Source organism: Ostrinia furnacalis, unplaced genomic scaffold (genome assembly GCF_004193835.3).
Source record: "Ostrinia furnacalis isolate ACB-3 unplaced genomic scaffold, ASM419383v2 OfSCF0895, whole genome shotgun sequence".
Classification (NCBI taxonomy): Eukaryota; Metazoa; Arthropoda; class Insecta; order Lepidoptera; family Crambidae; genus Ostrinia; species Ostrinia furnacalis.
Window position 1 is genome coordinate 131,213 of NW_021131134.1, and position 144,179 is coordinate 275,391.

At 37.3% G+C, this 144,179-nt stretch overlaps 4 protein-coding genes across 5 annotated transcripts in view; 2 read left to right on the plus strand and 2 right to left on the minus strand.

The window, feature by feature from the left end:
• Positions 1-24,131: 24,131 nt before the first annotated feature.
• Positions 24,132-25,835, minus strand: LOC114350442 (FERM domain-containing protein 8-like). Its single transcript, XM_028301256.1, has 3 exons — positions 25,308-25,835; positions 24,798-24,983; positions 24,132-24,213 (listed from the first exon to the last, which is right to left on the minus strand). The coding sequence occupies exons 1-3, from the start codon at positions 25,532-25,534 to the stop codon at positions 24,132-24,134; spliced, it is 495 nt and encodes a 164-aa protein (XP_028157057.1). The 5' UTR covers positions 25,535-25,835.
• Positions 25,836-52,473: 26,638 nt separating this feature from the next.
• Positions 52,474-88,608, plus strand: Cdc25 (cell division cycle 25). 2 transcript variants are annotated; one of them, XM_028301259.1, is made up of 6 exons: positions 52,474-52,697; positions 80,904-81,375; positions 81,738-82,668; positions 83,490-83,641; positions 84,799-84,965; positions 85,807-88,608. In XM_028301259.1, the coding sequence occupies exons 1-6, from the start codon at positions 52,648-52,650 to the stop codon at positions 86,051-86,053; spliced, it is 2,019 nt and encodes a 672-aa protein (XP_028157060.1). In that variant the 5' UTR covers positions 52,474-52,647; the 3' UTR covers positions 86,054-88,608. The 2 variants fall into 2 exon arrangements, with proteins under 2 accessions (XP_028157060.1, XP_028157061.1); XM_028301260.1 differs by lacking the exon at positions 52,474-52,697 and adding an exon at positions 79,498-79,762.
• Positions 88,609-93,255: 4,647 nt separating this feature from the next.
• Positions 93,256-101,151, minus strand: LOC114350444 (uncharacterized). The gene is made up of 6 exons (XM_028301258.1): positions 100,919-101,151; positions 100,319-100,484; positions 96,394-96,614; positions 95,510-95,644; positions 94,073-94,257; positions 93,256-93,776 (listed from the first exon to the last, which is right to left on the minus strand). Exons 1-6 carry the CDS (start codon positions 101,149-101,151, stop codon positions 93,256-93,258), a joined length of 1,461 nt encoding a protein of 486 aa, XP_028157059.1.
• A 16,820-nt stretch (positions 101,152-117,971) lies between these two features.
• The window catches only part of LOC114350446 (atrophin-1), a 37,972-nt gene continuing 11,764 nt past the window's right edge, over positions 117,972-144,179 (plus strand). Inside the window, exons 1-2 of the mRNA XM_028301262.1 lie at positions 117,972-118,243; positions 143,680-143,697. Coding sequence (XP_028157063.1) covers positions 118,241-118,243; positions 143,680-143,697 — 21 coding nt within the window. The 5' untranslated portion in view covers positions 117,972-118,240. The remainder of the gene's footprint in view (positions 118,244-143,679; positions 143,698-144,179) is intronic.

Sequence of the window (144,179 nt, forward strand, 5' to 3'; positions counted from 1 at the left end):
GAAAATGCACTCAGATTCAACCTCTACGATGCAATGAGACACGACAAATTGTATTTGAAACCGCTAAGAAGGTCATTCCACGAGCATAAAAATAAAAACAAACTACGCGCCCTTTCAAGCTATAGCAATGAAGAAGTGGTATTGAAATCTAACATATACAAAGCAGTAGGGTTTAATTATAGCCGAGCTAATTTCAGTGACATTGTGAAGTTTGGAAGTGATAACAATAAACTGTCTTTTAGAAGTAAAATTAAGGCAATACATGAAATTACGAGTTATAGTGACGAAGAAGACGTTTTGAAAGAGAAGCTTAAGTTGTGAGAGGTATACTCCTTATGCTTACTGATGATGACGAATTTGATGATAACTGCTTTTTAACTGACACATTTTTTACATCCTATGAAACATTAGGTACATACTATTATGGTCGCCAAAACCAATATAAAATGAACTTTGCCATAGATTTTGAACCATTGAATGTGAAAAAGCCTACGACAATGATTTATTGAATGAATGTAACAATCAAATACGTTTTTATATTGTGAATATTTTTAATAATTCTAAAGAATCTTAGACTTGGGTATTTTAGATTTAGTACAATAAAGTTTATTGAACAAAGTCTACACTGTTCGTTTGATTTGAAAGGAGTCCTGCAAGGATCTATTCTAAGACCTTTCTTATTGGAATCTGCACTTCAAAAACTAACTTATTGTAGTTTAAAAAAAGGAACTCATGCCCGTTTTCACCATCAATTCCTAATTTTTAAGTGACCCCTATAGTAACACATAACAGGAATTTTGTTTTCATAGGGGTCACTTAAAAATATTAGTGATTGTTGGTGAAAACGGGCATTAGTCCCCAAAGGCTAATAGCCCAACTGTATCAGTGACGATCTGTCCACCCTCTGACAGATTTATCATCATCACCATCGGTTAGTCTCCATTGCAGGAGCACGACTCTTTCTAATGTACCAGAAGCAAATGGAGGATTTGTCCTACACACTCCCATGGGTTTGGGAAGCCTGATCACATAATGTTCCTTAGTCGCTTGCTTACAACATCCACAGGAAGAGTGAGGTCCTATGAAAAGGTCATAGCACACTTATCTGGTTCACTCGTCATGTCTGTGAACAGGCGCTGCTTTCGGGGACTGGTCAATCCAAGTTATTCAAATTTATGTATGCGAGTCATTTCTACTAGTACCTTAATATGTAAGTCTAGATATTAGCACGTCACTACCTTGTTTAATATACCACGCAATCTTGTATACCCATTCTTATGATACACCATACAAGAATGCATGGTAAATTCAGTGAACTGCTCCTGAATCGAATGTACCTACTACTACTATTTCTATTTATTTATATTAACCGGCAGACAGTGGTGACTGAGTTTGTTGCGGCGCTTCTTCTCAGCACTTGCCAAATGTTGGTCTCGAAGCGCTGGTAGGGTAAAAAGATTATGAGACATGTAGAGGCTCCTTAAGAGCATATGACGATTTGTAAGAACTATTTATTAGTCTAAACAAATAAAGAAATTTTGACTTTGACTTTGATAAAAATTGTGTATTTGCGTAAAATAAGACACATTAATTGTGTTTATCACTAACTAATTGCGTTTAATCGCGGTTGGGGGAGGGGACGCGCATTCCAAGGACCGGCAAACTTAGCGCGAATGGGTAGTAGCACAGTAGATATATTTGATTTATCTACTGTGGTAGTAGTACAAAGAATACTGACCGCTTCGAGTCGATACGGTTACGATCCGTTTCCGGGTTGATAAGTGTGCCTCGTCCTTTCTTTACAGAAAGAAACAGAACAGACAGATCAATTAGATTATTTCATTTCCAACTTGTCACTTTTGTAAACCTATTATGCGCATGCAAATTTGTTTTCTAAATACATAAATAAGTGTCATTGTCCAAACAACAGTACTTCAAGCGAAAAACTGTGGACCTTATGCACTTGCGATACGGGTGATTTTGCAACAAAAACTTATAGTCAGTGCTGTCGTCTGTCCATTGAAGATAACAAGTTTATAGACGCGATTTGACGGAAGCTTCAAACCGCTTTACCTCCTAGCGAGTCATTGTATGGAGTCTCCAAACCAAAACTTGCATTTTGAACCCTATTCTTACAGTTTTAAAGTTCAAAATAAGCTATCCGAAATCCGTCATCCGCTGGTGTACCACAGGGAACATTTGTAAGTCACATGGATCGATTTTGAACTTTATCCAAAATAGACTTAAAATCCAAAATAGGTTTGGCTCGGCATTTGAGGTAGGTTGATTAGCTGTTGTGGTTATTATAGTGACAATGTCAAGTGAGCAGCACAATAGAATATTGTTGGACAAACTTAGGATACACGGAACTAGGTGGAAACCTCTAGAGAGATATTATATCACTCTCAGGGTATGTGATCCAGTGGTATGCGAAGCGATGGCGATAAGATACAGATTAAAGGTCATAGCAGATAATATCTGCTCGGAAATCGGATCGTAACCGTATCAACTCGAGGCGGTCAGTATTCGTTGTATGAACCTCGTTACTGTAACGCACACTTATCCGCACCGTAACAACGCCTCGCCTCACGATTGACAGCGCGCAAAAGGCGATACGATATTGATTATTGATCCCTTTCAGAGTTGATATGTCTGCTATGACCTTTAGAGTATGTCATCCAGTGTACTATGCTAGGCAATGGCGATAAGAAACCAGTCCATTTCAATGAGGGTTTTCGAGAATGAAAAATCCGCCAGATGGCAATACGTCCTAATGCCGTCATCATGCCGTCCCACCATCTAGCGGATCTTTCATTCGCGAAAACCCTCATTGACATCTTTAACCAATAAATTCAAGGCAAGACTTCTCAAAGAAAACAAAATTATAACCCTGAAAACCTGATTTAAGTCCATTAATTTGGAAAAAAGCTACTTTTCCATACAAAATGTAAGTTATCATCATTTCATCATCATCATAATTTCAGCCACAAGACGTCCACTGCTGAACATAGGTATCCCCCAATGATTTCCACATCGCCCGGTTGGTAGCGGCCTGCGTCCAGCGCCTTCCCGCTACCTTTATGAGGTCGTTGGTACTACAGATATAATAATATGTACATAATATTACGACAATAATAGACGTCCATTTTCTACCACGCCGTTCCAAAAAATCTCCGCTACTAACTAACACTATAAAACAAACTCAACAATACCCTTTGTGGCACATCCGGGCATCGAACACGGCACTTGCTTCCACAATGGCATCCTAAAGTCCTAAACTTAACAATCAGCTGTTAAACATTATTTATTTATTCAAACATTAGCAAGGACAAAACAAACAAATTTGTTGACTTTCGATTTAGAAATCGGTAGAAGTCGAGTTTTTTTAGTTTTCATCAGGTTTAAACTTTAATCCTTCGTGGTGCAGAATTTGGCTTCCAATCCGAAGATTTTAAGCCTATGAAAACATAAGTTAGATAAGAAAGTGTGTCATAAAATTGTTGGCTTTCGATTTAGAAACTAGCAGAAGTAATTTTTTTTAATTTTGAATAAGTTTAATCCTTAAGATTTAATCCTTATGAAAACATTTGTTAAGTAGATTAACAAAGTGTGGCCGAGTTTCTACTCGTATACCTTCGTTTGTGAAAAAATTCTGCCAGTTATACTGCAGTGCTGGCGATATCAGCAATATCTCCATTTTTTGGCAAAACTGCTTTATTTATTGATCGAGGAATCAGGGTATTGAGCTTTTTCAAACGAGCTTATAGGCCTTCATTGGTTGGGTTTTTGTGGCGGTCAAGCTGTAGATCCTGGCTACACAGGAGTTGCAGTGGTGGGAACGAGAGGTGCGAATAGTCCCGAGCTTATAGGCATTTTTGTGGCAAAATTTGAGTTTACTGCTGATATTGCTAGCACGGCAGCACAGAAAGTCACTTTAGTTAGTAATTTATCAGCAAAAGCATAAAACTATTTATTGAGTTTTCATATTGAAGATAGAAAACCTTTAAAAGCTAGCTGAGCCGGCGAACCTAAAACCCGAAAAATATAGGATTCATAGAGAGAGAATTTTCCAAATCAGTCCAGTAGTGTTGGAGCCTATTCAATAGAAACAAACAAATAATCAAATGTTTCCTCTTTTTAATATTATTAGTGTAGATTTCACCCTTATTTAAATTCAAAACTAATAAGAGTAAAGTTAGTCTTGATTTTAGAGATTACAGTTGATGAAACCGCGAGCTTTAGAAGAATCATTTGCAGTTTCAATGAAATGGTGGGAACGAATCATATTTTCACAAATACCAAACCTTACATCAGATACACCAATGATCTGGTATCCCACTGCGCCTGAATCCACCAGGAATGTGAATTAATAAAAAAATACAAAAGCTATCATTTTTCAGAGCGTGGTCAGTGAAATAATTGCAAGCCCACAACCTTTGGGGCTAGTGAAAAAACAACGAAAAAAGTCGCCCATTTTTCGTTTTGGTCGCTATTACTCAAACCTACCTGTTCCTGACAGGGTTTTAAAATCGTAAGTATTGCTAGGAATGTAGACCAGTTGGGGGCGTAGAATCTACGTTCGTTTCTGCCAAATGACCTCAGATTCCAAAAATGAAGTGTCCTTAGTTTAGACTAATTAAATAAGTTCTTACAAATCGTCAAATGCTCTTAATGAGCTTTCAAATTCAAATATTTTATTCAGTACTTACATAGCCCTTTCCAAGGCACTTATACACGGCCCAAATATAGCTTGCCCTACCAGCGCTTCGGGACTTGAAACATTGGCGGATAATGAATCGAAATTGTCAGTGTTTTTCAATTTTTGTGTGTTCAGTGATCTTCGGTACTCCAACATCCTGTGGTGGGCACTAGCTAGACCATTCTTCCCGCATATTCTCCAAATATGACTATTTCTCCATGCGGCGTCTACGGCACAAAATGGTCTGTAAATCTTGCCTTTTCAACAAAAATACCGATATTAATCGTAGATGAAAGCCACCGTGACCAAACCGTGTCAATCCGTGGGACACGCGTTTTGCCCCAAATGGGCATATTTCGCAGAAATCGAACAATTTCCTGCATTTTTGGGGCAATTATTGGATAAGAATGGGGCAAGGACTGTTAGAGTATGTCATTGAACCGCAGGGTAGGTGCAAAGAAGATGTGACAAACAGCTAGTGGCCTTTTTAATATAAAATTTGTATTACTAAATTAGTCATCAATATTGCAACGGAAAGCAATAAAAGCTGGTCATTTATAAGAGTTGTCATCTTAATTCATTGGCATTGTATTCATGTGGCAGCAGAATAAACGTTATTAATTATATTCTATTCTAATTATTTGAGTAAACTTATGCTTTCATTGCAAAGAGAAACGTTAAGAACACTGAGACAATAATTCTCCCTCCTTATAAGTTAATTCTAATTATCCCTCATTTTCAAAATTATAAATTTTATTGGGGTGACAGATTCTGTCGACTTGTTTCAGAGATTCATAATTATTTCGTTAAATAAAACGATCAAGGAATTGAATCTCTCACGAATCTGTCTTTGTCTACAATGTGTGCTCATAGCGGTTAATTACCATTTTATTTGATTCAAAATCATTTTTTTCCATCATCAGCAAACTCTGATTCTCAGGATAGAGCAATAGTTACAAGGATTAGATGTGATGTTTCCCATGTTCAATCCAATAGCTCCTGTATCTCACATTCCCATATCCATGGGAATTCCCCCAAACATTCCGCCGCCTTTAATACGCCGACAAAATGGTACTCTTACAGCGTTCCATTGTCGAAACTAAAAAAAAACTATCAAAATACCAAACACTATCACAATCGTATAAAGATCGTAGGTGGCAATCGGACAAAAGAAAAATAGCTTCCAAATTCAAATATTCGAACAAATCGGTCAACCACGCGCGCCAAAACGCCGGATGTTCATTCACAGATAAAAAAAAACCTAAAGGATTCTACGAACGCGCGAATCTTCAATAAGTACCCTAACAAGTACGCAGTGGCGTAGCGTGGGTGGGGCGGAGGGGGCGGCCCGCCCCGGGCGGCCAGCCCGCGGGGGCGGCAAAATATCTCAGTTTCGTATCTATCTCCAGAAACCCAGAATGAATTTATAAACTTACTAGGACAGCAAGTTCGATCCACCATCATCCGTCGTATTCAAAAAGCTAAATATTATTGCGTAATCTTCGACAGTACACCAGACATCTCCCACAATGACCAAATGAGCCAAGTTCTGCAATACGTACATATCAAAGGAGAAAAAGTCGCCGTGGTAGAATCTTTCATTGACTTCTTCGAACCAAAAGGAAAAAATGCAAAAGATCTCAGCAATGATATAATCGCGAAGATAACATCAGACGGACTGGACATACAGAATCTGAGAGGACAGGCTTATGACAATGCTGCCACAATGTCAGGGATTCACAATGGAGTTCAAGCCAGGATTAGCAGCACAGCCAGCCAAGCCAGCACTGAATCCGAAAGCTCTATTCGTTGCATGCACAAACCACTCGCTAAACTTGGCTGGGGTACACGCTGCTTCTGAATCAGTGTATTCCGTGACGTTTTTTGGAACTCTGGAGAAGCTATTTGCCTTCTTTTCTGCATCAACTGTTCGATGGAACGCTTTGGTTGCCGTCACAGGCCAAGCAGTGAAACGAGTCACTGAAACGCGCTGGAGCGCTAGACATGTAGCTGTCAAGATGCTTAAAAATAAGTTTGAGATAGTTCTTGAGGTACTGGAACAATTAACAGATTCATCTCAAACTTCCGAAACAAGATCGGGAGCCAGTCTTTTCCTGACAGCCATGCAGTCATTTAACTTTCTAACTTTTCTTGGCTTTTGGGCTGCAGTGCTACCTGAAGTAGATGACGCACAGATTTACCTGCAGCAACGAGGACTAAGTGTGGATAAGTGTGCTCAGAAACTCTACGCTTTGAAAACCCTCTTAGTGGAAAGTAGAGACCGTTTCGTGCAAGAAGCAATTGACTTTGCTAAGACTCTCTGCGAAAAACTCGGAATCGAACTCAAAACGAGAAGAATTCGCAGAAAAAAACGCATGCATGGCGATGAATCTTCTGAAGATGCAGCTTTGTCTCACGAGCAGGAAATCCGTCGAGAGGTGTTCGCATCATTCGACAAGATCATTCAAGAAATGACGACTCGATTCCAGCAAATTCAAGAAATATCGGACAAGTTCGGATTTTTGATGCCAGCGAAACTTTTGGACAGCAAGTTCGAGTGTGATCTTTCCCATGTATTAGAAGACATCGACAAGGACGAGTTTCAGATGGAGCGGAAGCGTCTCCAGCAGTTTGTTGCCTGTTCTGAATCAGAGGAAGATATAAGTGGTAAAGGACCACTGGAGCTCCTCCAGTTCATTCAAAAACTAAATCTCGGAATTTCGGTTCCAAATATAGTCATCTTGATTCGTATATATTTGACTTTGGCGATTAGTGTTGCAAGTTGTGAGAGAAGTTTTTCGAAGTTAAAGCTAATAAAAAATTACCTCAGATCTACTATGAGCTCCGCTAGACTGTCAAACTTGGCTATATTATCGATTGAACAAGAATGGGCTGCTAATATTGATTTTGACAAAGTTATTTCTGACATCGCTGCTCATAAGGCCCGTAGAATCCGCTTGTAAAACCGCTCATCCTATTTTACCTTCAATAAATAAAAGATACCTCATTGCCTGCGAAATTAAATTATGGGGGCGGCAAAGTGGGTCTCCCGCCCCAGGTGCCGAGATAGCACGCTACGCCACTGCAAGTACGTTCCCATCCCGATAAAAGGAATTCTACAAATAAACAGACAAAAACATGCCTCTCAACAATTAAAAAGGTTGTAATACGATTCGGAATTGAAGCATCAATGGACGAAAAAAAAGATAGAGTGCGTCTAGTTGGCGCCAAAATGTCAAATCGAATTATACAAAATCGCAATTAATTTAAAAAATACCTACCTAGGAATAATTAGGAAGAAAAATACATTTAAGTAAAGCTTTCATTTTGATTTCCTACATTTGATTGAAGCAATGTCATTACAACTTTTACAACTGACACGGGACTATTCCCACCTTTCCTTCCCATCGCGGCATCGCTGCAACTCCTGTGTAGCCAGGATCTACAGCTTGACCGCCAATAACCCAACCAGTGAAGGTAATGTTTGTCCGAAACGCAACGCAACGAAAGTAATCAGAAGAACATAAGAGGAGTTACTACTGACAGTAAAAAGAAGGAATTATTGATACCGTGGGGGATTTTTCTTCAGACAAGCAGAAGGCTATAGCTTTTTTTTACCCGTAATACGACTCAGAAGGTCAGATAGAATATTACATACGCATTTATAATAATAGTATTTAGAAAAACAGTTTCGGCAGGCCATAAAAAGATATAAAAGTTGACTGACTGACGATCCATATTGTTTTATTATTAAGGAGACCATCCATTGGGGTTCCATGCAGAAATGAAAAAAATGGAACCCTATTAGATGACTTCGCGGTGTTTGTGTCGAAATCTCAAAAGTTAATGATTTTAGTTCAGTTGAAATTTTCACAGAATGTAGGTAACATAGCTATTATCTGTGGTAATACATACATATTAGTCTCTGTTCAATTTAAGAAAGTATTTAATGAAATTAATGGATAATTCAATTATTTTAGTTCGTGTGTTAAATTTAACCTGTCATCTCGCCAGGGTTTGGTAGAGATCGCTTCGAAGCAATAAGACCGCCTAAATTATGCAGTTTTATTTTGTTACTTATTGTATTTTATTTTTAGCGTTACGTTACATAGAGAGACACGATGTACGATGGAATTTAATGGAATACGGAACCCTTAGCGCATGAATCCGACTCGCACTTGACAGGTACAACCTGTTAGTCCCCAGGTCAAGGAACCTCGACGTGCCTATACCTAAATCAACCAAAAGCTTGCAAAAAGTTTATCTATGTATTAAATGTCTAAACTTCTTGGTCAGTATTATTATGTAGCGTTTATCTAGTGGCTGGCTTTTTTTTTCTTTGCTAATTTCGACAATTTGTAATTTTAAAGAGCTTCCAGTTACCTGGGAATTTTTTATTCAATAAAAAAATAACTGTTCAAATCGGTTTATAAAAACACAAAATTATCATTTCAGTCATGGAAATTCGTAGGTATCAATTTTTCTTGCAAAAACCCGCAATAAAAACTATCCAAAGATTTCATCTAGGTCTCAATCTATGTCTACACCAAATTAATGAGGGTTTTCGCGAATGAAAATTCCGCCAGATGGCAATACGTAGACGCGAGGTCCAAATGCTGCGTAATGGGTTATTTTTGACATGACATTGACAGATATGTAAAAATCCACCAATCACGCAGCAGTCAGACCCCACATCCACGTCCCGCCATCTAGCGGATCTTTCATTCGCGAAAACCCTCATTCTATCAAAATTATTCAAAATCAGTTCACTTTAAGCATGAGAAGGTAACAGTCAGACATTTACTTTCGCAACAATTTTAATCGTAACAACAAAAAATACCAAATAAGTAGGTAAGTATAATGTAAAAGGTATCTAACTTTACATAAAGTAATTAAGTTCACCAAGCTCTATTCTGGTAAGTAATCATGTATTCTGGTAATATTCATATAATCATGTATTCTGGTAGTATTCGTAACAAAAGAAAACTTAGTCACTTTGTTCCTCTCTCCAGTCAATGAGTTTGTTAATTAGTTATTATTGTCTTTATTAATAACAACCACGTGCTAACAGTCGGTTTTCGATAACAGTAAAGCAATATACCTGTCTCTTGCGTAATTTTTATAGCGTCTCGCATAAATCAGGGGCGGTTTATTCTGAAATCGCTCGACAATCCTCGCTTTTGTATTTAATAATATTTTAGAAATGAATAAGTTGTCATTATTTATCTCCCTGCTCTTAATTTAGTTCAGTTTATATGATCTGTACTGTACCTAATTTATGTCTGGACATTCACTCGTCTACTTTAGCGCTTAAACGTTAAAATTAAAAGTTAAAATTACAAATCAACAGCTCTTCCATCTGAGCTACTTGAAAGGTCATGGGTTTGATTCCCGCCTTAGACAGTTCGATTTTTTCAAGTTGTTAATTTTGTTTGAAAAGCGATTCTAATTGCTAAGAAATTTTTATAATTAGTTAAACTTTTAGAATGTTCTGTGGTTTTAGCTACTTGATAACGAGAAAGATTTGGCCTGCATCTCACCTGATGGAAAGTGATGACCAGGCCGAAGGTGGAAACGAGCTACACCGGAATCCTCAACCACAGAGGAACTGGAAAGTTTACATTTGTTTTTCGGGAGATAAGTCTCCTGAAAAACAAATGTTAACTTTGTTTTCACAGCAATTGACATAAATGTAAGATGGTGGAAACTTTCCAGGCGGACTTAGAACGAGCTTTACAATGTAGAGTCTACATCTAGCCTACCTATATCAAGAAACTAAGGTAAGTAGCTAAAATACTTGTAAAGTAAGCTCTACATACAAAATAACCAATAGAAGCTACAACATCTAATGTAATGTAGTCCGTTATTATAAAAATTGATGCCAAACAATAATAATTAGGGCTTGATTAAACCACTTAGTTTAGAATGCATTTAGTTATGCTATAAATAATGACTGATCATATTATTTTATAAGAGCTTAGAGACCATTATCTACGTTTTCTCATGGTTATTTTTAAACGCCCTTCAAGGTTGAACGCTACCAAGAAGTTATTAAGGGATTAGTCTTGAACAAGTAGCCCATATCTTTTAAAAACTTCTTATTACCAAAAAATTGCTATTAACTATCAAGTTCTGGTACTTTTTTGTCAGTTATGAATAAGTTTTACCTAAAATAGGATTATAATTTATGAATAGAAAGTAGTTTTTGGTAAATTACGCCGACAAACGGCGTCTCACAATGGCGACGTATTTTTTGAACAAAGGATTTTTTTTCTTGTTTGCTTATTGAAACAGCAGGAAGGTTAGTTTCTAAAGTAATTGGCACTAACATAATGGGTAGCGGTAAGTAATGTAACAAATTATATTATTTATTACTTTAAAAAATACTACGCTTTCGTTTTAAGTTATTTTGACGTGCAAAAGAGGCAGAGATTTTTTGTAGCAACCAAAAGAATCGTTCATTGAAACCATTGAAATTCAGAATAACGGTCCGTGATAAACATCTCAAGTCGAACGCTGCAAGAATACAAACTATGCGCTCCCAAACGCATAGCAACTGAACCTGTTCCGTCCAAATATCTAAAGATGGCCGCCCCAGTGCAAAGCGCGCCAAAATCAGCTGTTCACAGACAACGCTACGTTTGCGGCCGGCGAAGTGAGGCACCACACCCAACCTCTTTGCTCATATCACGAAGCCAGTGGCGCCCTCCTGTTAATGTTTGAAGAAGAATTACGTGAGAAAATGCGTCTTAAGACGACAAAAAGGTCTATTGTTGTCCCGAAATACAATATTTAACAAGATATTTTGGACAATAGCAATTATTGTGTCTACTGGACGCCAGTCGCCTTGCTTGGCGGGAATCAGCTGACTGCCCGGCCCTTTATTATGAAACGAATCCTTTTTTGCTTTTTTGCGACGAAACCAGTTACGATTTAAGTATGGCTCTAGCTTTGTCTCTGGTATAGACGACACGGGCATGGAGAATTTTTGTTTTTTCACGCATTACTAAGAACTTGAATTTGTAGTTTGTACTAAATGCAGTGGGAATTGAGTTTTCAAAATGGGCGACTTGTTTAAGGTATTTAGTAGCAACGGGCTATGTTTTTACAGTTAAACACCTTGTATGGTTACAAAAACTAGGTAGACCAACGATCTGGTGAAGGTCGCGAGAAGGACCTAGAGCATTTCAGGCTTGGATCAACCCTCAGATCATTCATGATCTGAGGATCACACTGATTGTCCAAAATCATAAGGTTATTGTCTTTTGTCAGTCGAAATGAGACTTACCTATGGTGGCTCTACACATCGACCGTCAAAATCCATAATTAATAATGAAATATTAATTTAATCGCCCATCTTTACTTGTATCAAAATGTTCTTGGTTTTTGGAGAGTCCACATGAGATCCGCCGGCTGATTACCGAGAAAATAATCAGTCAACGAGGCGGCTCAGTGGTTGATACCGGTTTAGAGAACGAAGGACAAGAGGTTCGGTTTCTGGGTCGGGCTAGTTTGGTGTAACGGATGCTGGAACGAGAATTGATGTAGTTTTAATTGAGTATTATAACTGTTAAGCTACAGGATCGTCTGGAATTCAGTTAAAAAAAGGTGATCTAGACACATTTTAACAGCAATATCGAAATCTTGAATTAAGTGAGACTCACCCGCTAGATTTTCAGTTACTCCGTGATCATAGCGATTGGACTTGGACTAGTGCCGAAATATCATCATCATCATCATTTCAGCCATAGGATGTCCATTGCTGAACATAGGCCTCCCCCAATGATTTCCACAATCGCCGGTAGGTATGGCCGAAATATCGGAGACTCGTAAATAAAAAGGTACATGGTAGCAATCCTCAAAAATCCTAAAGTGAGACACTTCAAAAATATTCTCTGCTAATAAGTATTCTGCATAAAAAGCAGAACAAAAGCAGATTTTTGACTGCGTTCATAGCCGATTTAAAAGAGATGCTGTCTAGGATTTGAATAGTTAATTTGATGAACACCTGTTGTACATAAACTTGAGATAAATGTTACCCTATGTACCTATTTCTCTACAGTCCAACCTATCTCTACAGACTATACAACATTCATTTGTAAGCGTTGCATCAGATAAAGTTACAATTTTCTTTTTTGAGGTGAACGCTTAGAACTTTATTTAATGCAGAACAAGGCAAGTATTTGACCGCACTCACACTTGACTTGCAGAAGGATCAAGAGGCTAGGAATATTATTGAAACTTCCAAAGATCAGTTTAAAATATCAGCCACAGGACAATGCACAGAACTTAAAGTTACTACTAGGCAGGTGTCCTTAATCCGCGCTAACTATAAAATAAACTAGCGTCTATAATAAAACTTAGGGCTTAACAAAATGCACTTGAGTCCGAACTATATTACAGTATTATACCACCCAATTATTACACTAGCTAGCTTTTACACGCGGTTTTGCCCGCAACTTTTAACTCTTCAACGTGAATCCTCCTTCTAAAAACACTTTTTTTTTGGGACTCACTAGAACGTGAGTGATATCTCTAGTAAAAACAGTTCTACCACTGGGTTCTCACTTGGCCTTCACTGGTTGGGTTATTGGCCGTCAAGCTGTAGATCCTGGCTACACAGGAGTTGCAGTGGTGGGAACGAAAGTTGGGAATAGTCCTGTAACCCAAGTAAGTAAGCGAAATTATGCTTGTATTACGATTGGGTTCCTCACAATTTATAGTCCAGCGGTCATCAGTGATCGAACTAGCGTTCCTCGATTCTCCAACTCTATCTGCTATCTACACTGTTGAGTTATTGTCAGCCAGACTGACAACGTGTATGCTGTAGTCTACTCTAGAACTAGGATTTAAACTAGAACATAATGATAAGTTTTCATATCGCCAACATGATAAATGTTTGATTCGTACAAACTCTCATCCCCTTTTTCAATTTTTTCGTGACTTTCGTAGTTCGCATACTGGACAGCTATGCCAGAAGTCGCTAATTTGATCCCCAGGCATAATTTGTGTCTGGGTATTTCTACCTACTATGCCCTTATCCACTTCTTTCTACATTTTAGCGGTTTACTTGTGTAAACGTAACAGACAGACAGTGTAACTTTTCATATGATAAAGTAATACCACCCAGACTTCAGAGACAGTTGCTGTCCCTTTCTCTGGCGAGCTCGTTTCATCGCTTTTTTTACTTCAAGCAGGTTCCAAACTCGTTGGTATGGAGAGCACATCAAGCTTGACACTATACATCTTAAGCAGTTGGAATAAGAAGCTGTTTTGCAAGAAATATGTATAGTTTTATGTGCTGTTAGCTACATACGGGACCTCTTGGATTCTTTGCATTGGAATTATATCATATTATTCAATATTATTTGCATGCGTAGAGAACTAGATGTCTGGTAGAAGTTTGGGATGTCTACAATTCTTTATAGTCGATTTAAGAAGTTTCTAGACTATTTAGTTGTCATCACCATCAGGTCATTTAGTATCCAATGCAAGAGGATGACTCTATCAAATTTACTACAGGCAGAAGGGATTAATAGGTCAGTTACTATTGTAGACTATATTAATGTCTAAATGCAACATTAACTAGAATACAAAACTGTAACACTGAAATTTCATTTTGTGTGGATAATTAATACAGATCAGCTGATTCGACTGAAGTGCGTTATTATTAACAGAACGAAGCTTTTAAACCCTAGCTAGATTCAATCAATGTTAAGCTATGATAAATAATAAATTTCAAGCATCATCATTATTTATTTGGTCCAATCACAGGACCTATGACACATTTAAAAAAGCTTTGAGATTTTTCTTCACAGGTCTAAAAAATTATATCTCCAGTAAAAAGCGCTCTAGAATTCACGATGCGCAACTGTTTTTCTTTAAACAGAAAATGAGCGTGGAAATGTTTTCAAAAAACAAATAGGTACGAACAGCAATTTTCAAACATCATGTAAGGGTCACCTGTACCTACAACCACAGACAGGAATGGCGCGTGAAAAAAATTGATAGACTCAGATTTAAAGCAATCTAATACAGCTTTTCTAAGTAAATTCTGTTTGCCATATTTACTTTGCTAAAAACATCACAATGTGCCTAATCTATGTTTATTTACGCCCGTATTCACAAACTATACTTACTTAAGTGAAGCAGCAAATCGAATACACAGAGTTGAATAGAGAACTGTGATTGGTTTGTGTGTCGCACTGTGAGACCTCATAGTAATGTTTGTGAATACGGGCGTTAGTTTTCGTGTGACTGACGTCACTGAGGCACAGACAGAATAAGCGGCGAAGACCACCGATTTTTAGTTGGCCGATAGTTGGTTCGGGCTGTTAATCAGTATGGGCGTGTATGAAAGTGCGCACATTACACCAATTTGGCATCGGCCGATTCTTCATACAAATTGAAATCGGGCCCAACTATCGGCCAACTAAAAGTCGGTGGTCTGCGCCTAGGCTAAAGCCAAGATAGTTAGCGACAGAAAAAGCGATAAGTTGGACCGGCAAGTGTCGTGGTACGCGGGCGCCTCAAAATGGCGAAATCAGCTGAGAGGCGCGCTTTTCGCCGCAGCCCGCCTTTTTGCTTCATTTATCAACGCAGGGTTGTCGACGACAACACAGTAATAATAATAAAAAAAATATTATGATGATGGTGATGTTAGATAATGTTGGTTTTTGGAATGTTTTGACTCTTAAAATTTTTAATGTCACTATGTAGTTAAAAAATTGACCCTACGTTCTATTTTTAGATTAAGGTTCTATTTAATTGGATTTTTTCCACTTTCCCTATTTTTTCAGTTGTTAGTCTGTAGAAAACACCGATGTTTGCAGGTATTTCCTAGTTTATCATCATTTCAGCCATAGGACGTCCACTGCTGAACATAGGCCTCCCCCAATGCTATCCATGTTGATCGATTGGTAGCGGCCTGCGTCCAGCGCTTTCCTGCTACCTTTACGATGTCGTCGGTCCACCTTGTGGGTGGATTATTTCCTTGTTCCATTCACATTTTATTAATACTGGGACGTGTAAAAGTGTTTTTTAAAAGCCTATTAGCAAAAATAAATGAGTTTTTTAACCTTTAACTGGTGACCTGCCCGTCTCTCAGACACCGCATATAGTTTTTTTGAATTATCTCTCCGCCTTTTTGTCGCTTCTCCCCGTGCGTTTTGGTACCTTCCGCGTTTGCCATACACTTTCGCTCAGTAGGGGGCGCTCGAGCTCAGGGTCTCCTGTGTTGCCTGTGAGGAGCTTTCGCCGTCTCACAGACGTCAGGTCAGTGCTAATGTGTATTTTACCTATGTGTCTGTTGTTCGTCACCTCACAGTTAGTTTACACAACTTCATAGTGTTTGAGGAACGTCACAGCGGTGGTAATGTATTGTTATTATTTTTTAAAGAATGTCTCACGATAAATAAACGAAGTCTGCCAAAAGAAGAAGGGTTCTTAGTCAGCGAGGTATAATACAGGAGCTTCTAACAGAGAGCGATGACGAGTGCAGTAATTTTGACGACGATGTAGGTGATCCTGACTTCGTTTTAGAAAGTCAGCATGTTACCAAATCTGAACAATCTGGAGACGAAACCAACACCTCCACCGTTGAATAACAGTGTCCTGCCGAAATAAGAGGGGTTGATGGATGAGGTGAAACAAAGTGTTTCAACTATTCAACATCCTTATTGGCCTATGTATGATCATATTCTATAGCTAAGCTCAGTCGATATTTTTCAGGAATAAATTCTTACATCTTATACAATGATTGCGACAATACTAACCGTAACTAGGGGCAGCTTCTTATTATCATTGGATAACTCTTTAGTTATACCTCAAATGAAACTCCGGGCTTATAATGACTACCCTACCCCGCGAGCTGCGTTTAGTTGATGTTGATGAATTACCACCTAGACCGACTTCTGCCTCGTCCCAAAACCATCCTGGAGTTAAAAAAACATGTGCCATTTTTGTCCTAGCCATGTAATAAAATGTACTAGGTTCACTTGAACTTATTGTGATAAACCTATGTGCCTAAATTGCTGCAAGCAAAATTGTGATGTCTGTGGACGTGAACATTTCTAGTAAGTGATGTTTGATGATTGTAGTTTTTTTAATTTCTTAGTTAGGATAGCTTTACCGGCTGAGTTTTGTTTATTAGTATCTAAACAATCTAAAAATGATGATTAGGAAGGTCCCAAAGTGTATTTCTGGGGGCTAGTATGCCCATTTTAGGTTTCTAAGTTTTTTTTAAATGAAAAGTACCTTGCTCAAATAAAGACTGATTTTGTACCAAAAACTGCTAATTTTTTAATTAATCTTTTTATATTATATGTATAACTATAAATGTTATTAAATGCTTGGCCTCAAACTTATTTTACGTTAGCCAATCTTTTTGTACATTAGTTTTTCTTTGACGTCTCTTAAACGTTACCTCACCAAATACGCACTATTGGCTGCAGGTCACCAGTTAAAGGTTAATAACTACTTTTTAATCTAGAGTCGCAGACAGCATCACTGCCAGCCCTGGCCCAGCAAACAGGTCGTGCATTCCACCGCCTTCTGAGAACGCTGGCTTTTTTATAAAACCAGGTACAGACTATGCTCGGGCGGCCATTTTTTCTAAATCAGCTGAGTGGCTGTCACGGGAAGGTCCAAACGGGACCGCTTTGTGTTTTGTGGCCAGTAAAAGTGCCCATTTCTTATTGTTTTAGAAAAAAAATGGTAGGTAAATAAATAAATAACATGCTGGTGGGAAGATTAGCGATCGCTTATTTTACAAATTACACGATACAGCTTAGCACACAGCTGAAAATCCAGAGCATTGAAGGAACTAATTTCTTATATTTCTATGTATTTTTAGCTTTGCAGTTTTACTTTTTGGTTATTTAACACTTATTTGCCAAGTCTGATGTAATAAAGGTTCAGAGATACGCTTTAAGGACTGCCAACTGAAGAATTATGGTAAAAAAATCGTAAAAAGTAAATTTTCTTCTTATTTTGTCGACGAAACCAGTCGAAACTTCTTTCCAGTCCGAATGAATTCCAAAAATCCAAAAACATTGTGATGCGTAAAAAACGAAGCGAAGAAATCCAGAAAATGTATCCCTATCACTAAGTTCGCGATATCGCACCTCTTTCACAAACTTTCATGTTCAAGGGAACCGTATCGATGGCAAACACGAATGTCAAATCTCCACGTGTAAACGTCTTCACCGCTCCTCAAAAACCAACTTTATCACGCACACATTTGGAGCTACAAAAACTTGCACCAAATAATGTTGATCGTGAGAAAATTCAGCCACCGATTAAAAATACACCTTAACACAACGATTTTAATATTCAAAATCAATCGCGACATTGCAAAATACCTGTTTCTTGACCGACAATGACCTCGTGAAAAAGCGAGGGAAAATGGACGACCATTTTAAGTTTGCAGTTGCGGGTGGCGCTAGCGTCTTTGTGGGATGACAAAATTAGTATTGAAGCATTTAGTTCTGAACTTCACCGCATGTAAGTCTTTATTTAAGTGTGCAGCGAAATCCTGCCAACTGAATTTGCACTCTCTGTCGTTTGCAATTAAAATACATTTCCGTTTGTTATAGCTTGAGCTTCCATGACGTAATAACCAGCCATTCAAATATGGATGACAAAAGTGATCCTGTAAAATGTTCCGTTTTCAATTAAGAATAAAAAGGTGATATTTTGTGCATTGGAATTGAGATCCATATTGTTTTTATTGTTTCTCGTCTGAACGTAATTAAATGGGTATGCCGGCTACAGCTGGACATTAATGTAATCACATGGCGTTAAAAATCGAAAGGTTATAATATTACTGTAGATCTTTATACTAATAAACTCAGTTTAATTATTTATTACTTAGCATAAATTACAAAAGGGACATTAATTTGTTCATCTTCCTTTATTTTGGCAACGACATTTAATTGTCAGGAGAGTTCTTCATTAACTGCACTGTCATCATTTTTTTTTATTTTTCAATCCAAGAGGATTGTCAAGGTTGCACTGCTAGCATCTAAGTACGGGACTGATCTTACCTCTCGTTCCCACCGCTGCGCGCTGCAACTCCTGTGTAGCCAGGATCTACAGCTTGACCGCCAATAAAAACCCAACCAGTGATGGTCAAGTCTGTCCCGGGGGAAAGTTAAACTGTCATTGGACCCGCAACGAAATTAAGCAAAAGAACATAGGAGGAGTTCAACTCCCCTAAAGTAGTAGCTAAATAGTGTGTCTAAGATATGACTTTTTCGAAAATTGTGTATTTGCCACTACTCCCCAATAATTCTAAAGAACAACTTTTTTAAAAAGGCACTTATTCTGGTCTTAAAAACTAAATTACCTGTAAATTCAGATTTTTGGTTGCATTTTAATTAAAAAAAGTAGTTTGAGTTGACAAAATAGTGACGTCACTGGTTGGCTAGTATTAAAAAGTACGTCAATTGATTGGTGGTGGCAAATACCCTATTGATTTGCTAACGAACATTTTCACGTTTTGTATAGTTTTTAAAAATACTTAAAAACATCAGTTTTCAGCCTTTGTGACTACATACAACCTTCCCTGGAAGCAAACCCAAGATTTGCCTAGAAAAAGAGAACCGCAGTTTCGCGGAGCACTCGCTACTAAGTGTTACAGCAAACTGCAAGTTTAACTTAAACATCCTGCGGCAAACATGCTATTCTTGTTTCTAGGTAATATTAGCTAAAATTACACCTTTTAGGCTCCTTTTGCGGCCAACGTATTTGGTTTTGCGGTGTACTTTGGCTAGTACCTTCATAGTTTGTGGGAACGTTAGAACGTTTAAGATAGATGCTGTAATGTGAGTGGTTTTTGTCTGTTGTTATACCAGAAAAGGGAAAAAGGATGTGTGAGCAAAACTCGTGGGAGTTAATTTTCACGTGTCTTTAGGCTAGTGCCTTCTGTCGCGGACAGGTCTACACCTAAAAATCTGGTTAAAGTGTGACCAACTGGAGACGATTGCAATAGGTAGTTGTTGAAGTTGCATAATCAGGCACTTGTATTCATTTGGGTTGACAGATTTATAATCATCTGTAGGGGTACGACTTCTAATATTAAGAGAGGCAAAAGAAAGATTTGACCTTGCTACATTTTGGATCTAATAATAGTTACAGCACTTTTATTTTATTGAAAGATTAAAATTTTCTAAAATATGTTCGAAGTTGTAGATACCTTCCAAATTGGACTCTGGAATTCCTAGATCTTCCATGGCTGGTCTGGTAGTCTAACGAATTTGAATGTCAGCTAGTTGTAATATTACTTAGTGATTATTTTCAGATGTTATTTAATCAAATATCTCAAAACGCTCTTTAAATACTAAGGAGAATGATAACGAAATTTTCAAACCTGCGATACTTATTCGCATTCCTTGGCGAACATGTTACATACAATGAAAATAGGGGATTACGAAATACCTACTGTCAAACCAAAACTGTCCCTACCAGGAATTAAATATTTCAGTTTTTTGTCAAAGGCGTGGCCGTTAACCGCCTACCAAGCCGTAAATAAAATACTCTAAATTCTCTTCACAAGGAACAAAGCCTATTTATAGCGAACTAACTCTCGGTCACGTCTCCATTTGAGCAGGAAACATTTGCCATTTTATAGTTAACAGTTTAAGCTTCAACTGTTTAATCATTAAATCGTATACAGAAAAGAATAGAGGCGAAACTGGCTTGTGGAAAAACGAGTAATCGTTTCGGTACTTTGTTTTGTTGGCGGCACTGCTAGGTACTTTTAGAGGTCAATTTTGGGAACAGTTGAACGTTAAAAGGTTTGAATTCTGGAATGCTGTGTTCTATTTTCGAAATAGGTTGCTATTTTCACCAACTTAAATACAGGGTGGGCAAAAAAATTTGCAAATAGCAACGTTTGATTTTTTCGAAAACGGTTTGAGGCAGGGACGCGTGCGTGAGAGATGAAAAACTGCATAATTTCATGTTTAGTCACTTACGACGAGCGTTTCACGGGACAACAGCGTACTTTTTGCAGACAAGACACAATTCTTACACCACTTCTTCTCAGCACCAGCGAATATGTTGTCCCGATGTGGTGGTAGAGCAAGCTATATTGGGGCATGTATCATCATCATTTCAGCCATAGGACGTCCACTACTGAACATAGGCCTCCCCAATGATTTCCACAATGGCCGGTTAGTGACGGCCTGCATCCAGCGTCTTCCTGCTACCTTTATGAGATCGTCGGAGCGTGTAAAAATGCTCTGAAAAGGGCCTACATAGTAACAAAGAATTTGCAATAAAGAACCAAGTATCTAATTGATAATATAAACTATAAAGTAATATAAATACATTTATTAACTTTCCGAACCTGCTCAAGGCGAGACACATTAATAGCTATCTAAAGTGACCCGCCAAATGCGAGGGACCTCCCGCAAACAGCCCGCCACGCCCTTCCCGACAAGTGGGCGATTGTATTTTTTTACTTGAAAATACTTGTGGAGTTATGAATGGTGTTTCATATGAAGCCTGAAAGATTATGATGATTATTGCAGTCAGGTCCAGAGCTGTAGCCATTAGGAAACCTTGGTGCAAAAAACTGAGGGCATATCGAAACTTTGAAGATTCCTTTTGCCAAACAAAGTTAATCTATGGAACATAGCTTTTTGACAGCTCGTACAAGTATGCCAAATAAAATCTAAATAAAATAGGCCCTTTCCAGGGCACTTATGCACGTCCCAAATACAGCTTGCCCTACCACCACTTCGGGACAACTTAAGGGCTGGTGCTGAGAAGAAGTGGCGGAAGAAACTCAGTGTCTTTAATGGGCTATTCTGATGAGGCAGAATATTTAATTAAAATCCGTTCGTTACGGCGCTTGAAGGAGACATCGATCATAACATAATAGATCCATCCTCACAAACTCACGTTACGTTCATGCACAGATAATGTCAACAAAGTTCAACTAGCAGAGAATGCCTAAAGGCATTAAGTTCGCCTTTTGTACGGCAATTCTTTTTTTGGGTGCAATAAAGCTTTTAATAATAATAATTTCGATGTCTAACACAGGTTATCACACAGACAGATAGTATATTATAAGATATACATCGGTCATTAATTTTTACCGGATCCGTTGACCGTTTCCAACCGTCAAACGACAGCTTCTCTATTTGCATGGGTGTAGCATCACGTCCGATTGTGGAAATCGGAAGTTTGAATCCTTGAAAGGTGCTTTAGGATATACAAGGCACTTTTACACTGCGCGGAAATTAGCCGAGTCAAGTCAAAAAATCAGTAGGTTGGGGATGAAATTCATTCATTTTTCATCCCCACCCCTGTTTTTTTTACTTGACTTGGCTAATTTCCGCGCAGTGTAAAAGCGCCTGTAAATGTGGCACATGACGAGCCAGTGGCAGATTTTCCAGGCTAAAGAGACCGGTAATTTTAGGGGGTGGCAAATTCGGAATGAAATTCATGGAGAGCTTGGAAGCTAGCGCTTAATTTAATCAGGAACTGACTCAAAAGCGCTAGACCGATTACCTAGTCTAAGATACCTAATTATATTAAGAGTCAAGTGAAATGTTGCGCGACATGATTCGAGAAACTGGTTAACATTACAGCGTCATCTTTAGATCTTTGACACGCTACAAAAAAAAGCAATACAAATGTTGGTGGAATGGCACAATTTAAGAGGTCTTATCGGGGGTAATCTCTTGTAGACAACCCGTGGAGAGGTTTCTTTGAAATAGGTGAAAGGCGGTTAAGAAGTAGAATCATAAAGGTTAGAAATGACCATCTAGGATGGAGGATTTTTTATCTTTCGACTTAGTTGCTAATCAGGCGATAAGAGAATCAAATCCAGCGGTTCTCTTGTCTCTCTTACTCGTGACGAAATAGTGAGAGAAGGTATAGTCTAGCTAGTAGAACCCCGGATACAAAATGGACAAGCCTATAGCGAAGATAATTACAGTTCCTTTTTCGGCAACAACACAGGTACTAACAGAAAATCTTATTTCCGCAAATCCTTAACTATCGACAAATTGCAAATCATCCTTTCACAATAATAATAACTCTTGATGGATGGCCGGCGAGATCGATAAACGATCACATGGTTCCCAGAACGCTATCGGCCTCCATTGAAAAAAACCTTATCTGTCAAGTGTGCCGACCGACCACTTTAAACTTCCCTAAATTAATCAAAAACCAACCTTATTACTATCTCCAAAGAGGTTGCTACAACGGTAAAAGCTCCGTGGCAGGATGCAAAAGCGCGCGAAACCATAGCGTCGGTTACGGTACCGTTGCGGGGCGTTGAGTAACTTTTTAAATCTGGAATGTAGTGCTGGCTGGCTCTGGAGCTCGACTCCCGCCGAGGAAAAGCCCTCAATCAAATCCTACTCTATTCTTATAGCATTAAGATCCGAATTCGATGACCGCGAAAATGGCGCTCAGCTGATGCGAAGTTATTGTTTGCAGTCGTTATCATTATTTTATTCAAATGGTATGATGCGATACGCGCCATTTGAAGTTACATAGAAATTCGATGTGAAAGTAGATTTTAAAAATAGAACCTTAGATTTTTTAGATTAGGTACTTTTACATGGCCAATATCGGCGACTCTACCACCACAGACTGATAACAAATACTTTTCAAAAAGTTTTTTTTTGCAGAACTTCAAAAGTAATATCTATTGGAGGACAATTAAAACGTTTGATTTGTAATTAAGATATTATTATAATAACTCTTTAAGTAACACGTGTCCCTTATAACCAGAATAGCAATGATGATGATGTCATACTGATAACACGTTTTTTACAGTCGGCGAGGGCAGAATACAAACTGCTATATCCAGATGATCCTGGGCTCCAGACAGAGAGATATGTATTTATTTATATCGCAAGACGAAGTTATAATGTACAAAGCTACTTACAGTTTATAGTTTTTAAATTACCTAATTACTAAACCTACAATGACTGAAAAGTTGCAGGAGAATAAAAAGTTTGCAGTTTCTGTGGATCTCATCTACCTGTTCGGAATTCGGATGTCCTAGGCCCTAGCAATAAAAAAAATTCTAAAATAAACCACAGCCTCTTTCCATGTTGAGAGGGCTGAGCATGAAGGTGTGAGTTTTTTCAAACGCGCTCACTAGTGAGCGCGTCAAAAAATGACATTAAATGTATGACGGTTGTACCTACAGCGCCCCTAGCGGGAAACTTTCAGAAACTAAAATGTTCATACATTATTTTAAACTCACACTCAGTCCACTGTGCTCCTAGGTAAGTAACATGTAAGTAACTATTCTGTTGGTATACACAAATAATCAAGTAAATGTTAATCTGTGGTTAATCTCATTCGATGTTCACTTCATTTATTCAGAGTGAAAGAAAAGAAGCACATGTATCAATATGTCAATGTCACTACTTTTTTCTCCTTCCTTGGAAGAATACAGTTTTTACTTTCTGAAACGGNCGTGCGTGAGCAAGCTGGTCAGGCTGCGAACTGGCTGCTCGATCTGCCCTTGGAAGAACGCCGCCCTGCGAACACGCACCGTTCTTTTTTTATTAATGGTTTTTCTTAATGTGGTTTAGTCAAAATGGCCAGTGTCAAAATATTAGATGATAAAATACTTTTTTCTACATACATAGACAGGTAGTAGTTGAAACAACTCTTGAAAGAAGTCAGGCGTGCAGCTGACCAACAAAATTGACGTGCTTCTTTGACGCGGTTATTTTATCTTCAACTTCCAAAACATCAATGCTGTGCCATGCCAATGTTTGGTGTCATGGCGACAGACTTAGTAAAATGGTGGCAGCTATCCAGGGGACTTAAAATAAGCTCAACCTTTAACGTTCTGATTCCGTTGAGAATAGATTGTGATAGGTGATCTTACCACAAGACAACTTGCGTTACGGCGTGGCGGCCGGGCGCTGCGCCTGCTCTAATAGCTTAGCCTCGGGGCTCCACTAGCGGCCTCTGTGTATACTTTCCAGTCCTGGATTTGTCAATAGCCCGTATAGGCCGCGGCCTAGGGGCGGCAGCGTCCTAGGGGTGGCAGATTTCAGAGAACTTATACTCGATTTCAGAAGATAAAAGTCAAATGAGATCCAAGAACACTCACCCATAGGTGGCGTGCGTACGAGCATGTGCCAGGTACTTATGGCGTAACTTGCGCGGCGGCGCGGCGGCGGGGCGTTGCGCTTGTTCTAGTAACTTCGCCTCGGGGCTCCGCTTGCGGCCCGCGGGGAGTAGCCGCGCCCAACGCCCCGAGCGCGCATGCTGCGGTAAGTATTTGTCTTGTTGCTCTCTGGAAGGCGTAACAAATACATTTTTGTGACTGCCTAACGACAGTGATAAGATTGTGTTTAATGATAAGTTTTTGGAGATTGAGATCTGGCTCGAAGGACCAAGTAGCGCTATGAAGTATGTGTGGGCTTGTTTTGGGTGCAGACAGAAACGCACAAGTCTGTAATAAGTGTTTTTATTTTCAGACACACTTCACAACTTGCTTCATAGACATAAAAAAGGAATCATCTGCGTTTTTTGCCACAAATGATAAAACCATTCTGATACTGAAAGGCACAATTTTCCATAGATACTGAAATACACATTTATCCAGCTAAGAACTGACCTGAAGAACTTAGCAGTGTGTCGGTGTGGGTCGTAAGGCCCGAGTTGGATGCGCGCCTGCAGTCCGCCCAGCATCACGGCCTGCGCGCTTTCCAGCGGGTAGCGGCCCGTCACTACATTGTGCCGCGCCTCCTCGTATAGCAACTCTTGGATACGGGAGTCCCTAGGACAATCGATCAGTGGAGTGGACGACAGCTGGCGAAGGCCTCTATGGATGACAGCGGGCATAGCTTAGACCACAATGTCAACTACACTACTGAATGATAACTGTGAAAAGAGCATTATTAGGTACTAAACCTATGTATACTTCCCTGCTGCCCAGTGTCAACCAATGTCCAATGTATTTCAATGTCTAATTTGGCAACGTTATTTGTTGGTATACACAAATAATCAAGTAAATGTTAATCTGTGGTTAATCTCATTCGATGTTCACTTCATTCATTCAGAGTGAAAGAAAAGAAGCACATGTATCAATATGTCAATGTCACTACTTTTTTCTCCTTCCTTGGAAGAATACAGTTTTTACTTTCTGAAACGGNCCGTCGAATGAAGGGTTAAGAAGATACAAGGAGATAAAAGCTTATATTCTACTTAATGTAGAGCCGAATTTCCCAATAACTGATGCGAGTTGTAATTAATTTATTGAGAATATATCGGGGCATTGGTATTGTCAAATGACTGTAATATCGAAACCCTTTGTATTCCGCTGATAACAATCGTCCGTTCCCACGCAGAGAGCTCGGAATTTACAACGAATATTTGAGACAAATTCTGGCAATGATAAATGTTTCAGCTCCAATTGAAAAAGTATAAAAGTAATTAAATAAGTGGAAATCTAGAATATCAATATTTTGATTATGATGGGATATTTTGAAAACAAATCAATTTCATCAAAAAAGATTAAGTACTTACAATAAAAAATCTAGATGAATAACGAAAATCAAGTTATACTCGTATGTTGGTTGAATTAAAACTTTCCACAGCTGTTTGGACGCAAGTTAAGCAAAACCAACTAACGTAAAGAGTTAATTTAAGGTAGGTACTAACCCCCTCTCTGATGTTTTGCTATGACCTTTCAGGGTGTCATGTGTATACCTATAACTTTACTATAACACCACTAGTTGCAATGTGACATGCATTAAACAATTTGAATTTGAAAACACTTACTTGCAATATTTCCTCAATAGAAGCCTTGCTGACGTTGACCAGTCCAAGCATTTTGGACCAGTGCCGGGGCAGTTTAATCGCACCGCTTTTTAAATTTTGCAAGTTCCGCAAACGTTTTGATTGGTTAAACGACCCCATCATCAAAGATAAATTAATTTTCAAACTTTCTAACCAAAACTTTAGAACAAATTGCGGTTTGAGTTAAGAATCAAAATGGTTTCACGAAAGGAATTTGTATAAAGTTGAGTTTAACTTTTTAAATTGTTTTTGATGAGTTGTTGTTTTGTTTTTTTCTCAAAGTGGAACAAGACATTGTTTGTTTTGGTGCCGCTCGATCACTGAGACGAGTGTCGGCGAGAGCGACATGACTGCGACTGGCAAAGAGCCGACATTTCTCCACCAACCCTTAGTCTAGGAGACGTGATCTCGAGTTTACACATTTTAAGGACACGGGTCAAACTGTGGCGTAATTTCGCTTTGTTCGGGCACTTCATAATTTGTTTACCAAAATGAAATAAATCGCCTCTAATAAACGAATTTGAGAGTAATTGGTTTTGCAATCGTTTGATAGCGGGATATTTCCAACTAGGGGAGGTTTTAACGAGGAAATAATACTTAAACAAAATAATGCTTAGCAACTTTATGAAAGCTTTACTGTGCAAAACACCAATTTTTAGGTTTATATTGTTAATTCTTTTGCACGCGTTAAATTAATAAAATCAAAAACAATTTTGTTTGGAAAGGTTCTATAAATATTATCAGGACTTAATTTAATCTTAATCTAATTCATAATGAATATTCTGGAAAACGCGTAACTTTAAGTTATTAAAATAGTAAGTACTTACCTTACTGACTCACGATATTACTTATATTGGAATTTATAAACAATATGGCCATAACAGCTTTTGATAGTTCAATAGTGATATCATATTATTATATCCTACAAAAGATATTACATACAGTGTGAGTCACGTTAAAGTGTACATATGAAAATAGATGAAACTAGACATATTTTTATCGACAAAAAAGAGGTCAAAAAATTTTTGAGATTTTTTTTTAATTTTTTATAGAATTTTTTTTCTTCCAAGTACTTATTGTAAAGAAAACGTAATAACTATTAAACTAAGCGGTATATCCTGATAAAATAAAAACAGTAATAATGCTAAATAACAGGCGATACTAAATACATACATAGAATACACAAAAAATGCCAACAAATAATAAAAAATGATAATTTTTGAAAAAAATCGGCTTTTAAATTCGTGTTTTTTTGGTTATTTGATAAATTTCTCCCAAAAATGCCCCTATAACATTTGCTATGATAGTTTGAACAAAGGCCTGCCACAACATTATTCTCCGCTACAGGTAGAGAAAATTTTAATTTTAACTAAAATGCTTATTTTACTTCGAAATCTTTTGTTTTTATTTGAAATCTAACTTGTCTTTATCAAAATTACAAATCTAGAGCCATTTTCAGTTTCGTTGTTAACGAAGCGTTGAATGGCGCGCCCGGAGAGGCTTAGTTCAAACGATCATTGCAAACGTTGTGATAGAGATAGAGACATGCGATTTTTGGTTTTACGAAGTTAATACGATAGAGAATAATACAAAGTAATAAAAACCACCGGTTATAGGGGCATTTTTTGGAGAAATTTATCAAATAACCAAAAAAACACGAATTTAAAAGCCGATTTTTTTCAAAAAGTATCATTTTTTATTATTTGTTGGCATTTTTTGTGTATTCTATGTATGTATTTAGTATCGCCTGTTATTTAGCATTATTACTGTTTTTATTTTATCAGGATATACCGCTTAGTTTAAAAGTTATTACGTTTTCTTTACAATAAGTACTTGGAAGAAAAAAAAATCTATAAAAAATTTAAAAAAAATCTCAAAAATTTTTTGACCTCTTTTTTGTCGATAAAAATAGGTCTAAGTTCATCTATTTTCATATGTACACTTTAACGTGACTCACACTGTATATATTTTATTATTTAGTAATGCAGGAATAACTATGTAAATACACATAACATTACGTTCTGACCGCGCAAAGTAAATACACTAATCAAGTCAAACCTAAGGTCATTTGGGCCTCCTAGATGTTAGCCCTTGGCCTTTATTGGCAGATTGTTGGCCGTAGCTGGCACTAACACAGGAGTCCTCGCATGTTATTGGAGCACAACCCGCCTACAAATGAGATAGATATTCAAAACACTAGGAATATTATAATGCTGAGCCTTTTACGTTAATATGAACCCAAATTGATTAATTTGTAGATATTAACCGCCAGTTATTAAAAATATGTATACTTTTACGATTATTTAATGACTATGATTTCACAGCTTCTGGATGGAATGGATCCTCCAGTACGTTTTTCAGATATTATAATCGACCTATTATAATAGTAAATCATAATAATGATAACAATGCTTCTTTTGCTAGAGCTTAAATAATAACTCTTCTGGTGATTAATTTGATCGTTATTAATTATTAATTAAATAAAATTACTATTTAAAGAAAATAAATAGCTCACCGATAAGATAAAATACAAGAAAAAATTCTAATGACCCGATTCGTTCAAGACAGTTATTTTTATATACATATTACATACGAAAACATTTATTCAACAACTTCAATTAACTATCAAAATGTGTAGTGACCGTACAAGTATCAGTACAAATATTATAATGACTTAGCACTTGCAAGAAAATTGTACCCCCTTCCGGTGATAGAGTCATTAATCATGAGAGTGAGCTCTGAAAATGGAGAGACGCGAGTACCTTTAAGTATAGTGCAATGGCATCAAAATCGCTAAACACTAATCTCACCTCTCTTTCCCACCACTTCTTCTACAGCTTGGCCTCCAATGAAACCCAATCCGTAATCCAACCATAAAAAAAGCTTTTTACATTTACAAAAAAATGTTCATATGCTTCACACCACACACCTAACTTGTTACCCGCAATTACCATAATATAACAAAAGAACCAATTTCTCCAGCATTCTGATAATATTTAAACAATCTTACCAAAAACAAGGACACAATCGCGTCGCCTTCATTGAACAATCACATAATTCTGACTTAGTAAACTCCCGTATAAATACAAACGCCCACCATTATCCATTCAGGAAAATAATGTAAGCAAACTGGGATCGCAAAATCAAAACTACGTGTATTACATAAAAACCCGGGCAGTACCTTAGTATTAATAATCTGGACAAAATTATTTGAACAAAACCACTCACTTGATTGATATTGTCTGACTAATGCACAAGCATAAGTTACTATTTAATTAACTACCTACACTCCAAATAAGCATCTCTACTTAGATATTTTTATTCCAATAGTTCTACTTCAACCAAAATAAATTTCAATGACCAAGTCAAACTAAAGTAATAAAGCACTTGTGAGCACGTTTAGTCCATCAAAGAGTAGGTACAGCTGCACCCTTTCGGTGAAATTGTTACCAAGAGCAACCCCATTTATATTAAAAACCAGTCAAATTTTAGCCGCTTTAAAAATTTCAACAGATTCCCCAAACTTAGAGCTTGTATATTGACAAAGTAATCTTAATTCAACAATAATAATAAGTCTCAAAAATAATATAAAACACACACTAATAATACAGTTTTAAGGTTAATTTTGTATTTCTCTTGTAAGTGAATGTAATTCTTTTAGAGAAATAAACGTCTTAAACCATAATAATAACCAAACACACACGTCTCAATTCTCAACAATATTCAACATTCAGCTGGCGTGGAATATTATGGAATTAATATCCCTTGACTAGACAAGTGTATGCAACGATAAATCGTCACTGAAATGGTAATTCTAAGGCATCGCTACAAACATAGCTGAGCCTTTTCAAAAATTGTTCCGGTAACTTAAAACTAGTACTTAACCTAATACTACAAGATACCCATTGTGTTCAGTACTAATTTGTGTTCAGTGCCGCCCTAAAATCAGAGGCATATCTTATTTGGCCGAAAAAATACTTATGAACCGCGTTGAAGAACCCGTACAGCGCCATCTGGTTTCTTATTAGTGCGTTATGTTGTGAGGTAGAACTGGTTCTAGTTATTCATAAATGTTTTACTTGAGAAGTAACAATGTTTGTCGTCATTGTATTTTTGGGTTCAGTTCATCCAGTTACACATCAAATGGAAAAGTGATGCTTAGTTTAATATGTAGCTTATAGAGCAGGCTTAAATTAGTTAATCAAAAAAGTTAAAATTATTATAGTGTAACTAATTACCTACACATTATTATTGTTGGTATACACAAATAATCAAGTAAATGTTAATCTGTGGTTAATCTCATTCGATGTTCACTTCATTCATTCAGAGTGAAAGAAGCACATGTATCAATATGTCAATGTCACTACTTTTTTCTCCTTCCTTGGAAGAATACAGTTTTTACTTTCTGAAACGGCTTTTTGTTATTTTCTCAAACCCCATTTCCAATAGGTTATGGGCCCAGGCTACCTTTTGAACTGTGCTAAGTAATTAACATTAAAAGCCAATACCTCGTATTAAGATGGAGTCGCGAAATAAAAGGAACATACAACAATTTACCGGTGAGCGGTACAGTACATGGAAATTTCGCATAAAGTCACTTTTAGAGGAATTAGGAGTGCAAGATGTTGTTGAAGATACCACTTCAACATCGCCAGATCCAAATTGGTCGAAGAAAAACCAAATAGCAAAAGGTACGATCATTGAGTACTTGGGTGACGCCTTTTTGAATTTCGCCAAGGGATCCGCAACAGCGAAATCTATTATAGAGGATCTTGACAAGATTTACGAGCGAAGAAGCTTAGCTACACAATTAGCCCTGCGTAAACAACTTTTAAATCTGAAGTTGCAACCAGATGATACATTGTTGCAACATTTCAATAAATTTGATAATTTAATTATCGAACTGATATCTGCTGGCGCCAGACTGGACGAGATGGATAAAATATCACACATTTTATTAACACTCCCCACTTGCTATGATGGAGTCATCACTGCGTTAGAAACGCTGGGAGAAGAACACCTAAATCTTGTATTCGTGAAAACACGTCTATTAGACCATGAAGTAAAACTGAAGGCTGAAAGTACGACTGAGCTTAAGGCCCTCAATACAGGCACCAAGCATGATGGTGATCATAATACTCTTGTCTTTTTCAAGAAAAATCAAAACTATGTGCAAAAGAAAAACAATAATTATCGACCCGGAAACTACAAGATTACTAAGTTGTATTGTGAGCATTGTGGACGCAGAAATCACATAAAAAAGGATTGTCGTTACTTTAAAAACACGTTGCAGCAAAATAATCAATCAACATCGAGATCAGCCAACAACATTCAACCATGCAACGATGATGAGGACGGTTTCGCTTTTATGTTATCAAAATGTAAGTTACCTACTGCTGCTGATAATCGCTTGGCTAAAGATGAAATTTGTTTTCTTTTAGATTCAGGAGCAACCGACCACATTGTAAATACTCGTGAGGCGTTCACATCATATGTTGAGCTACCTGCACCTTTGAAAATTGGTGTAGCTAAAAACGGATCATCCATTCTCGCTTTTGGTAAAGGAAGGATTGAGGTAACCACAAATTTAGGTATTCAAGGATCCATCGACGACGTGTTGTATTCACCTGAAGTACGTTATAACTTGCTATCTGTAAGTCGCATCCAGAAAGCAGGTATGTCGGTTCTTTTTGGTAATAACGGAGTTCAAGTGTATCATAAAAATAACAAATGTTATATGACAGGCGAAAATACTAATAACCTTTTTAGCATTACTTTTCAAATAAATAAATCTCAGCGCATTTTAAATTTATCTAAAGATAATTGTGATGATCAAGATCAAAAGAATTACAAATTATGGCATAATCGACTTGGTCACTTAAACAAACAGAAATTTAGTATACTCAAAAATGTGATTGATGATGATGATAGTAATTTATTAAATGACATTATACCTACTGATGAGTTATGTGAGCCTTGTATACTTGGTAAACAATCACGACTCCCCTTTGCAAAATGCAAAGACAAAAATACCAAAAATAACCGACCACTGTTTATTATTCATTCCGATGTTTGCGGCCCAATATCACCTTCAACTATAGATGACAAAAATTACTTTGTTAGTTTCATAGATGATTTCACACACTATACTGTTACATACTTAATGCACTCAAAATCAGAAGTGTTTAAATGTTTTCAAGACTTTGTAGCTAAAAGTGAGAATTTATTCAATTTAAAAGTGACAAATTTGTATTGTGATAATGGTCGAGAATATCTTTCAAATGAGTTCAAAGAGTTTTGTGTTTGTAAGGGAATAACGTACCATTTAACGGTACCATACACGCCACAGCAAAATGGTGTATCCGAGCGTATGAATCGTACGTTAACCGAAATGGCTCGAACATTGGTTACAAGTGCGAAATTAGATAAAACATTTTGGGGCGAAGCTATTTTGACGGCTACGTTTTTAATAAATAGATTGCCCACAAAAGCTCTACCTAATAATAAAACACCTTATGAAATGTGGCATAATAAGAAACCGAAAATAAATTATTTAAAAATATTCGGTTCTACAGCATTTGTACATGACAAAACTAGAAAGTTAAAATTTGACGAAAAATCATTCAAAGCAATTTTAGTAGGCTATAGCCAAAATGGTTACAAATTGTTTAACATAGAAAATAATGAGTTTTTCATTGCTAGAGATGTTGTATTCGATGAGTTAAATTTTGAAAATTCTAGACCTGCCAATGTAAAATCCATTCAAATTCCCGCCGTAATTAATAAGCCTGATAATAATGAATCGGCAAAGTTAATAGGCAACAAACACAAACTTGATCCCGCCGAAATTAATAAGCCTGATAATAAAGAATCGGCAAAGTTAATAGGCAACAAACTCAAACTTGTTTCTGACGAGAGCTCAGAAGCCGGACCATCATCATCATCTGGCAAAGTGAGACGTAGCGAAAGAATTACGAATCTACCCATCAAAGATTATAAACAAATGAATGATCCCGATATCTATTTATCACTGACAACTGTACAGTCAGCACCGAATAATTTTAATGAGGTTTATGATAGGAGCGACACCAACAAATGGTTAAAAGCCATACAAGACGAACTCGATTCACTTCATAAAAATGAAACTTGGACTCTAGTTGAAAGACCCGATAATGCAAACATAGTAAGTTGTAAATGGGTATTTACGATTAAAAATAATGAGGTAGGTGAACCAACGCGCTATAAAGCACGTCTAGTTGCTCGCGGTTTTTCTCAAAAATATTTACAAGATTATGACGAAACGTTCGCTCCTGTAGCTCGAATATCTACTTTTCGGTTTATTCTAGCTCTTGCCAATCAGTTTGATTTACATGCTCATCATATGGACGTAAAGACCGCGTTTCTGAACGGTATTCTCAAGGAAGACATTTATATGGATGTACCTGAGGGTGTTTCTGCTAAGCCAAATCAAGTCTGTAAATTAAATAAAACATTGTACGGTTTGAAACAATCTTCCAGATGTTGGTTCGAGCGTTTTGATCATGTTCTCAAAGTTATTGGTTTTAAAAATTCACAAATTGACCCCTGTCTTTATGTACTTGATAAAAATAATATTGAAGAAAATGTTTACATAGTCTTATATGTAGATGATTTAATAATTTGTACAAAAAATAAGCAAACATTACAATTTTATAAAAATAGTTTAATGAGTGAATTTCATATGACTGACTTAAGTGAAATAAAATTGTTCTTAGGTATAAAAGTTGAAAGAACTAAAGATAAATTAACTTTAGATCAATCAATATACCTTCAAAATGTTTTAAGCAAATTTTCTATGAGTGACTGCAATCCTTGTAAATCACCATTTCCATCTAAATTAGATCACGAAGCTTTAAACTCTGACATTCATTATGATGCTCCTTGCAGGAACGTTATTGGTTGTTTAATGTATGCAATGTTGTGTACGCGGCCAGATATATGTGCTGCTATATGCATTTTAAGTCGATATCAGAGTAAAAGTAATGAAGAATTATGGAAGTGCTTAAAGCATCTTTTACGGTACATCAAAGGAACGGTTAACTTAAAACTGACCTATACTAAATGTGATTATAAACAGCTGATTGTTGGCTACGCAGACTCAGACTGGGGTGGTGACACAAATGATAGAAAAAGTACAACAGGACACATTTTTCAAGTGTTCGATAATTGTACAATTTCATGGAATACCCGCAAACAAAGTACAGTCGCAGCTTCCTCAACAGAAGCTGAGTACATGGCCTTATTTGAAGCTGTTAGGGAAGCGATCTGGATCAAATCATTACTCAATAGTATATCATTTTCAGTAGATCAACCCATAACAATTTATGAAGATAATAACAGTTGTATAAGTATCGCCAATAATCCTACAAATCACAATAGATCCAAACACATCGACATAAAATATCACTTCACTAGGGATCAAATTACTAATAAAGTAATTAAACTAGATTATATTTCCACAGGAAATCAACTAGCAGATGTCTTCACGAAGATGGTGCCAACGGTTAAGTTCCTGGACATAAGAAATAAGCTAAATTTAATTTAAGATGTTAGTAAATTTAAAATAAGTATTGGTACCTAACTTAAAATATTGTGTCTCAAATCAAAGTTTAATTGATTATTTTTTTAGTTATTGTCTAGCATTAAGAGTCACATCTCAAAGTGGATTTTGAGTGGCTTGAAAATTAAATTGCCTAAGATGGGAATTGAACCCACTTCATCATTATTAAGTAAAACATAATTGCTTAAGATGGGAATCGAACCCACTTCATCATTATTATGTATAAAATATTTTTGTTAATAACGAACTTGATTTTGGAAACATAATGTATCTCAAATTAATACAGTTGATATGTATGTATTAATTATTAAAAGACTTGAATATTTGAGGGGGACTGTTGGTATACACAAATAATCAAGTAAATGTTAATCTGTGGTTAATCTCATTCGATGTTCACTTCATTCATTCAGAGTGAAAGAAAAGAAGCACATGTATCAATATGTCAATGTCACTACCTTTTTTCTCCTTCCTTGGAAGAATACAGTTTTTACTTTCTGAAACGGCTTTTTGTTATTTTCTCAAACCCCATTTCCAATACCATCTAATAAGGTCACAGTAGATTTATCAATTCGGAAAGGGATCAACACCGTATCGCCTTTCGCGAGCTGTCATCGCTTCTCGCGCGCTGTCAACCGCGAGGTGAGGCATTTACGATACCTCATTTTAAAATTTATTTTATTTTATTTTGTTCGGAAAACTACTGCTTTATTTGTCCAATACAATAACGCCATCAGGGCGCTGTTGCGGCTGCCGCGGTTTTGTAGTGCGTCTGCAATGTTTGCGTTGGCGGGTGTAGATAGCTTTGAAGCTATAATGCGCAAAAAGTGCGCATCATTACTGCACAGAGTGCGCGGCAGCTGCCACAGCGTACTGAAGGAGATAGCCAATAGTGGGGATTGTCCACTGATCGGCCACATGCTCAGCAGGACGAAGTCTGTTTTAGAAATAAGATACTAACATAGCCTAAGTTTTTACTAACATTATGGATCCCTGTGATCCGAAATAAATACTTTTTATTTATTTATTTATTTAGAAACTTATTTAGAAATTTATGGTGCTGATAAGTGTGCGTTGCAATATGGAGTGTCAGTCGCCTCGAGCTTATACGGGTACGATCCCTTTCCGGGTTGATAAGTGTGCTACGTCCTTTAATGTAATAACAATAAATACACAGATAAAAAAAATATGAAAAAAATGAAAACCGAAAAAAAATTAAGCAATCGTGATGCCCATTTGTAATGGGGAGGTCCAATCTTAGTCGAAGCTTTTAATGTACACCTACTATGTTACTACATATTTTATGTTATTTATTTATTTTCCACACTTATAACTATCATTACAGGTTGACGCCTAATGCGATAGTATAACATACTTTGTTGTCTATAGTTAAGTGTTATTTTTCTTCTAAATGCCTCGATACTGGTAATCTATATATATAAAAGAAAGTCGTGTTAGTTACTTCGCTTATAACTCAAGAACGGCTGAGCCGATTTAGCTGAAAATTGTCAGGGAGGTAGTTTAGAGCCAGGAGAAGGACATAGGATACTTTTTATCCCGTTCGAAATTAAAAAAAAAAGTCTGCTTATTTATTGCCATTAAGGCGGAACAAAGTTCGCCGGGTCAGCTAGTTACTTATAAAAGCTCATTACAGACCAAAAGCTCAACACTGTGCATCGTATGCAGCTTTGATAGGAGCTTTTTTCCAACTTTAAGTCTACTCTCTGTACACTATATTTTTCTGATAAGAAGATTAATAAAGTAAACAAGTGATTACGGAGCTTTTTATGGATACTACGAGCTTATACTGTTATTATGAAGCTCGATAATTGCTTAAAGAGCTTTGGCTAGCCATTATAATTTTTATTTAATCAGGATTAAAGTGGATCGAGCTAGCTCCTAGAATTAAAGCTTTTAAAGCTCATGCAAGCAAAAATTCTTTGAAATAAATTCATTGTAGTTTCTGATCAAATTGGGGCTCGTAGTGCTGTCTGCTGGGGTTGGGGTTCTTTCTACTAGGTGGACCGACGATATGGTAAAGGTCTTAACCTGGGTGCGGGCAGCGCAGGACAAATCGTTATGAAAATCCTTGGGGGAGGCTTTTGTCCAGCAGTGGACGTCATTTGACTAAAATAAAGGAACGAACGAATTGGGAATCGAACCTAGGACCAGCTCTTAATCACTACACCAAGGAGACGTTTATCGATAGCTTTACTAAAGCAGCACTAATATCTACCGATATCGACATGTGGGGCCGACATGTGTGGCATATTAATTAAAAGAGTCGATCCTATTTAATTAATTCATCAATTTTCTAATCTCCCGTCAATACTCTTTAACGTAATGGCCGAAATGAGGCACTTTCGATTAAATGAGATTCAATGAGGGTCTTTGAAGGTTAATCAGGTAATAGATAATAGTTTTGATACTTTGGATTTACATAATTACCTTCATAGTAATTAAAAGCTTTGTCATAAATTGAACCAGTCTTGTGCTATAGTTTGGACTAATTTTTTTTTGTCTTTGCTATCATCATCATCATCAATCATCATTTCAGCCACAATATACCTTAGTAAAATGTATTATTATATTTAGATTAATAATTACCAAGAAGGTTGAAAGTATAAGTAATTTAATGGGTCTAAGAATAGGACGTTAACTATTTAACCATTAAGTCGCGGGCATAGGCTAGTTAAATATAAACTTTATTTCGTAGTGTTAATTATGAAAAATCTAAAACGTTAAAATAACGGTATCGTTGTGGCCAATGAGATGCTGTCATAGTGACATTGACAATACGTCAATGTCACGCTAGCATCAAACGTCAGAATAGTGGGACGCGCGGAGACGACTCCGCGCGCTTTTGTGCTAAGTGATGAATTGTATCTAAAATAAGGCAATATACTGTGAAAGATGAGTATCCAGTGTTTTATTTATGAGAATAGATCTACCGGCCCCTAATAGTAGTTATTTCTGTTTTTTGTATTTAAATTCTTCAAATGATTAAGGAGATTTTAAACAATTATTAATGTAAAATAGCCCAGAATCTCCGGGGACAATTAAACTCACGGGGACAAAATTGTATGAATCTCATTGTATAAATTTTGTATTTGTATAAAGAATCGTAAGGCGACGAGGCAACTGAAGTGTAAAAATCCTTTGAAATTACAATATTGTAAAACTAACGAATGAATAAAGGTAAATCTATACTAATATTATAAATGCGAAAGTAACTCTGTCTGTCTGTCTGTCTCACTTTCACGCCTAAACCACTGGACCGATTTTGATGAAATTTGGCATAGAGATAGTTTGAGTCCCGGGAAAAGATATAGGATAGTTTTTATCCCGGTTTTTGAAACAGGCACGCACGCGATATAGTTTTTCTGTGACAGGCAAAATTCCACGCGGGCGAAGCCGCGGGCGGAAAGCTAGTATTAAATAAGTAAGAAAAACGCAGCGTGAGGCATCCTCCCAAAAGGTGGACCGACCACATCATAAAGGTAGCAGGAAGGCGCTGGACGCAGGCCGCTACCATCCACCAATCAAATCAATCAATGGGATGCCTTCAATGTTGATAAGTGTGCTACGTCCTTTAGGTAAAACGGATTGGTAGTAGCTACTAGCTAGCCATACTCGCGACACTCCCACTCGGGCGATGACGGAACGGTGCCGCGGAGGTTTTAGTGGGTACACCCCGTTCTTTTCAGGACGGATCAGCGCGCTTTTCATGGCGCCGGGAGTCCCACACACCACCCTGTCCCCCGGCAGTGGTGACGGTGCGCAAAGCATTTCCTCCTCGACAAAGAAAAGGTTGACAACAAAAACTTTGATAATCGAACCTGAGACTTCTAGCCCGAGTGTTTAGCATATTATGTTGCCATATCTCGTACGCACTCTCCCTTGCTTTACGACTCGAAGAAGCCCAAATTACTTTGTTTTACGCCAACCTTTTTCCAGATTTTATCGCCACTCTAAAGGTTTATGTCCATTATGAATATAACGGCCGGCTCATATGAAAATATGAGCTGATAGGCTAACGAGAGAAAATTAGAAACTGACTCTGCTGTTGAAAACATGTAACAACCGTATTCTGGCAAATATATGATTTATTATTATTGTTAACGACGAAACTATGATTTTTATTTATTTAAAAAAATACACAAATAGAGTAAAAAAGTTTAACCACACTTTTGACTTTAATACGCTAGAAGCTCGCATGTATGGCTGACAACTTTCAAAAAATATACTCGAAAATTTTGATAGTTTTACTAAAGAGTCCACGATTAGTTGAAGCAGTCTTAAGCAAAAGTAATAGGTAAGTATTTAAATAAACACATAATAAATAACCGCACGGATGCGGGGCGGGCGGCTGTCATTAATTGTCTGAATGTAGAGCCGAGCGAACGGAGCGGAGTAGAAGCTGTCCAGTTTTTATTTCCCACCTCAGCCCAAAGTGAAAAGTCAAAGCTTTTATTCAGAACTTACGCCCTTTCCAGGGCGCTTATGCACGTCCCAAATATAGAAACCAAGGACACCAGTTAAGGGTTGATTTAGGACTAGAAAGGGAATTTTGTATGCTTTTTTCTTTCGCCACGTGAAGGCCTTTACGGCATGTTGATAAAAACGTGCTCTGTTTACGACACTCCAGTGTTTAGCTTTGTACTTAGGGCTTTTGGAGTCCACACTCACAGTAATAATAATTACACTCACACATTGTTTCCACATTATTACAACAACTTTAATATTTGGCACTACATATACCTATGTAAGTGAAATGTAATATTTGTTCCAAAAATTCTTTGTCAGGGCCGTTTCCCACGTTTGATCCAGTTTTGCGCGATCCTGCATTGCTGGACTGTCACGTGAACACACAGTCAAGTTTGTGTTTGAAACTCGAATTTCCAATTCGAATGAATCGGTTTTTATGCGGGACACTGCATACGGGATGTTCGTGTAAATGTTATTACACGTATAGTTATTATACCAAACAGGATCCTGCAGAAAACTGGATGTCTCCATGGGGAAGAGTCCTTAAACAAAGAACAGATTATCCCCGTAAAGTAGAATACGGATGGAGCCACAGGCAAATAATATTAAGTACCGGTTGTAGAAAGCCATTACCTTTTGACGTGTAAAACAAGCGAACTGAAGTTTACCTAAAGTTCTCGAACTCCTGTGCAATATCAATAAAATTGGGGAATTGCTAAAAGTTTCAACACAAAACACAAGTTAGATAAACAATCTAAAGCTTCGGAGAATGGGGTAGTGATGTGCGACTATCGATAGTAAGACCAGAGTAAATACAAATGAGTAGGTCATCTTCATAGAAACGCACCGAGCGCGGTTTGTATGTGAGCGCGCCAATATCCGTATGCGGCGCGCACGCACACACTGACAAAATTCGGCGCAACCACGACTGGCTACATGGCTCCCCGCTAAACCCCGCTAAATTTTGTCAGTGTGTGCGTGCGCGCCGCATACGTGTTGGCACGCTCACATACAAGCCGCGCCCGTGCGTTTCTATGAAGATGACCTACTCATTTGTATTTACTCTGGTAAGACTTTATCGATCATCATCATTAAGTAATTAACGCTATTCACAGGTATTTACAAACGATGTGAAGCAGCACGAACAGCGTTGAATAGAGCTCTGTGATTGGTTCGTGACACCCTGTGCGTCCACGCGCACTGTGAGACCTCATAGTAATGTTTGTGAATAGGGGCTTAAGTATCCATTGCAGGAGTGTGACCCCTATTAAACCAGGGGGCCTGATATTCGCATATTTGTCCCATTGTCCCCTAATACGATGTCAACGAGAATAATATATTAAAGCACTGAAAGTGACTTATCAAACATCACAATGATTTCTAGTTGCAGTGACTTTCAAATTAATAAAGATGGCAGGTTAAGTTGTCAATGCGATTGAGTAATGTCAGTCTATGGCAGTCAAAAATTAAAAACCCAGTTCTTACAATCCGCGCGACAAAAGACGTTTAAGTAAATAATGCCTAGTATTGTAGTGTTATCGATACTACGGCTACATGCAACACTACTCTAAAGCAAAGTTCGTCGACTCTCCTAATAAGACTTGGAATGGCATTGAACTACTCGCTTTATTAATTAATAATTGAGTGGAACAACCACTGTTCATTTCAGATTTTGATTTTAACTCTACGTTTGTAGAACAAAATCTATAATCATCAGACTTCCACTGCTGAACATAGGCCTCACCCAATGACTTCCACATCGCACGGTTGGTAGCGGCCTGCATCCAGCGCCTTCCTGCTACCTTTATCAGGTCGTCGGTCCACCTTGTGGGAATCTTTAATAATAATAATCATCATCAATCATCATGATAATCAGGTCATTTTAATCACTACTGCAGAAACAAACCTCTGTTTTGTCACTTATCCGCTACGGGAAGTCGAACCTTAACTTCGAAGTCTTCCTATGTTCTTCTGATTAATTTCGCTGCGGGTCCAATAGCAGTTAAGGTAACTTTCTTCCGGGACAAACTTGACCTTCACTGGTTGGGTTTGTGGCGGTCAAGCTGTAGATCCTGGCGACACAGGAGTTGTAGCGGTGGGAACGAGAGGAATAGTCCCGTTATTGCAGGAAGATGATCGGACGCTTCCTTTGCCAGATGAGATAGAAGGCATGATGGTAAAAATATTTCAATTAAATTATAATGGAATGACTTTTCTTAAAATCTTTTTGTTCTGCCTGGAAATTGGACCTAAGAACTCTTCATTATCCTCAATAACAGCCTTGCCCACAGCTGGACATAGGATTTAGATAGGCCTCTCCCATTATGCGTCATTTTACCCTGTTTTCGGCTTGTTTCATCAAAGTGAGAAACATTATAAACTTATTATTTACCTTCTTAGTTACTTCTGCCTGCAATCTTTCAAAACTAACTCTTTTTAAAATAAAATTCTTAGTAACTTTCGAGATCTAGGACCTAGAGCTACTTAGGTAGGTACAGCTGAATTCTATTTGAATCCCATAGAGCTAGATCTCATTACAACTTCAGCTGGATATGGGATTAAATCTAAGTTAAATTATCATCATATTACCGTCTACAGTCCGCACTGCAAGTCCGGCGTCTCACTCAGTTACACTTGCTGAGCTCGCGTTCAGCTGACGCATTACAACTGCTTTTAAGACTGTGGTACAGCGAGAGAAAGAAATAAAGCTACTCGTATGTAGCTAGACTTTTTTCTCTGTGCGTCTTCCATCAATTATGTTAAAGAATGTATACTTATGCAAAATTTCAAGTAGACTGGCTTCCTTGGGAAACTGTAGGGATAAAATTTCGGAAAATCCAGCTTATCGGATTCCTGTCTACGTCATGCAAAGAACACACCCTCCAAGTTGCAGTTCTATACGATCAGCGGTTTCAGCGGTTTCAGCTATGCTGTACATTAATCCATCAGTTAGTCATTCAGGATAAAACATTTTTTACAATTATTTAAAATAGATTTATTAAACGTAAGGTTTTGTGAGGCTTGCACGTCACGAGAGGTGTCTGGATGCGGACAGCGCAGTACTGACCGTTGTGAAAATCCTTGAGGGAGGCCTTTGTCTAATCAGCAATGCTGCAACGCTACAAGCTTTACTTTAGGATTAGGTATAAAGTAGCGTCTGCTCCCAGTGTGCCCTAAGCCTATTGCGAACCGCAAAGCATCGGCGAGTGCGGTGTATGTCCATCTTGAACGGAACATTTCGTACGTAGAGAGAACTCCACTGCAGAATTCGAGAACTAGTCTTTACTAGTCGCTAGTGACTACACTCAGGCTACAATTTACAGAAAGGCTACATTTAATGGAAATAGTGACGCTTCTAATCTTTATTACCTACATTTTATAATTAACTAGCGACACGCCCCGGCTTCGCACGGGTGCTAAGTATACTCATAATAAACCATTCTCATGAATCTTCTTCTTCTTCCTCGGTCCCTCACTGATGAGGATCGCGACCACAGATAGTGTTCCTCCACAGAATGCGGTCGTAAGCTGTGGGGATTCTCATGAATCACTCTATCTATTAAAAAAACCGCATCAAAATCCATTGCGTAGTTTTAAAGATCTAAGCATACATAGGGACAGACAGCGGAAAGCGACTTTGTTTTATACTATGTAGTGATAGTGATGTTTAAGTTTCTCATCATTTCAGCCACAGGACGTCCACTGCTGAACATAGGCCTCCCTCAATGAATTTCATAATGAATAGTTGGTAGCGGCCTGCATCTAGCGCCTTCTTACTACCTTTATGAGGTCGTCGGTCCACTATGTTGATGGACAAAAATACATTGAGTATCGGAAATTAGTAAACGCAATTATAGTAAACAAATCCAGCATCATCTCAATAGGTACAGACAGCAGTAGAAGCTAAATAATGTGACCTTAAACATTTCTAATAAGCTCTATTTTGCAAAAGCAATGTAAAGCCTGATGTGGTATGTAGAGGTACAGACGCCAGCACAAGTTAAACACTGTGGGCTCTTATGTAGTTGCAATAGGGTTGATATTTCAACAGCAATGTAAAGCTTGATATGCTATCGGTACTAGGAGCTCTCAGCTGCATAATTCTATTACTGAGTCGTCCTTATTACCGCTTTCTCCAGACGACTGATGAATTATGAAACGCGGCGAGTTTTATTCTCAAGAAGGCTAGGGGACTGACGACTTTCCATAACTTGATTGGATACTTAATTAATATTTGCATATTATATCCACATTAGCGGCCGACCGCGACTTCGTACGCGTGGATCCCGTTTTACCCCCTTAGGGGTTGAATTTTGCAAAATCCCGTCTCAGTGAGCACCTACGTTTTAAAAAGAAACCCCAATATTGAGACTCCAAGCACTTGTAGTTTCTGAGATTTCGTGATGAGTGAGTGAGTTAAGCCCGTTTTCACCATCAATCCCTAATTTTAAGTGACCCCTTTGAAAACAAAATTCCTGTTATATGTTACCATAGAGGTCACTTAAAAGTTAGGGATTGATGGTGGAAACGGGCATTAGTCAGTCAATCAGTGACCTTTCGCTTTTATAGATTAGCAGTGCCCGCGAACTCGAACTATGCGTGAAAATAATATACTTAGTTTGAATAATATTTCCCGTTTTTGCAACTTAACAGAACTGCTCCGACCCTATTGGCTGTAGGGTGACGGTATATAGCCTAAAGCCTTCCTCGATAACTGGGCTATCGAACACAAAAACAATTTTTAAAATCAGTCGAGTAGCTCTTAAGATTAATGCGTTGAAACAAATAAACAAACTCTTCAGCTTTATAATATTTTTGCATCGTTCTTTCGTTCATTCGTTTCAGCCGAAAGACGTCCACTGCTGGACAAAGGCCTCCCCCAAGGATTTCCACGAAGACTGATCCTGCGCCGGTCGCATCCAGGCACCTCTCGCGACCTTCACCAGTTCGTCGCTCCACCTAGTGGGAGGCCTGCCTCCTTACAGTATGCATCATATTTAGTAAATTGAACTCCTGTCCCCTAGCCAATACATTGTGAGCGAGTCAATGAGCGTTTTTGTATGAATGTATTCGCGAATAAATTCAAAGAATGAATAATTCAACACGTCTCCGTTGTAATGAAAAAATAGCGTAAAAACGTACGAATCTTGCTTGTTAATTTAACTGAACGATTTAAAAATATATTAATATTTTCATGGATTCCATTTTAATGATTGTTTTGTTTTGTCATTCGTTCTTCTTATCTTAAGACGACGACGTCAACAAAATATGTAACGTCACATTGCGGTAACTTGAAATTATTATTATTTTTAAACCATCAGAAAGTCCTATGCTATGTGGTGCCTTCTTTTTGTAAACCTTAAACCTAAATTAAATATGTTTAAAAAGATTTTCTCGCGGTCAAAATGACCCCATTCCTTACAATATTCCAAAACAACCGATTACAAAAGCTACGTCACAAGAAATTTAATAATATCTCCATTATTTCTACCAGTCATAAACGTAAATAATGCCCGAAGCAATTTATGAAGTTCCAGAATAAACTCATTTCTGTTCCATAACGCTAGTACAACTAGGGATATTCCGATACTAATAAATACGAGTAGGTACTCGATACTTTTGATTCGATACCAAGTATTTATTGTATCGAATCAATTTTGCGATACATAATCGGTATCGAAACAAAAATACTTGGTATCGAATCGAATCAGCAAAACAACCGAAAACAATAAAAAANATATTCTTCGCCTATTTTTCGCCTAAAATCTCTATGGCCTAATTTAAGTTTGTAACGTTTTGGGGAAATCTTTTTTTAAAAACTCTACCTATTATGATAATAGGTATTTATACCTATATTAATAATAGTATTATCCTAAGTCCTAACCTATATTAACTAAGAAATGTTCTAACTTTTTTTGTGTGAAAATTTTAACAGCAGAAAAATGTAGGTAACCTACGTGCCATGCTATTCACGTACCTACCTACTCTATGACCCCTCTCTGCTCTCAACAAACAAGTAATGATCTAAACTTATGGGTTTGTGAAATAACTGGCCAGTTAGAAGATGAATAAAAAGTAACAAAAAATAACGACTTTTAATTAGAGGTATAGTTCCAAAATACTGAACTGTCCTATCCATGACATTGACAGTGGGGCGCCACCGTCAATACCGGATCGCTGGTTCCGATTTTTGCCATGTTGGAAACAATACAGGGTGGAAACGATAAGTGATCTCACTCGATTATTTCTAAACTATACAAGATATCGACAAACTGGTTACTGATCCTGAAAGTGCTTCATAAGCTCTTTCAAACGATACCAATAATAGGTTACAGAATAAACTGGAATTACTCCAAAATTCAATGTTTCCAGCTTCCATACTAAATGTATGGCGATGACACAATATTAGAAGTGTAATTTATTTTTTGTTAAATAATTAACTTAAAAAGTCGGTTAAATAAACTTGTAACTTGCATCTTATTTAAAATTATTTGTGAAATACATTAATTTTCGGTTTTACTTGCTATAAAATTATCAATAGATGAGTGCAATGACTGTGATAGTAGAAAATGCATGGAAGACGGAAACATTGAATTTTGGAATAGATCCAGTTTATTCTGTAACTTAATATTGATACCGTTGGATAGAGCTCGTGAAGCACTTTTAGAATCAGTAACCAGTTTTTACGATATCTTGTGTAGTTTTTAAAATTATGTAACTTTACCAAATGTATGGAAGCTGGAAACATTGAATTTTCGGATAGTTCCAGATTATTCTGAAACCTATTATTAGCACCGTTTGAAAGAGCTCGTGAAGCACTTTCAGGATCAGTAACCAGTTTTTCGATATCTTGTATAGTTTAGAAATAATCGGGTGAGATCACTTATCGTTTCCACCCTGTATAGTTGAACGATGGTAGCGCCCCCCTGTCATTGAGTTTGGTGGGACAGTTCAGCGTGGGTCAACTATAAAGATTTCGCGGGTTAGGTTTTTTCTTGGCTTTCGCGGTTTACACGCGGGTTAATTTTAGCCGCAAGATATCGGCTCAGCTGTTAGTCTAGTGAGATACAGTGAGATAACAAAACTTCCGGAGTTCGATCCCGTGGGTAACCGTGGCTCTGATAACGTTATCAGTCTGGTGACGTATTAACGGTCTTCGAAAACTTTGAACGTACGGATTTACGGAAATACAAATTTTCTTTCAATTACAACAACAAATTATTAGGTTAGTACGAAATCAAATGCACATAAAAAACCAATAATAATATTATTAACGTACTTACTTACGGAATTTGGCTCCATTGCGGTTTCTTGAATTTATTTTTTTTATGAATGAAAGCAGCAAAAGTCACTTTTGACATTAAAAGTGTTACCTCAGCGAGTAATTAATTTTCTACCAAACAAAAGAATTTGCAATCGGAAGTGTCATTATTGTTTTCGAATATTGTTATTAAAGGACTTAACACTCTAGCATACTGCGATTTTGCAAGAAAATATTAGTTTCATCTGTGGTTCGATGTGCTTTTCTGTAGAAAGTTAATATAGAATTAATAAAAATTTAGAGGAAATAACTAAAACGTTGCATATTTGTGACTTACTCATAGCAGGAAAACCTCAGACTTTTATCAAAACAAATGCATCGGTTATAAATGCAATCACAGATCAATCGTAAATTAACAAAAACTCAATACTTACGTATTTCTTAAGAACCTGATGACTGCAAGATTTCTAAGAAGCTAGCTATATAATTTTATGTCTAACTGTGTATGTGCGTTGAATGAGGAGTTATTTCACACTTGGGAGGTACAGCCATAAAGTTGGGACATACTAGTCGCCGACTATGGCGTCGCTCCTTACCCGTGCCCGTGCCTTTTTAAAGTCGTGAAAAAAATCAAGGCTTTCGGCACTTTGAAGATATTCAATTTACAAGAAATTATTACAACCTACGCTAAAAAGGTCACTTGCAAAAGTGAAAAAGCTATCTTTCATAACCTAACTGCAAAATAGATAACAGTGCAATAAAACTGAAAACAATGCACCAAGTGTTTTGGTTTTGCCCGTTTGCACTCAGGTGTTTATCTATTATCCATTCAGGCAATTTTTTTACAACCTTCAGCTACTATTTATGGCTTCTTGTTATGATTAGCAAGGCCTTTTCTACTTTCAACACTTTTCTTTACTCAAGAATATGGCTTAAGTGTGCTATATTTTAAGCGTTTTGTTAATGATCTTAAATGCTACGCAGTTTTTTAACACCCACTTTCCAGAACTGTAGTTTAGTAGATTTAAGTATAGCCCATGTCAGTCACTTAATTTGATTTGTGGCCATTCTTCCTGGTGATTTAGAGAAGTTAGATGTTGTATGAGGATTTTTCTAAGTGCTATGGTATTATCGTGGTTGTTTTAATGATGATGCAAATTTAACTGTCGACAATCAAATAATTAATTTATTGCGTTTTTTGATTCCAACCAATATGACTAAACTCTGCTTGTGTTTCTTCGTTTGTGATCGCAAAGAGTCATTAAAAGGAAAAGTTGACTAAAAAGTAAAGATTTTGCCATACATGGGTATTTTAACCATTTCTTTTATATTTGTTAATAGAAATGCAGTCTACACCTCAATTTCTAGTAAGGGGTCTTAGGAGAACCCCATAAATACTATTCACCCAATAAAATAAAACAATCCAGTTCATGAAGACACACTACAAAAATATTAATTAGTCCAGTAAACTAAACTGTACGTCACTAGTCTCGTACAGTGAAGTCAATATGTCGATGGGTGCCTGGAACAAAGCCGCAATCGACAAAACACAATTTTACAGGAGAAGAGATTTAGTGTCTATTTTGAATAATTCTAAACTACGAGGCGTATCAAAACGGTTTGTATATCAAATGATGCGTTATTTTTTCTGGAGTAACATTGAACGTGCATAAGGTTATAGTGCTTAGAATATACTTTAAAAAAGGTAGAAATACATATTGCCGCTTCATACATTGAAAGTCGGTTCCGTAAGAGTCCATTGTGGTTTTATTCCGGTAAAAAGTGTGCAATTAATCAAACAGCAATAGTGTATTGCAGCCTCGGGCGCTGATCTGAAGGATACAGTAATAGCCGTTTGCTTGTAGAAGATTTAAATAAAAGTTTTAACATTGTATATGGCACGATTATTCCGGTCAACAAATTTTAAATGGTGAATGGGAATAACGATTCAATATCCATAGTGCTTTTGGTAAATCAGGGAGTTTCAAAGATAAAATTCTGAAAAAAATTCAAAAGGTGTATAGGGACCCGCAGTTTACTAAAATCACTTAATCGGAAAACTGCTGCTATGGCTATTGCGGCTTTGTTCCAGGCACCCATCGATGTTATTTTACTGTGTAAATCTCGCAAGTTATTTCACTGCGTCGGTTGATCTTGTTTTTTTATTTCATGCGGTTCAACAAGCCTCCTCGGCCACCATGACTTGGTGTATTTATTCCCGTCTTCAAATTGACCTCCACACCCTTGGTAACGAATCCAAAACGATTGCTATGAGTCGTTCGAAGCTCAATTCTTTGAACAAACAAATAGGTGGCTTCAATGTCGTATCGTTGTAGAATGATAATATTCGTTAAAATGTGCCAAGAGAAATAAGTGGGAACCTACATTTTGTATACTATTATGATCTAAAAGAAAATTAAAGCGTCTTAGACCAGATTGTTTTAACTTAAAATCTGTGAAACCTTCAAAATATAAATAGAAGGTGAATTGCAAGCTTAGCTTGCTATGAACTTAGAAAGAGAAACTGTAATACTAAAATATTTATCTATTGTTCGCGTAATTTCGATAATCCTGTACAGCCATTGTAAACTCTAACACCTTTTGTTTAGTTGCAGATAACTAGTACCTATTAGTCATTTTTGTGTATGTATTTAACTCTTTCTTAGTTAAAATTATCTAATCGCATTAAGGACTCCTGAAGAATGAACTAGGTACATTGTTTGTATTAACCTAGAATTTGACAGAGTTAAATTTAAAAACACATGACCGTGGTATTATATTGTAAAAACAACAAAAAATCTCTCACTTAGTCGCTTCCATTTGAACCTCGTGAAGATAAAACGACAAAGCTTGACTCCGGACAATCCAAATGGTTAGTGAATAAAAAAATTCAAGCACGTTTTATTGGAGAAAAAAAGCGAGATAGAGCCGTGGACGAGGTTTTTTTATATCGCGAGGGGCCCGCCAGGATCGTAAAGGATATACGTGGGCCTGGTACGAATACTATTATGTCCGGATTGAATCATTACAAATATTTCTGTGGTGAGCCTGCGGGCTTCTCATGGGCTGAAGAAAGTCTGATAATGTGATAGAACTTCAAAACAATGCTATTGAACTGTAAAATATTTGATCAACTTTAACAGGTTCTGAGTTTCTGAGAAAGCATCACCTGTTTAATGGGCTGCAGAAAATGACCACTTTATAAGCGTAGACAAGGAATTTGTTGAAATATGCAAACGAATATATTTTAGGTAGTCTACAGTCTGGTGACTGGTCTCATTCTAAAGATATAGGTATGTATTCATATGACTAATATCTGGCATGTCGGACTCGGACTCTTAAACACCGCATGGCAGACTTATTATAACCTTTAAAATGAAACACGCTGACAACTTAAACTCCACATTCAGTATGCTTAAAGAAATATTATTTTGATTAAGTAAATTCACCAAAAGATAATCCCGAAGATAAGCTCTTGGGAACAGGTGAATTCCCCCCACCTATATACGAGTATCTAGGCTAGGCCTGTAAGTTGTAAGTAATGGTGACTTGAATTATAATTATCTTTCCATAATGAAGCTGTCTTCTGGAGCTTTTTGTACATAATTATCGTAAAAGTAACTATAATACCTAGGCAATAACTTCGAATTCAATTTTATTTACCAACTTATACAAATAACGTGCTTATACCCATAAATAATTCTTAAAACTTTGTCACCTTTAAATAAATCACCGAAGAATGGACAGTTGAGTGATAGATACTAAAAATAATTCTGTAATAAGGTGTTTATTTTATCCTAGATTGCATCTCACTTAACATCAGGTGCGATAGCATAGCGATCAAATACCTGACTTGTTCTGCATAAAAAATAAGTCATAGATAAAGTAGTATCTACGTGTGCTAAGCACTGCTGACCAACGTATTTTATCATTACGATAATCGTCAATATTGTTTTATCAATCGACATAGACAAGTGCCTGGCGCTATAACGATAGAGCCATTAAGCTTCAGACCTCCCATCGAGTATCCTGTCTGTCCCAAACACTTGTTGGACAGGAATACTCGGAATTTCTATCACTTGTGTAAATTACCTACCTATTTCCAAATCTCAGTATTTTTTACTGATCATTAAACGCTTTTATGAAAAAATGGTTGACTTGACTGAAATGTTCTTAACATTTTTATCCGTTTGAGTATGGTATTTCTAGGTATTAAAGAAGGCTTAAATAACTTTTCCCAGGTTTAATATTCTATCCCTTGATTATAGAGATGCGGTGATAAAGACATACATGAATGTATGACAAGATGCCAATGACAACCTATATCCAAACGCAAATTATGCTGCCAAGCCCAAAAGCGTGATGAGGCGGCGAGAAAAAGCATTCCTTACACCATATGATTGCCTGGAATCATCTGACGTAGCCAAATTAACTTTACCATCTACCCAACTTATGTAAGACAATTTGTTACCTTAAGTGTACGGCCGTAGGCTCTCGCCATATGATCCTTGTATTCATATCCTTTGCCCATCATGTGGTCGACGATTTACTTCTAATAACACAGCTTTGTGATTATAAACTTTAAACTGCAAGCGTGAAGGTGTTTATTCGAGAAATACGTCAGGAGCAACCATATGATTTAACTTTGAATCGACTGAGTTGACTATGTGTGTGAAGTACCGGCTTTTTCGTATCGATATCTTATTTTGGACTGTAAACAAACGGGTTAGGAGCGAAATTGGAATATGGGAGTGATTTTGTGTGCGTGAAAACAGGATTTGCTTCCCATATGATTTTTGTATGACATTCCTTAGAGATCTTGTCAACAGGACTTTAGACTTAAAGTGTATGAGTTATAGTTGGTTTTTACATGATTACCAGTAAAATACGAGCCGATCTAGTTAGGTTGGGTCAGACGGTTTGCTTTGTAGCCAGGTAGTTCCACAGAAATCTTACCAACGACACTTGAAATTTGAATCCAGCAGTTAAGTTACTTGTTTTTATAAGTCATAATAGTATTTGATTGATTTTGGTACTCAAATAATGAAGATGATGATTTGAAATTGGAACTTTTGTTCAAAAATCAAGAGTAAAGCTAGCAAAGTAGCTAGAAAAATATAAATCTTATAACAAAATAGCCAACCTAAATGTTAGTGAAAACCTCTTGCCAACACATTACTATTTTACAATATAAATCTTACATTTATGTGTACCGAAAAGTAGAGACAAAATAGGATATTTATTACTAGGCAAATTAATAGAAAAAAATCCTACGACATTATTACAGTCAAATTATTATTTATACGGGAATTTATCACAATTTTTAAACTAAACATTGCATAACCTTAGCAAGCGTGTTATTAAAACTTTACTAACTTTGACCATAACATTTATTTTTACTCAAATCAAGCATCTCTTGTTGAGAAATAAAATAAATTATGATTGTCTATTTCAATAATTTATACTATTTTAAACCATAAACCCAACTTTCCTCAATTTTTATATAAAAATCCACCCATCCAAAACCGTACCCAAAACTTCCAACAAAACTACCAAAATGGTAGAATTTCCCTTACGCCCCCCGCCAGGACCACAGGGGTGGCAACCGGCAGGACGAGAATTCGCGCCTTCGGGACGCGTTGGGGCCCGAACCGAACGTAAAATCAGTCGTTTGCTGGCCGCCGTGTTGAGCACACGTCGGCTCCCGCGCGAAAACAGCTGAGAGAGATCATAAGACTGAAAAAGCCTATAAACATGGTTTTGTGATTGTGTTAAAGTATTTTGTGTTACGAACTTGTGTTTCTTGACAAAATGTGGGGAGAGAGCAGCAAGAACTGTGAAAACAACTGCCAGTGCTCGGGGTGAGTTACCTATTTTTTACAACCCTTGTTTGTGTTCGGGACTCATTGGTCGTAAACATTTTATTTTTTTAGAATGTTTATTTATTAATTTACAAATAGGCTTTATTTCACTATTAGGTACTTGTTAAGTATATTTCATACATACAAATATTTCCATAAATTATCGCATATTTAGGTAGAGCTTGCCTATCACTCGTTATTTTAATCGAAATGTTTTCCTTCCTTGCTAATTAAAATAACAATAATGTACCTACCTAATTACCTACTTGAGTCTTTCAACTAACTGCCGATGCCGTTACATAATTTAAAGTTATAACTTTTCTAACATTAAGTTCTAATAACTATTTCTTTTAATTAACTCGCAAGTTTTCACTAACCAACCAAAGTAAAATACCATAGTTATCTAACTTTAACTTCTAAAACATTTCAACTAAACTTAAACACTAATTAAATCCAAAAACAAAAAATGAGTGTCAAACTATCAAGATTCCATCACCTGTCAAACTGAAAAAGGAGCAAGATGAGCTAAAAATTCCCAGGATACCTGTCCAGTCTAGATATGGCTGGGACAAGATTACCTAGTCCTAGCATAGCATCTAAGCATAGATTTCAAAGCGTGGGAACTGGGCATCGCTGATAGACGGGTATCGTGTTCGTAATTCGCTGTAAGAACACCATAGAAATAGCTCAGATTTTTCACATAAACTAGTACTTGTGTAGGTACTCTATGGTGGGATACTTTTTGGAGATTTAGTGCAATAAAAACTTATTGTTATGACAATTAAAACTAAAAAGTTTTTTTTTTGGTAATCCAAAAAGTTTTCGTCCAGAATTTGAATCTTTTTTAACAGTTGGCTGACATAAAATTTTCGTTTTTCATAAAAATGTCTTCAAACCCTGGCAGCTTTGAGGTCGAGTTCCAAATTCGAAGTTCAAAAAGTACGTTTACGTCATTCATTAGATTAGCCTTGGCGCGATTTCGGGCCGTTGACCTTATTGGGCTCTTTGTCTATGGTCGCGAAAACGCGCGAAAGTTTCCATTTCGTTTTGAATGAAAGGGAAGATAGTGACGGGCTTTCTCGGACTAAGGTGTCTCTTCATTTCTAGGAGAAAATAGGACAGATTTTTTTTATTAACAAAAAGTTTTTACGTCAATTTTGTACTTTTTAACAAATAAACAGAATTTATGAATCATTTTATTGCGGAAACTGAGATCAATATCAAGATTTATGACATTTTATTGCAAATCGATAAGAAAAAAACTGACATTATAGGTATAAATCTAAGTTTGTTTAAGTTATACCATTAAAGTAGATTTGTATGTAACGTTGGTAGACGACCGACCATTTATAAACATCCTCTTAGCCGAACAGAGATGCTGACTGATGTTTATATCTGCGTCTCGCTCGCACGTACCTTAAACCACGCGCCAGAGCGAGACAGGAATATGGAAATGAAGAGAACTTGTTTCAATCGTTTTTTTTATCGAATACAATGATGATGTTGTTGGGCGAGGCATTCAAATATAGCTTTTATGGGTAACGTGAGAAGGGTCATTCATTTTTTCAATACTTGTTGGTCGCACCTATGGGTAAATCTTTTAGACAATAAATGATCAGTATTGTTTTTATTTATAAGACTATAGGATTTGGGAAAGAATAAAACTTCATATCGATATCTTTTGTAAACAACGAAAAGTAGTACATTATTGTCAATTAAAGTCCTCATAAAAACAGTACTTATAATCTTTAAAATGGCAACTTGATTAACCGCGGGTCTCTTTATCAGAATGGCCTATATTTTTTGTAATAAACACGTCAAATAATGAATTTAACAACGATAACTTGACCCAAAAGTCGTTTGGCCAACTTATCGTTGACTCCATTCATAAAATGCACTTGCTTTAATGAAACTTCGGTATATTTCAATGAAAAATCGTTTAAAATGACCTGTGACAGATGATGTAATAACGGCTTTGAATAAATGATAAGTAATGTTTTAAAACAACATCAGTATCTGATCACTATTTTTGAGATTTCAGACTTTTTAAACGATATGTAAGTCTAGATATTAGCACGTCACTACCTTGTTTAATATACCACGCAATCTTGTATACCCATTCTTATGATACACCATACAAGAATGCATGGTAAATTCAGTGAACTGCTCCTGAATCGAATGTACCTACTACTACTATTTCTATTTATTTATATTAACCGGCAGACAGTGGTGACTGAGTTTGTTGCGGCGCTTCTTCTCAGCACTTGCCAACTGTTGGTCTCGAAGCGCTGGTAGGGTAAAAAGATTATGAGACATGTAGAGGCTCCTTAAGAGCATAATGACGATTTGTAAGAACTATTTATTAGTCTAAACAAATAAAGAAATTTTGACTTTGACTTTGACTGACTTTGATATTCTAATTTATAATTTAATGTTTATACATACTTACAATAATACATAGACTGTTCTGCAAAAGAATAGCACACTTTACGACACATTAAGTTTAGGTGGGCATTAGAGCCTGGTCACAGACAAAAGGAGCGTGATACGGGCCCATTGTTCGGGCATAGACAACCGCAAAGCCATAAAACACCCTCGTCTATGACCTTTTTTTACCCACTTGCCTCTTTTCATGTGCTTATGTCTAAATATCAGTGACTTTTTGTTACATAAGCTAGAGGATATTACCTAGCATCATGTCTCGTATAGTTGAAAAATTGGTGGTGGTAGGGCTTGTTCTAAGTCCGCCTGGCTAGCTACCACCATCATATCTAAGTATGTCGCCATAACAACAATGTTAACAGCATTGTTGTGTTCCGGCAGTTAGAGGCAAGATAGCCAGTTCCTCCTAGTTGAGGATTCCGGGTGAAGCTCGTTTCCATCTTCGGCCTGATCGTCACTTACCATCAGGTGAGATACAGGCCAAGAGCTTCCTCGTTGTGGATTAAAAAAAAAAAGTGGGATTTTAATATTCTACACGCCGTAAATGTCTTGGGTAATTTGATGTAAATGTATTATAATGGTCTTGGCAACGTCCTCGACCTCCCCAAGGGTGGGTCCCCGGCAACCATCCATGAAGTAAACGCCAGCACGTCAACCTTAACACTACGGTTCTTATATGGTTGAAATAGAGTCTATTTTGGCTTAAAATGCAGTCTGATATGCTGTAAGTTGTAACAGACTACAGGACAAATGGCCCGTTGGTGATACGATCTAGTGGCTATTTATCGCATATGGCGGGCTTTAGTTGATTTTATATCAAAATCTTGACTTTCCGCTATCATTTAATAAGTTACGTGTTTGCACAACATTACTGCTCATTGATACATAACTAGTTTTGCCCAAAGACGCTAATAAGTTGTTAGAACAAAAATAAACAGTGCAGGCGTGCACCGGTACTTTATTCAGCCTGTAGAGAATTAATATTTGTCTTTACTTACGCATCAACAAGACTTAACAAAAATCAAGCTCCGACGTTCAGTGAGAGATAATAATATCAGCTATTTCGAAGTAAGTAATAGATTAAAGCCAGTGGTTTCTAATCTGTAATATCTAACACATTTGAAACACAGACTTTTCTTGATTAATAATGACCCTTCTCCAGATTGGCTCTGTGCCAATAAGTATGCCTAGCCCTTTTTTTCTTCGAACCGTGCCAATTTTCCGCGAAGCAGCTTCGTCATTCCCCAAAAATTCTTCAGTCTAGGACCTAGACCCTAGACCTAAATTCACAGTTCTAATAAACCTCAAAGGGGACTGATAAGTTGTAGGTTGTTGTCCAAAAGGTGTATCGCCATCTGGTTAACGTAGTAGGGTAGTAGTTCGTTACGTTACGAGACGTTAACGGCGCGTCATGGTAGCTGGGCAACCGTTGGCGCGAGCGAGTGGAGCTGAGCTGGTTCCAATGGGTCAGGCTGACATGCAAAGTTCATTGGAAAAAGTTTATTTTACCTTTGAAAAAGAGGTTGAGGTTGGTGACTGTTGTTGTGTTTCTTGCGCTGCTTCTCAGCACTAGCACATGGCTCACTTATTGTCCCGATGTCCCGAAGCAGCGAAAAGGTTTTTTTTATCCTTGCAAAAGAGGCTGACAATGGTGACTGAGTTTATTGCACTGCTTTTTCTCAGTTAGTTACTTACTACTGTTCTGGAGCAGGATTAAAGTAACACTGGGACGTGTAAAAGTGCTTTTTAAAAGCCTGTTTGCTGAACATAAAAATTACTTTTGTGACTTTAATTTTTAGACCAGTATTTTAATGTAATCGTCGCTATGAAATGGTCTAACATTTTATTTTAGCTATAATCACATTTCGTCTGATACATAAATAGTGACGGCTCTAATGTTATTGAACCGATTAGAATAAAAATCTGGATTGAATACATCATGATGACCATCATAGACCAAGTAAAAAAAAATACAACAACCTGTTCATATTTTTTTCAAACGTGTGGAAAAAAAAAACAAATAAGATTAATTTCCTTAATCAAACTTTTTCTTTTGTCATTATTTTCCCGCTTTATCCTCCATCTTGGACCGCACCCAACTGACCATAGACCTTGCCCGACGGTGCTGACATTTCACTTATGCGATTCAACACGGCCATTGACTGCGCATAAATTAGTTTTGAATATCGAATCGATCTTTTTTCTAGACTCAAAATTAGGATTCGTTTTTTTCGGCCAGTTCTCAGGGTTAATGGAATGTGATACCATTTTTTGTGTACGGTGCTCCTTTTATGATGTCGTTGCACTTTTGCATGTCTAGGACATTTAAATATTCTAATTTTAGATCCTATCAGCCTTATGTGCCACTTTTTAAGCTACTAATCTACAATAAATACCTACTCAAGTTGTTCAAAGTCTCATAAAATATTTATGCAATAAAAAACTATCCGTGATCCTCGGTAAAATAGTTTTTGATACTGACAGAATTTGTCCTAAAGTCAAAAACTGACATGTCATTCGCATCAAAATACAAGACCTAGCTTCATTGAAGAAACAATGTAGGAAGCAAAAGTACAGTTACCCAAGTAGGAAGTCACCGTACTAACGCTACCCCTGTCATTAGAACTAGCGAGGGTGCGCGCGCGCATCTGTTGAGTTCAATGAACTACGATCGATCTAATATCGTGTGCCTCTCTCTTTTGATCTTTCCTGTATGGATTCTTTTTTTGAAAATATTTTTCTTTTAAAAAGTTACAGATAATCACCTGTCAGAACTCTATGGTACCTCATTTTGATTTTGAAATTCGAAATACAAAACCGCAGGTCTTATTGTGCGTAACTTTTTCGAACACAAAAGAGGGAAATAACGATTGTATTTTACTCATTTAGTGTCATTTAAAACTAATTTAAGTAAATGGTCTTTTGAGAAGGCACTTTGTTCGAGAAAATTGGCCGGTCTCTGCTCTTTTTGAAATGGCGGCGGCTCTTTAAATTCTGTTTTCATAAGATTTAAATTAAATTGTGTATGTAAGTAGACTTTCACTTGTTGGCCTCTTTATTTATTTTTAATACGATGTGCCTGTATCTCCAAATTAAAAATTTTAGTTTTTTTAATTGAAACAACTTGTTCTTTTTTCAAATTCGAGTCAAAGACATTAATAGATTTTTATCAATTCTCAATTTACGGGCAAAGGAATAAAGCTGTAACTTTTTGAAATGGCCAGTCGTGGCAAAGAGGTTCTATGCCAGATAGGTTATCTGTGACTGCTATATAAAATTGTTTCGATTGCTTATTTATTACAATGGTACTAAATTAGGGCGAGGGTCGCGAAATAAATGGCGTGCATTTTGATCAGGGTGTGATAACACCTGCTTTCATTTATAGGGATGTTGCGCTGGTCCAAAGGGCTTTGAACCTTGTTTATTAACAATAGCTGTCATTTTAGAGTGGTTATACTTAATTGCGGATTGTTGGTCAATCGATCGATAGCTTCACGATAAACATTTGGTTAGAAATGTTTTTGGAATCACTCTCGCGTTGATTAAAAGATGATTATTTATTCAGTACAAAATAAAATAAATCGCTAGAGATAACAGTTTTTTGCTTTGCTTTTATTCAATTAGTATTTGCCCTCCGGGTTTGCTTGGATGCGTCTAATTTTATTTAAGTTTTTTTTGTATCCACAACGAAGAAGTTCTTGCACATGTAATAGGTACTTAACCAACCTTACGTGTACCTATCGAAGTTAAATAAATATTATCTTTTCAGCTTTTATAAATACATACTTACATAATACTTAAAATCGATAATCCAGTTGCTGAATTAAATAAAAAATGAAAGAAAACAACTGCAAAAGAAAACAAACAACTGCAAAACAAAAGAAAGCTAAGTAACGCTTCTGGCTACAGCAAAAAGCATTACAGTTATGAAGTAATAGATGTAATAGCGAAGACTCTCCCTTTCTAAACTCTCGGTTTCATTTCTTTTCGCCGCATCCGTTGTCTATGACAGCCCATTGTACTCCGAGAAAATAAAACATCCTGGGAACAGGCGTTGTAAGTTGTAACTTCATGCCGTATTTTAAAACTTTTTTTGGTTCCTAGTTCTTGCATCAAAACTCGTTATATTTAAAAAAAAGTATATTATTTTAGTCTGTGGAAATTTTGACAGCGCGGGAAACTGGGCGGCGGAAATGCGGAAACTCCATGCGTTCGTGAAAAATTTCAGGACATTTTCCTTTTAATTATTATTAATCTTTTTTGTACCGTTAATTAGAAAATATTTAATAGAAATATATCTTGTCAAGTACTTGTATCGAGTCACTTGAATAAAAAAGTACATTAAAAAGTAATGTTTACTCCAAACGCGTAAATAATAATACAATCACAAACCACAATCATGACGTAACCAGCCACCACGGAATGTGTGTGGGCGAGACAGGCATACATGTGGGAGCGAGACGGCAAATAACCGTTGGACAATCAATGGAGCCTGTTCGTCACAGGTTTTTTTTTACATAGACGTGATTTTGTTTCTTACTCGTGTAGATGTACAGGATGTGGCGTTTTGTCTTCTCTATGTTTTTACGCGATTTGTTATGCCTTTCGATCGTGAGATAACCTTTTTAGGTTTTATAGACGGTCAATGATTCGTAAATTTGTTTTTTATTGGAAGTATTATAGACTCGTTTGAAGGAAAATTGTAAATCGATTAATGAGATTTCGATACTTTCTTAAAAAAAGTTGAACAAAGTTCACACACAATCACAACTACTTCTATGTAATCATTTTTTTTTTTACTTTTTTTTTTCAATCTCACCTGATGGAAATTGATCAGGCCGAATGCTGGAAGCACTCAAAAAGAAGATCGACCAAAAACAATTTTTATCCGGTTTTCTATACTTTTTTTTTACCAGCATCCTGTACGTTAATCTGTGTGCTGCATCCATCTGAGGCGTAATCTAGAAAGAACGTGACACCAACCTGATCTCAAATTGCTTTCCTTCACAAATTGCTGCGTTCGGCCGCATTAGCGGCAGGAGTGCATAGCGCAAGAAACTTGATGGATTGGTATCTTGAAGAAGTCTAGTGTTTCAAAGGAATCTATTGGGATTCGAAAATAACGCCTTAAGTTTTAAAGAATCTATCCATTGGCACTAAAAAATAATGCCTTATTTTTTTTGAGACTGGAATTCTAGATATGCTCTTACGGACGTTCGCTAGTTGCTCGTCTTTTTCTTCTTATAGTGTCGATAACAAACCTACACAGTGTCAGCCCAAAACTCCGCCACAAGAGTGGCGATGTCAGCAGCATTCATTAAATCCTGCGTGCAGTTGCTTGTAATTGCTGTCAAATTATTTTAGGTGAACTATGTCTTTAACTGAAAACTTGCACTCTCTTGACTACTCTTGGGCTGATTTAAATGCGCAGTGTTTATAATTATAATTTAAGATAAAGAGTTGTAGGTTGAAATTAAAAGAGTCAAATTAAAACAACTATCTCAATTTCGCAGAATAAGATAAGCCACAGACTGGATTCCATCACAATACCATTCCCTGGTTACGTCACTTCCTATTACATCATAGGAACGCGTGCGCATATCAACGACTTGCTAATTTATTGACATAGTAAGTGCCAACGGACGTGTCTACCAAAAAACCTATTAAAGTCTGTAAAAACTCTTTGGTTGGACAAAAAATCCATGAATAAGTCTAAATTGATCGATCGGATGCTTCTAAAATACGAAATACTCAAGGTTTTTTAGAATAACTTCTACAATTTGTACATTAATTGATCACAGTGTCATATTTAACACTTTAACAGATTTTTTTTAGTATTTGACCACAAGTTCAACAGATAATGTCAGCTAATTCTCACACTTCCTCACTAAAAAAGTATTTTGTCGCACCAAGAAGTTTCATCATAGAGTGTAAACTCTTTCGTAAAGCCCTTTATAGCGCTGGAAAAGCAAACTGCTTTCTATTTGAATTTCGAAAACAGGTCCGTTAGATTTTCAAAGCCAACGGTCAAACGTTAGGATGATAATTATCTTACATAGTAGGATGATTGGGCTTGCTTGATACTTGATGTACTATAGTGAAAAGTCGGCATTAATTTGAATGTACTCGTATGGTCTTGCAGCTAGGCTGTAACTTAGAGGTTTTTTAGGTTCCTGGAAAAGCGTTTTTCCGTTTCAAATGACTGGTCGTTACTGTGCGAGTGAGAGGGCGGCGTTAGAAGGATATAGTCTTCCAACGGCCGTTGGGCTAGGGTGACCACGGTCGTAATAGATTTCAGGACATTATAGTTACTTCTAATGCTTTTTATTGTAACTACGAGCTAGCTTACTTATCATTTTAGTCTCATTTGTTGCTTCATAACTACAAAACACTCGAGAATTGTTATTCGAAATCCAAAATGCAAACATTTAAGTAAGACATTTCCCAAGAAATTCATCCGCATAGGCAAAACTACGCAAATTCAGTATTGTCTTTAAATACATCAGATTATGCTTTTGTTCCAAAATAGCTCCTTAAGATGCCACAGTGTCTACAAAGTGCCGTCGCGTCGTCTGTTCAACTCACGCGTATCTCAGTATCAATCAGCTATCACATCTATACTGCCTTGTCGCCCTACCACGGATCCTGTTCCATAGAGCGTCGAGTTTTTTTCTCGTCACTGATTTTGTTGTCTATCCTCTTTGGTTTTTTGTTTTTTCTAATTTCTACGCCAAGAACATCTGCTGTAAGCTGTAACAGGTATAATCTAATGATGGTACATTCGTGTACGTGTTCTTTAATGCCTGTTTTTAACTATACTTAGATAAAATACAGTATCTAAGGAAGATAGCTTGTAAGTAATTTTAAAGATTGATTCGAGTACCTATAATAAAAATAACCCCCTTTAACTGTTACTGGAAGAATAGTGATGGAGATATTCATTTCTCTAATGCTACAGAATAAATACTAACGCTTAGGGTTTTTACTTTAAGATAAGTTTACCTATTGGCTGATTAAAATTAAAAAACTTTATTGCGCACACGAAAAACGGTACAAAAAGGCGAACTCAATGCCATGTGGCATTCTCTACCAGCTAACCGTAGGCAAAACAGAGAATTTTAGTAGGCGGTGCAATATAATAGGATTTTCTTTAACTATCCAAATCTATAACAGCACTGTCCGTTTTATTGTTGATGATGACGTCCAGATATCAATATCTCTGCCATTCTCGCTTTGTACTGCAACTTTTACCCAAGGTACAGTTTGAAAGAGAAAAAGGAATCAAACCACAAGACCGTGTTGCTTCCAAGTGTACCCATTGTGGTTTATTGCCGGCATCCTGTTGATGGCTAGCAAACAGAGACGGGCGACGACCCTAGTGTTATACAGGGTGGAAACGATAGCACGTAATCTCACTCGATTATTGCTAAACTATACAAGACATCAAAAAACTAGTTACTGATCCTGAAAGTGCTTCATTAGATCTATCAAACGGTATCAATAATAGGTTACAAAATAAACTGGATCTATCCGAAAAGTCAATGTTTCCAATTCTTCTTCTTTTCTTTCAGTCTTTAGATATCTTGTATAGTTTAGAAATAATCGAGTGAGATCATTTATCGTTTCCACCCTGTATACTACTCATGGGACAGGTTGAGATTAAGTTATGGAGGTAAAAAGTTAGTTAAGCCCCGTGCACCGAGAAAAACGATAAGTGCACGTGTTTGTCCTTCGTAAATATTTTTTGAGAGTAAACAGCCTAAGACAATTTTAGAAGTCATTGACAGTGCTTTTACCAAAACTCTTTTAATTTTTTCATAAAAATAGTATTTCTAATATTTATTTATTTTTGAGAGGAAACAAATCCTAAGATAATTTTAGAAGTGATTGGCAGTGTTTTTGTTTCTTTTTTTTTCACATTTTTTTTTAGGATAAGCAGATCCTGTGATAATTTTAGAAGCAATTAGGAGTGTTTATTAAAAAAAAATTTTTTTTTTCATAAATGGAGTAAGTATCTACTACGCCTCATGTTCTTAAGTATGAGCCTTGCATTTTTTTTTTTCGAAGTTTTTGTACCGTTCCACAGCTTACATAAGTGTAGAGTACACATCAAAGTTGTTGTACATCACAAATTCCTGACGAAACAATTGAGTCTTCCGTTACTTCGCGCTGCAGTCTTAATTGGAGCTGTTAACTCAAACAGTACCAATTAAAGTAAGTTTGAGCTACGAATCCAAGGAAACGTCTTCATTTACAGCTGCCATTGAGATATTTGGAGCCTTAATATCGTTATCTTACAAGACTTTAGTAGCTTTTGCCCGCGGCTTCGCCCGCGTAATATTTGATCTATGTCACACACAGAAAAACTTTATCGCGCGTGTCCTTGTTTCAAAAACCGGGATAAAAACTATCCTATGTCTTTTCCCGGGACTGAAACTATCTTTATGCCAAATTTCATCAAAATTGGTTCAGTGGTAAAGGCGTGAAAGCGTGACAGACAGTTACTTTCGGATTTATTTATATTAGTAGGGATTTATTGGGTTACGATGGGTTATTATTGCGGGAAGAATCCTTGCAATGTGCAACTTTTGATTTGCAAAATTTTGCATTTTTTTAATTTCCCATAAGTCTCCAGCATCTGACCATGGTCCATACAATACTTGTGGGAAAAATAACTGTGACCGATCTTAATTTTAAGATGCTACCCTAATTTAATTTTGCACCCTTATTTGCGGAAGCATGGGAACTTGGAAGATGCACACAATGCTATTCCTTCGCCCAACAATAGACAATCAGATGATCCAGATTCGCAAGGGAACTGGAGGTCGTGACCTGTCAAAACGACAGCTGTTCTTGCGACCTTCCGCATTCGAAAATCGAACGATTGTTCGATGTTTGAAATATTTGACGTTTCTGTATCGGTCGAAAATGTATCTGATTGACAGTTTAAAGATGTGTATTGGCATCAAAACTGGCTTTAATCCTGTTTCTTAAACAATTGAAGCATACTATTTGTCAATTGTAGATCCTGGAAAGATTTGACGTTTCTGTATCGATCGAAAATGCATCTACGTTAGCAAATTGATTGGCACTTGAAAGATGTGTATTGACGTATCAAAATTAGTCAAATCATTTCTTGAAACATTTAAAGTAGGTTATATTATTAACTGACTTCAACAAGGTTCTGAATTCGGTTGTTTGCCAATTGTAGATCTTGGATCTTTGTATAAGCTCCCTGGAAAGGAAAATCTTTGACTTTGGAATGCAATCTTACGGTCTTCGTTTGTCGTCAATTATATTATCATAATAACTGACATCCATGTAAGGCAGGTTTCTTTTTAAGACGTGTACGTTAAAAAGCCCATTTTAGGATTGTCCGTTATTGTTTACCAACTCGGGTTCGTGAACTGTACGGATGTGATAAGGTGATAACCACTTTCCTGTGCGTTTACTGGATTCTAATGACGTTTGGTTTTGCTAGTATAGTAATTTCTTTGATTTTAGTGCAATATGCGGGGGTGGATAGTTATAATACTGCTTAATTTAAGCAGGGAAAGAAACAACCTTAAACTTAAACAATCTTTTTGTTTTGTTTTCTTTTATTTTTTTATGCCGTTGTATCATTGTAATCAATTTCTCAGGTAGCGTTATGCAAAAAGGGTTTGAGATTCAACAATTTGTTTTTGTTTTTTTTTGTCGAAGAAAGATCTTGTTTAATTTTTTGCAATGCAAATTACTTTCAACGAGTGTGAGAAAGGGTTTTTAGACGCTTTTCTAGTTTTTTTAGGAGATATTAAATAAAGCTTGTAAAAAGTTGTGATGAGTAAATATGGTTGAAAAAATTGTAGGTCTCTGACCTTTATTTGTCAGTAGCATGATTATGTAAATATGTATGTCTTATTAATTAGTTGCAAATTTGCAATATTCAACTACATATTATTTTTGCTTTTAATCATTTTTCCTGTTGTAATAACATTATTTTGTATACAATGTAACGGTTGTCCTTATCTGGCACTAGGTCGCGCATTGTAATATTAATAATTCAATAACTGGGTGATAATATAACGGAAAATACATATTTATAAACATACTGCGTATAATATGTTTAGTTATTTACTGGCATTTAGTACCTACATTAAAAAAATCTGATCATGATTTATTTTTTAATAAGGTTTTTAGGCTAAAATTTTATGAAATAAAGGCTTCAACATTATAATAAACTTCCAAAGGACTATTATAGTCTTTAAAACTATGGTATCTATTTATCTTCGTAAGTATTCCTTTGCATGTTTTAGCAGCTAGTTTATTATCAAGCAGAAGAAATTCCTACCGGTAGAATAGTCTTAGAAATTTATTTATAATATCAGCCTTGTCGGTCGTGTAAAATACGTAATTATTATAAACTAGCTTTCCGCCGGCGGCTTCGCCCGTGTGGAATTTTGTTTGTGACAGAAAAACTATCCTTGTTTCAAAAACCCGGATAAAAACTATCCTATGTCCTTTCCCGGGACTCAAACTATCTCTATGCCAAATATCATCAAAATCGGTTCAGTGGTTTAGGCGTGAAAGCGACACAGACAGACAGAGTTACTTTCGCATTTATATTAATTATTATTAGTACAGATTATAAACGTATAAAGTTACTTTTATCGGAGAATTCTTTAAACGATCCATTTTATCTCAACATCCGATAAAGATTTACTTATACTTTAAAACAAGCGAAAATTATGTTAATATATTCAAAACAGATACAATAATATTCTCGAGATTTTCTCACGGGGTTAGCGAATCATTATGCGTATAAATTAAAATCTTATTAATAATCTACGCTACGTAATCAAGGAAAACCTTTTTATTTGTACCTGGCTTAAACTAATTTTATCAGACAGGTTAGTGACTCCAAAAATACACATCTTTTTGTAGTTCAAATCAATTCAAATTTCTTTATTATAATTGCAGGTACATAAGTGGTCTTAGTTTGTCCGTAAATACCCAAAAAGTTTGGTAACACTACCAACTTAATTCAAAATTCGAAACTTTCAATTTTAGAACGCGCCGATTTAAATTTGAACTTGGATCGTTCTAATTTTGAAACAAGCCGGTATTGTTTTCAGTTGATGACGTCACTAACGGTTTTGTGCACGCCTGCGCACTGCTGTGATCTCATTAGATTGCTACATTGTGCCTTATTTAGTACGGGATAAGGCGGCATTTAGAGCTTAATTAGTTTTTTGCTAACAAGTGATAAACCCGGGGTCAAAAAGTCCGTTATTATTTTATTTTAGAGTCATCGTGAGCTTTTTACCCAACTTCGCTAAAAGGAGGGTTAGGTTTTTAAGCTACAATATCCATGGGCTAACATAATTTTGCATGCCAAAAGGTGAGAGATGAATATACCTACTAAAAAACCTGTAACACCTACTGTATGTATTGTAAACCCATGTTCGCAAATAAAAAAAACAATCACCATCAGGTGATCCGTTTGTTCGTTTGCCTCCTGTCACATAAAAAAAATTGATTTGAACTAGCGAAAATTATTTAGTATATTAATTATTTATTTATTTATTTATTTACTATTCATTATTGAGCAATTACATATTTGATCCAAATAGCGTCCTAAATCCTCTTTAGGTTTGTCTAATGAAATCGCCCTAGAGTGCAAAAGTTAACTGACAATAATTTTTATTAGTCCTTGTCATAAGCGTCATAGCACAGTCATAGTGTATCTTCGAGTAGGTATAATGAAATATCTTAAATAACCAGCTTTTTGGCCTTCAGAAAGCTAACCCGATAAGTATGGATGACATGACCAATGATCTAGGACAAATGATTTGTTAGACTTTGAAATTAGAGCAGTTTAGGCCGCATTATCTTGGGTCAGAGACCAGATTTTATTATTGCGCAGCCTCTGAGTTTAAGGCGGTTTTGTTTACAACTTACCAGGTTTTTCTTGTAAATTTAACGTTTTCTGAGGACTTGCTCCCACGGTTTTTTGCAGGATCTTGATTACTTTCAAATGAACATCCCATTTGCAGTGTCCCGGAAAAAAAATGCCTCCTGTCACAAAAAAAAAATTGATCCGTTTGAATTTGTATTTTATTCGAATTTCAAACACACAGGTACGAGTAATGTGCGTAGGTAGTACACGATTCAGTTTTGCGGGACCATGCATTTCTGGACGGGGGAACGAGCCTAACAGTTTAATAATTAATTGTAGGTTTCTCAAATTAATTAAAAATCCAACCTTAATAATATCATTTAAACACTTCATTTTGGCACGTAAAAATATGAGTTACCTACTTACTTACCAAAACAAACTCGCATTCTATTAATACGATAACTGCCCTGTCAAAACCATAAATCATCAAAGTAAACGCCAAAAAAGTCGTCTTGCGTTTTTGCCGCCTTTTTCGAGCTGTCAAAGGCCCCGCCATTTTACTAATCGCTCGAATACAGGATGTGGGACACCTTGTGCAGTGTTCTGGGCTTTGTCTTTGGAATGCGATTTGAAAATTAGAAATTGGAACGAAGGAATTTGGAAGAACTTTTTAAAAATAAAATAATCTCAAAAAGGTTAGCTTAGCTTACTTAAAGAGGATAAATAAAGAGGTATTGACTTCCACATTCGAAAACACGGTAAATTGAACTAAATTAGTAAATTAATAAATTAGTAGCGATACCTAAAATGTATTTTGCCCTAACTAAATGATGCCATAACTTGACACCTGTTGTCCTTGTGTCACGTGACTTACCTGTGGTCATTGACCTTGCTTTTATGAACTCTTCAGTCTTATTTTTATTCAAATCTAACAATATTCTATACATATACCTATACAACAAAATGTTAACAACTAACTATTAAACTCTTCAGTCTTGCAAAGCAAAGTTATATTTTCTGCAAATAAGCAATAGTTATTAAAATTTCTTAGCGATTTAGAGTCGCTTCTCAAACTAATTATAAATAACTTGAAAAAAAAATCGACCTGCCTAAGGCAGGAATCTTTTAAACACTTTTTACACGTCCTAGTATTACTTTAACCTTACACTGCTTTAGACAATAAATGGGTCAGTCAGTGCTGAGAAGCAAAACCATTGTTCTAAGCAAAAGGGGTCTAACCATCTAACTAACAGCAATTTGATTCACTTGCAGACGGAAGCGAGTTACGAGACAAATGGGCCAATCATCGATTTGGGCCAAGGCTTCCGATATCTAACGCTGTTATTAGGGTTGCCACTTGCCTGCTCTTAGCTGCGTAATAGATGCTTAAAACGTGTTGTTGGTAAATCTTTAACATTAAATAAATAAAACTTAATCAATTCAAAGCATAGACTGGTTGAACTTCAACAATTATTTAGGGTACTTAATCAGAGGATTTGAAAAAGAGGTTCTTAATAGTGACTGTGTTTCTTGCGCTGCTTCTTCTCAGTACTGGCCCATTTATTATGTAGGGTTAATACTGGGACGTGTAAAAGTGCTCTTTAAAAGCTGACTTGCAGAAAGAATTAAGAATCTTTTTTTAAACTGATTGGTTATTCAAACACATTTCTTCGTTTTGATGGAAACCGGGCCTCATTCGGGTGCCTGACGAGTGACAACCCTGTCATGATGATGACATATTATCTGTTGGCCATCAACTAGTTAGGCCATGTTGCTGGTCATTTTGATTTGCCCCAGTTTAGAGACCAGTGTCGGGATTGTTTTGCTAGATAGAATGATCTGACTCGAGTGTGTTCATTTTTAAAGATTTTTGACATTTTGCGAACATAATTAAGTTCTTTTTTGAACTTACATTAAAGCAACGTCCCTTACGAAGTTGTACAGGACCTTTTTTAAAACCTGAAAGGTTTCAACAATTTTTTATAAACCTTAATGCACATAGAATAGCAATTTTTATATCAAAGTGCGATTTTTGGGCAGAAGTACTGACCTTGTGTTTCTCGGGTAGGTATACCTTAGCGTATAAGAATTAATTTTTTCTCAAAAATAAATCCAAAAGACAAAAACAAGATCCACCGCTTCTGCAAGTCATTTAGTCAAGTGTATTTCAAACCGGATATTGGTTGGCTATGGTTTCGCCTCGCTTCCGGCACTTCCGGTCAGTTGACCATCCCTTTGTGAAATACAGATGTTTACAAGTGTCTTTTGTTACTTTGATAGCCCAAAAAATCCTTCAAGTTTTTTTCATTTACATTACCTATCTTCAAAATATCCTATTTGGCAAAATTTTATTTAAAAAAAAAGGCAATCAATTGACTAATTTTGCGTACCGTTTCCAATTTAGAAACAGCAACAGGAGTTCTATTTTCAAAATTTCAAATACGTTCTGAAACCGTTGGAACACGTGCACTTGGGTTAAGCGTTCTAAGTTTAAACGCTGATTAGACAAGCTTTTAGGCATGTGGTGTTTGTTTGTTTTTTTTAGAAGAGAAGCGAAGGTTTCAAAAAAGTATTTAAGTATGTTTATATCCGTTGTCTAGTACCCATAGTACAAGCTTTGCTTAGTTTGGGACTAGAAGCGCAGTGTAAAATGTCCAAGGATATTTATTTATTTATTTTATTTTATTTCTTTGCTTTACACTCAGGTTCAAAACAAAGGCGCATCAACTTAGCAAGCAGTTGTAATAGGTAGATGTTGTTTTGTTATGATACCAAAAATTTTGTCGGTTGGGCGCGCTGGTCTTTATTTCAGGGCGTTTTTTTTTTCATTAACAAAATTTACGCCCTTATTCAATTAAAAAACGATGCTTGCATAAGTGAAGCAGCAAATAGAACGCACAGCGTTGAATAGAGTTCTGTGAAGTGATTGGTTCGTGTGTCACCCTGTGCGTCCTCGTACACTGTGAGAACTCATAGTAATGTTTGTGAATACTTAATCATTATAGGGACTTGTAGGCCATTAATATCTCTCTATTTGTCTCTTGTACATTAGAGGTACATTCTCATGCAGTAAAAACTAAATGATCTGTTGATGACAATATTAATAATGCAGGGGATGTCTCCCAGCGTGCAATAAATGTATTTAGCCCACTATTTATAATAAGTTAATAATATAATAACACCATGTTACAGACCTCCCGCATACTGCCACCAGATGGCGCGTCGATCACGCGAAATGCTTCATTTTCCGCCATATTGGGCAAACCAACCTAATATTATGCATATTATTATGCCCAAACTTTAGTTTGAATCCTATCACAATAAAATAAAAAATAAAAATAATGAACATAAAAAAATTTTTACTCCGCTCTGACTAAAAAATTACTGAATGAATTTTGATGAAACTTTACAGTTATTGTTTATTCATCAGAATAACATAATACCTATACCTACCCATACTATTTTAAAGATAAAATATTTAATTTTGTTTGTTTGGACGTCAAAAACCTGTCAAACTCCATACAAAAAACACCGGTTATAATTTCATTACAGTTACGGTTGAAATCAAAATTATCTTTATTTGTGGTCTAATGAAATTAGTATGTACATACTTGCAAATCGTCAAATGCTCTCAAGGAGCCTATACAATATGTCTCATTCTTTTTCTGCCATACCAGCACTTCGAGACAAACATTTTGGCAAGTGCTGAGAAGTTAAATGGGGCATGGGGCACACTGAAAACCAGCGCCGTGGCCTTCGTCACCGTGGGCCACGGCATAATATGCTGAGTGGGGTCCCGTTGCAGTGGGCATCTTGTTGGTGAGTGGGTGGCACTGCTCAGTTTACTCTTGTTTTTACTTGTTCCATTATTATGTGCCACTGTCATGTCTATTGTAATTGCCTGTATTTGTGTGATGTCCATTGTAATAAATGTATCTTTCTTTCTTTAAAGTTAGGTGGTGCAACTCAGCCTAAAAGAGTATGAATTTAAGATATTTATTTATTCTTTACCTCGCCATATGCCTCACTGTGTGTGGTCACTCATAACTACCCAGTGAACTGGGTTCTGGTTCCGACACACTCCAGTGGTTCGTGAAAACTGATTGTTGACAATTTTTAAGAGTTGTTATTAAATTAAGTATTTACAAAGAAGCTGCATCATACCAGTGCGGTGGTTCCTTTTATTTATATGTCATATCTTAGTTTCTTTTTTTAATTTACCTGGCCATAAACAGAATAGGTTTAAAAAAATCAGGTTCATAGTATTCTCAAAACTCTTTCTCTTCTAAAAGTAATAAAAATAACATAATCGATGTAAACTTGTGACTCCCTATTTCACTTGTAGGTGCACATGTTTCTCTCTCAGTGGAAATCTGGTACGCAAACTAAAATTTATTATAATTTTACACTGCGCCTCTAGTCCCAAACTAAGCAAAGCTTGTACTATGGGTACTAGACGACGCATATAAACATACTTATTTACTTTTTTGTAAATATATACTTAATATACATAGAAAACACCCAGACCCGTCACAGAAATTAAAATTCATCATTTCAATTTCTGCCCGGCCGGGAATCGAACCCGGGACCTCTCGGCATAGTAGTCCTTTCTGAACCACCACTAGTCACTACACCAAACAACCGACGATTATGTAACAAGATCAACATTGGTCCAACTGATAAAGCGTCCAAAACGTAAAACATCACAAAGCGACATCACTATAGATTTTAGATTAGTTTACTTGTTTATTAGCCTTGTAGTATAATCAAAGAATGAATACGCACTCAAATGACGGCCAACGTCCTGCGGAAAGGGATATATATAAGCTTGAGTACCCCCATGTCTTAGGCCCCTACGTCAGCACTTAAACCATGCTTTATGTAGGGCTGCGATGCGCAATAAGGCCAGCCGGGCTACGAATGCGCGCTTTGATAAAATCTTATCGATTTATCGCGTAGAATCGATAAAATACCTTGATAAAGGTTTATTTATCATTTTATATCGCATCCTAGGCCTTCTGTGATAGTTATAATCTGAAAAATTATTAGAATGGATAGAGGGATCGATTTAGTTAATCTGTGTGTCAAGTAAGTTTGTCTATCTGTAACAAATTGAATTTCAAGTGAAGCAGAAATAAATGAGTTTTTTTTTAATCCGCGGGCAAAAGTTACTAACTATCCTACTGAAATTTATTAATGCAAAAAAATTGTACGGATGTATGTTTGTTACTCTTTCACGCAAAAACTGCTGAACGGATTTTGATGAAACTTTACAGTAAGTATTGTTGTTTATACATCAGAATAAGATACAGGCGATTGACAGGACCTTACTCTACAGTGGCGCCATCTTGATGAGTGCAAATGCGATAGTCCTCCTACCACTTTAGCGCTCACCAGTTGGTGCCACTGTCTTCGCTACTAGCAAGTGACAGGACCTTACTCTACAGTGGCGCTAACTGGTGAGCGCTAAAACGATAGCCCTCATTGATTTGTCTTGGCAGCCCTAACCGCGGCTGCGGTTACAGGATGAATGCGTTATTACGCCGCTTGTGTGGAGCACTGTCATTTGAGAAGCTTTCAATTATATTGTACTATCATTCGCCAGATCCTTTCAAATCTCGTTTATTTAACTACAGCTCATGCTATAATAAAATTTTAGTAGCAAACTAGCTCTTAGAACTAGATTAGATTTAGTTTACTCGTATAATTTATCTTTTTCGCGCTTCCTGTGACCCAACATTTATTAATTTAACCTTATTTCCTTATTTTATTATTTTCCCTGTACAAAAATGGAATGCAATAAAGATATTGACTAAGTGTTGACTATAGGGTATAGGAATAAAGTTGCTATATCAAAGTTGGCTCAGCAATTCAGCATTGTTTAACAAAAATAGTTTAGTAGCGAAAAATTATTTTCGCGAGATAGGTTACCTTAATACTTTGGCATTTATAACATTGTGCGAGAAAATTAAGAATAATACAAATAATTAACCTACATAGACTAAATATTGTGCTAAAACTTAATAAAATGACATTATTAAATTACTTTTTTCCACTGCGTCATACCACCCCCAGACATCGTACAATATACCGCCATCATCGATCGGTAACGGTCGCGCCTGCATGTGTGGTGATTCCTTTGCGTTAGAAATTCATTTGTTTTGTTTATGGCTTCGTTCCGAAATGCGTTCGAATTTTTAATCTGTAATGACAGGTCCGAACTGATTGAGGTGCAAAATGAGTTAAGTGCAGAAATTAGATTTTTGGTTAAAGTAAAAATTATCCCATCAAAAACAATACTTGTCAAAAAAACCAAGTCTCGCAACTCAGTTGTTCTACGGTAAAAAGTTGTGAGATCCATGTAATACCAAGTCCAGGCCAGGAAATCTTTAACGTTTTACATAAAATATTGACTTGGCCATCGCACTAAATAATTTAATTTACACGTGTTTTCATGCGATGGCCAAGTCAATATTTTATGTAAAACGTTAAAGATTTCCTGGCCTGGACTTGGTATTACATGGATCTCACAACTTTTTACCGTAGAACAACTGAGTTGCGAGACTTGGTTTTTTTGACAAGTATTGTTTTTGATGGGATCATTTTTACTTTAACCAAAAATCTAATTTCTGCACTTAACTCATTTTGCACCTCAATCAGTTCGGACCTGTCATTACAGATTAAAAATTCGAACGCATTTCGGAACGAAGCCATAAACAAAACAAATGAATTTCTAACGCAAAGGAATCACCACACATGCAGGCGCGACCGTTACCGATCGATGATGGCGGTATATTGTACGATGTCTGGGGGTGGTATGACGCAGTGGAAAAAAGTAATTTAATAATGTCATTTTATTAAGTTTTAGCACAATATTTAGTCTATGTAGGTTAATTATTTGTATTATTCTTAATTTTCTCGCACAATGTTATAAATGCCAAAGTATTAAGGTAACCTATCTCGCGAAAATAATTTTTCGCTACTAAACTATTTTTGTTAAACAATGCTGAATTGCTNTTGGTGGGGGCACTGCCGTGCCCCCAAATGAAGAATATTTTTATTTCATTTTCTTAATTTGGAAAACAAACAGTTTTAAATAATAATAATATGCAGATGACATAAATTGAATTGTATAGATGACCCACGCTGAACTGTCCCACCAAACTCAATGACAGGGGGGCGCTACCATCGTTCAACTATATGGTTTCCAACATGGCAAAAATCTGAACCAGCGATCCGGTATTGACGGTGGCGCCCCACTGTCAATGTCATCGACAGGACAGTCCAGTATTTTGGAACTATACATTAATTAGCCTTAAAGTTGATAATAACTGTATGTGCAAATATTGTTAGTAGTTATGTACTCCTTTATTTATTTTTGTCTTTTTTTATTTAGATTAAATTACATTTCTTATCACTCGCACGAAGACCCACTTTCACCGGTGTCAAACCTCTTACCGATAATAGTCAAAACACTATTGTACCGACGTATTTCAATGTGAATGACTCAATTGGATGATCTCAATTGAACAATCCAATATCTGAGCGCGTGCGCACGTGCGCTTCCGGTTCCGGAGATCCAAAAGACTGAGTTGTCTAAAAAAAAAGTTTTTTTTGTTTACCTTCATGTTTGTTATTGTTTTCGTTGTAATTTTTTAGCAAAAAAAGCTTATTGGTTTAAAAAAAATGCCTTATCTCTTTTTCTTATAAATTGATTACCAATTCTTATAAAATGCATCACTATAAATTACTTCTTACAGCTGACCAAAGGCGTTATACCCCAAACACCTATCTATTGTTGGACTATCGTACCTTACATCTGCCTTCCTTCCGATAGAGGTCATCGTTCGCGAAAAAAACTGATCAAAAACTTTTTTTTGTTAAATAGGCCAGTAATTGTTAAGTAGCATCTCAAGACAGCTGTTCTTCCAGCTGCAATTCACTTGTCGTGATTGCTATTGTGGGTGCAGCTGGTATGGCACGCGCTGTTCCATAGTAGGATGCGAGGGTGTCTATCCTTGATAAATTGACTGTGATTGGCCTCTAATTTCTTTTTGAGATTAAGGGATTGGCCACATGCCTGAGTTTAATTTCTGAAGAAAGCTTGTTAGGAAACATAGATAAATGATCGTTAATGGGTGTAAAGGTGTGCGTTATTACCATAATGTGAAAACCATTAATCAATTTAACTAGCCTCTCTATATTGTAGTAGAAAGCAACTTCATACATGATTGTGGAGATCTGTGTATTTATGTTATTTTGTGCTTATTTAAAAAAACATTATTTTATTTTGTATGTGCCTGGTGCCCACAGCAACCTTTGCTTAATTTGCGACTAGATGGCGCGGTGCAAAATGTTCTAAGAACTTTATTTATTTAATTAAACTTGTTTATTTTCGATGTGGTTTATGATCTAGTGTAAGTTTATTCCCACAAATCCTTAGTTACCAGCTGTCAGCAAATATTAAATTTTTATTTTATACTGTCTGTTACAAATGCCTTCGCCAAACACAAGAAACCGTTACGTCAAGAAAATGCACTTTTGATTTTCAAAGCCACGTTAGGGGATATCCCCTACGTCTTATTGTATCAATCCCCAATCCTGCACGGATTAAAAAAAACTCCAGCTGCGTTCGGAAATTGCACTTGTTACTTGCATTGTAACAATCTCAGCTGCCTCCCCCGCACGCGCCGAGATATCTTAGGATGCACCTTTGACCCGGTTTAACGGTGGCTACCGATATTGTTATTGTTGTTTTTTTTTTGTTGCAACGGATTTTGAGATTGATAGATAGTTATTAGATTACAATATTTTTAAGCAGTTGTTGCATCAAAATATATATTTTTTTAAACTCACACATACTTAAGTGGTACGTAAATTATTATTTTCTAATTTTCCTTAGCGTATTCATGATTTTTAATATAAGTTACTTCTTCTTCTTCTTATCTACTTAGTAACTGTTAACTATTTACTTGCCTCAATGTTAGAAATGACATGAGCCACACTTAATGAACCCCTATTATGTTAATATTAAAAATTTCAACCATTCTGTTATTGTGCTGTTGTTACCAAATTGTCAAACTCTATAAAATTATCGCGCTATTCCAACCATACAGCCATCTGTTGAAACCCCATTGATATACTCCCCCATGCGAAAGTGGCGCCTGCGCAGCTATTCCTTATTCCTGTACAATTAAAGCTCACATTAGCATGAAATATACGTGGGTGTTTGTCGCGTGCCATATTGCACGTGCGATAAAAATTGTAAGTACCCAAGTATTATTGATACGAAAAAACTGTTATGTAATCGTTTCGGTTGATATAACTCATTCATGGCTTCGATAGCAACCTGGTCTTCCTTGATTCCTTCGTTTGTGTCAAAAAAATTCGTTAATATTACCAACATTACTAATGCAACTAAATTATAGTCTATCTATCTAAACTTGAAGACAATCTTTATTACCTTATGCGGATTGTGTTGTGTTATTGTATTTATTTGAAGGATGTAAAGCAAACAAATAAAGTTTTCCTTCCTTAGTTTGTGTCATAATTTATTTATAACCTTCTTTTTACTAAAACAACTCTTTTAACAACCATGACTTAAAAAGCACCTTACAAGGATTGCAGTATTGTTTCCATTTTAAGGACGTTTAGCAGCTAATTTATTTGAATATTCGTTAGGATAATTAATAATTAGAATAACCGATCAGTTGCATAACGTTTCTAATTACAATCGTTATGGTGCAATAGCAACAGTAATTGCACCGACTGCATTCGCTGCGAGCGCCGGTCGATACGACGGTTAACCGTTAACGAACAATTTTTTGTACCGATAGGGGATCGGGGATTTACTGTTTGGTTTGGTAAATAATAGTTAAATCGCTTTTTTTTTTGGAAGTTGGATTATGGAGTACTAGTACTGGTGATAAACTGTGACGTGTTCTGAAGAAACAGAGCGTAATTTGTTTGTTCATATTATATTAGGCTACTATTGAAAAAATACTTAGATAGCTGGTATAAACTTTTATAATTGATCAAAGATCTAGCTTAAGGTCATTTACCATCAGGTGAAATTAAAATTAAGAGACTTGATACATAATAAAACAAAAAGTACAATGAAAATTATGCAAACGAGCCTCATTATAGCATATTTATTTATATTTACTAATATAGGATAAGTACTGATATAGGGAGATTATAAATGAATCGCATTTAATTTTTATTGTATGTTTTTAAGTTCTTCGATATGAAATTATCATTCCCTGAAGCATATTCCACGTAAAACAATGATACGCGTAACATTTCCTGCAAACTGTAAACAGGATGCTCGGCTCACTTGAGCTGATATCCTGCAACCTTGTGGTTGCCGCTATATTTAGTTACACCAGATGTCTGGAGCTTTTTGCCCAACCAATGTCATAAGTGATATATTCGGTTTGCCCCAACGGTTTTCGCCAAGTGATTCCAAATATTCCAATTTGGGACTTGGGAGTTTTAACGGATTCAATAATTTGGTGCTGACGTTTTATCTTATCTGTAGGTACATGGGAAAGATAGCTTTGAACTTTTTATCAAATTGTATACATTCAAAAGTCTAATATAAGATTCAAGGTCTTTCATTTCCAAATTTTTTGTAACTAATACTATGCTAGTAGGTATCGCTGTTGGTTTTCCTTAAATAAACAAAGTTATTTGTGTATCTTACAAACTTTTGTAGGATATTAGAAGAGTCTCAAGAATCGACGCCAACAGTTTTGCAAAAAAAATTTTTGCTCACTTTCTTCAGCACTTTTTTAACATTAGTAACAATGTCAGGAAAGAGTTCTTTATCCGCGAACAATGAAACCTGTTATATTAAACGGCAATCAGTAACTGACGAGTGCAAGGGAAAGGGATGCTCTCGGAAGGGTTTTCGAAAATGTTTATGTAAATCACCGTTCGTTATGTTCTTTTGTGTGAGACACAAGTGGTGCATCGCCTTTGTGGATGCCGAAAAAGCGAGTTCCAGACGTGTCGGTTCGAAACGGTTTTTTTGCTAAACAAAAGTATTTTGACGAGGCACTGCACTTAATTGTGCACTGAGCCTTTGAAATACTTACCTGCAGTAATTGCACAGATTGAGAAACTGAATTTTTCAGTTACACTTAATGGGCAGAATGAAAATAACTCTTGCTTAAACACTACATTTTGCTCGTCACAAAAAGACCGATATACTTGACACTTAGTAATTTTGACTAATTAACATAATGTTGTTAAAAATTATAGCTTAGCATTAAAAATGTATCTTATTCTGATGTGTAAACAATAACAGAAAAGTTTCATCGAAATCCGTTCAGTGCTTTTTGCATGAAAGTGTAACAGAGTTTAACAGACCTCCATCACCTCCATACTCAGAAACTAATTCACATCTATAATATTAGTAGGATTGAAATAGCATAGGTAATTTGAGTCGAAAACTTTTGCGTTCGCCTAGTCACTAATTTTCTGGTCCCATTATAAACTTCAAAGTTCAAACTGCATAATCGGCTTTGTTTCTCTCAGAAATTCGACTCTGGCGTGCGCTAAACAAATCACACCTCACATTAAGTGACGTCACGGACCGTTAAAAAGGGCTGAGACGTTGCCATTTCACTTTGACCCCACGTCTTGCCGTTATGACGACAAAGGCACCCCTGATAAGACGTGCAGCCACTGCAGCCATTGTTGGGACTGAATGAGCACGGGCTAAAGAGAAATTGCCGGTTTCGGTATGTTCGAAACCCCAGTAGAATTCGCTTTATCTGGAAATACGTTGAAAACTTGTTCTGTACGAGAAAAGTGAAGGAATGAGTTTCTATTGAAAATTTAAAAAAACCTTTTTAAACGGCACTAGTACTAATTTGACTGTAGAAGCAGAAGAACCACAAGAACCCTTACTAATAAGGGATGTCTTGTGTGGGAAATTATGAGCAAATTAAAAGTAAAGTTTTTTTTATTGTTTCGTGCTTAAAAAAACAAAACGTTTCGCAAGAATTAATGATAAAATCCGTTAAAACCCGTACAAAACTGTTGAGTATATTTATTCAAAAAAATAACACGCCCGACCGACACCCCTGCGTAGAAAAGCGTTGAATATTGATCGTCAACGATCGCGACTCTTGCGCTGCTATTGTCATGATGATGCAAGTAATTGCTATGAATCGGAAGATGCTGAATATATTTGGGATTGATCTGTTAAAGAATGAGATTTAACGGTTATTGGGAACTAATTTAAATAATTTATAGATTTTTTACAACAAATATTTATTTATAATATCATGTAAAGTATTTTTAAGTCTAATTAATTACTGTATTAAAAATTACTGTAATAAAATTGTCAAATCGATTTTCCATATTTGCAAAAATTGTACTTGTTGCGATTTCTCAATCAACATGCGAACAGCTGATGCCCGGTTTCCGAACGTTGACATTTGACGTTTCGCGTGAAAAAAGCAAAGCGCGCGAAACATGTTTCGATGATTCACATTAAAATGTTTTCTACCTTATTTTTTCTAGTTTTACACTTGCATTCTATTAAAAACTTACAATAATCATGTTCGGTGCGCTTTTCGAGTGTAATCAAAGTGTTCACATGGGAAATTAGTCAAAAATTTCGATCGGGTGCGGTATCATAACCTTTTTTCGGTCATTGTATTGTGTGTTTCTCATGTATATCTTGATATAAAGTGAACAATGTGTCGAGCCGGGTCTCGGGAAGGGCGCGGAGGTATGTGGAACCAGTTTTTCGATTTATTTACGACTGGTGATAGGATATATCGGTACATTCGGTTCCCTTTCGGCGCCGCGACGAAAAAAAATCGCCTTTAAAAGTCCCTTCAGGGATCGACGAAGGGTTTATCATTGTTATCTACTCTTTAGTCCCTATTTTCGTGACGAAAAGAAGTTTTTTAAAGGGTTAAAATGGATCAAACCCCAATCAATAAATGAGTTTGGTCAACAAAGTTTCACACGTTTTTATTAGACAGTAGAAATGCTTGGTTTGTTAAAAATCAATCAATTTCTAAGTATATAGGTACTGATTCATTCATTTTCCTTGCGAACTTTGTAAATACAAAGTAACTAAGGTATAAATAAGTACCTGTAATTTTGCTAAAATTAACTTTGTACCTTTCTTGGCAAGGATATACTTATTGATAAAAACAATTGATTTAGTACTAGCAATTCTTACTGATTCTGGAGATTACCTTACATAAATAACATTTTTCCTAACACTTCTAAATAAAATTAGAATTAGGCACTCTTATTTTATCAACAAAACATCATAATACACCATATTGTATAAGAGCTACACTTCCCTGTTAATAATTGCATAATTAATGATGATTTCATATCTCATTTAAGTCCAACTCCAGTGTGAAATCACTTAAACTCTAAATGACATCTTAATTAATGATCCTTATGAAAAATGATGCACTAATTACAGAGTTTTAATGATAATTATTATAATATGCAATTATTTAATGACCCACTAGCCAGTTATATAAATACTGTATTATATTAAACTAAGTCATTCATGTTTATGACTTTGACTGTGACTCTTCAGTAGTGTTGATAGAAATTAATATCTTGATTTTTTTTAATAGAAGTTTTCTCATTTTGTTAAACATGGTTGGTATTAAGAATACAGTACATATTTTATTAAATGTCTCTATCTAATTTGATCCAATATGTAGTTGCTGTGTGTATTTATGTATCATATTATATTTATTGCAAATATGTATTGCGAAGTGAATAAATTAATATGAATATGAATCTTGATACCAAAATTTGTACACTAGAATAGTCTCTCAACGATAGTTTCCGTCAATTTTTAAATGAAACTAACAATATAATCTCTATCTTTTCAGGTTGATCACCGAGAGCTTCCGGATCAACTCGGGCAACAGCGGCACCAAAAGGAAGCAAGAAGAAGCGTCCTCCCACAACTACAAAATTAAAATGAACCCACACTCCTTGAACTTCAACCAGACACCCTCACCGATAGCCACACCGTCCAAGCGCAGAATCCTCGGGGAAATACAGAACGTTAACGTCTCACCGTTACTCAGGAAACTCTCACCCTCGATTGAAAGGCTGAAGAATTCACCGTCAATAGACAGAAATTCACTGTCTCCGTTGACGAGCAGAAGTTTTAAAAGGAGCACGAGTAAGATTACAAAGATATTCGAGGAACGGTCAAAATTCAAGATGTCTAATAAGGAGAATGAGTTGTCGTTCAGTGAGACGTTCGTCAAACTTGATGTGGAGGAGGAGACCAGAGATTGTTCATTCGGTGAGACCTTCCAGTCGACTAAAACGAGCAACTGGTCCACAACAAAGGTAATTATTGGTATTTCTTACACTTTTATTTATTTATTCTTTTTTTTTGTATTATTATCATGAGTTATAATTTTTTATCCACACCAAGAAACTTTTGGTCTGTATCTCACCTGATCTTAAATGCTATGTAAGTTGGTACATAAGGCGAACTTAATGCTATAAGGCATTATCTTCCAGTTAACTTACTCTTAACAGTTGCATCTATTTAAACTTTCAAAGACTAATAAATTCATGAGTAGACTTTGTTTTGTCCGTTAATAATGTTTTCAATAAAATGTGTAAGTTTGATGTTAAATTGCTCTATTTTAAAAACCATTTTTTTTCTATTCTAATAATAACATCATTTTTTTCTTTTCTTACAGTTGGATTTCACCGACACCCTCCCCACCAAATCCTACGACTTAGAGAAGAAAGAGGACATTTACGTCCCTGAAAAAGACACAGAAATGGATCCAGACTTCGAAACGCTACACGACCTCGAAGAAGAATTCGAAAACGACAATTTTGACGAATGTACTAAGTACGAAATAATTTCCACGGACAGCCCAAATATTATATCAAGGGGTCGAACTTCTGCGTATAGAAAAGTCGACACTAGAAACTTCGTATTTGGTGCTCCGATCGCAGAAAGCGAGCAGTCCACCTCTTTTAACCGACCAAACGCAAACGCAACTAGAATGCTTAATTTCGAAGACGAAAACTTCGAGTTTACCTCACCAGCTGCCAAAAGACCAGCGACCAGTAATTTGTCAGTGAAAAAGTCTCTAAAATTCACCGAAACACCAACTAAAAATCCTCTAAGACACGAAAGGAGCGATTCCAGCATCGGATCCATGAGTTCGTTCTCGTCTCCTGCGTCCAGCAAACTCAGGTTATTCACGTCTGAATCCACCACATCTATGGAAAGTGGATTCATATCAGAACTAGAAGAACCGTTCTTGGATATTGAAGAGGCATCGAACTCACCAAAAATGGCCAACTTCAACGACTTACTCTCTGGGCAGATAAAGGACAGTATTATACCTGGAGGATTTTTGAAACGGCCAGCGTTGCACAGGAGTTTGAGTTTTAACCCGGAGAGCAGTAAAGCAAAAGTGTCTCTGTTGTCCATTTTAGAGAATCCTCAAGAGAAGAAGTCTCAGAAAAGGACAGAAAGGTCTGAGGAAGAGGATGTGGTGAATAAGAGAAGGAAATCTAACGTTTTGACTCCGGACGTTGAACGAGTTCAGAGGCCAGTACTTCAGAGGGCTTTCTCGGAGAATAATGCTTCTATCATGTCTGCTTTGGCTAGATGTAAGTATCTTTTGGTTTATTATTTTTAGTAGAATTCTCACTACATACTTCCGTTTATAATCTTGTCGCATAGCTTGTTATTTAATCTTTAAAGTGCTATGACAATGAGGGCTATCGTTTTTATACTTAACAGTTGGCACCCCTGGCGATTGACAGGACCTTACTCTACAGTGGCGCCATCCATCTAATCTTGATGAATGCAAATGCGATAGTCCTCCTACCACTTTCGCGCTCACCAGTTGGTGCCACTGTCTTCGCTACTAGCAAGTGACAGGACCTTACTCTACAGTGGCGCTAACTGGTGAGCGCTAAAACGATAGCCCTCATTGAGGGACAAATATGTGACTTTCAGCCCCAACCCATCAAGCCAGTGTGGAGAGTGTAGCCAAAATATTTCATTTGCCTCTGGTACATTAGAGAGAGTCATTCTCCTATAGTGGAGACGGGTTGGAATTGGGAAGGCCTATTGCATGCAGATTTGTCCCTTTGTCGCCTTACGACATCTACGGAAAAAGTGTGGATGGTCCTATTTACTCTTTGACGAATTTGTGAAACATCTAAATATATAAAACTCAAAGGTGACTGACTGACTGACTGACATAGTGATCTATCAACGCACAGCCCAAACCACTGGACGGATCGGGCTGAAATTCGGCATGCAGGTAGATGTTATGACGTAGGCATCCGCTAAGAAAGGATTTTACGAAACTCCACCCCTAAGAGGGTAAAACGGGATCCACGCGTACGAAGTCGCGGGCGGCCGCTAGTTGTAGAATAATATTTATTTATTTAATAATCCTAATAACCTGTCTTTTTTCTAGCGGCGACCGAACCGGACCTAATAGGCGACTTCAGCCGTCCCTTCGCATTACCACTGGCCGAAGGTGAACACGCGGACCTCAGAAGCATAGCGCCGGAAACCCTTGCCCAACTGTTAAGAGGAGAATTTGACCACGTTGTGTCTGATTATCAGGTGAGAGTTTGTTTAAATTAGTTTATTAGTCACTAGCGGAGCTGTTATGGACAAACACAGTAACTCCGCTCCGCTATCTCTCCGCTCCGCTATCTCTCCGCTCCGCTACCTCTCCGCTCCGCTACCTCTCCGCTTCCTGCTACTTCAGTCGCTTGCTCAACTGCTGAGAGGAGAATTTGACCACGTGGTGTCTGATTATCAGGTGAGTGTGTTTAAATTAGTTTATTGGTCACTAGCGGAGCTGTTATGGACAAACACAGTAACTCCGCTCCGCTATCTCTCCGCTCCGCTACCTCTCCGCTCCGCTACCTCTCCGCTTCCTGCTACTTCAGTCGCTTGCTCAACTGCTGAGAGGAGAATTTGACCACGTGGTGTCTGATTATCAGGTGAGAGTTTGTTTAAATTAGTTTATTAGTCACTAGCGGAGCTGTTATGGACAAACACAGTAACTCCGCTCCGCTACCTCTCCGCTCCGCTACCTCTCCGCTTCCTGCTACTTCAGTCGCTTGCTCAACTGCTGAGAGGAGAATTTGACCACATCGTCTCTGACTATCAGGTGAGAGTGTGTTTAAATTAGAGGTCGAACCTAAATCTAATTGAATATTACAGTTTTGGGTCTCCTACACTCTTTTGGAAAGACAAGAAAAAGCCACGAGTTTGCCCAAAAAGACTATGGGCTCTTGTAAAATATTTTGACCGACGATTTTGGTTCGGTCTTTTAATTCTATCTAAGGCTAAAAACTGCAAAGTCTCGCTCGAGTGAGTTGACTTTTAAAAAGCACATTTTTCGGGATCCTATCTATTAAAAAAACCGCATCAAAATCCGTTGCGTAGTTTTAAAGATAAGAAAGACAGCGGAAAGCGACTTTGTTTTATACTATTACTAGCTTTACGCCCGCGGCTTCGCCCGCGTGGAATTTTGTCTGTCACAGAAAAACTTTATTGCGAGCGTCCCTGTTTCAAAAAACGGGATAAAAACAATCCTATGTCCTTTCCCGGGACTCAAACTATTTCTATGCCAAATGTCATCAAAATCGGTTCAGTGGTTTAGGCGTGAAAGCAAGACAGACAGACAGACAGAGTTACTTTCGCATTTATAATATGTATTAGTATAGATAATGCGCTATCAAGTACTAATTCCCTCATTTCTTTCTCAGGTCATAGACTGCCGCTACCCGTACGAGTTTGAAGGCGGTCACATTGCCGGAGCACGCAACTTATACACGCACGCGCAAGTCCAAGACTTGGCTCAGAGCGCTCCTCGGGCTCCCAGCAGTGTGTTGGTGTTTCACTGCGAGTTCTCGAGAGAAAGAGGGCCTAATCTGTAAGTACACATATTTATAAACAAGAAAACAGCCACTATTCACTCATTCATCCAATACACAAGCTCACACAAACACGCTCGCAACCTCTAAAGTCTGGTCGCCGAGCACAGAATTTCGTCCAATGACCCCTAACTACCCATCCTTGTCGCTCGCGCGTAATTATGTTGCTGTCGCTCGCACACTAACTGTGGCCGCCCGTCGCACAGTCGCGACAGTGATATAATTACGTGCGAGTAATAAAGATGGGTAGCTTGGTGTCATTGGACGAGATTCTATCTGCTCGGCGACCGAACTTATACACGCACGCGCAAGTTCAAGACTTGGCTCAAAGCGCTCCTCGGGCTCCCAGCAGTGTACTAGTGTTTCACTGCGAGTTCTCGAGGGAACGAGGGCCTAACCTGTAAGTACACATATTTATAAACAAGAAAACAGCCACTACTCATTCATCCAATACACAAACACGCTCGCAACCTCTAAAGTCCGGTCGCCGAGCAGATAGAGTTTTGTCCGATGAGTCCAAGCTACCCATCCTTGTCGCTCGCGCGTAATTATATTGCTGTCGCGGTCGCACACTCACTACGGCCGCCCGTCGCACATTCGCGGTTTTCAACAAAATCCGTTCAGTAGTTTTTGCGTGAAAGATATAACATCCAGACATCATGACATCCAGCCATCCAAACTTTCGCCTTTATAATATTAGTAGGATTGCTGTCGCGACTGAAAAAACTCAAATCAACTTAAATTTTGACACTCATTCATTTGTTATAAAAAAATCAAAAGTAGAGTATACTAAACTTTACACTGTTTGAACATATCACTAACCCTCGTCTCCATTTCCAGATCCCGCTACCTACGATCCTTCGACCGCGCAAAGAACAAGGAAAACTACCCTCATCTCAACTACCCCGAAGTCTACCTTCTCCACGAAGGCTACCGCGCCTTCTACCAGAAGTATCCGGAACTGTGCTCGCCGGCCGGATACACCGCCATGTTGGATCCTCGCCACAAACATCTGCTGAGGAAACACAGGTCTATGAGTAACACCACGTCATCCACTAACAATAGGAGGCAACGGCTTTTGCTGTAAGTCGGGAATTTGAGGACCAGTCTGCGAAAGACCAAGTAGACAATAGTTTTCCGCTGGTTTTGTAAATCAGAGAAGCTTCTGGAAGTCCAGTGTGCTTAAATATACCCTGGTCTACTAAGAAGACCGAGTAGACCGTAGTCTTCCGCTGGTTTTGTAAGTCGGAGAAGCTTCTGGGTTGTCCAGTCTGCTTAAATATACCTTGGTCTACTGAAAAGACCGAGTAGACCATAGTTTTCGGATGGTTTTTAAGTTGGAGAAGCTTCTGGGTTGTCCAGTCTGCTTAAATATACCTTGGTCTACTGAGAACACCGAGTAGACCATAGTCTTTGGCTGGTTTTAAAGTCTGAAAAACTTCTGGGTGGTCCAGTCTGCTTAATAGACCTTGGTCTCATTAGACCAAGGTCTACTCAGTAGTAGACCACGCTTTTGGGCTACTCTTGTGAGTGGGGAAGCTTTTGGATAGACCAGTCTGTTTAATATACATGGGTTCTGCTGAGTAGACCGAGTAGACTTTGAGTATTTTGGTCTTTGATCGAACATTACTTGTCAGTTTTGTGAAAATTTTACGTCTGGCCCTTGGTCTACTATGGTATTTGGTCTACAATGTTGGTCTTCTGAGTAGGTTGAGTAGACCACGGTATTTTTGCAGCAGACTCGAAGTATATACCTAGTTAGAAGTCAAACTTAAATCTAAATTAAACTTACAGTCTTGGGTCTTCTACAGTCTTTTGGAAAGACTAAAAAAAGCCACGAGTTTGCTCAAAAAGACTGTGGTCTCTTGTAAAATATTTAGGAACTACAATTTTGGTTCAGTCTTTTAATTCCATCCAAAAGACCGATAAAAAACTACAAAGTACTGAAAGAACATCGAAATAGCTAGTTTTTAGTGTAAATACAAAGAAATTCTATGCCATATTATTATAAAATTAAGTTATTAGTACAAATAGCTATAAAAAAGACATTTATCCCACCTTTTATTATAATGCCATTTAATTTTAAGTTTTAACTGACTTGCAATATATTCTAGGAAAAACGTAAAAAAAAACTCTTAGAAATTATTATTTTATGTTAGACACTTATTTTATGGGAAAATTTTAACAAAAAAAATCTTTTTTGATAAGCAGAAATTCTTTCGTCAATGTTGGTATGATTGTTTTAGAAACATTTAACAGTTGGTACTTCGTCAGTGCTAAAACTAATGCTGCGTACACACGATCATATTATTTCCCGACTACGCCAGAAGGGTTATGTTTTATTAATTGACTTATCAGTTTTTCATAATTTTAGTAGATTTTTCGCGTATCGTGTGTATGTAGCATTTTACTTTGTATATAGATATTTTATTTTATTTCAAAGTGATCGTGTAATGTTCTTTTTTATTTAATTTAAAGTGGACTAAGAAAATTTACTCTTGAAGACGTAATTTTTGAGCGTTTTTAGTTCAAATTGGCATAATTTCTTTGACTGCAAAGTCGTACGAGAATTTAAACTCCAAAAGTAACAAAATACGTCTCAATTTCTTTTAAATCTAACTACTTTTTTTACTAATTTTAGTTGACGGTTCTAAAATAGTTTCACTTTTTTTAAATTATCATGATTTTTTTAGTTTAACTTTAAATACATTAAAAATTGACATTATATCGATCTATCAAACAATTTCAGCATTAATTTTGTTTAGGAAACAATAATCTATGCCCAAATGAAGTACATTTGTTAGATCCATAATGTTTTCTAAACGAAATTAATGGAAAACTTGCCTTAACACCATCGATATTACTGCTAAAATCCTTCTTATTTTGTCTATGGTCATTTCTGAGATATTGCAGCCCACAGAGAGAGTTCCCCAATGAATTAATGAAATTGAAAATCAATTTGTCAAAATTTTCATACAATCAAGTGATATACAGGGCGTGTTCAGTGATAAGAGTCATTTATAATACTCTAAGACGTGCGTATGTGCGTTATTTTTACCGAGTTTCGATTATGTCACATTTGATCGGTCGAAACGATCACGAAATCGAATCTGTTTAAAAACCTACACTGACTAGGTGTGAAATATCGTTTCATCCACTCGGCCGCGCGCAATGTTTGGTCCCGGTCGCGCGGGGTGCGGGGAGTGTGGTCCGAGCAAGCCGTAAGGCATTACTGTAGTGTGCGTGTGCACTCATGGAGCATTCGCGTGGACCGATAACACGAGAACATTCGCGGAAGAATGGTGGGGCGCGTCTTCGTGGATGAAACGATCTATATTTGATTTTAACAGCACCCTGTTTAAGTTTTAGCGGTAATTTTGAGCTGTGAAGGCGACATAAGCTTTAAATATAACATAAGTGCCGTTTCATACCCAAATTATGTAAATATAGCATAAGGTAGCGTTTTAGACTCGTTTATAATCTGTACTAAAATTTGCGTTGGTGCTTTGGAAAATTTTAAATCGGATTTTTTAATTTAGATATTTTACTAATAATTATTTAACAACTTATTAAATTCCAGTCATAAGGTGACTTATTATACAACTAGCGACCCGCCCAAAAAAACCTTCCTCTTGAATCACTCTAAGAAAAACCTCATCAAAATCCGTTGCGTAGTTTTAAAGATCTAAGCATACATAGGGACAGACAGGGGACAACTACTTTTTTTTCAAAACGTTCGTGCTACTTCAAAACGTTTTTTATTTCACTTTTGGATTTTAATACTGGATTAAAATACAATTTCTAATTAAAAATCTGACTTGAATTTTCTAAATCACCAACCGTCCAAAGCATCGTTTTATACGATAAAAAAAAGTTAAGGCAATACTACATACGCTTGCTAAGAAAGTTTAATTATGACGTCACGATTTCGTTTAATAGGTCAAGCTTGACTCAGTCAGTTTCTGAGGTTGTGACGGTCAAACGTAAGCGAGACTTCAGATTTGTTCCAGAGTAAATACAAATGAGTAGGTCATCTTCATAGAAACGCACGGGCGCGGTTTGTATGTGAGCGCGCCAATACGTATGCGGCGCGCACGCACACACTGACAAAATTTAGCGGGGAGTTGCAGTGTGTGCGTGCGCGCCGCATACGTATTGGCGCGCTCACATACAACACGCACACACTGACAAAATTTAGCGGGGAGTTGCAGTGTGTGCGTGCGCGCCGCATACGTATTGGCGCGCTCACATACAAACCGCGCTTGGTGCGTTTCTATGAAGATGACCTACTCATTTGTATTTACTCTGTTTGTTTGTCACATCATAAATGTCAATGTCACTGCCGCTCCTATACCTCAAGCACTGATTGAGTTAGCCACTAGTCCTATAATACATATATTTTATTCATTAAGTTAACTTTTATTTCTTGTACATAGACGTCCGATGCTAAAGATTTTTCTAGCGATTATGAAAAAATAAAGTATTTAGATTTCATTTTAAATTGATTTTCTTCGATTTAAAAGCTGAGAGATGCCACCTTTTGGAGGTAAGTGTGTTCACATTGGTACAGACAAGCATATTCAACTGTGACGTCTAAAAACGGCTACTTTTCAACAAAAATATGTACTCTTAATGCGTTGTGAACATTCGTACGCCTGTAAAAATGTGAACACACCTTTATGGAACACTATTATGATTTTGTGTTGTCGGATGTTCAAATTCTAAAGATGATTATAAACTAAAGCATTTACTTGTAACAGAACAACTTATTAATACAAGGGTCTGTTTTCTGTGCAATTAAAGGACGAAGCACACTTATCAACCCGGAAACGGATCGTAACCGTATCAACTTGAGGCGTTCAGTGTTCTTTGTATAAAACTCCTTTCTGCAACGCACACTTATACGCACCATAATGTAAACGCCTCGCCTCGTGTTGATCGCTTTCCGGGATGATAAGTGCGCTATGACCTTAACTCTTCAGAAGCCTATCTTGACTATGTTTTGTGTCAAATGTCGAATCATGTTGTCAAACGTAGCCATTAAGGCGAATTGATAAATTTTTTAGCGCCCTTTAAAGAAAAAATTGGAATTACACCCTGTATTGTTCGTTGAAAATGACATAAGTATGTCGCTTAAGTCTAGCGAAGCATCTGCTCGCTAGACAAAGTGACAGTTTCGAAATCGCTTCGTCTTCTTGCAGTGACTCGCTCCGTGAAGCGATTTCTTTTTCTAGGCCTCCAGAGCACTGTCATCAAAATTTAAGTGTCTTGATTTGTAGCGAAGCGAATTATCACTGTCAAAATGCATTGAAATCTTTCAATAGATATTGTATTAACTTAGAACTTATCTTTTTCCAAAATAAACTTGAAATATTCAACAAATAGTTTAAAATTCTGTCTTTTCTAACAACAAGTGATGTGTAGTTCCACATTTGACCGCTAGGGGCGCTCGCGTTTATCACTACTAGTTTATTCGTACCTACGCTTACTAGATTGTTATATAGTATGTAAATAGTAGAAATAAGTTTCATATTATAGTAATTTTATTTGACTTTTTAATACGCTATTTAGTTTTTAAAAAATTCGGGTCAAAATTTTAAAGTCTTATTTTAAGTTTCGATTTCTTTTCGTAGAAAGTTTTATGAGGGCTGTTGTACCAGTCTCTGAAATAGGCAGCCATTTTGATTTTTTGACAGCTGTCAAAGTAATTTCTTTGAAATTTTACATGACACCCGCCATATTACAGTAAAAAAAATAGTTTTAATGTGATAAAAACTAAATGATATTTTAGAGACGTGTGTACAACAGGCTTTTTAATTAGGTTATTGAATTTGGTCTGATTTTTGAATGTCATAATTTGACACTTCTGTCATTGTGTTAGGTGTTCTGTGCGACAGTCGCGCCCAATCCTTGTCTAGTTGTGCCATTGTCTATGGTCTCGAGAAATTTCCTTGTCTATGACCAGGCTCAATTCGCCAAACTTAAATTATGTATGCAATCTGATTAGTTTTTAAAATATTAATAATTGTGTCAAAAATATTAAATATTAGCATTTGTCCCTTTCGCACGGTGTGAAGTTTTCATATGTAAGACAAAGACGGAGTATGCAATGATTGTTTGAGTTATGAATTGTTTATTTGAAATTATGTCGTTCGTCTTTGGAAATAAAATTCTATTTTAAGCGAAATTTTGGAGATTTTCTAATATATTATATTCGTACTTTTCTATAATTTTGTAATTTTGAGTATAAAATTGTGAATTTAGTATTTGTAAGTTGAAATAAATTATGAAAATATATTTTTTTCTTTGATTTTATGACCATTCTTCTTCCAACACAAGAAAACACACATGCACACACAACTCTTACTACAAACATTCATAATAAACAACTTAGGCTGAGTTGAATCATCTTAACTTTAACCGTAACTATAACTTTAACCGATGTTTTAGTACGGAGTTTGACAGACTTGAAAAAAAAGTTATTAGTTAAAGTAAGATGGTGCAACCCAAGGCAAAACTATTAAAAAGTAATTGTATTGACTTTCACATTTATTAGTTACTCGTCCTCTCAGTAGATGGCGTTAGACGTTTTTTTGGAACCATTTGATTTGACAATATAACGTTCTGTCAACACACGACCAAAAAAGAACCAATCAAGTCTTTGTGAAAACCACAGATTTGGTTTTGGTTCACACCGCAGCACCTCCTGTCACTATTTTCCAAACTGAAGTTCTCAAAATAATTGATTTCTACCCACATAATTACACTGGTCGCCGCCATTTCTCAATATACACATATTTCTGACTACCTGACATTGATAGTATCATTTTGTGGCTTTCTACGCACTTCAGAAAAACTGAAAAACAATAAGTACTCCTCATTCTGAAATTAACATTATGGTGATGTGCTTCCAAACTCGATTAGTGCTCATGAAGATAGTTCCACGAAGGATCCAAGAGGATTTATATTTGGCAAGTTGACCCTCGTGTCTTGGCTCCAAGGATTTATTCTGCAGGTTAGTGGGCTTCTTCATAGCTATTAATTAATGTAGTATACATCATTTGGAGAACTTGCCGTCCCCTGTTGTACCTACCTAGTTACCTACCTAACTATTTTTCTCAAGGTATTCCTGAGTTTATGAAATAATTCTAGTAAATTCTATTTCCATTATTGGTTGGAATTATTCTTATAGGAAAATGCTGAGGGGTATTTTTTTTTAAATAAATAAAACAGGTTATCATATCACGATTACATTTCGTGAATAAAATGTCACAATTTACAGTATAATAATATATTTATTTCTGTCATATAATTTATTGCTATGCTATGTAGAAGTAACTACATAAAACATTCATAAGAGAGATAAAATTGATTTGATATTATTAAACACATAAATAGGTATATTCGCAAAATAAGTAATATCATAGACTTGTACTTAAACTTGACTAGAAAATACGTAAAAACGAGTTAAATGTACTCATTGGAGTTACAAATTATGGTTTATTAGGAAGGTACAATAACATCACATTCAGTTTATTATTTGGGTTTTATCTTACAAAAGTTACTAGCCAGAATATTATTATACTTATATGCGATCATGTACAATACATTAATGACGAGAATGTTTGCGTATTTTGCGATCACTTGGCCTGCTACGCCATAGCCAGCAGTGCTGCAGTAGCGCCAACTGGTGAACGAAAACTGCGTAAAACGATAGTGACTAGGACACCCCACAAGGCGGACCGATGACATCATAAAAGTAGCAGGGAAGCGCTGGACACAGGCCGCTACCATTCGATCAACATGGAAAGCATTGGGGGAGGCCTATGTCTGAACATAGGCCTGCTGACAGTGGACATCCTATGGCTGGCTGAGGTGATGATGATGATGATGACGACTAGGACTTAGTTTACGCCACTTGTTGGCGCCACTGTATCAGGTATTCTGTGCATTCTAAAATATTATGTCCCCATAGTAGTTTGTGGTAACTCAGGACGACAGCATCTTAGTGCCTTACCTACTCGATACTGGTGAGCAAATACATAAGTAAGTAGCAGCCCTCCTTGCAAATGTCTTCGTTCAGTTCGCCATTCCGTGGCACCCTCAGTAAGTAAAACAAAAGTTTGTAAGTAAGTACAGACTTAAAACCGTATTCACAAACGATGCTTGCATATGTGAAGCAGCAAATCTAACGCACAGCGTTGAATAGAGCTCTGTGATTGGTTCGTGTGTCACCCTGGAGTAGACGCGCACTGTGAGACCTCATAGTAATGTTTGTGAATACGGGCGTTAGTCTTTTTTCACTTCAAGCTGATTACATTCTTCTTTAACCTCTGTATTCTCTAAAACCTTACTCTCATTCTCACTCATGCTGATGTTCATTGCTTTTATACCTTCATCCAACGAACTTTTTGACAGCTGTCGTAAAATCTTCTCGAAGATTCGTGGCGCGCTTTTCGTGTTCGGCAGTGAAATATCGGTCTGCGTTGTCACAGTCTCGCATCTCTTTTCTTCTTCCACCGCTGCAGGTTCGTTCGTCTCTTTCAGGTCTAAGGTAAGCGTTTTCTTTTTGTTTTCTATCTCCGGATCTTCGTTTTCGACTTTTACTTCTTGGACTCGGTCGTCTACCTGATCTTTTTCCTTGCATCGTCGCTCTATGGCCTTGGTAAGAACATTGCCTAGGATGTGGGCACATTTAATCATGTTCTGGGTCTCACGGGGGGTGAGGTGGAGTCCCTCGTTTCTGATGACGTAGTTGATGTGGTCAATGTTGTCTGGAGAACGCTTTCGGGAGCCTTCGGTTGAGAATTCTGGAAGAAATCAATAAAACCTCTGATTAACTGGGAAATCTTACGCCTACAAGATTATTAAGGCAATATCTAACCATGGCAGTATGCTATCAATCAACAGCAGGCGTTTAAAGTCTGCTCAAGATTGATTGAACTTCACTATTTACAGTTTCTCAATAAATAATCCGCTTTGCAATAGGGAATTCGATCCTGAATCTAAAGGGTCCTGATTGCTTGCGGTGTGCGGGGGGGCCAATGACACAATACACAGGAGTTGCAGCGGTGGGAACGAGAGGTGGGAATAGTTTAATACACACCCAAGTCAGCCAGGTCAATATTCTCAGTCCTATAAGGCGTGGGGCACTGGTCATAGTAACTCTTGACCGGCACCCGAGCGACAGAATTGTTGTAGTTGGCCCAGAACTCGGACCACTCGCCGCTGTCCCGGTCCACTGCTGTGCGCTCCGCCTCGCTGCAGTCCTGCCAGCTGCTGCCGCAGCAACTGGGAAGAAGAGAAGACTCATGAAACACAGTTTATTTTTGCAAGTAGACTTTTAAAAAGCACTTGTGGGATATGATGTTCATCCACAATAAGGAAGCTAGGAGTTAGTGCTTCTTTTCGAGCGGGTGTTGTGCTCGGGGACCAATTTGTACCATCTTGGTTTTCCTATATATGCTCGGCAGGGTAAAATACTCCGACACCGCGATGCAGGATTGTACGCGGGGCGGTGTATGTCATAGAGGAGTCGTTACAGCGTCATCTGTTGGTAGACTAGTTTGTAGTGGCGAGTAGATGTCGCCACACACTTTTACACGTCCTAGTATTAATCCTGTCACTGCTTCGGGACAATAAATGGGCCAGTGCTGCTGTGTTGAGTTGTAGAAGCAGCACAAGAAACTCAGTCGCTATTGTCAGCCTCATTTTTCATCCTCAACTACAGAGGAACATTGATTTGAGATATTTTATACTAGCTTTCCGCCCGCGGCTTCGCCCGCGTGGAGTTTTGTCTGTCACAGAAAAACTTTATCGCGCGCGTCCCTGTTTCAAAAACCGGGATAAAAACTATCCTATGTTCTTTCCCGGGACTCAAACTATCTCTATGCCAAATTTCATCAAAATCGGTTGCGAGGTTTAAGCGGGAAAGCGTAACAGACAGACAGACAGACAGACAGACAGACAGACAGACAGACAGAGTTACTTTCGCATTTATAATATTAGTTGTGATTTAAAACTGCACCGCACTCACAGCTCTCTGTATGACCCAAAGGTTGACTGGCGGAGAAAAAAAACTAGCTATCTAACCTCTAACTGTCGGAACACAACAATGCAATAATAACAATGAGACTTAGGTAAGACTAAGGTGGTATAACTAGCCAGGTAAACTCAGAACAATCCTAACCACCAACGAAACCGAACAGAAAAATCTGCACCCCCTGGGAATCAAACCTAGGACTCTGACTTAGCAGGTGTGCTCTAACCACTAGACCACAAAAGTGGCTGAGTTTCTTATTTATTTATTTATACTTTTGCACATAAAACTGTACAGTGGCGGACTTAATGCCAGGTGGCATTTCTTCCGCCACTTATTCTCAGCACCAGCCCATATGTTGTCCCGAAGTGGTGGTAGGGCAAGCTATGTATATTTGGGACGTGTATTTGATCATTTGAATTTGAATTTGTGTACTATAAGTACCCTGGAAAGGGCCTATGTACTGAATAAAATATTTGAATTTGAATTTGGTGGTCGCTGTACCTGGACAGATGAGGCTCAATGCTCCGCGGAGTGGCGACCTCCCCTCCCACTCTCGGAGACATCTCGTTTGAGGACTGTCCGGAGTACTCCGGGGACACCGACGAGTAGTCCAGCTCGGTGGTGTTGGCTCCATACCTGGAACATTGAGGGTTATAACATCAACAAGCGAAACTAAGCTATAAAGTACGTATATGGGTACGAAGTCGATTTGAAGGAGCTAAAGGGTGTAGCGCGTTAGTATCACTTCTGTAGTGCGTTGCAAATGCGACTAACGCGTGTTAGTAGCGATGCTGTTGTCAAAAAGCCCTTAATTAAACTATCTGACCTAAAAAAATCTTCACCCCTAAGGCCAGAAGCTGGGTATGACTTCCCCCTTGGCTAAAAGCTGGGTATGCTCATGTAATAGGTCAAGGATTCAACCAAATCCTGTCCATTGCTGAACAAAAGCCTCACGGATGTCCAGAATGACCGGTTTGGTATAGCTTCCTGCATCAGTATCTTTTGCTTATAAAATCTACTAAGTAGGCAGATATATTTTCTACAGAAAAGGTTCTGGGGGTTCAGAATTTGTCAACTATCAATGGTGCCCATATAAACCATTTTCCCGGGTTAAAAAAGTAACTTATTTTTCTGCAGAGGCTTTTAAAAAGCACTTTTACACGTCTTAGTTAAGATTGCCTGATACCCGGCAGCACCGACTCCGGTTTTTGCGTTTTTGGACATGGAAACCTTGGTCCCAGTATAACTAATGGACCAATAGTCAAATCGAGCCGATAGTAAAATGTATGATCTCTGCACCATTGATTAAATGATAAAAGTTGTGTCTAATTAAAAGTAGCAAGTAACCTTAGTGAATAGAAGTAAAAAAACAAAACCCCACTTACTTATACGGACTCGCTGAAGACGAGGACTTGAACACACTCTCTCTACTGCAAGAGAAGGTGCTGTCTCTCTCAAAGCGAGGCTTCCTGACTTCCTTCGCCAGGTGGCTTTGGAGAGAACCACTGCGGGGCTTCGCTTTCTGAGCTTTGGGTGTGGACGTGGCCAGCGCTTGGAATTTCGTCTTGATGCCGTACTTGGAGTTTGTGTCTTCGAAGTCGGAAACCTTGAGAGAGAAGGGTGTTATTTAAAATATTCATTTTAAACTATTGTAGATCGTTTCATCCACGAAGACGCGTCCCACCAATTTTTGATCCGAGCAATCCGAGCGTCAATTTTGTAGTGTGCGTCAGTGGCGGATTTACAAATTTGCCGCTAGTAGGCCATTCAATTTTTGCCGCCCCTACCTACTGACTTTTGAAATTCAATACGTTACTTAGTTTAATCCCGTTATTAGTATGATTGTGAACTTAGGCCCAGTTTTTTGATTCATAGTTAAAATAACTAATTGTTAAATTTTGCTACTAATGGTTAAATATTAACAAAATGTTAACTAATAGTTAAAAAATGTACTAAAAGTCAAGCTAACCATTAATCGAAAAACATTTTTTTCTGATATTTAACCACTTGTCAATTGACATCTGTCAAATTTGACTATTGGTTATTTTAACTACGAATCAAAAAACCGGGCCTAAAATGATATTTCTGTCAGTTACTAGATTATTATTGCAACCCGCTATGTACTGAAGAGTTTAATGTTGACTTAAAAACTGCAGTATGTAATAATCCTAAGGTGGGCAAAGGCATGACTTAAAAATACCTACACTATATGAACACAGACAAAATAATGTGTGGTCAGTAAACATTGTTTTTGGTAAATATTTTTTATTGGACTTAACAGTTTAAAAACAATACAAACAATTTCTATTAAAATATAACATGTTAACAATCCAGTTAATGGGGACAGACAATGAGATCAAATAAGTTTTACATTATTTTCTTGCGAGATTTTAAATTTGCAAAATCATTAATTATATCGACGTATGAAATCTTTTTCATAAGTTCTGACTTTAAGCACAAAAGAGATAAAGCATTAAGCTTTTCTTGACTTAAAGTAGATCGTAGATAGTTTTTAACCCGTTTTAAGCAAGAAAAGCTTCTCACCTGAACAATTTGTCACCGGTGTGCACAGAGCCATTCGAAGTGTTATATCCAGTATAATTAGCTAAGAACTACTTAAAGGTAAACAGAAAGACCAAGGCTTGGTAATACAGGGTGGCCCAGAAGAAAATTAACTTTTTAAATTCAAGGAAACGAAAACTGTACCTACATTTTTATAGAACTTTAACTATTGCAATTTAAAGAAAATTTAATGCAATTTATTTTTAAATTTACCTTTATTAAATTACATCGCCCAGGAGATTTCCTTGACGCTTACAACATTCGATCAACATACACAAAATCTTGGAATGCGTTCGTCAGAATTACCTCTTACATTATTTTCTTGCGAGATTTTAAATTTGCAAAATCATTAATTATATCGACGTATGAAATCTTTTTCATAAGTTCTGACTCTATGCAAAAAAGAGATAAAGCATTAAGCTTTTCTTGACTTAAAGTAGATCGTAGATAGTTTTTAACCCGTTTTAAGCAAGAAAAGCTTCTCACCTGAACAATTTGTCACCGGTGTGCACAGAGCCATTCGAAGTGTTATATCCAGTATAATTAGCTAAGAACTACTTAAAGGTAAACAGAAAGACCAAGGCTTGGTAATACAGGGTGGCCCAGAAGAAAATTAACTTTTTAAATTCAAGGAAACGAAAACTGTACCTACATTTTTATAGAACTTTAACTATTGCAATTTAAAGAAAATTTAATGCAATTTATTTTTAAATTTACCTTTATTAAATTACATCGCCCAGGAGATTTCCTTGACGCTTACAACATTCGATCAACATACACAAAATCTTGGAATGCGTTCGTCAGAATTACCTCGAAACCTATTTTAAATTTTTTGCCGAATGCTCAGCTTCAGTTGCTGCATGGTTGTTGGATTATAAAAGTATTCTCTATAATCTATAAAGTATATTTTGTATTAATGTAACACCACAAAAGATCAGGGCTTCCTGGTGACCAGGAGATGTCACCCCTGCCTGAAATTATTTTTTTGTGGGAACATGTCTCTTACCATCTAAATGCTCTCAGTTGAAGTGTGACACGTAGCCCAATCTTGATGAAACCAAGTGCTCCGGTCATAACCTTGCGAATCTTGCAGCTTTGAAATCAAAAAGCTTTTCAGCCTACCAGTATAGCGCTCTCAAAAATTAATCATCCTTTCAATGCAACAAACCAATTAAGCAGTGGTGAAATCTCACTGCCTCTAAGAAGCGCTAATCTCATTCCAGCAGACTTCTTTTTGTGGGGTTACCTTATGAGCAGAGTATACTCTCTAATAATCCAAAAACTCTGCAGCATTCATCCATCCTGAATCCATTTTGAGGTAACTCTAAGGCCTCAGCCTCGAATTTAGCGGGCAGCGGCGCGGGAGCGGCGGCGGCGCGGGAGCGGCAGGATCTTATGTGTAAAATCAAATAGACCAAAACAGCGGCGCGGCAGCGGGCAACGAGCGGGCGGCGCACTCCAGTCTAGCGGCGCGGCGTCTTCTTTTGCCCACAATAAATCGAGCGTTAGGAATAAATTTTAATCGAAAAAAAATTGGTCGCCGTTGTTTAGAAATTTCGTTCGCGAATAAAAACAAATAATATCTCGACTACACAACCCCGAACACAACACCAACACTTCGCCGCTAAAGTGCCGCGCGAGCTGCCCGCTTGTTTGGAGAACGGGTCTGCGTTGCCCGCCCCGCTCCAGCGCCGCCGCCGCTCCCACCCCGCTGCCCGCTAAGTTCGAGGCTGAGGCCTAAGGGCTCCTGCTCCTGCGCGGCGCGGCGGCGGCGCGGCGGCTGCGCGGCAGCGGTGTTCACGCGGCGCGTATAAACAGTACAAAGGCGCGGCGACGGCGCGGCGGCGGCGCGGTAGCGGCATCGTGTGCAGGAGCGCTTACGAAAGTTTTCCAAAAAGTTGATGTATGTTGACCGAATGTTGTAAACGTCAAGGGAATCACATGTACGATAAAATTTATAAAAGATAGTAAATTTTAAAATAAATTGCACTAAATTTCCTTTAAATTGCAATAGCTTAAGTTCTACAAAAATGTACCTACAGTTTTCGTTTCCTTGAATTTTCAAAAGTGAATTTTCTTCTGGGCCACCCTGTAAAACAATATACACGAAATTGTGGAGAGATGGTGCTCGTGCTAGGCTCCGAAGATCCTGTGTTACGAGTTTTTTATTTTATTTTTATTGAAACGCTATTGGAATATTTTAAAATTCATGATCACATAAGTACCTAAGTATATATTACAGTGCGTTTATTAATCGTTTATTTATATATGGATTGTGTAGGTATACGTATAATTATTATTTTTTTCCTGTAAAAAAAATTAGCTAAATTTGCCGCCCCTCTAAATCTGCCGCCCTAGGCACTGGCCTACTTGGCCTATTGGTAAATCCGCCACTGGTGTGCGTGTGCACTCATGGATGATTTAGCGTGTACCGATAACACTCAAACATTAGCGGAAGAATGGTGGAGCGCGTTTTCATGGATGAAACGATCTATAACAAGCTAAATAATTTTGTTAGGAGGTGTTCTGGTTTCGATGAAGCGCCTGGCGAGTACTTGAAGGCAAAATCTTTTTTTGTAAACATAGATTTTAATTTTTTGTAAGTGTCAGAGATTTTAATGTGCCACTTTTGCTGAAAAGTTACGACCCTCTTTATGAAAAAGAGACAAAAATGGGCGATCTGGCCTATTATGTACTCTAGTCGCCTCTTACGATATCAAGAAGAGTGGGAGTGGTAGAGAGCGTTACCTGCGACAAATCCAAAGACATGTCGTCTTCCAAACTAGTCTCCCTGCTCTTAGAGGACTGGGAGGTATTGGCGGTCCTCTTGGGAGACTCAAAGAGTTTCTTGGTCTTCGCATCGCTGCTCATGGTGCGTCTGTTGTACCCGGGCAAGGAGTTGGCTCGGTCACATCTGTGGTGAAGGAAAGCTTTTTATAAAAACTAGTTTAAATTTTGTCTGTCACAGAAAAACTTTACGCACCCGTCCTGTTTCAAAAACCGGTATAAAAACTATCCTATGTTCTTTCTCGGGACTCAAACTATCTCTATACCAAAATGGTTCAGTGCTTTAAGCTTGAAAGCGTTAATAGGGATGCTAGACGCCTATGTGTATGTGAAAAACCCCCAATACACTATCTAAGTAATAGGTACATCGCGAAGTTGACCGAGGTTGATCGAATACAAAGGACTTAGTGTGAGTTTACATGAAACAGTGCCCGTGGACGCACAGGTTGACACAAACCAATCACAGAGCTCTATTCAACGCTGTGCGTTCGATTTGCTGCTTCACTTAAGCAAGCATCGTTTGTGAATACGGGCGTTAGTATATTTTCATTTTCGACTTACTTCTTCAAGCACTGCTTCCCCGTGACCATGAACTCCAAATTCTGCGGTTTCACCACTTTCTTGGGGGTTGAACTGGCGGAACTGGGCGTGTTTGACGGCGACTTCTTCTTTCCTTCTTTCTCCTTCTTGGCGCTGCTTCTTCTAGAAAGAGAGGCGGAGTTTCTTCTAGAACCAGGGCGGCTTCGGCTGCCGTCGGGGTCGTAGTCTTCCGGCCAGCGGTCGTTGCGTTGCATGGTTCCTATCAATTCGAATTATTTATCAATGTAGGCCATTTTCAGGGTACGTCTAAGTACCTCACTAATAGAGCTTGCTCTACCACCACTGCGAGACAACATGGGGTTGCATACAGTCAACAAATTCAAAATCTTTATTGCGTAGTGACAATTTGTAATGGTGGAAATTACATAGACATGGGTTTAAGACTTAGTTACCTGGAGGTATTGCAACAGAGTAGGTGGCCAAGCCATCACGGTTCGTATTGAACAAAATTATGTTCAAAACTCAATTCAATCTGTCATTAATTCTGAAATATCAAGCTTGAGAGAGATCGTAAATAAGTAGGAGAAGTCTCGTCTTTCTACGATTTACTAATATTTCTTCCCAAAGTCATTCGATCAAACTACGTTTCTCTCTCAACATCATATAATTTTTATTTTAAAATACATTGACTTGAAAACACTGTTACGAACACCCAATTCCTATTTTATTTATGACGCAATATCTTTTCTTTCGCAGAAATTGCTCGGTTTTACTAGCAGGCGTCCTAAAAGTTTGTTGTAGTTGAAAAATACACTTTGTAGTTTGTACTTACCAACAAGTCTACATTAACCACCACTAACTTTACACTTGTCACTTTGAAAATAAGTACCACTGATTCACAAACACATAAATACGAAGTGGGCACTTTTTCTGCAATTTCTTCAACTGTTTAGCACATACAGTTTTAAAATTGAGAGCAATGGGACTCACTTTACGTTTATTACTGTAGTACTCATGTAATTATTGACTTTTCAGCTGTGTAGCTAGCAGATAAGTCGTAAGTTTCTACATAATAAGATGAAATGTCGTGTTAGAGTCCCTTCGCTATCAATTTTCAAATGTAACGCGTTTTTAAACTAAGGCTGAGGCCAGACGAGCGTAATTTGCGTCGCACTTTTTGATCGTAGTTTGCACTGCACTTGATTCTACTTTACTTATTGTTTAAGCCACAAAAGGACTCAAAATGACTTGGAGTCGCAAACCTCCTACCACAATGTTGTTGAAAGCTAGAACTTTATTTAAAAACGCCCTCTTGCCCTCAACCAAGTTTAGTTTTCAGATCTTTCTAGACTATTAGCTGATGTCGAAGGGAGTACCAGAGTACCGTGGGCTCTCACAGTTGTGTGCGCACTCCGCCCGGGCAATTTAGTGACATGCATGGATTGAGAGCGGTGAGGAGTTTGTGATGAGCGGAGCGGACTGAGTTTGTAGTTATTTTGTTGAAAATAATCTTGACACAAATGTGTTAGAACAAACCAGTAAATTATATTTTTGTTTCGATTTTAAATAGTAACAGGTACCTACTTATAAGAAGAGACTAGAAAGCTCAGTGTAAAATGTCCAAGGATATTTTTATTTACCTACTCGTATTCTCTCTATCAAGCAGTAATAAATCAACATAGTAGAGTAGTAGAGGACCTCCTGTTTCTGCCTCACTCTCCTGTGGATGTGGTTAAAGGGAAATAAGGAGGTTAAAGAACGGATTAAGCTGTTATTAGACTTCCCAATCCGTCTGGCCAGCGTGGGGAGTGTAGCCCAAACCCTCCATTTTCCTCTGGTAAATTATAGAGAGTCGTGCTCCTGTAGTAGAGACTAAATGACCTGATGATGATACTTAGAATTGTAAAGCGCTTTACAAAAGCCTATTTGCTGAAAATAAACGACTTTTATCTGTCTTATCATTTCAGCCGAAAGACGTCCACCGCTGGACTAAAGCCTCCCCCGAGGATTTCAACAAGGACCGGTCCTGCGCCACTCGTATTCAGGAATCCAGGCATCTTTCTTATAATTACCTTTATTGTTCTTATTCTTTCAGCGTAGCCCTTTCTGCTCCCCGTTCCGCTATCCGCTCCCCTATCCGCTCCGCTCTCCTCTCCGCTATCCGCTCCGCTCGTGAACAAGCTCTATAACTTAATTAAGGGTGGTGCGCTGTGCACTCGCGCGTGCAACAGGTGGGGGCGGAGTCGACATATTGACATTTACCCTCAAAATATTAGTTTTTTTCAAACTTTATTTATTTATTTCTCATGTGTATTATTTTATTCTTCATATAAATTGGTAAGGTGGACCGACGACCTCATAAAGGTAGCAGGAAGGCGCTGGATGCAGGCCGCTATCAACCGGGCGATGTGGAAATCATTGGGGGAGGCCTATGTTCAGCAGTGGACGTCCTGTGGCTGAAATGATGATTATGATGACGAAAATGGTTCAGTCAAACTTGAACTTTCAACAAAAAAAAAGTAAAAAGAAAAAAAGTATTCATTACTAAAAGATGTCACATTGTACAAATTATTCTGGCGGTCTCTGCACTAAGCAGGAAAGCTTGTATTGCAGACAAGATTCTTTAGTTTAATAAACAGAAAAGGGTCACTTTTTCTCCCATAGTCGCCTTAAGACACCTACGGGAAGAAAGGGAATGCTGGAACGAAAAAGCATTGGCAAATGGAGGATTTGGCCTACCAGCCTGTCTTGCCATCGTAGCTAAGCCTGTGATGAATAAATTAGAGAGAATTACTTTAATCTAGTAGGTAAGGTAGCCTTTAAGCCTAATTATAGACCTTAGAGTTGTTTAATAATAATCTGATAACCGGTAAAGCTCCCTGGCTTTTCACAGACCGTTTCTACACTGAGGCACAGAATAACGGGACTATTCCCACCTCTCGTTCCCACCTGCAACTCCTGTGTAGCCAGGATCTACAGCTTGACCGCCAATAACCCAACCTATGAAGGTCAAGTTTGTCCCGGGGGAAAGTTAAAATGTCATTGGACCCGCAACGAAATTAATCAGAAGAACAGGAGGAGTTCGAAATTAAGGTTGAGGCACAGAATAAGTAAGAAAACAAAAGTAACAAGTGCCTTTTTTGTGATGCGGATTTCAGCAAGCACGCGGTCAGGAATTATGAAATAATGAAATGCGAACCAAATCCTCACGCGTGCCGAAATACGCATTACAGGTACTATAGGGACATAAAAATATAGTTAATTATTCAGAAAAATATGAAGACAGTGTCCTCTCCACGGGTTCGCTGTGCGACCCTGTGACGCAGTGGAGTGTGCGCCCTTTGAGAGCTGACCGATTTCTGCCGAGACTAACCGGGGCACGCGGCTCTGCCTGGGGTGTGTTACAATCAAAAACATCTACTCAATAGCCAATGTCCTTGTGGCGTCCTCTTTTAAAAAGTCCTTTAATCGTATTTAATAGACCCATAACATATGAGCCCATCATTTAAATGTAAGCTTTAATGCCATGAATGTACAATTAAATGCTGTTGAAATATTGGCAAACTTAATGCCATAGGGTATTCTCTGCCATAACCTTCGGGCTATAGGAAAATGCTCTTGACGGTTCTATACCTATTTATTTATTAAGTCTCAATCTCATTTTCAGCAAGAGACAAACTTTCAACTGTTTCTGAAAAAGCTCTGAAATATTGAAAGAAAGAAAAAAGTTCAAAACTTTTTTTCGGTGTGAAGTGCGAACTACGTTTCTTAGCCAATGCACTTGGCAGTGATATTTTGTCCTAAATGTCCTGATAAATAAACAATTATTTTTGTGCAGTCAGTTTTAATTTTAATCAAAAAAAAAAATTTAAGTAGGTAGGTATGTTTATATCCGTTGTCTAGTACCCATAGTACAAGCTTTGCTTAGTTTGGGACTAGAAGCGTAGTGTAAAATGTCCAAGGATATTTAATTTTATTCAAGTTACACAATTTGACTAAATCATAAAGTGTATTAAAAAGTAACCCTTTTATATTACTTTAACTAAAAATAAGAAACCAGTAGAAAATCGTAACGACGTTCATCTATAACTATAAACTAGATCGATGAAAGTTGATGTTTTTCATTTAAATACCCGCGTATGTTACGGCGATCATCGTGTCTAATATCCCCCAAAACTACTTTAATTACTAATATAGTGATGTGACGCTGCTCGATTATCGATATCGATAGGGCAGCATATCGATAAACTTTGAATAATATCAATATATCACATACATTATTTTCCTTAGTTTAAGTAATTGTATTTTTAATTAAATTTATTTTTTTTGTATTTCCTTGCCTGATAGAGAATGTTCCAAGGCATTAAGTGCACAACGAGGGTGGCTGATACCACGTTACATTACGTTTTGATATGATAAGCATATAATTGTAGGTAAACCTACTAGCTACTTTGATATAAATGCTTGTTCTAAACACCACAATAGTCCAGCGGACGACAGTTATCGAATTAGCAATGCTCACATTTATGTGCTTAAATAAATAAATGCTAGAATATCAACAGTCCATCAGAGCACTTCTATTTTGTCATCCCGACACCGTTGAGCATGGCTCGTCATAAAGCTTAGCTTAAAGTTTTTTAAGTTTTGTTGTCTGTTAAGTGAGTTATAAGAAGGCTCAAGGTCACCAAAGGGCGGAGGAGCGTCCTAAACTCGGAGTTTCCCTGCGTGATCGAATCAGTAATAAGGAGATCCGCAGGAGAACCAAAGTGCCCGATAATCCGATATATCCCGCAGAATCGCTAAAATCAAGTGGAAGTGGGTGGGGTACATAGCTCGCAAAGCTGAGAGTTGGGGCAGAAAACATTTCTATCGTCGCGCAAACATCGACCTTTTCAAGGTCATCGACAACTCGCCTTTGACCCCATCCCTACGAGGCAATAAATTCTAACAACCAGTCCGCGGACTGGTCGCGCGACTTTCGACTCAAACCAGATTGTTTTCGGTGAAATCTTTGGGACTTCAACCTCCGTGTTGACATTCAATTTGGGCATGCCAATGCCAATTTGAACGTGCGAAAAGTTTGAGATTTTAAAAGAAAACTTATAAAAAACTTACTTCTCAACCCCTATAACAATTTCAAAACATCATTGCGTATAATTCAAAAGTTCAAATTTTAATAATTTCCTTTCATTCAGTCTCAAACATCCCCCATCCACAAGTTTATATCTTTTTTACGTCAAAAACTTTTACGGGTTTTGATGAAACTTTACGGTAGTATTGTTTAGCTAAATCAGATCATCTAAGCTGTAACGATATTTCTGTGAAAAACCGAATTTCAGCCGGGACAATCCAAGAAACAAGTTAATATTGTATTAAGATGCAGAATGCATTGTTTCATTCAGTATTCTTTAACCAATTTGAGATTTATTCACGGTTCAAGTCTTCAAAAAGCTCAGTTCAAAGCTCGATTGATTACACAACGATCTGATGGGGCCCATAAAGCTCGGTGGTCAGAGGAATGCGAAGCTCCGGCCATCAACAATTAAGTTTACGTAACGCCAAAAGTTCTGTGGGGATACCACGCGTTGGGATAACGGAGGACAAGAAGAAATTACTTTATACTTTATAACAACTTCGGTTTGTCGTGCCCTGAGTGCCCGAGCAACTGCACTCAGGAGGATTTGATGAATGCTGCTGACAACGCCACTCTTGTGGCGGAGTTTTGGGCTGACACTGTGTAGGTTTGTTGTCGACACGAAAAGAAGAAGACTTTATAACAACGTAGTCTTTGTTTGTCCGTAAATATGGTATTTAGGTAATCAAAAGACATCTCTTCGTCATCATCATTTGAGCCACAGAACGTCCACTGCTGAACATAGGTCTCCCCCAATGATTTCCATGTTGCCCGGTTGGTAGCGGCATGCGTCCAGCGCCTTCCTGATGTCGTCGATCCACCTTGTGGGTGGACGTCAAATGTTGGGTTTTCCAGTACGCGGTTTTAAAAAAACTCATAAAAAATTAAATTAATTAATCATGTTAGCGTTTTATCGTTACGTAACGTAGGCCTAATCCTCCATTTGCCTCTGGTAAATTGGAGAGGGTCGTACTCCTGCAGTGCACTGCACCTGATGATGATGATGATCACACGTAAAAAAATACTAATAATAAATACAATAGTTTTTCAACTACGNCGCAACAAAAGCTATCTATCCAGGTATTTGGTTCCGGGATAGAACGACTTTCAAAAAAAAAATTTGCCAGGGTAATGTTTCAAACATTACCCCAGCAAAATCTGTTTTTTCCTAATAACTTTAAAACTATAATTTGAACGAATATTGCTATTAGTGGACAAATTTCTGCTCACGATGGACTATCTGCTATACTCTCGACTCTCTAAAGCACAACATTTATAAAAAATTTGCTGCGGTAATGCACTCTATTAATTGTTATTCAGTTTACATAATACTCAATTAGCCTATTACTGACATAATTTTTAAGGCGCGGCGTCGTCAGTTTACAAACGTTCGCTGTTCTGTGAAATGCCGAAAGCAAATTGGCAACTCGTTCAATTGATACAATTTCGACTATGATTGTTGCAATAGGGTGACCATCATAAAACACATGTTGAATAAATCGGACATTATTTCAGTAATTCAAATTCTATTCAAATAGGACAATATCGATCTTTAATTTGGTACTGAATTTTGTCTTGACTACCATGTCCACAGTCCCTATGAATATCTAACAATATTTATTTATTTGATCACCAACAAGGTTACATTTTAGCGTTCACACATAATTAATAGTCTTCCATAGGTATGTCTTCCGTTGGGCTCTCAGAGGTGTCTTTTTTTCAAAATAAGATAGTCCACATCGNCATTTTCATTTTTCATAGTGCCTGTTCATTCCTTTCAGTCGAAAGACGTCCACTGCTGGACAAAGGCCTCCAAGGATTTCCACAAAGACCGGTCCTGCGCCGCTCGCATCCAGGCACCTCCCGCGACCTTCACCAGATCGATCTACCCGACAGCACTTCCACCCCCATCACTTAGATGGTTGGCAGTCCACAACAGTACGTTTCTCTAGAAACTTCCTGCCCCGTACAACCAAACTGTGGAATGGACTGTCGTCTGCGGTGTTTCCAGACGGATACGACCTGCAAGCTTTCGAGAGGAGAGCGTATCTTCACCTTAAAGGCCGGCACGCACCTGTAACGCCCCTGGGTTTGCGGGTGTCTATGGGCGACGGTAATCACTTACCATTAGGTGATCCGTCTGCTCGTTTGCCTCCTGTGACATAAAAAAAAACTGGAAGACGTGACGTGGGCAGGCCTCCCACTAGGTGGACCGATGATCTGGTGAAGGTCGCGGGAGAATAAATACCGTATTGATTTGATTTTCGATTGGTACTGGTCCCATTTGTCCCGCAGCCTCCGACCGCGTGGTGCGCGCAAGTTTTCTCGCCGGTGAAAGTGCGCCCTACGAGAAAGTTCAGGGCCCGCGATATCTGCATGCCGTGTCAAGGCTCTCTTTATTATTCTCTATGGTATTACCTTTGTAAAACCAAAAATCGCATGTCTCTATCCCTATCACAACATTTGCTATGATCGTTTGAACTAAGCCTCTCCGGGCGATTTCGAAAGATTTCGAAGTAAAATAAGCATTTTAGTTAAAATTAAAATTGTCCCTACCTGTAGCGGAGAATAATGTTGTGGTAGGCCTTTGTTCAAACTATCATAGACAATGTTGTGATAGGGATAGAGACATGCGATTTTTGGTTTTACAAAGGTAATACGATAGAGAATAATACAAAGCAATAAAAACCACCTGTTATAGGGGCATTTTTTGGAGAAAACAAAAAAAAAACACGAATTTGTAAGAAGATTTTATTCAAAAAGTATCATTTTTTATTATTTGTTGGCATTTTCTTAGTATTTTTTTAGTATCGTCTGTTATTTAGCATTAACTATTACTGTTTTTATTTTATCAGGATATACCTCTTAGTTTAAAAGTTATTACGTTTTCTTTACAATAAGTAATTTTAAGAAAAAAATATATAAAAAATTAAATAAAAATTTCAAAAAAAATTGACCTCTTTTTTGTCGATAAAAATAGGTCTAGTTTCACCTAATTTCATGTGACTCACACTGTATAATTAACGAATCTAACAGTTCTTGCCCCAGTAGAGAACGAAGTCTCGTTTTATGCGCTTTAATGCTGAAATTCGTCTCTCACAAGTCACTTCCGTGAATGAAATTGTGAGAATTAAACACTGTAATACATAAAAAAAGCAAAATAAAACTCCCATCATTTTCCGGCAATTTTCCGAGTATTGCATTTATTAGAGAACGCAATTTTATTTTTGGGACATGTGTGGGTCAATGTGGTCAATAGAAGCTTAACCTCAAGTTTTTGGGGTCGCCACCCTTGTCCCCCAACCGCCATCTTGAAAAAAGGGGTGAAAACACTTTTTTAAGCGTCTTACAAAAAATTCGCTATGTCATAATTTGTAGCAAATTGTTTTGCCTACAAGTATGTTTACACAGGCCCCTATTTCCCACTGGGCACTTTGGGCACGTGCCCAGGGCCCCACGACGGAAGGGGCCCCCGTCTGCTCAAAAGACCTTTTTCCAGATGATAAGACCCCCCTTGATCCTTAAGTGCCCAGGGCCCCTAGTAAGTTACTCTTTCAAGGTCACTAACATAATTATTATTACTGGACGGGATTATTACTGATGGAAGAAACATATTCCATAAACAACAACCACTCACCGATCACAGCGGGCATCAGCTCGTGATACACGATGTGCTGGTACCTACATAGCAATGTTCACGTCCCTGGCGACCTGGTAAAGCTTGTCGTCGCCCCAGCAAGGGTTGAGCTCGTGCAGCTTGTCGGCCAAGTAATTGTGGTTGCGGAACAGCCAGAAGATCAGGTTGACCTGATCTCAACATCAATGCCGTGGAGAGCGTTGCGCTTAGCTAAATTATGTTTGTGTGACGAGTGGTTTCCCCACAATAGTCCAGCGGTGGCGGGGTTCAAACCAGTGTTCCTTGGATCCCGAGTCGGCCAGTCTGACATCTTCACCGTTCGGTATTGTAGCTTTGTTCTATAGTTCAGGATTCTATGTGAGTATCTACTGCTTGACTGCCAAAAATCCAACCAATGAAGGCCAGGGTATCATGAAAGAAACATAAATGGTCAAAGCCCTCTTTCCCACTGGGCACTTTAGGCACGTGCTCAGGGCCCCGCGACGGAGGGGGCCCCCGTCTGTCCGTCTCAAAATACCTTTTTCTAGATGACAAGGGCCCCCTTGATCCGTAAGTGCCCAGGGCCCCTAGTAGGTTAAAGACGGCCCTGTACATAACTTTTTGTCCTAAATTAAATTAGAGAAGTTATACATAAGCAAAAAGGATTTTTTTTTGCTTATAACTTCTTTAATCTTTAATTTAAGGCAAAAAGTTATATTAACATATTTGTAGGCAAAGCAATTTTCTACAAATTATGACTGTACCACTTTTTTGTACGACGCATAGTTTCCGAGACCCACCCAAGCCCGTGGGGGGCCCGCGCAGGCTGGGGCCCGGCTGGCAAATGCCACCCCGACTGTATGGCCAGTCCGACGCTGAGCACCAATGTGCTTATTATAACGTAGGCGTCCGCTAAGAAAGGATTTTACGAAACTCCACCCCTAAGGGGGTAAAACGGGATCCATGCGTATGAAGTCGCGGGCGGCCGCTATAGTCTAAAATAACGCCTCTTATTTCAAGTTTGGTATACACTTCTTCTTACCTAGAACAATTTTTATGCATTCAGTTTTAATTTTCTTATCTAGCGAACATTTTCCAATACACGGGTCATACATGAGATAAACACATCGACTTTTTAACATCACTTTCTCTGCGGCTAGAAAACGCCGTAAATTCTTATAAATGTTAGAAGCGTGTTATTCGATTATTCTAACAATTTTAGATCGTTATGAATTTGTAAATCTAATTAAATCTATTTCGAGATCGCGTTCAGTTTCTTTTGAATTGAAATATTCATAGATTTTAGACTCATCTTGTTTATGGACGAAATATTGCTCATAAGTTTCTAATTATTGTGACCCGGGTTTCCTTCCCAGTGTAATATAATATAATATATATATATATATAATAGTCATAATTTTCTGCTTGATCTGGTTGGAAGTCGAGCTTGTTATAAGTCTGCTTGGTAGCTTATTTAACGCCCGTATTCACAAACGATGCTTGCTTAAGTGAAGCAGCAAATCGAACGCACAGCGGTAAATAGAGCTCTGTGATTGATTCGTGTGTGTTCACACGCACTGTGAGACCTCACAGTAATGTTTGTGAATCTTACTGACAGAGGAACTGGCTACATTATGCCAACTGCTGAAACACAACAAAGCCAAGTGGACTTGAACAAGCTACCAATCAAATCTAGTTCACAAATTTGCTCCCACTGGGATTCGAACTGGGAAGACCTCTGGATCTGAAGCAGGTGGTCTTACCATAATAACATTAGGGGCTTATTGTTGATTTGAGACAAGTGGTCCTACCATAAGACCACAAAAACGATCCTTGATGTAGTCTTCGCCTAAAGCTTTTTGTTGCAACACTGTCCTCTGTCATAATACATATTTGCGTTGTCATAACGCACACTTGTCACCCTGTTCTGTATCATCTTACAAACACGCGGTGAAACGAATTACGCAACTCATGCGTAAGAATATTGGCATTTTTGAAAGCGCACGCGCCAGGTCCTTACATAATGTGGTAATGACGAATTTGACCATTATATTTGCAATGCGACGATAATTGCACGAAAATGCCGGAAAAAATGCGTGAAATATTACGATTTCATGGTTGATTTGCTTTTGGATAGTTTTATTTCGTAATCTGATAAAAAGCTTGATTGTTTGATATACCTAATATGTTTGCAAACTTTAGATGCAATTGTCGTGTCATTCTGTTCATCATCAGGTCATTAAGTCTCTACTGCATGAGTAAGACCCTCTTTTACCAGAGGCAAATGGAGGATTTGTCCTACACTCCCCACGCTGGCCAGACGGGTTAGGGAGGCCTGATGATGTTCCCATATTTGTCCCTTAGTCGCCTCTTCCGACATCCACGGGAAGAGTGGGGGTGGGCTATTCTATTTTGCCGAAAAACGCATAAAAAGGTGAGCTTAGCTGCGTGTAAAGGCTAGATATACGGGACAATTCCCATCTCTCGTTCCCACCGCTGCAACTCCTGTGTAGCCAGGATCTACAGATTGACCGCCAATAACCCAACCAGTGAAGGTCAAGCAAAGCTGTTGTTAGTATTTTTCTACAGAAATCGATAGTTTAACGTTTTAATCAATAATTTAATAAGTCTGATGTCACCCGAAGTGTGTCACCGAGCGGACAAACGAAAGTGGTGGGATCCGGTGGCTTTCTATGTTTTAAAAGATGCTTGTAAGGTGACGCCATTTTGCAAAGCGCTCTGGCTCTGCACACGGCTTCGTCTGCAAATAAAAGTCGTTTATTTCTGCAAATAGGCTTTTGTAAAGCGCTTCACACTTTTAAGTATCATCAGGTAATTTAGTTTTCACTGTAGGATCACGACTCTCTTCTGTACCAGAGGCCAATGGAGCTTTGACCTACACTTCCTGGGCTGACTAGACGGGCTTGGAATGCCTGATGTTCGTATGTTTGTTCCTCTGTCACCTATATGAAATCCATGGAAAGAGCATGGTGTTCTTATTTTCAACCGACTTCAAAAAAGGAGGAGGTTCTCAATTCGACCCGTATGTTTTTTTTTTCTATGTTTGTTACGCGATAACTCCGCCAATTATGAACCGATTTGAACAAATCTTTTTTCGGCGTATAGGTAATACCTCAAGAGTGGTCCCATTTAAATTTAATAATAGAAAAAACAACCCCCAAGGGCGGAAAATTGGGGATGAACTTTTTTATACGCAATATCTCCGCCGATTATAAATCAATTTGAACGATTATTTTTTTGTTGAATAGGTATTATCAAAAGGGTGGTTTCATGCGATTTTTTATACGCAATATTTTTAACTTTTAGTTTTTTTTTGTGTTCACGCATTTGAAGTCGGTTTTTTTTTTAAAGTTAATTATATACCACACGGCACTTCTAGATTTTTGATTTTTATCAGACTGAAAACTTTATGGAAATCTGCCAAAACCATCACAATTTTCACCCCTTGACTATTTTACGAAAAAGGTAGCCTATGGTCCTTCAAGTGTGAAAACTTTACAAACCGACAGAGATACTTTTCACATTAATATTATAAATGACGTGTAGGTGGTATTGCTTACTCACCATGTTGAGAAAATAAAATAAATGCAATGTTGAAGGAAACGAACTCGACATGGATATGGATACGGACAACTTTCAACGGATCCACCGAACTGATGGCATTTATTTATTTATTTATTTATTTATTAGGTACACCAACAAAGTCACATACATAATACAGTTCATACATTTTAACATGGTTTAACACATGATACGATGATGATGGCATAGTCTATATCGCCTGGACCAGCCTGGATGTTCGATTCCTGGCTGGGTCAATGGAGCTGAAAAAATTAAAAACAACTAGATTTTTAAAAATTGGAGCTGTCAACAGCACTGGACCAGGGGTGATTCACTGTTTGTACTCCGAATGAGTGATCAAATAGCGCGAAATATTTGTTATGCGCAACTTTGGGGCCCTGTAACTTTTTTTGTAGAGACATTTTCATGATTCTTTCACAATTATTATTGGTTTTACTTATCAAGTTTAGATAAATCATCTGCGAAAAGACAAAGACCTCCGTCGAAGGTTTCCACAACGCCCGGTCCTGGTATCTCCTGCCAATTTCACCAGATCGTCAGTCTTCTAATTATTATCGTTGAGGGTCAAATGACAGTTAAAAGACTGCCGGAAATTGGAGTCTTTTTTTTTCCCGCGGCCATCGACCAAACTTTGTTTTTTGATTACAAAATAGTGTAATAAAGCAAACTTACTATGACATGTATACCTCTAAACTCAGTCTGAACTGAGTTACGAGCATNCTTTGTTTTTTGATTACAAAATAGTGTAATAGAGCAAACTTACTATGACATGTATACCTCTAAACTCAGTCTGAACTGAGTTACGAGCATTAGAAGTTTGATTATTTTCATACTAGATTTGCTTTTTGCGCGCAAAGTTTTGTAAGAAATTGCAACAAACTAGTGAGATTGTATGTGTAAACAAACAATACCATCCATTAAAGGCTCCAGACATCAGTATGGAGCAGAATCAGCGCAATAAAAAAATAGCGCAATATGTTGTTGCAATTTCTTACAAAACTTGCGCACAAAAAGCAAATCTAGTATGAAAATCATCAAACTTCTAATGCTCGTAACTCAATTCAGACTGAGTTTAGAGGTATACATGCCATAGTAAGTTTGGTTTATTACACTATTTTGTAATCAAAAAACAAAGTTTGGTCGATGGCCGCGCGAAAAAAAAAAGACGCCACTTTCCATACAAAATCTGGCATTGCCATTTACCCCCGCGACAAACTTGGCCTTCACTGGTTGCGTTATTGGCGGTCAAGCTGTAGATCCTGGCCACACAGGAGTTGCAGCGGTGGGAACGAGAGGTGGGAATAGTCAGACAGACATAAGAAGTTTTTTTTATGCAGAACAAAGCAGGTATTTGTCTGCAATCGCACCTGACGTTAAGTGAGATGCAGTCTAGGATGGTACATATTATCTGCCCTGCCTGGTGCTTATTTACTTTCGCCTTGAAAAGGCCCATACTCTAGTAGTATACAGGTAACGAATTCCAGTCCCTAAGTGCTAAGTAAAGTCTTGATTCTCAAGTCATCGTATTAAATGACGATGATGAATGTAATAATTACCCATTTCCAATTAGAAAGCGTTCCCACATTACTTATAGCTTATCTACTTCCTGCGGAACTTCGTATTTCGCGTTAATGCCTTCGATTGTTTGAGGTTGTTTCCTTAGGTATTTACTTCACTGAGTTCTTTTGGGTTTAATCAAGAATTACGTATAGAAAGAATGTCACAACTTAATCTAACAACTGACGGAGAGTCAAACTTAAAGTGATATTTTAACGCAGTTTTGCCTAAACAAGATTATTTTCCAAATTGGATATGTTAATTTGGATATCGAACAGACTACCTAAACATATACTATACTAGCGGCCGCCCGCGACTTCGTACGCGTGGATCCCGTTTTACCTTTAGGGGTGAAGTTTCGAGTTTTTAGGGTTTACCCGGAAATTATTCAAACTTTTCTCGCTGTAAAAACCATCCTTGGACTTCAACAAACATTTAAAAAAAAGAATTGGTAAAATTGGTCCAGGCGTTGTTGAGTTATGCGCTTACCAACACATTTTTCGATTCATTTTTATAAATAACTTGAAAAAATCTAACTGCCAGAATCGAACCCACGAGCTTTCGCTTGCCGGGCAACTGCTCTACCATCTGAGCTACCTAGGCTAGTACATATTGGATAGTAGAAGATACGGGCAGTGGGCAGGCCTCCCACTAGGTGCACCGACGATCTGGTAACGGACGCGGGAAGAGCCTGGATGCGGGCAGTGCAGGACCGGTCGTTATCTCGAAGCGCTGGTAGGGCAAAAAAAAGAATGAGACATGTCATAGGCTCCTTAACCCATATATGCCCAGAGGCACGAAAACGACCCAATGGTACATGTTCTCTTGCGATGCCAATTGCAAAAAAACTGTACGTTTGTTTTCTGTTTTAGCGCTATAAATATGATGTTGAAAGAACTTCCTAACCAAATATAACGGTTACTAAGTTCGTACGCCGCCACTTTTTTTAGAATTTGAAATTGAATTTCACAGATTTTTTTGTTGTTGAAATTAGTGCACCCAGTCTTACAAAAATGTAAATATTATTTTATGTATTCTGTTTTAAACGATTATTGCGATTGAAATGAATATATTTCCAAGGTAAATTACTAAGAAGTGTTATGAAAATATAAATATGTGCTTTGTTATTTTTTGCAAAAGTTCTGTTGGTCGAAAACGACCGCATGAGCATATATGAGACCAGAATGTAAATTTTCATAGTATAAAGTATTTCAAATAAAAGTCGTGTTTATTATATAATTAGTTTATAATTTCATAAAATTATAGCAAATAGTGTAAAATAATGTTATTTGGTTAATTTAGGACCTTGAATAATTACACAGTTAGTACAATTTAGGCACGAAATTCTGAAAAATACTTGTTTGTTTCTGCATAAAGCACAATTCCTACGATTCTGACTGGTGAGGATCAAATGCTCAACACCATACAGCTTTTTAGAGGTATATTAGAGGGCACTGGGCGTGTTGAAGGTCCAGGCTGAGTTCGAGGAGATCCATTTGTAAGAAGCGAATTTCTAGTAATTTACCTTCGAAACTTCAAAGTGTCTACAGATGCACCAAGGGATTTCGCTATTATGGCAAAGTTATTGAGTTATTGATGGGAAGGAAAAAAATGGTTCTAATGTTTTTGACACGATTGATTGATGTCACCGTCAATAATAATTATGGAGTTTCGAAGGTCAATCGCTAGAAATTTGCTTCCAAAATATAGATCTCCTTGAACTCAGTCTACCTTCAACATGCCCAGTGCCGTCTAATATACCACTTAGTGTAAGGCGATATAGTGCTGAGCATTTGATTGATCCTCACCGGTCAGATTCGTAGAAATTGTGCAGTATGCAAACACATAACTGTGAAGAAATGCAGCAAGTGTAGTGTAAATCTCCATGAAAAATGTTTTGCGGCCTACATTGTACTAACTGTATTAATATTCAAGTTCCTAAATAAACCAAATATAATTATTATACACTATTTGCTATATTCTGTTCAAATTTGTAAACTAATTCTATAATAAATACGACTATTATTTGAAAATACTTTATACTATGAACACCTACATTCTAGTCCCATATATGCCCAGGCGGTCGTTTTCGACCGACTGAAAATAAAATAGTTCCAAATCCTGAAATCCAAAAACTCATCTTGGTTCATGATTATGGGCCTATATAGAGTAAATATACCAAGTTACATAAAAATCTGGGACCTAAATAGTTCTGGGCATATATGGGTTAAGAGCATTTGACGATTTGCAAGAACTAATTTAATTAGTCTAAACAAATAAAGAACATTTTGATTTTTGATTTTGATTTTATGGAAATCCTAGGGGGAGGTCTTTGTCCAGTAGTGGACGTCATTTGGCTGAAACGAACGAACGGGCAGTGATAGAAAGAAGTACTTTTGATTGGTTGAACTTTAATATTCAGTCCAATCACAGCATACGAGGACCAAGTTTAAGGCGACTTTTTGTACTAATTTTAAAAAATACTCTACATGTATACGCCAATACGCACGATATAATTATAACTTCTAATCAATAAACGCATACTTATGTTTATTTTCATTAAACTACTTTCTTCGATTACTATTCCGAATGTCATGTTATCTATTATTTTCATCGATTATTCAAATGCCAAATTATTGACCCAAACTAAAAAAAACTAATTATAACAGCCTCATAAAAAATAAAGGCCGAATGTCAAAAAGATTTAGTACACAAATGCTTCTTATTAACATATTAATGTGATGCGAATATCGAGCCTAAAATTATCGATTTATCAAAATCATATCGACTCATTTAATATGCAAATCGATAGAAAACTCAGTCAGTGTGCCATAAAGAAAAATAGACAAACAAGAGAAAACTCCACATACCACAATATTGTCATTTTTATGCAAATGTTCTTTGCCAAATTCTTAGCACTTCCGCCACGCCTAGCAGCGACAAAATAAAAGAGAAACCCATCGAGTATTTAATATCCTGCTTTAAGAACCACACAAACCATAAAACAACCATATTTTTAGTCAGATAGAGTCTAAAACAGAACGCGATAAACTACCAAGATGCTGCATCGAGTTTAATGTCAAACGAAAACAAACTTATCATCGAAAAGCTTTAATTACAAAGCTTAATTCCAAAGCGGTAAGGTCGAATATGAATCGCAGTGCTCTCGTGAGAGAACGGCCTACAGGTTTCGACGACATACTGCCATATGGGAGCTGGCACCCCACTTTCTTCGGGGCCCATCTCTCATACTCAGTCTCGAAGATACGTCCCGATCAGTTGGACGTAGGAAAATGGACCTTCGCGTTGGCGGATAAAAAAAAACGTTCGCGCCAAAAAGTGACAGTGACGTTTGTGTTTTTTTTTCAACTTAAAAGGGTGCTGTGTTTGAGGAATAAACTTTTTGTGCTTTGGATATTTGCAGCTGGGGAAAATGGTCAGTATTTACTATAATTATTATCATTTACTTATTAATAAACTTAATTTTAATATTTTAACGTTGGGATTGTAGACATTATAAAAAAAAACTAAAAAATATACCGGCCGGCAATTTAGGGTAGGGCTCAAACTACTGATGGCCAGAGCTATTAATTATTATTACTAAGTAATTTAAAAATATTCTTCAAATTATTATCTATTTGATAATTAAATAGAAGCGTCCTACTTTTAGCCTTAAATCAACATTTTAATGCAATAAGTCCGCTTTCAGTTCTGACCTGAAAAAAACACATTAACACACGCGTTTTCGTGAACAATTAATTCTGTTTCGTTTTAAAAATTGTAGGTGTACTCTTACATGTTTTGCCCAAGAAAATTATGCATTTTTTATGAGAAAACCTATGTATTAGAGGTAATTTACATTCCCATAGAATATGCGAGCTTTCGTAGGCGAAACGAGTTTTTTTAGTATTTGTGTCTTTGTTTATTGAAATTACATGATAGTTAATTAGTACATAGATGATTTTATTATTTGAAGTAAAATAAACTTTCATTTAACAGAGAGCTTTACCACTTATTCGTATTAATGTGAAGAATGATTTCACGCAGTTTTACTGTTTTTTAATCAGTAGATATTTTTATCTATATCACATTTGCTTTTGTAAAAGTTGACTATACTAACTTTATACCGCTGCTTTTTCTCAGCACAGGCCTATATTATTATCCTAAAGCAGTGGTAAAGAAGGTATGATTTATAAAGTTAATTGGGCAAATTACAACGATAAGTGTCAAGTAATACGGTCTATCTGTGACAAACTGATATTTAATCATCCCATTAACAATGCATTAAAACCTGTTAATAAAAGCTCTAAGCGTAAAGACAGAAGGACCAACTTTACTTATGTACGAAGTTGAGACTAGAACAGCTTCGCTCGTGTTAAACTTTGAACCCCTGTTTTATCTTCTTAGATTGCTTACGTCATACTATGTGTGTCTTTCATCGCAATTCGTTCAGTATTCTGAGCTGTGTTTGACTGTCTGAGTGTTGACAGATCAGTCACTAAACCTAAACTTCGAACTCCTCCTATGTTCTTCTGATTAATTTCGTTGCGGGTCCAATGACAGTTTACTTTCCCAAGGGACAAACTTGACCTTCACTGGTTGTGTTATTGGCGGTCAAGCTGTAGATCCTGGCTACACAGGAGTTGCAGCGGTGGGAACGAGAGGTGGGAATAGTCCCGTAGATGAGTCAGTAAGAGGTAACAGATGGTTTCTGTATGAAGTTTGTGTGCTCAATTAGTTGTCAGATGGTTTCCGTATAAAATTATCAGTTTACTTCAAGTGTGAGATAACTTTCACTTTGGTTACGAAGTTGGGTGTTAACCCAAATGTGGGATGTTACGTAACACCTGAATTTCAGCTCACAACTATTTCTCGATGTAGAGTCTACATGCAGACTTTCACGAGGCAATAAATATTTTAATTCGTTAGATAACTGGGTATTTCTCATCGCCACGGTTCTCATCGTCACCTTCGTGGCGAATTTATTTCTAACTTATTTGAACTTTTTGTAAACAAAAATTGTAGCGCTTGATGTGAAGATTGTATGCTCAGTAAATCAGTCAAATAGTGAGTCTCGTTTGGAAGCTTTAACGTTTTGAATTTTTTGATGCCACGAAAGTGATTCTGTATTTCACAGTAATATTTTTTTCAAACTTTACTACTGTAAATGACTCTTAAGTGTTTATATAACACATATTTTGTCTTATTTTCATAGATAAATAGCAATAACATAATATAAATAGGTACCTACTTAAATACAAGATACAATTTTACCGATTAACTCATCTACTAAGTTACAAGATTCTACGCAATTGGTTTTAAGGGTGACACTGGTGGCATTCTGAAATGCTAAAGAAGCAAAAAACGGATTATCAGTACCTCAATAAAAAAGAACTCTTACTGATTATCAGTCCCTCAACAAAAATACATTTTTTATTTTGGCCAGAGGGCCTCGTATTTTATTATTATTGCAAGCTTTTATTTACTTTCACATGTCTGGTGTAGGCAAATCTTGCAACTTAAAATTGACCAACTTCCCGGTTTCCCATTGAGCTGAAATTTTTCATGCATGTGTAGGTAAGTCGGATGACAATGCAATATTATGATGACATGGAGCTGGAAGGTAGCCATAGGAGCTCTGCAATAAAACGACATAACCCCATAGAGTTTGGGCTCATTTGATTTGTATTGATGAGAACTTCCATCCTATATGGTAACCGGGGTCTGATGATGAAGCCGGAAGGTGGCCATAGGAAATCCGCACTGAAACGACACAACCTCATCGAGTTTGGGCTCATTTGGTTCGTATTGACGAGAACTTCAATCCTATAATGATAACTAGGGTCTAATGATGGAGCTGGAAGGTAGCCATAATAACTACGTAATAAAACGACACAACTTCGTCAAGTTTGGTAATTCGTATTGACGAGCACTTCAATCACATATGATAACTAGGGTCTGATGATGGAGCTGAAAGGTGGGCATACGAATTCTCCGCACTAAAGCGACACTACCTCATCGAGTATGACTTCAATCCTACTTATATGTTAACCAGTCTGATGATGGAGTGGAAGGTGGCCATAGGAACTCCGCAATAAAGCGACACAGCCTCGTTGACTTTGGGCTCATTTAATTCGTCTTAAAGAGTACGTTGGCCTAGATCAGTGTATTGTGATTACCTGTGGGTCGCGACCCCCTGGGGGGTCGCCAAGAATCTATTTGTACAAGTAAATCTCGCGATTAGCTTTTAGTCATATAAATTGAGTAAAGTAATAAGTTGATGGGTTTGAAACAATTTATATTTTATTTTATTCTTTTTAGCGCATTAAAAGCTTGTTTTTCAAAAATAATTTTTATTCCAATCTTTTATAACTCAAACTTCAGATTAAATTTATCTTACACAGTCACATATACACACATACATACAGACAGACAACAAAAATACGAAGCCCTTATTTATTTATTGATCTACTGATCTCTACCAACCACGTATAATTTATTAGTTATTAAAATATTGTAAAAACATAAACACCAGTCACTATATTTTGAAATAAACCAAAGCAAGAAATCACTTTCGTGGCCTAAAATCACCTTCGTGTATAAAACACCACGAAGGTGATGCCACGAAGGTGACGAAAATTTTAGTTTTTTATGAATTATCCTTTAATTTGAATTTAACGGTTCAAGTTGAATACTACACAAATAAGTCTAACATGTTGAGTTTTCAATGGCAAAGTTTCAATTAAATTGTTTAAATTTTAGAGGTAGAAAATATTGTTCAAGCAAGCGACGGTATGTCTATGGATAATCACAAAAAGTTACGTATTTTTTTCGCGGAGCGACGATCGACCTATCTTACCTCCCCAATGGTCAAAGCGCGACTGACGTTAACCGAATAGAATGCTGTGATTGGTTGCTGGTGTTCGGTTTAACGGCAATTTTGTATTATTACTCAAAATTTTAGGTACCTAAAATCGTGTGACCAACGTATTTCGCTTTCTCAATTCAAAATAATTATATGAATATATTTTTTTGCCTGTTGGGTGGAAAGTATATTTAATTACGATGATTTTAGTATATGATACACACAAATTGAATGAAAATTGTGAATGCAGTAACCAAATGTTTCATTGCAACCGAAGGTGTGACACGATGAGAACGCGAAAAATGACCCCGTTTTTTATCGTTTCATAAGATTTTTTCGTATTATTTTTGCTTCTATTACGATAAAATTTATTTTGTATGTAGCTAAATAGATATTTTATCATCTGATTTCAAAGTTATTGTTCTAACTTATACCGTTTATGAACTATTACTGTGTGACCATCAACTTTGAGTGTAAATGAGAAGTACCCAACTATTATAAAATATTCTAAAACTTATGAATATTATAGTGCTTGTGATTACTGAAATAAAAACATAGAATTGTAAACTTCCGTAATAATAAAAGCCTCGGAAATCCGACTAACTTATACTTATTTGTAAACTAGCGGCCGCCCGCGACTTCGTACGCGTGGATCTCGTTTTACCCTTAAGGGTTGAATTTTACCAAATCCCGTCGTAGCGTAGTGAACACCTACGTTCTAAAAGGAACTCCCATGCAAAATTTGAGACTCCTAGCACTTGTAGTTTCTGAGATTTCGTGATGAGTCGGTCAGTCAGTGACCTTTCGCTTTTGTAGATTCATGTAATTTTCGAAATAGTGTACAACGATTACTCATGTCCTAAGAAAAAGTTTCTAAATTACTTTAGATACTAGGATACGTTAATTCGAAGTGATTGACATACTCGTCTGGCTTTTCTCTTATGTATTCCCACTTAAACCTGACTAATGACCATGTGATTAGTATTCTATGACTTAGACTTAGAAGCCTAGGCTGTCTGGGACCTGAAGAGAATAATAAGATTATTGAGAATATTTCAAAGAAAAGAAAGACGTTTATTTGGTATTATGCAAAGACTTGTAAATGACTTCGTGATGGTATTAAATGTGGGATCGACCAAGAGAAAAGGATTACCGGTGGATAAGGTTTTATTTCTACAATAATCTTCCGAACCAATATCCCTATTCATGCAATCGCAGTGTCTCAAGCTTACTCTTTAACCAGTGTGTCATCATCATCATCATCATTTCAGCCATAGGATGTCCACTGCTGAACATAGGCCTCCCCTAATGCTTTCCACGTTGATCGATTGGTAGCGGCCTGCGTCCAGCGCTTCCCTGCTACCTTTACGATGTCGTCGGTTCACCTTGTTACCAGTGTGTATTCGCAGACGTTTGTACAGAATGGAGACATGGTTTATGACTTACTATGGGCCTCATAAGTATGCTCAAGGTCACCCAAAGGGCGATAGAGCGTGCTATGCTCGAACATTCCTTGCATGATCGATCCAGAAATAATAATAATAAATAGGTACCTACTCTTTATTGTCCACCAAAGAACAGAACAGAAAGAAAAGGAACACACAAGGTACAACTAGGCAATATACATAAAGAAATGATAAGATCTGCAGGAGAACCAATGTAGCCGTTGGAGCTGAAAAATTGTCTCATTTGTAGGCCTAGGATGCGCGCCGCGATAAGCGGTTATCACGCCGTTTTATCGATTTTGTTCATTACATTTTGTCGTCGATAAAGTATACCTAAACTAAAGGCTGGTTTTAGAATCGCGCTGACCATTCTCTGATCGTTGACGCTGACAGTCAGCGTGCGTCAGCGTGACTCTTTAGCCAAAGTCGTATACGGCGCGCATTCTAGGCTGGCTGTTGAAGGTTACGGGAACTACTGTCCTACAAAGGCTACAACCTATAATATCCATGTTGTGACCACTTACCTATTAATGAAACCTATTAAACTCGCCTCTAAAATAAACGTCATCTATTTTAACTCCTTCTGTGATAAATACCAATTAAATGAGTCGGCTTCATTAAGATTATGTTAATAGAGAAAGTGTGGAGTTAAAATTTTAATTAACAGCGATTAAGCGACACTCAAACAATAATGATCCACGTTTCGAGCGTGTGTTGACGTGGGGACTGTTTCCAATTAATATAGGTATTGATCTTGTTTATAATTAACTAGCTGTGCCCGCGACTTCGTCCGCGTGAAATAATGACTTTGGGTAGGCACTTTTAATAATTTAGTCTAATTATTTTACAAAGGCCTATGTTCAGCAGTGGACGTCCTATGGCTGAAATGATGATGATGATTTTACAAATACCTTTTGCCCGCGACTTCGTCCGTGTAGAAGTCGAAAAAGTTGTCATAGGATTTTTAAATGGTTTTTAACGTTATTATCTAAATGTTTGAATACTATTTGATCGTTTAAATACAGTGAATGATTCAATTACATAAATTTTTAAATATTATAAACAGTTCTGTAAATGTAATATTTAATTACTAAATTATGACTAATGATACGTTTCACGGCTTCGCTCTCATGAATGTTAACGACCGTCAAAAGCACGTCGATAGATGGCGGTCACTAATTTAGACTTTGATTTGCTCGTTTAAACACAGTGAAATATCAATTACATAAAATATCTTTATTGAATAAATTTTAAATATTATGAACAGTTCTGTAAATGTAATATTTAGTTCCTAATTAGGACGAATGATACGTTTCACGGCTTGCTCCCATGAATGTTTACGACCGTCAAAAGCACGTCGATAGATGGCGTTTTTAAAGATATTTCTATCGTCATAAATTGTAGCCTATATGTTAGCCTGGGTTATAAATAATAATACTGTAAAGTTTCAACAAAATCCGTTTATTAGTTTTTGCGTGAAAGAGGAACAAACATCCAGACATCCAGACAAAAAGGTTACAGTGAGCCAACCATAAAAGATAGACATATGCTGTTGCGGACTTTTTTGTAGAACTTTTAAAGGGGAAAATCCTATCATACATAATTTTTGCGAAACTTTAACCGTTTACGCAGCGTCAGCTCTCAAACGGAAAAAAATCACTGATTTGAAACATTCTTCATTGGTGCTCCGCTCCTAGTGGTCTTAACGTGATGATATATAGCCTAAAGCCTTCAGGGATTAACGGACTATCCAACACAAAAAGAATTTTTCAAATTGGTCCAGTAGTTCCTGAGATTAGCGCGTTCAACCAAATAAACAAACTGTGATTAATAAATTGCGCCACTACAAACCGTACCAACAGATGGCGCTGTTACGATCTTACTATGGCAAACTCCACCGCGCATACAATCCTGCATCGCGGTGACGAAGTTTTTTACCCTGCCCAGTATATATAGACAAACCAAGATTGTGCAAATCAGATGCACTAACACCTGTGCTCTTTATGGTGGTTGAGCGTCTTATTCCACAACTTCAGCTTTATAATATTAGTATGGATTAATTACAAGCTTTGACCCGCGACTTTGCTCGCATGAACTCTGGTGGCACAGAAAGTGTAAACGGATGCCCTTGTCACCTTATTTTTAATTGTTAAGCTGTGTTAAAGTTGTATTTTTTTTGTTATGGTGACAATAAAGGTTTATTTATTTATTTATTTATTTAAACGCGTTCCCAGTTAAAGACTAATTAATTAATTAACAAGTCTGTCATGTATTTCTTTTTACCCGACTGTGCCAGAAGAAGGGTTATGTTTTTCGAGTGTCATATGTCATGTCATGATGATACATTGATTGGTAGCGCTTCAATCTAGCCATGAAAATCCAAATAGTCAATTGAGTTCTCTAACCAGGGATATCATAATTCACTTTGTCATACAACATTTTCAGGAGAGTTTCGTTTTGAGTACAAAACAGTTCATAAAAATTATGTCAATTTGTTTCCTGTAGAAAATTCTTGAGTTACAAATAGCTGATAATGTTGGCTGAATTTCTTGCGCTACTTCTTCTCAATAGTGGCCCATTTATTGTTCTGAAGTAGTGGTAAGGTTAAAGTAGTAAAAAGACGTGTAAAAGCGCTTTTTGAAAGCCTATTTGTGGAAAATAAATGTCTTCTAACGAACCCAACTTAGATCTACGAGTATATCCTTAAAAGCGAAAGATCACTGACTGACTGACTCACTCACTCATCATCACGAAATTTCAGAAACTAAAGTGCTAGGAGTTTCGAATTTTGTATGGGGGTTCCTTTTATAACGTAGGTGCTCACTTAGACGGGATATTGCAAAATTTAACTCCTAAGGGGGTAAAACGGGATCCACGCGCACGAAGTCGCGGGCGGCCGCTAGTTTGTGTATAAAAAGAAAATTATGATTAGTAACACTTTCAGCTAACACGTCCCTCAATTCAACACAATGGACTTCCCAACCTCCACACAAAGACAAGCTTCAGAACAAGGCCATAGACTAAGCGTACCATAGACTAGACCACAGACAAGCCGACATCCGGCGGGACCGGCTTCCGCCGCCTCAATGAGAGGAAGATGGCTGTTGAGAGGTTTAAAATTTTCCACTTTTTGTGCACTTCCGATTGTTAGAGGGAAATCTTCTTGCGTTTATTGCTATAGTAGTTTGCTGGTTCGAATCCCACTGGCGACTTTATGATGATTTTTTTAAGCATTTGCTTTTCTATGCGAAGTTAAACATAAATGCATAAATTAAGCATATTTCATGAGTATTTATAATTCACTGTGGACTTACAGTTTTACCCAAGACGTCCATCAGCGACAGAAGTAAATAATACACGATTTACATAAATAGGTGCTTAAATACTATGCGACAGAAAATTGTATACCTCCAAAATATACTGAGCCATACTGTCAACAAACACGTCAATATGAGGTTTTTTCGCGAGAAGCGCAATTAATGATGAATGAATTTAACATCATCTGCATGTAAAATACAAAATGTACATTGTTTATTCTGAACTTTGGTGTCAAATTAGACCTCTCGCACGCTCACTGTGGGCCCCCGTCGCACAGTCGCGACAGCAATATAATGAGGGCTATCGTTTATATACTTAACAGTTGGCACCCCTGGCGATTGACAGGACCTTACTCTACAGTGGCGCCATCTTGATGAGTGCAAATGCGATAGTCCTACCACTTTAGCGCTCACCAGTTGGCGCCACTGTCTTCGCTACTAGCAAGTGACAGGACCTTACTCTACAGTGGCGCTAACTGGTGAGCGCTAAAACGATAGCCCTCATTACGCGCGAGCGATAAGGATGGGTAGCTTGGGGTCATTGGACGAAATTCTGCGTGCTCACGGACCAGGCTTTAAAGCTTTTCTCTTCCCAAAATGAAGCATTAACAAGACACAACACTTCCTTGCGTTTCTCTACGAGTTCCATGGCCCCTGGCACAGATAGCATCAAGCGAGTGAACGTGAAACCTGTCGCGATTCGAAGGCTGAGTTACGCAACCACTTTCTCTCGTAATAAAATATTATAACCCCGAATTGCTGAGAAAGGATGCGAGTTTTTGAGGTTTTTTTTAATACAGAAAAGGCATCGTTTCAGCCAAATGACGTCCACAGCTGGACAAAGGCCTCCACCAAGGTATTTGACCGCAATCTCACCTGATGTATGAGATACGGTCTAGGATGGTGGATATCTTTGGTGGTAAGGGCCCAATCGCTCTCGCCTCCAGTTCAAAAATACCTCTAGTTTTAGTCGCCTGCTTGGAAGAAAATAAAAGCTCGCCTTTTGTATTTTAATTCAAATTCATTTTATTGCATGTCACATTACAATTTATATTGTACCCTGTTTGGTTCTATGTGCTATAAAGTTACATGTATGTATACATATAAATAAATCATATTTAATTACATACACATTTACGTATAATGGAATTTTATGACACAAAATAACAGACTGAACAGAAAGTTTAAAAAAATGACCCGTATGAGAATCAAACCCGAGATCCACAGTGTCCTAGGCCGCTACACCATCTGTCCATCTCATATCATAAAATATTATACATGTTTTATAACCCCAAACACATAATAAACTAGTAAAATATACTTTTGCATAAAAACTGTACCGTCAGTACAAAAGACATCAACGCGCTAGTGACTCTAAGAAACCACATTCACTTTGAAACCACATAATTATGCATATTTACTCTAACGACAGTATAAAACTACACCGACTTTGATACGGTTTGGGTAAACTGACTGTGCTCGCGCTCCGTGACCTTGGTAATGACTAGGCTGCAGTTAGGGCCGCTGCAAACATGCTACATTGTCATCAATGTCGAACCTTAACTTCAAACTCCTATGTTCTTCTGATTAATTTCGTTGCGGGTCCAATGACAGTTAACTTTCCCCGGGACAAACTTGACCTTCACTGGTTGGGTTATTGGCGGTCAAGCTGTAGATCCTGGCTACACAGGAGATGCAGCGGTGGGAACGAGAGGTGGGAATAGTCCAATAGTCCCTTTCCGGAAGCTCGACGCAGCGACAATAGGCTAGTTGCCTAAAAAAATTTTTTTAGTCCGTAATGTTTAATATCAAAAAATATTGGACACATATATTTTTATTTGTCAATCTAACAAATAATTACATAGTTATGGTGCGTTGAAGTTGCGCACGACGTCACAACGTGCGGCATTTTTANACAAATAATTACATAGTTATGGTGCGTTGAAGTTGCGCACGACGTCACAACGTGCGGCATTTTTAAGCAAGCGTCGACGTCACGGGCCTCTTCTTATGAACTTTGGGGCGCTTTATCTCTTTAAATTTTCATTAGTTTGAAAAAGTGAAAAATACGTGTAGAGTATTTTTTGATAAGTTAACTGACGGACTAATTAAAACTCTTGCTTTTTGACCCATGCAACATCCCCATAGTCGCTAAAACGCACGATTCCAATACATACTACAACATCCGTACCTCTAGAGTCTAGCACGAAAACTTTCGACTCCGAATCGTTTGCGTATTCGAATTGCCATTAAAAGATTTAGTGCGAATACGACAGCGCCCTTGTGAACGTGTCGTAAAGTGAACTTAGTGAGAAATGGTTGCGCGAAACTTATTTTGACAATCAAAATTGTCACGTTCTCGTTTAATTCGAAGGTTGAGTATCGAATTTTGTCGAATACGCAAACTATTCGAAGACAAAAGTTGTTCATACTAGAGGTGCATCGATACAGACGCAAAATGCGTAAAGTAGTATGTCTGCGGTGGTTCTTAGTTTTATCAGACTTTGTGACGCGGAGTCGCTTGCTCGTTAGTTTTTACAATGTTTGTATATTTCATCCACATCTACTGGTCATTGGCCTCTGTAAACGACTCTCCAATTTATGAGAGACCATAGGCCTGGAATACGTGCCGTGATATAATCTTATCTTGTTTTTTTTTTTTTTCAAATTGTGACATTAACATTTAATTATTATCTTTTTTTTCTTTTCTTTTGTTTTATAACGCAGCATGCCCATAAGCCCAAATCGTCAAATTCAAATTCAAATGATTTATTTCTTAAAATATGGTACAGTGATAAGGTCTTAACTATTACAATATGCGTCCACTGAAAATCAGTGTCCAGCCATGCATTTAGCTGGAGTCGTTTTAGGCACATCGCCTTCATTGATCGAAGAGAGGAAGAGGTATTACCTATTACTGATATTTTTTTAATTGTGCTAATTGATTGTTTCTCTTTTTTCATGTGCCAAATAAATTATTCTTTCTTTCTTTCTTATCGATGATTTTAGACGACTAAATGTATGGCATTATCGTATAAAATCGATACAATGGCGTAATAAACGCTTATCGCGTTTATTATTATATCAATTTTACCAGATAAGCACTTTCGTTTGTCGTCTAAAATCATAGGATGTTATCACGGCGCGCACCCTAGCCCGGCAGAATTATTTTGACTCTCAGAGGTTTTGATTTAGACTCCCAAAACACACTTTATTTAAATCATAGGTGAAGTTCACTTCCACCATTTAAATCAAATCAAATCTATTTTGTGAACATGGGTATTACACGTAGGTGTTACAAGTGTTTTAGTATCTCCATCTTCCACCTTTTGACACCTTCGGCTTGATAATCACTTTCCATCTGGCGTAATACAGGCTAAGAGCTTCCTCGTAGTGTATTAAAAAATTGGGCGGATCTTCGTGAGGATGGATCATCATCATCATCATTTCAGCCATAGGACGTCCACTGCTGAACATAGGCCTGCCCCAATGATTTCCACAATGGCCGATTGCTGGTGGTCTGCATCCAGCGCCTTCCCGCTACACTTATGGAGGATGGATGATTTTACTTACTCTTGTACGAGAAAACTACAATCGAATTTCCACCTCTCGTTCCCACCGCTGCAACTTCTGTGAAGCCAACTTGACCGTCAATAACCCAACAAGTGAAGGGTCAAGTTTGTCCCGGTGAAAGTTAAACTGTCATTGGACCCGCAATGAAATTAATCAGAAGAAAATAGGAGAAGTTCTTCGAACTACAAGACAGCTTTCGACGAAGCTTAAAGCGTGACGCCAATGACATAAAAAACATCTTAACGTGACGCGCGACGTGAAAAATATAACGGGACTATTTCCACCTTTCGTTCCCACCGCTGCAACTCCTGTGTAGCCAGGATCTACAGCTTGACCGCCAATAACACAACCAGTGAGGTAATATGAATATAACTTACCTATATTGTTCCAATAATAATAATAATAAATACACTTTATTGCACACCAAACAAATAACATAACAGAAGAAAAGGAACACACAAGGTACAATTAGGCGGTCTTATCGCTATGAAGCGATCTCTTCCAGACAACCTATGGTGAGGACAGTTACTTGAAACAAATATGAAGGGGAAGGCGGTGTCGACACTAAAGAAATAAATTATAATAAAAGGCATACAATTTAAACCAAAATAATACATACAAATAATACACAAAATATATTAATATATATATATACATATATAAATTATAATATATACTTACATACACATACAATTCTAGATACGAACCAAAGATAGAACTAGATAGCCAGCAGAAAATAGATGGGAATTTTAAGAAGCTTAAAGGAATACAGATGTAGGGAAATTAAGGTAGCAGCGTGAGGAAGTGAGACTTGAGTCTTTTCTTAAAAATAGGAAGTGACTTAGATTGCCGAATAGACATCGGCAAGGCGTTCCATAGACGGATAGCTTGAACAGTGAACGATCGCGTATAGGAATGTGAGGTGTGAGAAGGAAAATTAAGATGGAGTTTTTTTGACGACCGCATTTCGTGACCCAGGGCCGACTGCATAAATTGAAAACGCTCCTTCAAGTATGGTGGTGACTTTGGGTTGAAAAGGATAGAGAAAAGAAGGGATAGGATGATGACAATTTTATACATTCCAAGTGAAAATATCAAAATATCTTTTACATAACTTTCTCAGACTATAAAACAGGGTTTATATAACTTATCTTTGGAGTTCTGCAAACATAACACCGGTCAACAAAAAAAATTTTTTTTTTTGCGCATGGATTTTACTTATTATATTCTGATTATGTAAGCAAATTTATATAAAAAAGTGCGATTAGAAATCGAAAATATTTGTTTTTTAAGAAGTTATAGCGATTTGAATTTTCCATCTTCATAGTAGAATGTCTCTAAAGATGCACGTCACATTCTCATTGGGATATACTTAAATATAATTATGGGGGCTTATTGGCAAGAACAAGGGGCACGCTTTCATCAAAATATAGTGGGATTTGAGAGACGACGTTACTAAGGCCAGTATACTGAAAGCATGATAGGGTTAGATTTTTATGAGAAAAATCTTCTATGGAACATGACAGGAAATTAGAACTTTTCATTTTTAATAAATATAGCTGACCCGGCGAACTTCGTACCGCCTTAGCGTAGAGATTTTCTTAATATTTTTTTCCGTAAGAACCATCCTTGGACTTCCACAAACATTAAAAAAAAAGAATTATCGAAATCGGTTCAGCCGTTCACACGTGATGCCGTGACAACGCGAAACGGGTTTCATTTTTATATATATAGATTTGAACTCTATTTTAAATTTTCCTTTGTGAGAATGAATTTTAAATGGATGTTTGGTATGCTTTAATAATTAGAAAGAATGAAAGAAAGAAAGAAAAAAATATATGTGGCAACAAATTAAGTCATCTCTATATTCATGTTTCATACATTCATTAATATGATTTTTTACACATAAAAGCAAATTCAGAACAATTTTTTGTTGTTATTCTAATTTCTAGGTACCTATTAAAGCAATAAAAATAAGCTATGCATAACTCGTGCGCAAAAATGCTGTAGACAGTTGTAATATGTCGTTTGCAAAACTCCGTTCCAAAAACATTGCTCTACTATTCCAAATATTTCAGGAACCTAATCCAGTTCCAAGATATCTATTACTGTGATTAATTACACCAAATATCTGTGATTCGTTCCGCTCGTAAAAAATAATGGACTGAGTGAGCACGCAAAAAGTTACAGCCTATAGCACATCAAGCTTCGTACGCGTGGATTCCGTTTTACTGAGGTTTTACCCCATTAAGAGTTGAATTTTGCAAAATCCCGTCTTAGTGAGCACCTGTTAGAATGTAGGTCTACATTCTAAAAGGAAACCCCATGCGAAATTTGAGACTCTTAGTACTTGTAGTTTCTGATATTTCATGATGAGTGAGTCAGTCAATGAGCGACCTTTCGCTTTTAAAGATATAGATTAATCTGTACAATAGTATATTTTGTTTCTGTTACTTTAAACTAGTTGTTATACGCAGCTCTGCCTGCCTCTTAATTCTGACATGGATTTTGTCGAAATTTAATTGTTTTTGTTCTATGCATCTTCGTAGAAATCTCAGATACTTTATGAACTGAAGCGTATGTCGGTACAACCTTAGCATTAAACGGACCTTTAAGGAAAAGTATGTGCAATACAATGTACAATGTCGCTCGTTCGATTCCCGTCAATCGCTTTAAACTAAATCAAAAATATTTTTATTTGTTTGTATTTGTCACGACCACCTTTTTATAAACCTTTTACATACTTTTTACCTAAGATTAACATATTAAGAAAAAAATAAACCAGTGTGAAATTAGCGTTTGTTTGTTTCACTCACAGTATTAATTAAATTCATCATCATCATCATCATTTCAGCCATAGGACGTCCACTGCTGAACATGGGCCTCCCCCAAATTAAATAAGTTCTTACAAATCATCAAATGCTCTCAAGGAGCCTTTACATGTCTGTCAATTCTTTTTGCCCTACCAGCGCTTCGAGACAAACACTTGTCAAGTGCTGAGAAGAAGTTATTGGGGGAGCCCACTCACAGCACAATCATATTTTTGTTTGGAGGGATTTACAGTAGTTACTCATGACTAAAATTTTTATATTTTAAAGACTGTAAACCCTTGAAAAGGATGCTGACAATAGTGACTGAGTTTCTTGCGCTGCTTCTCAGCACTGGCCTATTTATTGTCCCGAAGCAGTGGTAGGGTTAAAACTGGGACGTGTAAAAGAGCTTTTTAAAAGCCTATTTGCAAAAATAAATGATTATTATGAGTTTTACTGTTGAACTACAGAAGAATCTATGACTGAGATTGAGTCAAAGACCGTTTGTTTTTAAAGGACCATAAAAAGAACTAAAATAACAACCCACACCTCATCAACCTCAAAACTGTGCCAATGGTTGCTCGCGCGCAAAAAGTAAAAGTTTACGAATTCAAAACAGTATTGTTTGGATTTTTCGCATTATTGTTCTTTTTTGGTAAATGTCATCGCGTGACGTCACGTCTGAAGAAAGTGTCATATTGCACACAAAGAATGAAGTAAAACAAAGTGGTTTTTATTTGCCATTCAAATCATCATACCTTAAAAGAATTGAACTTTTTCGGAACGGTCGTCGTCGTCGTTTCAGCCAAATGACGTCCACTGCTGGACAAAGGCCTCCCCCAAGGTTTTCCACAATGAACGGTCCTGCGCTGCCCGCATCCAGGCTCTTCCCGCGACCTTTACCAGATCGTCGGTCCACCTAGTAGGAGGCCTGCCTTTTCGGAACGGTAAGAAGAGATATTTGTTTTGTAACATAACATACCTATGGGCAATGGGTCATTGGCCTAGCTAGACATACTAACTATTCTTTTAAAAATGCAAGGCTCTTGCAAACTTCACTCACACAGTTTTTTAGATGAAAGCCTGTTTTGCCTTTTTAATTTAAAAAAAATAATAAGTGTAGTTATTTTCAAATTACTAAGTCCTCGTGGCTATAAATGTGCTTGTGTTACAAATGAGTCCAAGTTTAAGGCTGGGTTGCACCATCCTACTTTAACTTTAACAACCGTCAAAAGTCTGTCAAACTCCATATAAAAACACTCTTTAAAGTTATAGTCACGGTTAAAATAGGTGGTGCAACTCGGCCGGCCTAAGACAAGTTTTTAAATTAAATTAAAGGCAAATGGTAATGTTCAGTAAGTGTTAGACATTCCCCAACCTCAACTTCACTCTTTCTTTTCTTAAACTAAAATTGATCATTCAAATTAATTCATCGTTGCTAGTTACCTGTCAGCATCTCCGGAGGACTTTCTTCATGGATTCCATTAAATATTCATACATATTAGTTTCCCTCGTCCGGAGGTCAAGTTTGCGTAATCACCGACGTGTTCGCACTTTCTAATTCTAGACTCATTTGCAGATGAATACAGCGGTTTGCTTTTAGGTAAAAATGGACGGCAAATAGACGTATTGGGAGAGTGTTGAACTGTTGAAGCTATTGTTGTTTGGCTAAGAATGCTGTGGGATCTTTGGTTCCGTAAAATTCTAAGCATAATATCTATAGAACTTTTAGCACTGATAGAAATAGTGAAAGAAGTTCAAAGATTGACTCGGCACCTAGATAGGGATTGGTGGGGTAAAATAAACAAGAGGCATGTAAAAACTCCATAAGAAAGACGATTAGTAGTACCTACTACCTAATTAATTTCAGTTCACATTAAAAATAAATATTGTGATTGGCTACTTAATTGATTCACAATTCATTTGCAAAAGTAATGACAATATGAAACATCATTTTAGACGACTGGTAACATAATATGAACAAGGTTTGTCCATTAACATGTTTTAGAGGGATAATTTTACTATCATTACCACACAGCACAAAAATGTTTGTCATGCGGAAATCGAAACCCCACCTCTATCTAACATCACTCAACATCAAATAAACCGCACCTTCCGCGACGCGAACTTTAAAGATTTTCTTCTGACACAATCATGGTACCCCAACAATATTGGTGTTATTTGAAAGCCCAATAAATATCCTTAAAGAAAAATACATTTAATTTCTAAATAAATGATTAATATATACCATAAATGTGACTTGAAAATAGACTTCACTTTGGGCTCACTTAGACCAATTTTATGGTTATAAAACCAAATAAAGATCTCACGTGTCCTCTTTAACAGATGGATAGCGATTAATCCCAATTTAACAGTTTTATAGTCATAAAAAATGGCTATAGCGTAACTACCTATTTTTTTAAGAAGTGACTCTGAATCCTTGTAAGGACACATTTTTGGGGTAAAAACCTTTCCTTTAATGAAATGAAGTTTAAAACTATGCTTTCAAATGGTACCAATGTTGGTGGGAAGTGGGGATGCATACGTTTGATAAGTGCTTGTCGCGGGAGGTGCGATTTATTTGATGCCGAGTGTAGTTTCGTACCGTCAAATAGTTCATGACACCCAAGTACACAACGTAGTCAAAATGTTGACAACACATCCTTATTCGTTGACAAAGACGTTGCGAACATTCTGGGTACTTTGGGTGTCACGAACTACATATTTGACTGTACGTGAACCTATTTTTTTAAAGATTATTAGCAATTTGTATTGCACAAATTACTAATAGTCCCTTTAGCCCCTCGTGGTAAGCTAAATAAGCTTGTGTTACGAGTGGGCTCACCACAATGGTCGAGCGGCGGTGGGATTCGAACCCGCGTTCCTCGGATCTCGAGTCGGCCACTCCGATCCCTTCGCCGTTGGGCTATCGTGGCTATAAATCGTGGTTATTACAGACGATTTTAACTCTTTCTTGAAATGCAGACAGAGCCTGAAAACAGTAGGAAGTAAGATCCAGGCCATATTGAGTAACCTCTCATTAAATATTAAGCCTCATTCACAAATAAAGTATGTAATACGCACATTACACAACAAGGATAAATATTGATTACGTGCGCGGGCGCACCCGAATTGTAGAAAGCAGAGAAAGTTCAGATGCGAAGATGACCCGCCGTAGAGTATGGGTGCAGAGACGAGACGCGATAGTTTTCTGCCTACAAGTAAGCAAGATACTCGGCGAGAAGCGAGTGTTTTGTGCCTAAGTTTGTAAGCAAGATACTGAGCGAGAAACGAGTGTTTTGTGCCTAAGTTTGTAAGCAAGATACTCGGCGAAAAGCGAGTGGTTTGTGTCTAAAGTCCGTAAACAAGATAGGTAAAAATGTTTAGTTACAAATCGCAATATGATTAAGTCTTTTTTAGTCTGGTGGGGTAAAAATCATGATCAACGTACGTACATAATTTTGGAGTTCATAAGTTACAATTTTGAACAATCTAAAAAATGTGTTGACTTATTTTAAACTCTATTTTCTGACCATTCTAGAGTTGACCACGAAAAATATGAACAGGCAAGACAGATAGTGTTTAACAATGGGATCTGTAATAGGATCGAATTTCCAACAAGTATGAGTATAGTCTGACGTGCTGACTATAGAATCTTCAATGTAGTCGCGACGATATTATACCCACTTACGTAATAAGTCATGAAAGCATCCACGCCCACTGCAGAATAAACTAAGTGCTAAAACTAATAAGTAGTTTAAAACGCGTTGCAGTGACGAAATAGTCGTCAAATTCTTTTATTTGTTTACTACCGACCTCATTCAAAAGAAACTGTGACAAAATGAACATGTGTGAATTTACAAGACTGTTTTGTAATGTTGGTTGGAGTATGTCGTAATAATGGGAACGCATGACTGCCGAATTGAGGAGTCTGAATTGTAGTCAGCTGACAATGTGGGTTCGAATATTTGAAAAGGTTTCTTTGGTTTACAATTTAGAAGGAAATTTGCAGTGACTTAAAAAAAATGGGGATTGGTTCTTTCAGATTTTTCTTGAAATTTTTCTTTGCATGAGTTTTAATTTCATCAACTTTCTTGGATCATATTATTTGAACATTCAAATAAGTGAGACTATCTAGGCTTTCAACACTTTTCGAGTCTTACGAAATTTATTTTAATTAAATGTTAAAGTAATTTATTTTTTAAGAAGTTTAACATTTTGGAAATGTCAGTCAACTGACCTATGGGTGACATTGATCTTAAATTATACTCGTACATTATGAAATTACGAATGCTACTATTATTCGAAATTGTCATTCAAATAATCTTTCAAGGTTTCATTAATTTTCTTTTTTTTTCCTTCAATATTCCAAGTTATTATTAAAGACATTAAGGGTGGGTTGCACCATCTTATTTTGACAGTAATTATGACGATAACCGGTGCTTTTTGTATGGAGTTTGACAGATTTTTGACGTTTGTCAAAGTTAAAGTAAGATGGTGCAACCAAGCCTTAGTTTAAAGATGTACAATCCTGCCTAAATGAGAAATCAAAACCTGATAATTATTTCAATTTACTGCAAATCTAGGACGTAACTTCAATATAAACTGGACATCAACGAAGTGGCTCCTCTGCGAGACCGGTTAGTCTTTGCCAACGGGACCAGTTTTACTTTCGTATGTGAAAGCACCGGCTAACGAGATGACGGAAGCTGACGCGTTTGACACGTTCTGACGCGGACTTTGGTTGACCTTTTTTATTACTACGCGACGGTTCTACGGGACTATAATCCGAGCCTTTTCAGGGCGAGAGTGAATAGGCACTTTTACAGGGCAGATATGTACCATCCTAGCATGCATCTCACTTAACACCAGGTGCGATTGCAGTCAAATACCTGCCTTGGTCTGAATTTTTAAAAAACTTATCGTGTCTGTCTGACTATTCCCACCTCTCGTTCTCAACGCTGCAACTCCTGTGTATCCAGGATCTACAGCTTGACCGCCAATAGCCCAACCAGTGAAGGTCAAGTTTGTGCCGGGGGAAAGTTAACCGTCATAGGACCCGCAACGAAATTAATCAGAAGTACACTTTTAATTTACTAGCTTTGGTCTTTGGCTTCGCCCTCATGAATTTCGGTTCATAACAGATAGATGGTAGCTTGACCTGTAGTTGACTGGTAGAAAATTCCACCCGACATTAAGTCCGCCACTTGTAGGTACATTACCTCAAGTGTGAAAAAAGTTTACATAATAAATATATAACGCGTAGTCCCGTTTGAAAACCGTGTCAAAAATATCCTATGTTTTTAACTGGGACTGGGACTAAAACTATCTCGTTATTAAACACTTAAGCTTTCGTGAAAAGCTTAAGACAGACAAAGTTACTTTTGCATAATTAATATTGTAGGGAGAAGTATATTTCGAACATTGCAGTTAAATAAACAATTGGATTAAAGTACAAATACCTACTTAAAATGATCTTTTTACAGTAATAAAACCTATCACAAAACACATAAAATAAAACAAAATAATACAATAAAACTAACTGCAAACGTTTTCATCATTATTTAAACGACGAACGCCTACAATTTATAAAATGGCCGTCGTTTAAAAATAGCTTTGGTGAGTTGTCATGCTAAATCATTGTTTACTTTGCGGTCGTGTATTTTATAATAAACATTATGATAATGTTGAATGATAGACATTCAACATTTGAAGCGTACCTACTCAACTTTCTTCTATGATTCATTTAGCGATACGTTTTTTCAATGCATCTTTGGGCAAATATTATGAGTAATGTTCAGTATAGTTGAGTATTTCATAGTGGAAAGATTACATTATAAACGTAGGTATGTACTCGTAGGGTTCAAAATCAGCCTACACGAGAAAGAACTAGAATCTTTTAGGTCTCTTAAGTCCTTAATTCTAGACCCCTAGACTTTTTGGCAAAGAGACGACCAAATGAAAGACTATTTTCCTACTTGTAAATAAATTATACCTGCCTTACACATACGACTATTTTTAAGCATGTCGAACTAAAATTTCTTAGCGATTAGAGTCGCTTCTCAAACTAAATTTTAAATTAACAACTTGAAAAACTTGAAAAAATCGAACTGCCCATCCAGTGTCTAAGTAACTCAGTTGGAAGAGCAGTCACCCGGCAAGCGAAAGGTCGTGGATTCGATTCCCGCCTTAGGCAGTTCAATTTCATAGTTGTTATTTTAAAATTTAGAAGCATTAATAAATAATAATAATAATAAATATCCTTGGACTTCTGAAAAGTAATAATTCATGAAATAACATTCTGAAATACCTACTTGCGCTTCTTTACTTTTGACCGACATCAAAAACGAGGCATCAATCCGTGCGAACGCTTCACGATACGATTAGAAAACAACGGCGTGAGCTTACCGAGAGCTTTCATGAATGGGCCTTCACTTCTACAACCTGCCGGGCGTTGACCTGCGCGCGCGCATCGAATAGCAACCGCTATGACGAGTGGAAGTAAAGGTCAAATGCTTTTTGTTGCATAAGTTATTTTGGTTTTTGTGAACTGTTATAATGTGGTAGATGAATTTAATTTTGGTTATTTTAATGTAGTGTGGCGAATGTGATATGAAATTTGTTTTTGGACTCATGTTTGAAATAAATGCATTTTTTTCCTATTTATAAAATATCATTTCTCTATCCTCTTCTAGTTATAAATTAAATGTGAAACTTTGTGAGGATGGATGTTTTAACAAACAACTACTTCACGCAAAAATGACTAAAATTTTGATGAAACTTATAAGTTATACTATAATGCATTAACATATTCAGCACACACAGAGATCCTAGCAACTAGGATCTACAAAATACAGTAACTTATTAAAAGCAACCAATACTGCTTGAATCTATTGCATGGCACAACAAACCATTGAACAGGATTGCGTTGAAAAGCACACAGATAGTTATTACGACATAGGACTAATATTATAAGTGCGAAAATAACTCTGTCTGTCTGTCTGTGTCGCTTTCACGCCTAAACCACTGAATCGATTTTGATGAAATTTGGCATAGAGATAGTTTGAGTCCCGGAAAAGGATATATGATAGTTTTTATCCCGGTTTTTGAAATAGGGACGCGCGCGATTAAAACATTCTGAGCAGGCCAAAAAAATTTCACGCTGGCGAAGCCGCGGGAAGGCTAGTAAAAATAAAATAAAAATAATGAGGGAATGCCACAGGCAAAAGCTAACTAGTTCATAAAGAAAGCTTTTACATCAATATTACTCGTACTTCGTTTGTATTCGCTTGAAGCCTTGGTACTATGACAGTACTTATTATTATTCTGTGCCTGAAGCAAAAAGTTACACAACAAAATATCCCCTCATATTTCATCACGATCCGCCCACCCAATTACAATCGATTAATAAACATCGATTAAAGACCAATCATAGTTCCGATGACCTTGCATCTCGCTTTCTCCTGAAGAATGTGGTGACGTCACGAGCTGGGAACGAGCCGGATCCGATCTGAGCCGGTTTGTGAACTTTGCACTAGCTTTGTAAAGCTGCTTTGCTTGCCGTCTTTGTGTGTTTTATTTTATTTCATTAGGGGTAACAAACAATTGTACAAACAGACATTATGGCTAGACATGGCGTTTTTTTATCCTCATTGAGGAATGTCAACCGATGGAAAGTGATGATCAGGCCGAAGGTGGAAGCGAGCTTCACCCCGTATCCTCAACTAAGTCAATTACAGAGGAAATCCCAGAATCTTTAACTTGTTATTATTGCAACAGACTTAGGCAAGATGGTGGTAGCAGCCAGGTGGACTTTAATAAGCCCTACCACCAACCAAATCGAACAGAAAAATCTGCCTCAACTGGGAATCGAACCCAGGAAATCTGGGTCTGAAGTAAGGGGTCTATAATCACTAGACCACAGATGCGTACAGATATTATAGAACGAAGCACAAAACTCGATTTAATATCAAGCATAAATGATGATGATAATGACCGACGATCTGGTGAAGGTCTAGAGAAAGCACCTGGAAGCAGGTAGCGCAGATCAGTCGCTGTGAAAATCTTTGGGGGAGGCCTTTGTCTATACTCAGCGCAAGGACTCGTGGCAGTGTAATAATTTCAAGACAGTGAATATCACGTTTTCTCTCGCACTCATATTGGTTATGGGTGACGTCACACAGAGGCAGGCATGTCATTGTTATATTATTAACTACGTAATTTTAATAAAGTATTGATAGTGTGCACCTCTATTTCAAAAATTACTTGTGGCCCCGCTTGCCACGAGTCATTGCGTCGAGTATCAGTGGACGTCTTTTGACTGAAACTAACGATAAGGGGTAGTCCTACGCTAAAACCACACTGCCACACGGTAAAACCCACACACAATATAAGAAAGTCCGTAAACAAGCACAAGTAGATGTTAATACATGCTAAAGTTATTTGTTGGCGTGTAATGTCCACACAATACCTCAAAAGTCTCTTACCGGCTGTTACGACATAACCAGTTTTGTAAAACAACCACTTTCGTTTTTATTTACAATATCCTTGTTGGGGCACCTTTGTTGCTGTGACTAATCAGGCTTTTGTCAGGAAAGTATGGGTTTAAGACGTACGAATTTGTTCTTAAGAATAGCCTGTGGTGGTGTAAAAATTCGAATTCGAACAATCAATTGGCTTGGCTTGAATTCGAATCAAGATTTGAGCTTTCTGATACAGTTTCAGATTTATTATTAAGAAGTGACTTGAGTTTCTTCTGCCTGACTTGATATTATTTAGTTGATATGTTGTCCCGAAGTAGTAGAGCAATCTACATATTTGGGACGTGTGTCCTGAAAATAATCACATACAAAATCATGTAATCCTCGCAGCGATAACTTACTCAAATTCAAATTCAAATTGTTTTTACTCACTTTGAAAATAAATTTTATAATAATACATTAACTTAAAATGACTTAAAAACTAAAATTTAAAAATTACTAATGATAAAAACTATTTACAAAATAAAAAATACTTCACCCCCAGCGCCGCAGTCAGGAATGGTGCCCAAAAGGCTGGCAGCATTGCCACGTTGAATGGCCAGGCTAATTCTCTGACCAAAATAGCTGCCAGCCTTTTGATCACCGGTCACCTCGGTGAGCCTCTTTGCCAGTTCCTTATAAAAGGAACGAGCGCTTGGACCCCATGGTCCCATAGTCTCAACCCCAAACGGCACAAATATATAACTCTCATTGAGAGCTGCATATTTGCGCCGCTTGGAGCACTCAGCCGAGGCCGCCGCCGCGCCTGCGGCAAGGGAGGTAGGGTAAACCGTATAGCTATTGCCCACTTAAAGATTTCAAACACATGAAGATGAAAAATTAAAGAAAGTATTATAATTATCGACCATTTATGACTTTTTTCTTATAACTCAATAAACTGTTAAACAGAATATTAACAGTTTTTAGTTAAAACTTACGTAACTTAGAAAATATTAAAATAAATTTAAAATCCTCCAAAAAGTACAGTCATTGCCCATTACTTACACTAATTGCCCACATTAAAGCACAGTAATTGCCCAGTTTCTTAAAACAAAACAATCAATTTTAAAATGACAAAATAGGCTTAAATAAACAAAACAAAACATTAAACTTAAATTCTAGTAGTACAGTCTTCAAAATTTCAACATAAATTGCGTTTGGCCTTATATTTCTTGAGCTGATGTTGATGACTCAGAATCAGTAGAGACAGAATCATCTACTTCAAAACATAGACGACGCAAAAATTTGAATTTGATATGTAGATTTTATATGTATTTATTTTTTATCTTCTTTGATTAGCTGTAATTAGCTGTTGGTTATTCTTCCCTAAAGTTGTATCTATTTCCGTACAATTAACATTTTCACTAGTAGATTTAACGTAGGATTTTCATTTTTTGTATTTATTGCGTTTGAATTTTTATCAATTTTTTCAAGCCAAATCATATTTTTCAGCAATTTATCTTGTAGATAAATTGTTGGATACATCTTGTACAGCTTCGATCGCTATTAGCAAATTTTCTATGCTATATTGAACTTTTGGAGTCTTTGGCATACTGAAAATGAAACATTAAAAGCCATTTCAATATTTATGCCTGTAAATTGCAAAACAAGTCTAGCAATCAGCAACTTAAACACTGCTACTGCATGGTGGCAACACTCTAATAATAATTGCCCTGGGCAATAACTATACATTAACATATGGCAATAACTGAAATGATGGTGGGCAATAACTAAAAATATACAGATTTACGTGCAGTGATTACCCACCGTTAAAATGACCGTTAGAAATCAAATTTTATCAGTTATTTTCATTGACAATAGAGGAAACACTTATAATTTCATCATGACTATACACCATTAGTTGAATATTAAATAACTTGCAAAAAAAATTTAACCTCTAAGAAAGTAATTCCTTAGTAAAATTGTTAAAGTCTTTACCTGTTTGAGTAACATTTTCACCCGTCTTGACAAAATCCGTCATAACTGGGTTTTTTTAGTGTTTCCTATTGTAAATTTTAAATCTACTGTACATTGATCTCGGAGTCATCTACTTAGTAAATTCAAATCTAACTAGAGTGATTCAAAGTCAGCTCCTGACAATATTATTCTTAAAGCGGGCAATCACTACCAGTGGGCAATCACTCTCTGGTTTACCCTACCTCCTGTATGAGACGGAGCAAGCGTATCCGCGCATGTTGCGTCCCACACAAGAGGACGTCCCTGCTTCCAGGGAATGAGCGTCATGCCGTCAGGTCTCTTGCCGTCGTCACGGAATATGCCGTTAGGCTCTAAAACTGCTGGCACATTGACGGTATACTTATCTTGTCTTTTTGTTTGTTTCAGTTCCCGAGGAGGGGAGCGGTAAGGCGTATTTTAATTGTCTTAAATAATATAAAAGTTTTGCCTTGAAATGATTTGTCAAGTTTTTTTTTACTGGTAAACCCAGCTGCTAGTTACTATAAGAGTTGTGTCTCATCTATACAGTTCATTCAGTGTCTAAGACCTAAGTAGTTCAGGTGGAAGAGCAGACGCCGGCAAGCGAAAGTTCGTAGGTTCTATTCCCACCTTAGGCAATTCGATATTATCGAGTTATTTATAATCCAGTTGCTAGTGTCTTCTTTTGGCACTAAATTTTAGACTTTTTTATTCAATTGCTCAATATCAAAACTAGGCTACAACCACCGTTATATCACGCCGCCAGACCAGAAATCAGAATAATAGAAAACACTTATATTTTCGTTTGTGAACGTCTGAAGTCCGACCACAGACAACTCTACTCGTATCACTTAGGCTGAGTTGCACCACCTAACTTTAACGATAACTTTAACTATAACCGGCATAAA

Bases quoted from the DNA above. Each gene is read 5' to 3' on its own strand.
- Cdc25 (XM_028301259.1), top strand. From the start codon at position 52,648: ATGTGGGGAGAGAGCAGCAAGAACTGTGAAAACAACTGCCAGTGCTCG. The intron at 81,376-81,737 runs GTAATTATTGGT...CTTTTCTTACAG, and splicing joins GCAACTGGTCCACAACAAAG to TTGGATTTCACCGACACCCT. The intron at 84,966-85,806 runs GTAAGTACACAT...CTCCATTTCCAG, and splicing joins AGAGAAAGAGGGCCTAATCT to ATCCCGCTACCTACGATCCT.
- LOC114350444 (XM_028301258.1), bottom strand. From the start codon at position 101,151: ATGCAACGCAACGACCGCTGGCCGGAAGACTACGACCCCGACGGCAGC. The intron at 100,485-100,918 runs GTAAGTCGAAAA...CCTTCACCACAG, and splicing joins GGGAAGCAGTGCTTGAAGAA to ATGTGACCGAGCCAACTCCT. The intron at 95,645-96,393 runs GTAAGTGGGGTT...TCAATGTTCCAG, and splicing joins TCTTCAGCGAGTCCGTATAA to GTATGGAGCCAACACCACCG.